The sequence below is a fragment of the Phoenix dactylifera genome, chromosome 6 (assembly GCF_051530095.1).
Source record: "Phoenix dactylifera cultivar Ajwa chromosome 6, Ajwa_hap1_PhDact_Kaust_v1.1, whole genome shotgun sequence".
NCBI classification, from domain to species: domain Eukaryota; kingdom Viridiplantae; phylum Streptophyta; class Magnoliopsida; order Arecales; family Arecaceae; genus Phoenix; species Phoenix dactylifera.
In genome coordinates this window covers 38,175,417-38,317,708 of record NC_143195.1, presented here as the reverse complement: position 1 = coordinate 38,317,708, position 142,292 = coordinate 38,175,417, and the positions used below count along the sequence as shown (strand labels likewise).

The 142,292-nt window shown below is 40.3% G+C and overlaps 10 protein-coding genes across 38 annotated transcripts in view; 3 read left to right on the top strand and 7 right to left on the bottom strand.

The window, feature by feature from the left end:
- LOC103703962 (homeobox-leucine zipper protein HOX9-like) overlaps positions 1–10,811 on the bottom strand; it is an 11,757-nt gene extending 946 nt beyond the window's left edge. The window contains exons 1-17 of one of the 2 annotated variants that reach the window (XM_008787059.6): positions 9,564–10,811; positions 8,840–8,999; positions 8,483–8,565; positions 8,291–8,381; positions 8,044–8,139; positions 7,651–7,764; positions 7,425–7,508; positions 7,175–7,330; positions 6,969–7,043; positions 6,496–6,602; positions 6,195–6,378; positions 5,436–5,624; positions 5,061–5,141; positions 4,252–4,386; positions 2,331–2,656; positions 1,963–2,068; positions 899–1,048 (exon numbers count right to left, since the gene is read on the bottom strand). In XM_008787059.6, coding sequence (XP_008785281.4) covers positions 899–1,048; positions 1,963–2,068; positions 2,331–2,656; positions 4,252–4,386; positions 5,061–5,141; positions 5,436–5,624; positions 6,195–6,378; positions 6,496–6,602; positions 6,969–7,043; positions 7,175–7,330; positions 7,425–7,508; positions 7,651–7,764; positions 8,044–8,139; positions 8,291–8,381; positions 8,483–8,565; positions 8,840–8,999; positions 9,564–9,793 — 2,367 coding nt within the window. In that variant the 5' untranslated portion in view covers positions 9,794–10,811. The remainder of the gene's footprint in view (positions 1–898; positions 1,049–1,962; positions 2,069–2,330; positions 2,657–4,251; positions 4,387–5,060; positions 5,142–5,435; positions 5,625–6,194; positions 6,379–6,495; positions 6,603–6,968; positions 7,044–7,174; positions 7,331–7,424; positions 7,509–7,650; positions 7,765–8,043; positions 8,140–8,290; positions 8,382–8,482; positions 8,566–8,839; positions 9,000–9,563) is intronic. The other variant, XM_088724154.2, reaches the window with a different exon arrangement.
- Positions 10,812–25,831: 15,020 nt separating this feature from the next.
- On the top strand, positions 25,832–31,606 carry LOC103703961 (ubiquitin-like protein 5). The gene is made up of 2 exons (XM_008787058.6): positions 25,832–26,153; positions 31,367–31,606. The coding sequence occupies exon 1, from the start codon at positions 25,926–25,928 to the stop codon at positions 26,145–26,147; it is 222 nt and encodes a 73-aa protein (XP_008785280.1). The 5' UTR covers positions 25,832–25,925; the 3' UTR covers positions 26,148–26,153; positions 31,367–31,606.
- Positions 31,607–37,173: 5,567 nt separating this feature from the next.
- LOC103703960 (auxin response factor 18-like) lies at positions 37,174–43,113 on the bottom strand. Of its 11 annotated transcripts, none has more exons than XM_088724149.2 (7): positions 42,520–42,992; positions 42,338–42,419; positions 42,081–42,154; positions 40,818–41,934; positions 38,462–39,378; positions 37,776–37,841; positions 37,174–37,498 (listed from the first exon to the last, which is right to left on the bottom strand). In XM_088724149.2, the coding sequence occupies exons 4-7, from the start codon at positions 41,913–41,915 to the stop codon at positions 37,414–37,416; spliced, it is 2,166 nt and encodes a 721-aa protein (XP_088580275.2). In that variant the 5' UTR covers positions 41,916–41,934; positions 42,081–42,154; positions 42,338–42,419; positions 42,520–42,992; the 3' UTR covers positions 37,174–37,413. The 11 variants fall into 11 exon arrangements, with proteins under 11 accessions (XP_088580275.2, XP_088580274.2, XP_088580273.2 ...); XM_088724148.2 differs by having other exon boundaries at positions 42,081–42,141; XM_088724147.2 differs by having other exon boundaries at positions 40,818–41,989; positions 42,520–42,657.
- A 23,932-nt stretch (positions 43,114–67,045) lies between these two features.
- On the bottom strand, positions 67,046–78,522 carry LOC103703958 (UDP-xylose transporter 1-like). 5 transcript variants are annotated; one of them, XM_039126459.3, is made up of 10 exons: positions 78,003–78,359; positions 77,645–77,747; positions 77,483–77,566; positions 76,443–76,592; positions 72,536–72,720; positions 72,272–72,339; positions 70,806–70,938; positions 70,317–70,478; positions 68,286–68,558; positions 67,046–67,490 (listed from the first exon to the last, which is right to left on the bottom strand). In XM_039126459.3, the coding sequence occupies exons 4-10, from the start codon at positions 76,561–76,563 to the stop codon at positions 67,365–67,367; spliced, it is 1,068 nt and encodes a 355-aa protein (XP_038982387.3). In that variant the 5' UTR covers positions 76,564–76,592; positions 77,483–77,566; positions 77,645–77,747; positions 78,003–78,359; the 3' UTR covers positions 67,046–67,364. The 5 variants fall into 5 exon arrangements, with proteins under 5 accessions (XP_038982387.3, XP_038982389.3, XP_088580271.2 ...); XM_039126461.3 differs by having other exon boundaries at positions 77,678–77,747; positions 78,003–78,143; XM_088724145.2 differs by lacking the exon at positions 78,003–78,359 and having other exon boundaries at positions 77,678–77,814.
- Positions 78,523–80,374: 1,852 nt separating this feature from the next.
- On the bottom strand, positions 80,375–97,953 carry LOC103703957 (uncharacterized). 6 transcript variants are annotated; one of them, XR_015988357.2, is made up of 15 exons: positions 95,458–97,953; positions 95,181–95,258; positions 95,024–95,079; positions 92,103–92,222; positions 91,912–91,982; positions 91,605–91,698; positions 91,200–91,412; positions 86,841–87,095; positions 86,581–86,689; positions 83,855–84,045; positions 81,757–81,824; positions 81,331–81,400; positions 81,161–81,235; positions 80,977–81,068; positions 80,375–80,881 (listed from the first exon to the last, which is right to left on the bottom strand). XR_015988357.2 is itself a non-coding variant. In XM_039126454.3 (15 exons), exons 2-15 carry the CDS (start codon positions 95,764–95,766, stop codon positions 80,800–80,802), a joined length of 1,692 nt encoding a protein of 563 aa, XP_038982382.1. In that variant the 5' UTR covers positions 95,767–95,883; positions 95,999–96,512; the 3' UTR covers positions 80,375–80,799. The 6 variants fall into 6 exon arrangements, 4 of the variants coding, with proteins under 4 accessions (XP_038982382.1, XP_088580268.1, XP_088580269.1 ...); XR_015988358.2 differs by having other exon boundaries at positions 86,841–87,092; XM_039126454.3 differs by lacking the exon at positions 83,855–84,045 and having other exon boundaries at positions 95,458–95,883; positions 95,999–96,512.
- Positions 97,947–106,952, bottom strand: LOC103703956 (mitochondrial import inner membrane translocase subunit PAM16 like 2-like). The gene is made up of 4 exons (XM_008787047.5): positions 106,704–106,952; positions 104,382–104,469; positions 98,421–98,551; positions 97,947–98,291 (listed from the first exon to the last, which is right to left on the bottom strand). The coding sequence occupies exons 1-4, from the start codon at positions 106,704–106,706 to the stop codon at positions 98,169–98,171; spliced, it is 345 nt and encodes a 114-aa protein (XP_008785269.1). The 5' UTR covers positions 106,707–106,952; the 3' UTR covers positions 97,947–98,168.
- Positions 106,953–108,767: 1,815 nt separating this feature from the next.
- LOC103703953 (uncharacterized) lies at positions 108,768–117,427 on the top strand. The gene is made up of 5 exons (XM_008787036.6): positions 108,768–108,909; positions 113,125–113,149; positions 116,527–116,604; positions 116,918–117,022; positions 117,106–117,427. The coding sequence occupies exons 2-5, from the start codon at positions 113,132–113,134 to the stop codon at positions 117,220–117,222; spliced, it is 318 nt and encodes a 105-aa protein (XP_008785258.1). The 5' UTR covers positions 108,768–108,909; positions 113,125–113,131; the 3' UTR covers positions 117,223–117,427.
- Positions 117,428–120,321: 2,894 nt separating this feature from the next.
- Positions 120,322–125,619, bottom strand: LOC148703283 (uncharacterized). 8 transcript variants are annotated; one of them, XM_089923706.1, is made up of 5 exons: positions 125,151–125,619; positions 122,343–124,517; positions 122,097–122,233; positions 120,882–121,058; positions 120,322–120,742 (listed from the first exon to the last, which is right to left on the bottom strand). In XM_089923706.1, exon 2 carries the CDS (start codon positions 124,120–124,122, stop codon positions 122,452–122,454), a length of 1,671 nt encoding a protein of 556 aa, XP_089779832.1. In that variant the 5' UTR covers positions 124,123–124,517; positions 125,151–125,619; the 3' UTR covers positions 120,322–120,742; positions 120,882–121,058; positions 122,097–122,233; positions 122,343–122,451. The 8 variants fall into 8 exon arrangements, with proteins under 8 accessions (XP_089779832.1, XP_089779831.1, XP_089779838.1 ...); XM_089923705.1 differs by having other exon boundaries at positions 120,322–120,718; positions 125,151–125,576; XM_089923712.1 differs by having other exon boundaries at positions 123,003–124,517; positions 125,151–125,570.
- Positions 125,620–127,283: 1,664 nt separating this feature from the next.
- Positions 127,284–130,719, bottom strand: LOC103703952 (8-hydroxygeraniol dehydrogenase-like). The gene is made up of 5 exons (XM_008787035.6): positions 130,529–130,719; positions 130,201–130,314; positions 128,320–128,833; positions 127,870–128,023; positions 127,284–127,611 (listed from the first exon to the last, which is right to left on the bottom strand). The coding sequence occupies exons 1-5, from the start codon at positions 130,624–130,626 to the stop codon at positions 127,412–127,414; spliced, it is 1,080 nt and encodes a 359-aa protein (XP_008785257.5). The 5' UTR covers positions 130,627–130,719; the 3' UTR covers positions 127,284–127,411.
- Positions 130,720–135,001: 4,282 nt separating this feature from the next.
- On the top strand, positions 135,002–137,646 carry LOC103703951 (uncharacterized). 2 transcript variants are annotated; one of them, XM_039126448.3, is made up of 3 exons: positions 135,007–135,330; positions 135,737–135,809; positions 137,382–137,646. In XM_039126448.3, exons 1-3 carry the CDS (start codon positions 135,246–135,248, stop codon positions 137,443–137,445), a joined length of 222 nt encoding a protein of 73 aa, XP_038982376.1. In that variant the 5' UTR covers positions 135,007–135,245; the 3' UTR covers positions 137,446–137,646. The 2 variants fall into 2 exon arrangements, with proteins under 2 accessions (XP_088580266.1, XP_038982376.1); XM_088724140.2 differs by lacking the exon at positions 137,382–137,646 and having other exon boundaries at positions 135,002–135,330; positions 135,737–135,813.
- Positions 137,647–142,292: the final 4,646 nt, after the last annotated feature.

Genomic DNA, 142,292 nt, shown 5'->3' with positions numbered 1-142,292 from the left:
TCTCGACCTGCAGGCAACCAAACATCAATCCTTCCCAAATTTTCCCGCCATACCAAATGGCATCCTGAACTTATACAACACAAAAATGCTTCCAAGGCTGTTGTTGCTAAAATCCTCAATCTCTTGTCAAACAGGTTCTTAATATGATTATAGGAGAATTAAATTGAACTCAATATTTTTCGTTTGTTATATGACGTGTACCAGAACAAATTATTCTTTTTCCAATCTTCAAACACTACAGTGAATATCAAAACTGTTGACCAAACCAAATATCACGTTTCATGGCATACTGAGATCACATCGACATCGCTCTGCTCTCACAGCTCCTCTTCTACCCCTTTTACCAGAGACTGGCTGCTCGAGTCAATATTACGGACAAATTATTTCATCATCCATTACACCTGTAGGATCTGCAACTTTCCACCAAATCAATCTTATACTTTTAACCCTACCACTGATCATATCCTTAAAACTTGGATAGTATAAAGTATAAACAAATGTGGCATTTAGCCATTAACAATACCTTGTTCCGCTGTTTTCAAGAAAGGATCACTGAGTCATTTTAGCATTTGATTCCTAATCCAGACCACCTTGTTTGACAAAAATCTGTTCTTTCCCCAAATCATATCTTGGAGCTTTCACTCTCAAATGTCAAGGAATTACCAAGGTAAACCTAAAACTCTACCGCTCTGAGTTACCCGTTTTCCTTTTTGGGAACACAAACATTAAACACCTCCCAACAAGGAGTCAAATATTCGCGTGTATGGGAGATCATATTGATTTTTCCATGAATGTTTAGGATTCTATATCAAAAAAGGCCTTCCGCTTGGGGAACCAGCTCAGACTGATCTCTGATAAGGAGAAAGTGATGAGAATGACAGGTTTAAGACATGCATACCTGTTCCAGCAACTTTGCAAACTCCGAGCAGAGAGCTTTCTGCCCGGGTTCATCAAAGATCTTATCGAGACTGATGTCTTGTAGGGCAACCAGTGTTGTTTCCAACATATCAAGCCCGGCCTGGTTCGCAAAGGTGAAAACCGGTTGCATCTGAAAAATTGTCATCAACTCAGAATCTCAATACATTTCAAGGAAAATAGTGTGTACAACCTGTAAATAAATTATCCAAGGCAGACGTGCTACCCATTATGGCTCTGCTCTGATGTGTTATACCAAGATTGTTGTACAACAATTGAAGAGATCATTTGTCAACAATGCTGGTTACTCGGTAACTTGGCCAGTTCAAATGAGAGATCTTAATTGGAAAATGTCATAATTTGAAGAATCAAAAAATATAACGGAACAAACCATACAACACTATTTCCTTGAGGGTGTTTGGATGCTCTGGCATGCTAAGCATGAACAGCATGCTGGAATATCATAAATGAAAAGGCATTTCATAAGAAGATCATGGTGATCCATAATTTTGTCAAAGAATATGTCCGGCAACTCCTGCACCAACGAAAAGCCCAATGCCTTACGCCCAGGCTACAATTTTTTCATATATAATTGGATACTCAAAAAATGTTAACCTTGTTGTGCTACAAATATAACATGCCAAAGATCCAATCACACATTGCCTTCACTGGCAATGAAGGGCAGTACTAGTATTCAGTCAGAGTTGGAATGCCAAATATTATCCATAAACGCATTATCATGATCAACTTAAGAAAGGGAATTTATAGTATCCTGATCCATGTGGATTTATGGGATCTCCAATTTGTGGCATCATATTTTCCTAATATTGACTATATCTAAGACTGCAATATTATCATTCCCGATTGAAAATGCACCATCATGCCATCCATGTGTAGCATAACAGACCCCCAAATAAACCCTTGATTTCTAGCTGCATGTCAGCACATACTATCTTCAAAAGAATCATAGGATAAAACAATATATAGGCACAATAAACCTAAGCATTTTTTGTGCCACATTATAACGAATTTCACCCCACACTGTACCTTGAAAGAGCAGCATAAAACGGCATCTTGATGATGCCACAGCACTTTCAACATGGACTCTCCAGTTTCTCCATCAAATCTCAGCAACTCCATCCCCAAATGAGAACTGCAAATATTAAACAAAATTCAATGAGTCAATAAGATCACAGAATGAATTCCACAGTAGTCCAAGTGTGTGACATTGCAAACTCCTCCAAGCGGTTCTTATTTTAATGTCCTATTTTATGTTATATAGTGGCATATAGAATCTTTTATATCAACACAGTGCTCCATATATATTGTGGAACATAGCTAGGATAATTTTTGAACTGTCATGAATTCTACAAATCATTCACGATCTCAAAATGAGGAAAGTCAGATGAACTTGCTTGTAGCTCTGACAAATCCAATGAGCAAGGGTGTCAGCTTCTGGGGAGCCTGGTAGTAGCTTCTGCCCCACATGCAAACCAGGTTGGGAAGGAGCTAATGCCATAGAGACCCTCTGCACTGCCGAGATGATGCTTCGAACATACTGCCTTGCCATTGCAACAACATTGTCCTGAAGGTGCAGTTCATAAGGAAATTGAAAGGCAATTGTCAACACCGATCGTACGTTATGACCATCTGTGGATTTGTCACCGGCAGAGCGGTTTGTGGCAGAGCCTACTTCAAGGCTAGATGCCAGATCCAATGTACGGCAAGAAGCAAAACCATCCTACATTTCCAGGGAATAAATGATGTTGGTGTGGAGAAAATGCCGAATCAGTTTTACTTAGGATCTTAAGTGCCATGGTGTATGACTGTAGATTACTCTTGCAAATGCAAACAAATTAATAGAACATTCGAAGAGTCAACTAGAAATAAAAAGCTCTTTGATAATTGAGTGGATTTGGTTCATCCTCATACACCTAAATTTTAACTCAAAAAAGCTTCTAAAAGACAAACTTCAGCTACTTTAAGTGGGATTCCGCTTGTCCAATATAATTAAGACTTGAAAAATTAATTAGGACAAGCTAATAACTATTAATAGAGAATTAGAATATGTTTCTCAATAGAAAAATCTAACAAGAAGAGGCTGATCTTCTGCTCGGCATCGAGTAATACCTAGCCAGAGAAATAAGTAGTACTCTTGTAATGGCTAAGGTAGCAAAACATGATCTTCATAAAACACATACTTGAAAAATAATCAGCATGGTGTAACTTGAAAAGAAAACTGCGCTTTTAAAATGGCAAATTACATTGCAGAATTAGCATTTGATAAAAAAAATAAGCTTCCTATAGACCGATATGACAACTTTAAAAGCATACACAACAACATGTGGGACTAAGCAACATTAAACATGCAGGTACTTCTAGAATTTATTTTATAAGTTCCACATTTATGAGTTTGAGTCTTCTTAAATTCTGGCGGTTGAGTAGGTCTGATAACATGGGGCCATTGCTGGGTGCAGTTGTAAAAAGCATGGGATGACAAGCACAATTACATGTGTTTGAGTCGCAGCCACTTTGTGCCAAATTTTTTTTGTCAAAGCTTATATCTGTCTTCAGTTTGCCCCTCCTAAGACCACAGATTACCAGGACCATAACTAGATAATGGCCTCTAAGTAGGTCTGACAACAATCAGGACAGATATCCTTCAATTAAGCATTACAGTATGTTTTATAGGAGTTAATCAGTTATAGGATAACTATTCAAGATACAAATTAGCATAAATTTTTTGCCAAATGACAAATTGAAAATTTTCTCTAAAATATTGGATTTCTAAAACAGTTTCTTGAGAACACCAAATAAAATTTTGAGCAAACTCTGATGAACGTATTATTTAAGAAACAGGACATCATAGGAACAACATCTTTTTTAACAACTTATTTTGAAATGTATCTGTTAAACTACATTTAGCCACTATATTCAAAACATATAAAGGAACAACATGTGCAAGGACATTGCAAACACCAAGTCAAAAACCACATTCCGTGACCTAGCTTACCTACTCAATGTCACAATTCTTAAAGTTAATATAAACAATCTAAAAATTCCATAAAGATACCTATATTCTGAGTTAAACAGGAAAAGAGATAAGAATTGAGAGCACAGAGAAGTTGCAGGAAAATATAGTTTCTTTATTTTTCTGTGCATGTGAACATCCAGTGGCATGCCGTAAAAGCTAAAACATGGTGAACTGATTGGCAATATATTTATCTTAAATGTTTGGGATGCGGCCGTACAATGGTAATCAGTAAACCATCAGTACTATATGAATGGACAATTAAAGGAAACATGGACTGAAGGGTCTGATAAAGAATGTTCAACCTTGTTTGCATCCAACGGTATGACACGGAAACCAGAAGGTAAAAGTGCAGCATCATCTAGGAAATGTTCATCAATTGGTGCAAAGACAAGTTCAAAGCAAGCTCCCACAGCATTTTCATTGATTCCACTGCAAAGCTGCAAACTCAAGCAACCAAAGAGATGATTAAATTGGCAGTCTGAGTATTGAGTTATTACGAGTTCCACAGGTCAAATAAATATCAAGCCAAAACTGCTTTGAAAACTTATTCTAATTGAATAGATCAGGAATGGATAAGAAGGTAATGAACCCACTTGTACATTATTCCCTAGGCCTGTAACCAAGAAAAAATGGATGTACTAGCATTGAGTCTGGTGATGCTACAAACCTTGATAGTGTTTAGGATGCTCTGCTTTTAAAATGGTCAGTGCACAGTCCTGTGCCTAAATTTTGATAGAGAAAAACAACAAAAACATGCCAAAACTAAAAACAGAAGAACACAGCCAAGAAGTAAGCTGGTCTTGTGAAATGAATTATAATTCTGCCTAAATTTTAGCCTTTTTACCATTTTTTATTTACATAGCCGGAATGCTTTCATCCGACAAAGATAAATAGCAAGTAATTATCCTTTATATAACATGTAGAAGCCATATGCTTCAGGACTGATTCACTGTCTTTTTCGTCAGACCTTAACCAAATAATCCAATAACTCCAATTACAATTTATGTTCACCTAACAATTAATTAGCATTGAATCTTATCCTCCTTAAATGTGTGGGTATTAATTAAAAAAATCTTAGAACGTGTAGGTCACTAAAATAAACATTACGTACCTGTAGGAGATGGATGTCCCTGGATAAAATAGCTTCATCTTGAGTAATAGCCTGGCCTTCAAGGCGAACTACTTCAAGAAACTGCATTTATTATTTGAATTAGCAAAATGACTTTGTGACAAGAATAAACATAGACCTTCTAGGTGGCCAAATATATATGTTCCAGAGTCATGCAAATCATCTTAGACATGATATCATTCAACATACTTGAAGATTTTCCAAAGAAATGAATAAAATATGCGTAAATTTACTGTCTAGGTTTGAGAAAAATCAAGCAAACTCTCGATGCACTAAATACATGTAAATCATTCATTATCACATATTGTATGACATAAATGCTTAGTTCCCTCCATTGTATGTCGATTGCATACATACCTCCTCATTCTCCACTGTGTGAGCCAGAGGCATGATAATTTGGCTCCCAGAAAATCTACAGGGCCCCAATCCAGGAAAGGAACCCGAGCCAGCTTTCAATGATGTTGCAGAATATGCATCTATCCTGTAATCAGCCCATTCAGAACGGTGCTCCCTCAGAAACCGAACCAGCAATGCTGGGGGAACATTCTAGAATGGCCACAAAATGTATTAGCTCATGTAGATCTAGCTAAAAACCCCATAAGTTCAAATAAGTAGCATGCCACTATGGCTAATTTTCAGAAGCTCCAACATTGACTAGCAGGGCAAGTGTACCATGCCAAAGTCATTTAAAATTAGCCAATTAAGCAAACAGCAAATTTGGATCATTTGGAACCAGATGATTTAAGCCATAATTTCCACTACAAAATCTCAAAAATAGGTTCGAGAATTAATCACCCAGATAAACCATTTTCTGAATCCGCAAATAGATTATCAAAATAGGTTTCTGTAGTGTCCGAATCTTTAGTTCCTTTATAGACAAGCACTTGATCCTGTTGACCAAATAGCTAATATAAGTTTGTACTTTCAACAACAGGATTTTTTATTTTTTTGTCGAATAACTTGTGTATTGATGACCATAACAACTGCTTAGGTATCAAGAAGGAAATATACCCCTCCCCCCCCCCCCCCCAAACCAAAACAAACAAATTAGAAATAGAGCAATCACCCAAAAGAAAAGTGAAAGTCAATGGTTGTAAGATTGACTCTAGAGCTTACTTGAAGTAGCATTGATGCCTTAGCACAGATTACACCACCAGACACCGAAAAACCATCAGCAGAATTGGCCTGAGTATTGATTTTCTTTGATGTGTTAGTAGCAACTATTACATCCTCCATGACATCACTGCCCATAACCGACCAGCCATCATCAACAAAACCATTGACAGCATCATTAAAGCCTCTGATCAAGCATGAGAAAAAACAACGAAGTCTGAGAAACCTAATGGGTGAAAATATGACAAAACTTGCGATATCTATCAAATAAATACTAGGTACAAATTATTACTGGATAATTCACCTGCTTAATCTTTGACTAAAAGTTCGCAGAACAGCTGGCTGCCTACCCAAAGCATAGACCACTTCACCGCTCATTTCTTGTGCTATTTGTCTTAGATGATGCAGTGCCTTCAAACAACAGGACTAGTCAATTCTCTTTTATCTTAATGCAAGAAGTATCAGCAAATTTTCAGTAGAGAAATATGAGGGAAGGGATGGCAGATGCATCAAGGCAATCTCAGCTTAACCATCTGTAATCTACATAAACCTAGTCAAACCCTTTTTTCTCATTTCCATCCCCTTACTTTCCGGACTTCCAAAATGGAGGGCAAATCAACATTAACAGAAGACTATTAGCATAAGTTTAAGAACTGCAAGTCAGCAGAAGTGAATAATTTAGCACCAGAAGTCAACTTGGTATTGATGAACAACGTAAAAGGTGGGGAACTACTAAAAAACCAGGGTGCTCCATAATATAAAAATCTGATTACTTACCGCAAATGTCACCTTCTGAGCCACTACCCTGGATGACTCATAAAGAGGCCGCAACACTTCAGGAACACTCCATGCCTGATAATGGAACACAGAGTCATGGATCTGTTTCTTTTTTCTTATTACAGAAAATAATGTATGCCAAGTTTTTTTCTTGGTAAGGTACCAATAATCAAAGACATAAGAAAGATATCGATCTGCAACCACACCTCCAAATTCAAATGGTCAACTATGTGAACAATTGAGCCCCCGCCTTCACAAGGCCGAATCAAATATCCACTAGGACGCATCTCAGCTCTTACAAATTGGTGAGCAGTAGTTGCAATAGGGCCACCTCCAGAACCACTTAAGGATCTCTCACAAACCTTGAGATATGCACAATTAGCAAACATAACAATTTACAGGTGCTATATGTGTTAGACTAAATTATCAGGCTTGATGACAGGCTACAGAACATACCACAAGACTGCCATCTTCTAGACCTATGGTGTATCTAAGAGTCCAAAAGTCACGTGCAGGAGCTAATGTAGTTGGAGCATATGTCTGCATAGAGCCAGAAGCATCAAGATCAAATGAAGAGAACAGAAGTAACAAATGAAGAAAATAGAAGTGAGAAAAAAGTAACAAATTGAGGAAGATTTTGTGTAGGTCCAGATTGTAAAAGAAAGTAATTTCAGTTTCCAACCTGCATGTATACCAGCTCAATTGTGCCACCATTTCCAGCAGGAAATATAGTGAAGACTTCGAGGCTCCGACAATCACGGCACCAAGATGGACGATCTTTGAGGATCTCTACGATCTGTCAATGATAAGTTTAATAGTCGTAAGAGACAAAGGAATTAAAAATGGTATCGTCCATACATTTATGTGCATTCCAAACCATCTTAAATTTTTTGTTTTAAGTCACTTGTTCTTTCGACCTTCTCAAGCTTTTGTTTTTTGATCAATACTGGCTTTTCATCCAAGAAAATTATCAAGTCCATCAAGATGAAATAAATGTGTTTTTTAAAATGATTGTCATTTTCTCACTGCCACAAAGGATGATTTTTTATCGCGAGTCCAGAAACGGTAACCTAACCTTTGCAGGCTCTAAACTCACTAGACCACAGGCTCGTGCTGCCACCCCACTGGCACTACATGAAATAGCAATGATCCCAATCGAATCCGGACCAGGCTAATCACAAAATACACCAAACAAACAAACTATTGATCATCAGATTCATACACTAGGAGAAAAGAAAAATAATAAACAAATGCTTGAACACTAAAACAGATTCTCTCTTTTTTTTTTTTTTTTTGCTACCGTCATTTAACTGCTACATTACCTTCATCCCAGACATCTGGACCCAATCGACAGCAGTCCCTGTAGCCTTTGAAAGGAACTCTGCCAAGGTCTCCTCAGCAATGGACAGGAATCTGCAAAATAGCACAAAAGCCAAGAGTTTATAACATAACAAAAACATACTAGATTTGGAAAGAACAGATTGCATCTACAAGGGGAATGGAGAAGATTATACCCAGCAGGATTACTTGGATCTCTTAGAGCATTTTGAGGAGTGGTCACAACTGATTCACAGCTTGTGTCATTGGCCAGGGAAGCCTGAAGGAAGAGTAAAGTACAAATCACGGATGAAGAGAAAACAGGACATACTTCATAAAATTAAGAAATCCATAGTATTGCTAACCAGACAGCTTGAATTGACAACTGGAAAAACATGAATCTAACTGAATGGGCTGTTGACAGGAATGGTGCCTAAAGCCCTTTGTAAGCTTTTACAAGCACGTAAAGCTTTATCTCAGACTCTGCCCCTAACTACATCCATAACCTATAGCGCTAAAGATCTAACTACCAAATAGATTAGTGAGAAACTTACATTCTGTAGTTGCTGTCGCATGTAAGCATTCTCATGGACCAGCTGCGTGACCTGCTTCTGAAGGCGCTCATTTTCCTCCATCAAAAGCTTATTCATTGCAGTCAACTTTCTATTAACAACCTGAAGCCGAGAAGCCTCTTTTCTCTGCTTCTCACGACACCTGAAAGAAGACAAAGGCACTAATCTTGTCATTCTGCACCTCCCAGTTGCCAGAGCATGTTTGCAAAATGGAAAATGTCATGCAAAACCAAACTCCAAACTTTAAAATAGTCGATCTATACAAGCAAAGGAGATTATTGGCAAATGGGCCAAAAAAAAGGTTGTGTGCTCGAAAACAAATTTACCCAATATTCCAAAGTTTGTAAAGTGTACCATGTATAGGGGTAGTGCAAAAAATTGTGCAACTATCATCTGGATTTGGCTTACTTTTACCTCGCTTACTGTTTTTGTTTTCACCCTTTTTCTCGTGTTTCATCACAGTATCACACGCTTCACTTAAAAAAATTTGGAGAAGCTTCATTTTCAAAGAAAACTGAGAACGTGATTTAACTTTCTTTATAAAAAAAAAAAGCCTTCAAAAGCAATAGTAACATAAAGACAGTGGCTTCCCAAGGATTTCAAACACTCTAACCCTGACATGCCGAGAAACTACACACAAAATTCATAAATTTAGAGACAATATGATAAACGAAGTCCATCTCCTTGCCATTCCCCAAGCTCTTACCTTCGGTTCTGAAACCAGACCTTAATCTGTTTGGTCCCAATGTTGGCTAGGATCGGGCACTCACGGATCAACTGCTGGCGGCGCATGGAGCTTGGCTTGGGGCACTCGGCGTAGACCTTCTCGAGCGCCTCCACCTGCTCTGCCGTATACCTCACGTACTTCCCCGTGTCCATCGGCTGCTTCTCCAAACCGCGGCCTTCGACGCTCCTCACCGCCACTGCCGTGGCCATCTCTTCTCACTAGTTTCAAAATGGTTCTCGAGACCAAAAGCAAAGCAAAGAGAGGAACCCAAGACCAGTACTTCCGTTCTCCCAGTCTCTCTTTTCCCTTTCTCTTTTCCTTCTTTTGTTTCTCTTTCCAGTATCGGTCCTAGGATTCTCGAGAAAACCTTGCCGTGATTGCGAGAATAAGGGTAAGGATAGCCTGACGAGGGATTCCGATAGAAAGAACGGAAGCCTATTACAGGTGTTTGGTCGCTGGCTTTAGGGTTCAACGAAGCATCCTTAAATAAGTTAAAAGCCAGGGGAGGGCGCTTTTTCTTACAGAAACGCCCCTTCTTTTCTTTAAAAAAAATCAAAGCAAAATAGAAGCAAAATTTTCTAAAAAGATTAGAGTTCAAATATTTACAAATCCTTCAAGAATGGCCTCCGAACTGCTTCAAGCCAGCCTCCAAATACTTCATAAAGGATCAAAGATCAGGCGATACAGTGGGATTTGAACCCCGGAAACCAAGAAACAGGCAAGAAACCGATATCCCTTCCAACTGGAAGAGCAGCACTCTGAGACCTGGCGAACTAGCTCGGACCACGCATTCAAGCAAACAGACCCTACTACTTCGATCTGACGACTGTTTCCGTCAGAGAATCAAGCCTCCTCTCTTTTGGATCGCCAGAAACCGTCCAAAACCCTTGCTTCAAAACTCGGAAGAAAGCAAGGCAGAGATCAAGAACAGCTCTCCCCGCTACGTCACGCGCACGGCTCCCTTGGCGGAAAGAGAGCCTCTCCCCTCCAGCATCAGAGACCTCGCGCAAGCACACGCTCGACAGCGGCCGAAACCCTAGCCATCGCCGGAGAACGGAATCGGAGAAGAGAAGAGACGGAGGGAAGAGTAAGATAGAGAGATTAGGGTTTGGAAAGGTAGAGAGAAGGAGAGGGATGGAAGAAGAGAGAGAAGGAGAGCTGACAACAGAAGACAGGAAGAACGGGAGCTGGTACTGAAGAGCGAGAGGAGGAAAGCAGAGGAGAGAGGGCCGAGAATCCCGAGGACGGATATATATAGGACGAGATTACGAAAATGCCCTTTCGAGTGGGATGTAACAGTAAGGAGGTTATTTGCCGCTGTAAGGAGCGGGAAAAGTAGCCAGGTGCAGTTTTAAATAACGGCCGTTATACGGCTTTCTCTCTTCTTTGAGGCTTCCTTGGTGAGGTGAGGTGCTGTATTGTTATAAAAAAATAATAAAAATTTAAAAAACACCCAAATATATTCAAAATTTTAAAATAATTATAAGTTTCTGATCAAGTGATTAATATCACTACTTCTTGTTAATTAATATTTAGTACATATCAAAGATGTTAATAACAAAATTAGCATAATTATTACAAATTAGCCGCTAGAAAGGTAGATTTTAGTATAGATTTGGCCTAAATGAAAGTAGATAAAGCCTACTTCTATTCCTTTTTATTGTAAGTATCCAAGCAATAAAAAAATATAAATTAAATAATAAATTTTAAATTTATATACTATATATTTATGAATGATTAATACAAGTCAATATCTTGGTTGAAATTTCCTATTTGAATCAATATGATGAACCATATATTGCTATAATAGTTACAACTTTTTTTTCTACTCTCTTAAATTTGATAAACTTGCCTCTCTCTTCAAAAAATAAATAGATTTTAGGCAAACAATACATTATACATGCATAGCTGTGAAATAAATATTTATGTTTGTTGACTTATTTAACGCTTAAGATTTCATCCATCATATTGTGCATGTGATAAGATCTATATACAAAAATTTTGCTATATCGACAGGCGATCAATATATGCCAAAAAAAAAAAAAAGCATTCCAATGCTATAAAAAATAGTCAAAATATATCAATATGACTTTGCATTGCTCTCTTGACTAATTTTTATATATTAATACGCTATTAATATGGCATTATTACTTTAATAAGAATTGTAGCTAATATTATATGTCACAAAAAAATAAAATACATCAAAAAACTAAAATTTCCATTATATGCCAGTAACATGTTCCAAAAATAATTTTTTTGCATTTGATTGGCTCAAAGATAATTTAAATTTGAACAACAACTTTTACAATTATCTTCAAAAATTACTCTATTTGTTTATATATAATAAATAATAGAAAAACGAGGAAAGGACAATGATATCATTTGTTTAAACCATTGTTTATTAAATTTAAAAGAATCATCAATTTTATGGAGGTTAATTGTGAGCAGTACTATATCTATATAAAGGGTGAAATGATTAAATAACGATTACTGTTTGCATTTAATACAGTTTTTATAATAAAAATAAAACAGCTGGCGAGTGGCTAAAATTATTAGTTGTGTATCTAACGGAACAGGAAGCCTCCAGAACCGTTAAAGCAGCCGCGGACAGAGGGCTCGGGAATCGAGAAGAGGAGCAGCGGCCGAAAAGGGTGAAAGAATTGAATGGATTGGGGCTAATGCCCGATGGGACATGTCCGAAGCATTTTGGGGAAAACGACAGCACAACCACCGCTCGATTCGTTCATCCCCTTCAGGTTAATTCCCCTCTCCTTTCATCTCCGTATATACTCTACGGCCCTGATCGGTGTACTCGGTATTATAGCAGCCACGTGTGATCCAATCGTGCCATAGATAAGTTGACTTTGTAATCGAGGGGCAAGTTCACCGTGCCGCCAAATACAAGCTCCAGAGGCAATCACGGCGAGTCTTCGTCGAGTAATCTCATTTTCTCTCAAAGGCCCCAAGCTTTTGATAGACCAAAAGAATATTTTTTGATTTTCCAAAATATTTTTAAATCAAATATAAATATTTGATAAAAAACTATAAATTTGTTTTAGTTTTATCAAAAATCTAAAATAGCTTTCCGAGAGAAATTTAAAATGAAGCTTATTCGAAAAAACACTTTTAGCATACATCAAAAAAATATTTTGGTTTATATTTTTTACCAAAATATCCATAATAAAATATTATAATTATACAAATATTTTTTTTATATTTATTAATATATAATAATAATTATAATATTTTATACCTTTTATTATACTATAAATATAATATTATATTATATCATAATACATTGATATATTTTGTTATATAATATCAAATTATATTATATTATTATGCTATAGCATATATTATTATATTATAATAATATTATATTATATTACAATAATATTATACGATATCATATATTTATGTATTAATATATATTATATTTTATTATACTCTATTGTATAATATTATGTAATATTTTTTACGGTCATTCTATCATGCCAAAAATATTTTTTAAATTTATTTATCAAATATATATTAAAATTTTAGGATATTTTAGAATTGTAGTTGCTAAATAGTAAATAATTTCTTATATAAAGCTTTAGAACAGTACGTCCACCCGTTTCATTTGACCCTCACAGATTGATTACGCAGCCTTCCGTGCCGCTGGTTTTTTTTTTTTTTTTAATGATGAAAACGGCATCTCATGTAGCTCCAACTTTTTCTTCCCTTCCATCAATTTTGTGGATCTTGTAAAATAAAATTCGTGCTTTGATGATCCCTCATCACGATATTCTATTGCGGTAAAATTGGATGGCGGCCCAGACTTCTCCGCGAGACAGCCGTCGGAAATTTGGACATTGGCTCCCTTGTTGGTCTGTCATTTCACGTCTAATCACGAAACTAGCGGCAAGGAAACGCCGCGGTTTTCTAATGCATAAAAATATAATAATATTGTTACCCATCATGTGTCATCATCATTAAAAAAAAGAGATTGAATTTCACAAAATAAAATTCTTGAATTTCAAATATTTAATTGTTGTCATGTAACAGGGAAATGGATTGACAACGTAGATATATTATTCATAACTAGAAAATATTCTTGTCGCGTATCGGAAAAATAATGTATAAATATGCTTTCCAGTGGCCGAAAATTTTAAAAAAATCCAGCATGAATTAACTAACTACAGTTCACCTTCGCAAAAAAAAAAAAAATATCACCTTAAATTTAACTGTATAAACATTAAAGTTTTGCGAACCACATGTAATATAAAAAATTATAGACCATATCGAATATTTTTTTAATGGCAAAAGTATAAATAAATCTACCAATTCTGACGTTAAGCACTAACATATCTATTAATTATTGAGTCAATTTACTAAAAATTACATCATTCGTAGTAATATTGGTTCCATTCGTAATAGTTGCATTAATTTTACACCTTCAAAGAGATTAAAAAAATTATTTTAATTATGAGCTTTAAACCTTTTTTGTATTTAAAAATAATAATAATAATAAAGCAGGAACAAAATAATTTTATCATGATACGAAAGGGTGTTTTTGTTGCCACACTTATTGCACCAAAAACTCTCCATACATTTTTGAATTCAATTCCAAAAAATTCTTGATTATTTTTCTATTAGCCATTGCTCTTTGCTGTAGTTCAAAAGGAGATATGCATCCTATCAATAGAATGTAAGGAGACGGAGACTCACCTCTTTACCTATTCTTACTCCCTCCACATTTCTCTCTATCAATCTCTGTACCTGTAGCTGATCCACAGAGATCCTCACGAGATCGATCGGATGGTGGTATCCGCGAGCTTAGTCCGGCATCCACTGAAGCAGCCACACGATGTAAAAATAATGCGGACATGCATTGCATAGAGCATGCCTTTGGATCACCCTTTAATGTAGTTTATATTTGCATCAAGATCGCCGGGTATGATTAAATGTGACCAAACCCAATATTTGAAAATCATGCATGAGGTTTAGCCCTCGTGGAATAAATAATGAAAGATAGATGGGCTAATACAAATGATTGGATCTAAAACCTGACAGCTTAAGCTTTTTGATTAAATTACATTGAGTTCTAACTTCTATATCAAGTCTTTCTCATACAAGACTTTCTTATCTTCCTAACAAGTAGCTGCATCAAAGTCATTCAGTGGAATAAAAACATGCTAGCCGGTACAGTCGTAATTTATCGATTTAGGTCTGGGTTTGAGTGAAAATTTCAACATGGTTCTTGAAAGAGCAAGCACCTGTAGGGATACTACGAAACTTAGCTCCTGAAGGGTGGGGCTCTCAATTGTGGCTCTTGGAGAGTAGGCACTCTGATTGAAAATGTCATGCTGAATTCTTCCCAACTAGTATAGCAGTATGGGTGGTCCTATCTTTATGAACCGCTCAAGATTTTGAGTCGCATAACGTGCAAGGTGGTATCGATCAGGGTTGAAAAGAGCTTGGATCTTCTTTATAATCATCAAATTTCAATCTAACATTCGCATAATAACAAAATATAAAGCTGGTATTTAGTCATTCGTGCTCAAGGATCATGTGCTTAGGTTTGAGCTTGGATCATGTTCTAACCACTAGTGGTTTTTTTGAGCAAAAAACACCCGAGTATTTTGAACTCAGAAGTGGGAAAAATAAAAGAAATATAAATAAATAACAGAAGAAATTAAAGGTTATATGTTGAAGACATAATTGCTCGGCCGGTGTCTTGAAAAGTTGCCACGGTTTCTCTCTTGGTCTAAGAGCTTAACGGAGGAGACGGCGACAGACCGATCCGTTTTGTCGGCTGCGGTAATGTTTCAATCGTTCTGCCGGCGTCGGTATAACTTTTCCATCGCCACAGCCTCGCATGTCAAAGTTTCGGATCTCCGCCGGTGATTTCATGTTTTGTGGGGAAAGGGCTCGGACTTTGACTCCGTGTCTGTCGAAAAGTATTTATATATGAGATTGAGCTTAGAGTTGATTGGATTAATGTCGGATTAAATGTCAAGTGGAACTCGATGATAGGATCAAGGGTATCCACAGGATGACATGGGCTGCCAAGTTTCAAACCTTGCGTCAGATCCAGGGCTATGTAATTGGACTTGATGCTATTAATGGCATGTTTGGTTGGACGAGATGGACACTATAATAGAAATGAGAACGAGTAACTTTAATTCTAACTATTCGGTTGAGGAAATTTTCATTCCTATTTCAGTTCCAAAGGAAAATAAGAATGCTTGAGTCCTCCAAAATCCAATCTCTACTCTAGTATTAAAATCCTATTTTTTGATTTTTGATTCCGGTCACGAATCAAACACATGATGATTATGGCCATTTCGATTTCTATTTCAATTCATTTCTATTTTGATTCCAATTCTAATTTAGACCGCGGACCAAACGTATCCTTATATTTGTATTTTTAACAATACAAATATATTTGCTATAGCCAAATATTTTTAAAATATAAATATGATGGCCGAGATAATCAAAATAGTGGAGATAATAGAGGCAATAATGGTGTTGCTCGCGACAATAACGATTGAGTGTCGGAGATGCAATGATATACACAATAGCAATGGCGAGAATAACAGAACCTGCCTAACAATGAAAGAAATGGAATGACCGTCAATGCAAGCATTGACTAGTGCATTTTCTCACTGATTCCACTGGCTCTCGATTGCTTACACAACCACATCTTCTTCATTAACCCTCGCGTGGAGGAGAGTGAGCTAGGTAAGAATGGTGGCGATGAAAATAATGACGGTGAGAATGGTGGCCGAGACGATGATATAGAAAACGTTAATAATGGTGATAGTTAAAGATATAAGAAATAATTCTTTTACTTTTGTTTTTTTAAAAAATAATGGATATAACTTCTGGAAGTAGCAATAAAAATAATAGCATGAAATATTTTTTTTTTAATCTCAGTTTATATGATTCTATTTTTATAAAATAAAATAAAAAACAAAAGCGTTGTCAAGTAAAATACAATCAAATAATGTCCAAACCTCATCTGACAGGAAAATGGTTAACAACACATACCATGGGCGATAGATTCCGAACTATTTTTTCACCTATTCCTAGAATCCGTAAAACGTGTCCAGCTGCAGTCTTTTAGAAATTCGCAACTTTCATTTGTGAATGATGTTTAAAACCATAAAACATCATGATTTTGCGTTACGTTCAAATACATTGCCAATGTGATTTAACATTTTTTCCAAGCAAATTAATCTGTTCGTATCTGTCTGGATTTTTTATTTTCATTTTTTTGAAGCTCTTTTCTGTCCTTCCTCACCGCTGCTACCGTCAACCCTTCATCACAGTAAATAAGAAAAGACAATTAAAACCGAACCCATCGAAGAGGTATTTTAGGCTGTCATTATGGCATGCAAATTAAGGGCAGCAAAACTAATCGGTCGCTTTAATCCCGTCCAAATTTTAGGTGCAATCATGCAGTCTAATGGGCTCTAATCAAGACAAACGGTTGGTCCCCTCTTTTTCCCCCATTGTTTCCAGTCTTTCTCCGGTAATAGCTTAATTACAAACAAAACAACGCGGCAGATGGAGAGTTCCCATCCCTCACATCCTCTCTCTCTCTCTCTCTCTCGCCCCTGCGCGCGCGCGCATTTCTTCCCCTACCCCTTGCCTTTTCTCCCATGGAAGCAATGATGCTCCCTCACTCTCTCTCTGGGTGCATGCAGACTTTGGGGGCCTACTTCGCTCAAATGCACGGGGCCTCCATGTCTCCGGTTGCGTGAAATGGAGGGTTACGAGAGTGGGCCCATGAAAACATGCATGTACGGCGCAAAAGCCATCCATCCAGGGAGGGGGAGCCGGGGAGGGCATGGCTCCCCAATAAATGGGACACACTTAAAACTCCCTCAAACAGCTGATTTACTCGTACTCATGTTTTCGCTTTGGGACCTTTCTCAGCTCCTTGATGATTGTTCGACACGCCTCCGGAATGTACGTCTCTTTCTCTTTTGCTGTACCTTTGATTGCTTGACACACTTCCAATATTTTGCACTCCCAACAGGAGGGTCACCTTGGCACGCGTACAATTAATGTGGTGCTGCCAAACTTATGCGTGAAGAATGACCTACATTCCTCAGCGGGTCCCGCGGTGGGACCATGCAAATTGACAGTACTCCCTTCCACCAAACTGGAATGATCCTCTCTCATATGTATAAATCTCTAGCCTGTGGTTGAAGTGCAAGGGTCTCGGTATTGTTTGTCCGTCCATCCATGACACGATCGATACACTGCCTCCTATATGGGCTAGTCCTGGCTCGAGGCTCAGTTGTCGCACCTCGGACAGCAATTGGCCCTCCGTGTTAATTCATGGGTCGCAACTAGATCGACAGCCATTGTTTGGTTCCCGGTCATGTCGGATGGGAGACATAGAATAATCTTTATTCGTGCTCAAATCATAATGGAGTGCTCTGTGCTATCTGAGATGGCGATTGACACAGCGAAGCTGCACCCGTCTTCTAGGAAAAAAGCTGGAAGAAATGCATGCACGCTGTCTGCCTCATGGCCTGAATTGATGGTACACTGCATGAGAAGTAAAACGTGCTACCAAACGATGATGAAACAAAGTCAGATCGACGGCCATTAATCTATCTGAGACGGCTGAATTGTACACGTTAACGATGATCGAACAACACGAATATTCTTTCGAGTCTCATGCATGGCTAGCTACTAGTTTCGAGACTTGGACGGTAATAAGATTAATTTCGTATGGTAACCCGAAGGGAAGATTTCCTTATGGCACGTTGCTCAGGGATGAAGTCTCATGTATTTTAAGACATCTCTCTGTGCGTGTTTGTGGTGGATTGTTCGTGCTTATGCCCTTTATTTCTCTCCTCTTCTACAGTATCATAGTTGCAGGGTCGAGTTGTCGTCGTGGCGGTTGTTGGCTCTTGACAATTGGATCGGGGGACAATGAAAGGAGACTAAAAGGACAGGATTTCTAATTGCACCATATGGACTCCGTCAGCGACCAGCTACCCGATTAAAACATCCTACCGAACGAGATAAAGCTAACGATCTCAGCATATATCTTGCCAGTACGTGCATGCTGGTCCTTGGTTGGGTAACGATTACGTCTGTGGCCACATCCTGTTTCCGTCTTTGAATTTTTAGCACACTGTAGCTGGAAGCCAGGGACCGAGCGTCATTACCGTTTTCGTGAAAAGATGGCAGAACCGGCGACAAAAACTGAGAAGTGTGAAACGAGCTTTTAGAAAGCGCGTGGAAAGCACAAACGATTGCATGGTAGATCTTGGGAAGCTACCATGGCAGTAATTACTCCAAAGTGGGTTCTTATGATTTTAAGCTTATCCACGTAGTGCCGCTAAATTCCGGCCTGGCTACGGGGTGCCTTAAGATTTGTGCCGATGAGGCCGCTCGAGTTGGACCCGCAAGGTTGGTCCAAGCTCCCCGAAGATCAGGCCCTGAGCCGAAGAAGATGAGCTGGTCGGCAATGGTTGTACTAGTACGAGGACACTGATGCTAGTTGTCCGACCTAAAACAGAAAAAGGACCTGATAGCTGAGTCAAACAGGAATCTTAGGGAAAACAACGAAGATTTGAGAGAGAGAGAGATATGGCAGAGTGGGTATACAGTACATCAAGAGAGTGCCAATAGGACGTATTTACTTATATAGGCAAGAGTCGGTGTTCGTCATCGAGGAAGACGGCTAGGCACTTTAATTGCTCGGCACCCGCCGATGCGTTATACAAGCGGGGCCTAACTACGTGCGACCGTGGGCAGAGTTGTAACGTCTGATCGTTGGAAAAAATTAAATGGAATTATGACGGTTTTTAATGACAGCCATATGGTAAACTATTATTGGTCGATGTGCCCACATCAACAGAGATAGGTTTCAAGGCATATCATCGTTCGTGTCTTCTTAATACTTTTAATTCTGGTTACTTTTTTATTGATGTCCAAGGCAGTTTGCAATTTTATATTTGCCGTTCTAATAATTGTAGGGTCAATATTCCATGAACTATTGAAATTTCTTGAATTATGCATAATTTCTGTATTGGTTGAATGATGCATCAAATTTGTGCTCTAAGATAACATTTCATATTTTTGCGAGTCATTGTGGAACTATGAGCGGTGCTTTAGAAGACGTGCATAACAAGTTAAAATGCCATTTGTTGTCAATCATTGATGTTTTTTCTGTTTATGCGCCACTCTTGTCTCTTTTGTACTTGCTTTGGCATTAGTGAACATGATTTTTAAATATTATTGTTTTTATTTTGTCTTTGGATTTGTGATAATTATCACTATTTTTTTGGCAGATCTAGAGTTCTTGTGCTAAGTTGTATTATGAAGCATTAAATTTGTGGCCGCCATGCATCCAAACCCTTTTCTGTCATTATGTGTTCAGTTTTACAATGCAACTGGTAGGATCTTCTCGGATACTCATAACTTCATGAAATCATAGTCGATGGTAGTTTAGAGAGATCTGTTTCACGAGTTAATTTTTATCTCTTGGTTCTCTTTCTTACAAAGTAAGAATCAGATCAAGAATGGGGCACGTAATATAATATGGAAGTATTTATGGAGGTAAGGAAAGCGGAGATGCACGTAGTTTGTTGTTCTAGTCTTTTTGATGTAAAGTTTGTTGTTTTAGTCAAGGATCGTGTTATAGCAACGGAGACAAGATGAGAAACTACAAATGCAATAAGGAACTTACCTTTAATATAGCAATGCCAACAATTTCTCTTGACGACTCCAAGTTTCCATTGTAGGGGCTCGTTCAATATTCATGTTTATCAGTCTATGTTTTACATGAGACTCATATTCAGCATTGATATTTTGTTAAATATTATCTATAATGTTCCAAACAAAGTGCAAAGAAACCCTTCACTTGGAGTGCCAAGACCAGCTAAAACTCAAATGACAAATCATATATTTAAGAAAATAGCATTCAACAAGGAATAGTAGGAATAATGCACGTACCACCTTATGCTCTATTATATTTAACCCCCCCCCGACGAAGACAGATATTAGATATAAGTTTCTTGTCTATCTCTTCGCAAGATGCCAGTCTCCATTCCTCTCCCACTGTCCCTAGCTCTCAGCTCGAACTCGTTTCCCTTTCTCTCCATCCTCTCAAAACCCTAGGGTAAAAGGATCCGAGGGGGCAACTTGATCACTAGTTGTCGATGGCTTGAGGGCCACCTACTTGGCACCCTCTCTTCTCCTCAGAAGTTATTTTCCATTGGAGTTATTTAGTCGGAAGCTTGGAGATCTTTTGGATGCATCAACGCATTTCTTTAGGAATTAGAAATTGGAAATAGGGACATAGTAGTACTTGAAATTATATGATTAGATATGCATACTTATTTTCATAAGCTTATAGATGATAAGGGCTAGGAATCCTTGGTGCTGTCCTGCTGGCTTGCATCCAAGTCAAGCAAGAATCGTGTTATGGTCTCAATCAGTACTTCATCAATGCGTGTTTGTGTTTGTTGTGATGAATCTGTGGTCTTCCCCTTCGAGCTCTGCAAGAAAGAAAGAATAACATCATTTAGTTACGTACAGAAAGTCTTTCTAGTTTTTACTCACAATACACACCTTGTTGTTTTTTGCATTGTAATCCATTTTTGTTTCTCTTATATAGTATTTATTATAAGAGTGGGAAGGGAACGATTGGTGGTGGAATAAACAAGACAAATAGATGCTGAAAGTAATTATAATGGTGAAAACGTGAGAGAGTTGGAAGTGAGTTTTTTCATTGTACATCTTTGACAAGGTGATCCCTAGCTAGATGGCAAAACTTTTAGTGGATCGATTGCAAACAATCTTCCAAACACCTAAAGAAAATTTCTTTCGTCGGAGAAGTTTTTAGTTGCACGATTGCTTTAAATACGTTGCACAGTATCAAAAGGAAGCAGTAAACTATATTTCTCATAAAATATAAGCTAGCATGAGACTTGTAATTAAATGATCGAGAAATGCATGCCAGAAACGTGTCCTCACGTAGTTGGAATAGAATCCCTAACTCACCAGGTGTGCTATTATTTGAAAATTAAATCAGACTAGATAAAGATCCAACTCAGGTGACGACTCCATATATGGGGCAAGAGTTTAGTTGGTACGTAGCATCGTATATAAAGTAAGTTAAGAGAATATCAACACACAGCATTCATATATAAAAAGATCAAAGACTCATCATGGAAAAAAACTAAAGGAAGATTAATTAACAATTTTAGTAATACATTATCTTTAAGAAAAGTCTTTCATGGATAATGAGATATCATATAAGAAGAGGCATAATACAAAAAAAGTGTAATAGTGATGGTGGCTCTTGAAAGCATCATGCAAAACATTATCCACAGTGATTGGCTACATAATTTACAACATGATTTTAATCTAAGATGCTGTGAGCTTGAAGGAATCTTGAACTTTATTTGCAAGAGATAACTTACTGATGCTACCCTGCATCTCTTGGATGGCCTTATTCTTGTATCCACCATGCCGATTAGCTCATCAAACCGAAAAAAAAAAACATAGACATCTAATCAGTTGCTTCAAATAGTAATCTTATTTAGTTTTCTTTTTGTCAAAAGAAAAGAAGTAGATAACAACCTTGTAGTCTAAGCAATTTTTATGCCATAAGAAAGAGGTATAACAGATGTACTTTTGTGATAAGACAGCCAGCTAAGATAAACAAATTTCAAGAATTGAAATGCTCTATTTCCATAACTTCATAATTATAACCTTCACAAACACATCCATCATTGCCTTCTTTTGATGGATTTTATGGATTGTCCACTGTACATTATTGTTAAAAATGAATCCCAACTTTTCTAGGCTAGTAAAATTATTCGGCTTGCGGAAGACATTAACTGGTGTCACCATGAGAGTTTGGTGATAGAAGCAGAAGCCCATATGAAACCATCCATGAAACATAGACCATTGATGCTCTCATTAAGTTGTCTAAATCCTTATCTTGGTTCAATTGAGTAACACCTTATAAAAGGGCAAAGGTATGCAGGACATCATGAAAGGTTCATGCACTATATAAATTCTTCCTAAAGTACAAAAGTCGAGAAGCCTAGCAAATCGTTTTTTCTTCTTCTCCTCTCTAGTGGATGATATCCGTTCATTGCTTTATTTCTATGAAATCGTCTTTATAGAATAATTTTACCCTTCATTTTATGTGAAAGAAGATGATTTTGAGAAACTGTGCACATTCAATTACCACGATCACTTGTTTTATCACGATGGCTTGGCCCAAAACATAAAGATGAGCTCTAATGCAAGCATAAGTAGTCATTTTTTCCAAAGCATACAACATTTGGAATATGACCATCATTCACATCACACGATAACATATTCAGAAAACTAAGTGGGTTTAGTCACCATAGAAGTTATGATGCATGAAAACTTACTGCATAGGTTGAGGAACTACAAGAAATGAATAGAAAAATAATCTAATGTTTCATATAATATTTGAAGCAAGCTTTTAGAATTTCAAGGCAATTGGTCTTCAGCTAGTTTCCTTTGCATCCCCAGTTGTAGTTTCCAATCAGAAATCCACCTTTCTCCTATTTTTTACAACTTCTTTTCACCTTGCTACACAACATGGCCCCAAGTACAACGAAGTATGAGATAAATAATGCAAGCAAATGCCGAATTCAATCCACGAAAGCCTTTGAGGAACAAAAGCTGAAGAATAAACTAACGCCATATCAATTTAACTAAGGCTAAAAAGTATGATACAAATTAGCAAATGATTATTAAATGCGACGGAAAGAGGCATGGGAGAATCCACATCCATTGCAGGCAGCAAGCTACCTGTTTAACAATAACTTCGTACTTTCTTAAGCACTGATATTGTCTCTTGTCATCCTCCATGGACATTCTTCGAAGGCCCTCTCTCTCTCTAGGAATGTATATATCTAGGTATATGGTGGGATATCTGCAATCTACCTTTGAGGATGAGAGGGTGCTTTATAGAGGAGGAGCCAAAAAGTATGGGATTGGCATGAGAAATGAGGATGCTGTTAGAATCTTCTTCTTCCTTTCCTTTTCTTTTCAAAGCATTTTTAAGAGGATAACTAATGTATGTCAACTGAAAAAAGGTGCCGTTATGACAGGAATGGCTTTTGGAGAAGGCTGCAGAAAAGGAAAGGAAACCGTTATTCAATGCTACATTTTAATTATACTCTCCTGGGAGCAAGAACACAACACTCGTGATGGCACCAGGTGAACGGAAGGAGAGGGAAGGGATAAAGTGATGTCAAAGAAAACTCCTTTGACGGGAGGTGCAAAAACATAACTGCTGCTCTCACAGCTTTTACCACCACTGCTTCAGAAGCAAAGGGAATTGAGATTGCTTGAACGAGAATTATCATGACAAACTTTTGATATCTGATGAGATAGACATTGAATGGAAGATTCTCCTTTTCCCTTCCTTTCTTCCTCTCTAAATATAGTGCAAATGCATGAAAGCCACCAGAGACCGTTGCATGAAGTGCCAACATGTACATCTATCTGTCTTGAGAAATTGCTAGGGAATCATGCACGTTCCATAGAGATAAATGCATGCTTCCGAATCTGTCACCTTGATCTTTCAAAACACATTCATTTTTGACGTACAGAGATTTCTGCAGTGGTGTTGGTACCTTAGATTTGTCTAGTTAGAAAATAGTTTCTATTTTTATTTTAGTAAATATTTTTAAAATTTATGGCAAAAGACTGTTTATGCTCTTTTATCCTCTGTTAAACACTATGGAGGTGTATTTCTGATGATTTTATTCGAAGCACTTTCTAAGTCCGTGTTTTCAACCTCTAATTTTGAATGACCATCAGCTTTGCTTAAATTTTGCATCGCCACAATAATGTCATTTCCTTTTTTGAAACATGATAAGCGTTAGTCATCTAAAAATGCTAAGCATTGAAAGAATGGTAAAAAATAAAGGCTAATTCTTGATGATCTTACTCGAAACTTATTTTAGACCAATATTAAAACTTACATAACCAAGTTTTGTTGTGTAAGTTGCTTTAAGTAGCTACCTTAAAATAAACTAGCACTCAGTTACCCCAGATACATGTTAGATTTTTTTTTTTTCGAGTGTTATAACATGGATGGACATGTGCCCTTCTACTATATGTCCTTCTTCTATATAAAAGAATTTTAGAAAAAGCAGGATTTTTTATGGGTACAAATTGGAAATCTTAAAGGACTTGATATAGGTACATTTTTAAAATCTTATGTTCCTTATCTCGCATTCTTGATCAATTCATGGCAGCTAATATAGTTGCTCTTATTGTATGAAATCTGATCCTTTTGCATATATCCTTGTCCGGTCTCCATGCTACCTATTTCTTTTTTTTCTTGATGTGAAATCCACAAATCCTTTTGATCAATCAAGAGATAGGTGCAGAGATGCAAGATTTGAGATTTATATTTTTGGATCACGCTAAATTTAGAAAGGTATTGGATTATTAAGCCAACTTTATGGGTTATATTGAATTCAATTTCTAATGAGACGTTTCTAGCTCGCAACCCAAATCCTTACCCATATTATTATGTAAATTGAACTTGCCCCTTGTTTTGGTCTGGGCAAATATGGGTATTTCTCGGCAGAGATGGGTATTATATTTGAGATGGGTTCAAAGGTGGGATATATATATCTTAAGATGCGGGTCTGTCACTCAATTATACATGTCTCAAGGATAGAAGGACCTATTCTTTTTTAAATATTTATTACTTTGCCTATTTATTTAGATCTTTATGTCGATATGACTAGTTAGGAATTCGATATTTTTGAACTAAATAAAGTGTCATTTTTTTTAAAAAAAAGATAGTGCTAGCAATATAGGGATGCATGATAAAATGGAGAAATAAAGATCTAGAACAGGTAAGTGGAGGTCAAGAACCATCAGTCATATGTATGCATTTGGATGAATTTTAATAATAAAGAAAATGGATGAATATGGCTGCTATGGATATAATCATATAGATGCAAAATAATAATATTAAAATAGTTCCGAGGCTTCTAGAACTTTCCCTATAATTTAGCCAGTTCAGTGTATAATTTATCAAAAGGCTAATTATGTACCTAAACCTAACCGATGTTGTTTTTTGCGGTGAAGAAAAATGCGAAATTGATGTTCTCATAAATTTACGATCCTCTTTCTCCGCATTACCGCCGTTAATTTATAAATTATTTTTTTAGGCACGCGTACATAAGCACGTGCACCATGAGCAATAATAAGCTGGAAAACACGGTGGGCGAGCCCACGCGAAGAAGAGCGAAAGAGGGGCTAGGGTTTTGATAAAGAAAAGGTGGGGGTATCGAAGGGCGAAGGTCGGCGAAGATGATCGAGGTGGTGCTGAACGATCGGCTGGGGAAGAAGGTGCGGGTGAAGTGCAACGAGGACGACACGATCGGCGATCTCAAGAAGCTAGTGGCGGCGCAGACCGGGACCAAGGCCGAGAAGATCCGCATCCAGAAGTGGTACAACATCTACAAGGACCACATCACCCTGCGTGACTACGAGATCCACGACGGCATGGGCCTCGAGCTCTACTACAACTAATCGAAGGTGATCTTACCCGATCCCTCATCTCCGTGGTTGTCTATTTTTCTCTGAATTTCTAAGTATTTGGTGTGTTTGGATGATAGCCTGACTGGGTTTTTGAGAATTGGGGCTGGAGTATAGAAAATCTGGTCTCTTAGAATTAAATTACCCATCCTTCCAGACTGTTTCGGGCATTTTCTTTCAAGATTCTGCTTTTTATTTCGTGCAGTGGTATGTCTGGATGATGAACCGACTGGATTCAACATGTGACTAGAAACGTGGGTTTTCAAATTAATTTAAAACTTGTTTTAGATTCTTTTTCGTATTTCATCTATTTGGGATGAGGTCCTTTTGGATATTACTAGCTTCTGGTTTTTATCTTCTGGAACGGTGTGCTTGTTTGGATCGTAGTTTGAGTGGGTTCGCGAATTGGGTCAAGCACGGTTTGAAGAAAAAAAGAGTAGAAAGGTGGGATCTTTGTAATTAAATGAGCAAAATCCTGTCGTCTAACAAAATTTGAGTGCTGCAAGTTGTACCTTGCAAAGGTGAAGAGAGTATTACAGATGTCCATGCTAAGAGAGATGCGCGGAGCATAGTAATTGGAACAATGGCTATATGGTTTGATTTGCCAAAGTTGACACAATCAACCCTTGAAAGAATCATTTCATTGATCCATCAAATATAAATCCATATTTACCCAAATTACCATAACCATTACCATCAAACCTGATTTCTGTGAAGGGCTACTTGTGATGTTATTGCGAGCTTTGTATAAAATCCTTTCTCTTAACTTCCATCCATCTTATTCTTCTCTTCCGAACTTTGAGATTCAAATACCTTTCTTCATGAAATTCAGATAATTGTTTTTATGTGTTCATACCATCTCAACAGGAATTTTTTCGGGTTCTTTAATATGCCTTATTTATTAAAAATCCTGATTTTTCTAGTTTGATCACTCATTCATCTTGACTTTCCTATTTTTACTACACCTTTTTAAGCCTCCTTATTGCACAACATTTTGAGCTGTATATCATCGTGGCCTATATTGCCTTCCGTAGTTTTTTTAAATTGAGTTGCTGACATATACATCCATTACAAAAACACCGCAATAGCTTCTTGCAACTTCAACCATCCAACTCTAGTTTTATGTATTTCTCATTTATCTTTCCCTCTGGTTTTTTACTAATAGTTCCTTTAGAACAAATCAATCAGAACTCTTACTATTGTCATCCAAATTGCAATTGTATTGTACTTTCTTTATGTTTAACAGAGTTTAAACCATTAACATGTAAGATTTATTTTTATCTCAATTTAGCATTTATTCTTATGCTCTTCCTATCAATGAATACTATCACTCTGGATCGAGAGATTTTGTGTGTGTGTGTGTGTGTGTGTGTGTGTTGGGGGGGTGAGGGTAATGCTAGAACCCCTCATTAGGTTAGGGGGTGAAGAGAAAGTCAGAATCTCTTGTTTGGATTGTAAAATAAGGAGAGAAGAGCAACGGAGAGAAATCTCTTCTCTCCTAATCCAGCTTTTTTTAATTTCTTTGAGCCTTGTTTGGATTGAGGGAATTGGAGAGAAGAGAAAGAGACGACAGAAAGCAAGAATTCCCTGTTTGGTTATAGGAGAAGTGGGTGAAAGCAGGACTCGCTTGTTTGTTAGGAAAAGTAGAGAAGATCTAGCCAGTTTCTCTCATTTGTTTAGGAATTTAGTAAGGAGATAAGGGAAGAAAAAATTAAAATCCCTTGTTTGGATAGACAAGTTAGGAGAGGAGAAATAGAGAAGTGTTTTAACTCCAAACCCTCTTTTTTGATCTCTCCAAAAGTGGAGAGATTTGGAGAGAAGAGAAACTTAGTGGAGAGATTTGGAGAGAAGAGAAGCTTACTTCTCTTTTGTTTCCTCTTGCTTCTAGAGTTCTTTGCTTTTCCTTTCTCTTCTTGTCTCTTGGATCCAAAATTCTTTTCTTTTTTTCTATCTCTTCCTTTCTATTTTCTCATGTTAGAAATTCTCTTCTCTTCCTTTCCATTTTCTTCACTTGTCCCTAAACCATCTGCAGATAGTAAATACTATGGTACATGCTCTTGGATATTGAGAACATTTCCATGGATGACTTGCATAATGATATGAGCTTACTGTTGATCCTTGATATAAGCACTCTGTGACTGAAAATACACACTGTTTGATAACTACTCCTAATGCTTTCCACTTTCCTAGCATGAATTTACTTGATAATTTAAATGTTGTAATTCTGCAAATGTAGGTACTTCGATACCCTGGCAAACAATGCATGCACTTAAATTATTGGAATTTGCTGGTGCAAACTTCTAATCACCTCATTTACTGATGAATGAAGAGGAGAAATGGAATCCTTTCACATTGTCGCATCATGCAATCTCTAAATTTGAAAAATTTATGTTAGAGGCACTTAGTTGACTTTGTGGTAACCTAATTCAGAATCAACCTTATGCATGAAGCCTGGTATTATCGTCCATAGCACACATCAAATCTTTTTTCGGCTTACAATGTACAACATATACGGAATACTTCTAGTACATGCTGATTTATTTACAGGATCTCTAGAAATTATTCTCTTTAAGGAACCACCTTTTCACGAAAGCATCTTATTTGCTGAAATGATGGATCTCAGTTTTGATTTCTCTTCCTTCAGCTTAACAATGATGCTTCAGTTATTTACTTATAAGCCTGTTGGCCTCTTACGTTAAGAGTTCCATCATCCTAAGTAGGCTTATTAGAGAAACAAGTGCTGAATTAATATACTAAGAAGGAACTTTCTTGAGACCACATTATGGTAAATAAATCGATGGCATCTTCAGAACATGAAATAATTTTTGCAGATCTTGGTTGGCACTAAAATAAGAAATGCTATTCAATTTGCATGACTATATCAAACTGTTGCAATTTTTTTAGCAAGCTCTGCTTAAAATGAGTCCCAATGCACTGTTATCATGCTGTTTCACTTGCCTTTGCAATTGTCAAAATCAAAAACTGAAAGACGAATTGCCAATTAAGGAGTCACTCATGAAAATTGTTTGCTGGAAGATCTGATATGCGACCATGTGTGGTATTAATAGTATAACATACTTTTTACAAGTGACTGTCAGATTACCACTGTGAACATTATATGCTATTTGTTGTCAACTCTAAAAGAAAAAATATCAATTCCAGTTTCCGAATGTGCTTGCAATGGAGATGCGATGCAATGTTGCTTCTAAAACAAATCTTTACAATAAAGTGTGTACATATAATGCATTGGCCAGAACAATACATATCATGGTGCGTGCCATACCAACACAAGGCATGGGTTGGCACCTGTTTGATCAGATGAGAAAAGGAGGGGAGGGGGGGGGGGGGGTCGCAGAAATAGGATGCATTGTGGTTCACCTGGAAAACAGTGCTGGGGTGGTTGGCTGACAAGTTGTAGTTGGTACTCAGTACTGCTTCGACTGGCCAGTAGAGGTTAACAGGGTAAGAAAGCTGAGTCCAAGGATGGAAGCTGAGAATAAAAACTACCAAGAGTAGCCTCTCTCACAACATTTAGGTGTTCACTTGATCCTCTAATCTTCATAAATAGTGGAATGGAATACCCCCCAGACTCTTTCCTGCATTCTCATCTTATTATTAGAATGCCTATCTTTCCAGCCACACTGGCCACGTGTCACCAAAGTTGTCATGTACTAAACTGGCTGAGCTTTAGGTTTTATCATATCCTCTCTCCATGAGGATGACTTTGAAGCAACTGTACAACAAACCAGCATTTAAAAGATTTATCCGTCCTAAGCACCTTGTTTCTTGGAAATAATTATGCAAAAAGAAAATGATGATCCTAAGAGGAGTATTAGCCTTCCAGATAGTTCTGATGTTTCTGCTTACCGCCTTGCTAGAACTTAAGAATTGGTAAGCATTGAATTCCTATACTTGAAATATAGAAATAGGCACGTCTTGATTTCTTTTGAAGTTTTGGGTCTCAGAGATCAGCCATAAATTAGCTCGTCTTTCAGCTTTGAGTTCTTATTCAAGTGTTGGATCACACTTGTCGGGAGCAAGATAAGAGAATTTTTAAGGATTGCCTGTCTTGAAGCACGATTTCAACGAATGCATTAGTGTATACCAAAGGCGGAACCAGTTGGGCAGTAGATTAATAGGAACAAACCCAGGCTTGGTCTAGTAGTTTCATACCATCCTCATGGAGGACTTTTAAGGTTCAAGTCCCTTTGATGTGTATCCAGGATATCAACTGAGTGGCTGCATCAACACCCACTCAAATAGAAACCACATCTGAGTAAGTCAGATGGCAGATTGTCTGCTTTTTGCAAACTCCCTGTTGCGGTATGATGATTAATTGAGATATGGATGATTTGCTCATCACAGATGATTCAACAAGATCCGATGTTGATCTGAATGATGTCTAAAGAAGTTGATCCATGGGTTGAATGTCTAATGGATGAAAATTTGTCAGGCTAGGGAAAATTGCCTGGCTTGCATCGATGAATTGCTAAGAACATATTATCTGTTGAAAGAGAAGTCATTCACCAAACCAATGTCATAGGTGGTTGTGATGATTGCCTAATAATCAAGACGAGTGATCTTAGGCCTGTTAGAATATCTCCCTGCAACTTGCAGAATTTGTTGTAGGATGTGATAGTCATTTGTGCCAAAGCCTTGAGTGTCTACTGTTCTGTTTTTCTAGTTATATCATCTGCTATCAATATATAAATAAAGCACTACTAACTGTTGAGAATTGATAATGTGGTGCACACTGGAGATCTTAAAATTTGTTGCATGCGGTGCACCGTTGGTCTCGTTAATTCTCTCTCTCTCTCACTCTCACTCTCTCTCTCTCTTTCTCTCTCACTTGCTGGTAGCAATTGGTTGAAATCCATAAAATAGAAATTTGGCATGGCATGAATCCATAGTATTCAGTGATGTCATGGCTGTAATTATGGATGTTCATTTCTATCATTTGTTCGATTATTTCTGCATTAGCTTGTATTACTTTTTATAGAATACAGTTATTTGGCTTCCTCTCTCTCTCTCTCTCTCTCTCTCTCTCTCTCTCTCTCTCTCTATATATATATATATATATATATATATATATATATATATGCAGGGTGATTCAGGCCTTGTTGTTAGAGGAAGCTTCTGGTTTTTTGGTTTATAAAATTCTTACTGCTGTAAAAGCGAAATGTCTCACGCGATTGATGTGGTCTCGTATGCAGGTGAGTTGGTTGTTCCAAATGCATGCAGGCGTCGCTTATGGTAAAAATGTATGCAGTTTGGTAATTGATACGAGCCATGAAGTCGGCAACAATGACTAATGGGTACTGTTGTATGCATGTTCGATCTGGAAATTTAATTAAACATATGATTGATATCTCGTTTGTTTGTTTGTGGACATATGAGTGAGTACTGGTGTTCCTGGACATATGATTGATATCTAGTTATGAGGCATTTTACTAGTTTGCTTGTGGTAATGTCAGCCATGAAGTTTTGCAGTTGCCTAAACTGAAATGAAATATAGCTCGTGGTCTACTTGTGAAGCAGTAAACGACTAAAGGCTGCTATCTTGATATAATTCTTCTCGAGAAGTGTTTTAACTTACAACATGTGTATTTTAGTTTAGTTAGACCAGACTAAAATATACATGTTCTAATTTAGACTTATTTGCAACGTCATATTAAACTTGCAATATCAAATTTAGTTAGATGTCATCTAAACATGTAATGTCTAAATTGTGGTCAACTTCGACATTTTGGATTGGTTAGATGAATCAGCATGATTTGCCGCGTAGTCTGTTCGAAACAGACACCCGAAGGGTCTGAATTACGTTCCATTTAAATGTGGTCGTCATCTTCTTCCTTCCTTCTTTTTTTTTTTTTTTTTTTTTTTTTTTTTTTTAACTAGACCGGATGATTCATACAAAACACATACGGATGCATTCAATAAAATGTCCTCACTGGAGCAAGCAAACGCGGGTTGTATATTTCTCTTACCATCCAGTTTTTTTTAACCGAGTCGATACCCTATGAGAGAATAATACTGAATCTTAAAAGCTGAAGGGGCAAGTGAGGGCAAACCCAGAAACCCCAATTCCATTAACAAAAACTCTGTCGAACGGTAGCATGCGATGTGGCAAAGGGGATCGAGTCTTTCGTATACCACTATCGTTCTTTTAATTTTTTGTGATTGGTACGGTGAAGTCGCTCCCTGGGGAAGTCTGAGGTCTAACAGCGCGCTGAGCATGCCACTCACCTTCACGAATTGCACCAGCTCTATTTCTAGGACCGTTCTCCTTGCGCCACGAAGCGGGGCAAGCTGGTGTAGGATAACATAGGAATCTCATGAAAAAAAGGAGGGGAAAAGCTAAATAGTTGATGGGTAACTATTCCAGTTGCATCACTTACAGTCACTCATGCATAGTTTGCAAGGAAAAAGTGAAGTACTTTAATCGTACCTGAAGCTTCATCTGCGACTCTCCCTCCTTTGCGAATCTTTTTCTTTTCCGGTTTTCATGAACATATTTATATTATAGTCGTGTAATATATCCACTTTATAGAAAAATTACATTACTTTACACAGCATGTTTATGGCTGTTGATGTTAAAAAAGAAAAAAGTATTACGTCTCTCCTGGTCTCAGATGGTGAGGCAGCTCACCGGTGCACGAGTACGATGACTGGACGTGCAGGCCACTGCTGTTTTATCCGCCTGTTCTGCGGACGAACGTCGGTCTCGTTACGCCCGCTCTGGGCCTTTCTTTGTGCAACAAGTACCAACCAAACCACACGCAAATTGATATTATTAATAATCTATTCCAGGCCCGAATGCTGGACTTATTCAAGCTATCTCAAGCATGAGAATAGGATCTGGAATAGGTTTAACACCAGCAAACATGCATGTTAACAAGAGGATAAAAACTACATTTTTTCAAGGGTACACACGAAAAAATTTAACTCCTTCCCCTTTTTATATGGATAAAAAATATCCTGAAAAGTCACTCAATTTGCCTAGCCAAAGACAAAGTTATTTGACCAAATCTATTCTATCATATAATGCCAATTCCCTTGATATATGCATGCATGAGGTATGTCCTTCTACTCCTATCCCGCTTTCCATTACGTTTTTACTTACCCCGCCTCTTCCTCTCAGATATCTATGTTTTCTATATATATATATATATATATATATATATATATGGCATATTCTAGTATGGGAAGGAATATGTATTCTTGTTTTAACTTTTCCATATTCTTGTGCCAAATTTGGCCATAAATTGTGGTAACATTTTAGGATGCTTTTTAGTCTTTGTCCACTGGCTTCTCTTCACATATGGTAAGTTTAAGCAACTGACACAAGTGTTCGAATGGATGAACATTGGATCCCATCCAAAAACATTGATTTTTGTGATAATTAAAATAAAGCTCACAACATAGCGCTCTCTCTCTCTCTCTCTATTTTTTTTTTCCCCTTTGAAATAACAAAATTATTATCTTTACCTTTCATATTAGATGTGATCAATGAATTAAACCAAATTTCTTGCATCATTATAAGAGATTTTACCCATTTGACCAATGTGCATGCTTTACTCAAGCACGTCGACGTATCTAAGTGCAAAACAAGTACAATAGTTAGAATATTTAACCATAGGAAGAGACCAGAGTTACGTCTTTCATGCGAAAGATGCTTAGATCTCACGGCACTTCGAACTCCATCATTTATTTATCTGCACATATTTTAAAGCGGGCCGTGGATGATGCAAAGGTGAATTTGCACGAGCGAGGGAAGCAGAATCACTTTCTTCGCGCGAGAGATACATGCCCATCCCCAGGGGAATCAATAGACTGTAATAAGCCGGGAAAGGAGACTAATTAATCACGACCAAATGGCAAAAGGAGATTGATAGCCAGTCCGCTCCACGCCATGTTCCAAGTATTTGTTGTTCGAGCCGATGCGGAAGAAATGGCGGGTTTTAATGACCGGAGCGAGTCAAAATCCAGAAACCGGATCGGGAGGAACCGGCCTGCAGTGACGACACATGCCTCGAGAATCGCGTCATCTTGCCGTCTCTTTACAAAACGGTTGCACCCCTTGTTTCCACGAGAAAAATATATATTCTAATGAGCGCTGAAAGCAAGGAGTCCTTCCGTTACCATGAGGTCCTCGGAAGGCCGGTAAAACTCTTTTTTTGAAGACATTTATTATGTTGCATTTGATCGTTTTGACTGGATTTGTCCCATTTGAAGAGATATTGGAACGCTTTTCCATAACGAGGGGATTAATCTCAGGGTCCTAGTTTAATGCTCGCTAAGTCCCGGCGTCATCCAATTACATCTGAAATAGCAAGCATAAAACTGAAAAAAATTAGTTTTATTATTTCTTCATATAAGTAGTATAAGCATCTGCTTTGATATATTCTTATATAGCAAAAGCTAGGTGTGATTGTCATGCGGTCGCTCAATCCATAGATTGGATGTAAGAACTGGTGATTAGTAAACCAGAAGATGGGATCCGATCAATACTACTATCTATTCATTTATTGCACAAATCCTGAACTGCCATATGAGTTCATAAGCTTAGCAATAATCTGTTGGATGCTTGGTAATAATAATCCTATTTATGAGCTAGGCAAGAAGGCTCTTATATTTTAAAATACAGTAATTGTGGTAAGAAGTCCATCCATATGTGCTGGAATTCCATGCCAAACATTATTAAAATAAAAGGAAAAATGAAATAAACAGAAAGCATAACCTGTTTGCTAGCTTAGAAGAAAATGATTTCAGAATCAGTTAATAATAATCCAACCAGGTGTTACCGGCTTGAGAAATAAAAAAGTGGAGAGGTAAAGGCAAATTCGGAATTTCTTTTCTCCTCAACGTTCCGGTCAATAACAAGAAGGTGGGATCCACGAGATGGCACAGCAATGGCAAGCGTATACCGCACGTGATGGGGTTCATGGCAGCGTCTCGGACCCCGACACCCATGTGGGCGAATGTGTCACAGACGAAACTTTTTTTTTTTCTTGGGCCCTAAGGCCGACGGTGTTGCGTCTAGAAACATATTAAGCGTGCTAATTATTGAATATTTTTTGATTTTGAATCTAGCTTTAGATTTTAGCTTTGAGTCGGATTGGGATAGAAAAAAATCACCAAAACCAAAATTGTAGTCAGAATCGGACACGAAATAAAAAAGTTTTAAATTTTTAAAAATATTGTTCAAAATATTTCTATTTAAATTCAGTTAAAATGACTGAGGATAGGTAAAATATTTAGATATCCGATCCGTTGTGTCGTGGTGGCTGTCCCTCTCATCTGGTCTAATCTCATTTCACGTGGATCGACGGGCAGACCGGACAGGCAGTCGACCCGATGCTGCCCCGCGCTGACCGCTCCAAGTTTCTCCTTTTTTTATCACTAAAAAAATATTATCCGTACGTCCTTAGAATTAAAATCCTTTATGGTACTTGGGGTTTGTTCGGCAATCCCAATAACCACGTATCATAATCATATTCCTTTCCCCTGCCGCAGGGTGTGGAATTGTATACACATTGTGAGTCTAATGCACACGAGGGCGTACTTTATGGGCACTCACATGAGATGATTATTAATCTTTATATATATATATATATATATATATATATATATATTATTATTTTTATTTTAATACAAAAACACCTCATCAACCAACCAAACCCCGAAATAGGCAAGAAAAATTTGCCAGCTACCTTGATGAGATGATTCCCAAGGACTCTCATTGTATATATTCATAATAAATTTGAATAATATTTTTACCTGGTCATCATTCATAAGCACCATTTTTCGTTTCAGCGATGCCATCGTTCCATAAAAAAAAAATGGTCAAAAACTTAACTTTTCATACTAGGTATAATTTCTTTCTTTTTAAGCGATGAATCAATCGGGCAACTTATCCCTTTGCTTTCATCTTTCGAATCCAAACAAGTGCTGGAATGAGTAACAATTTGATTTTTTGTTTCAAACAATTTGATGCACCACGACCATCCCGTTCAGCAGGAATAATAATGGACGCCGGAAAGACGAGCACAAACGAAAATGCTTGGGTGCGCGACGCCTACCATTTGAATGCGACCGATGCCGAACAGCTTGGCCTTTTTGACTTGGAGCTAAAGGGATAAAAGAGCAATAAGTATACGCGCACCCAAAAGGAAGGGTCCTTTATCTGAATGCAAAGCAAAGCAGCACGCCTTTTGCTTGCTGGAAAAATAACATTAATTGCTTGATTTCTACAAGGATAAACCGACCAATGGTTTGATGAACCTTTGCATAGCATAAATTATATTAAGTTGGGTGAAAACTTGTTCGATCTAGCTTTGGGATTACATGGAGAGCAAGGATGCCAGTTTCCAACTATATTTCGTACATGAAGCAGGGGTCTATTTCACCGGCTTTACCATTAAATACAAGTACAATAAAAGATGCAAATCCTGATGAATTCAGACAGTCACTGCACGCATCGGTACAAAGACGAAAAAGATCAACAATAACAATGGAGTGGCAGTTCTAAAATGTATCAAAGGAATCCGACTTTAGGAAAGTAAGCAGGCCCCAGTACCACACCACCAAGCGTCGGCTTTCCTCGCTGTAAATTGCAGCAGCTTTCGAGAGGCCAACTTCGTTCCAGTACAAACATCTAATGATCGCTCGTGCAATAATAGCTACATTGGGGACTCAATTCCACCATCGGTCGCTTTACCATCTTTGTTCCCAACGATCTAATTCTTTTGAATTATTATAATAACTGACTTCTTTCATTATGAGCATTACCTACCAGGAAGCTCGCATTGGCAAAAGACAGGCCACCAAATCCAGCAAAAGGAGGAAAAACCATTAATAAAACAATAAAGATATAAAGGTACGTCACCAAGCTTCTGCTCCTTTTTTTTACTTCTCATGATAGAGAATCTCTGATATAACAGCTACGGTAGAACCAAACCAGGACTTGCAAAAAATAGTCTTAAAAAGGGTTGGATGAATCAACTGCAGCACTGAAATATGCAACGAATGATGCAGGTAGTACTCATCTGAAAATAACATTAAATGTCAGTATCGAGGAACAAGACCCCAAATTTCCTTTCGAATCATCATCACCATGTTTATAACCACCTCAAACATGAACATAACCGTCGCGCCCTGTGCACAACCATTTAGGTTGGGGTTCATAAAAGACGTAATTAACTATGTCCATCTTCTTACTAGATAGGAACAGGCGCTAACGACCAGTCATACAAGTCTATTAAACAATTTCTGCAAAGGCTTTTTGCAACTCCATACTACGCGCATTCTGAAACATCCTTTTGGGGGCATCACTGCATTCATTCCTGATAAAAGTGCAAAAAGCCTATGAAGGGGTTGTGGTTCTGATGACAAATGCATGAAGCAGCAATTTCCAGGAAGAAACATGAGAAGAAAAATCCTTCTATTAATTTAAGATGATAAAACAAAGTCTTGAGCCAGAGCCCATTCCGGGCATTGAAATAACAGAGAAAACTGTCTCCGGGAACTTCAATCAGCATTCATAAACAAAAGGGTCCATGAAGATGGTGCTAAACAACACTTGCTCGCTCAACTGTACATTTGATGAGAGAGTTTGCCTACCTTCCTAAATTGTCGCTGCCTGAATCTGCTAATATCGTCAGCCTCCGTGCCGTTTTCATGAACTCGCTGCAATAGTAGAAACTAATAGCTGTCAGAGAAGTTAAATTAAATTCTCAGACACTCCAAAGCTTTCAAAACAAGTTAAGTCAAATGGATGAATATAAGAAAGATAAAGTGGTGGAAAGCAACATACTACCACCTACACCAATATAACCACCAGAAATGCAGGATTTCCGATTATCATAGGAATAGCTAAGGTCATTTTTCAAGTTCAGATATGCCATCGGAAGCAGACTGCCTTTCTCGCGAATGTGCTTATCTGAACTTCATGGTTAGACAGAATAAAATGGATTATGTTTAAGTCACAACTCAAAAATGTAATATCCGAGATGCAATTATCTAAGAAACATCATTTTACAACTACTAGAGGTCTACCACACAACATACACAGATTGCAGCTGGGTATGATATATTTAATATTAAGATAGAAGCCATGGAAAGCTTTATTTAGTTCATCTAAATATCAGGGAAAAAGGAAAATGCTACTAAAAGAGAGAAAGGCGCACTGCTACGGTATCTTGTAAGGGGACACACCGGACTCAAAACCAATTACCATAAATTTCCATCAGCAAGAGAGGCAAACTCTAGGAACTCCATATGCTATAAGCTCTGATTGTATTCCTCACCTGAACGGTTCATCTCCAGTTTGTTTAACTGCGCCCACTGCATCTCGGTAGAGCACATGGCTCATCATCTCCGATTTATCAATCCCAAACATGTCAGCAAGCCTCCCATACAGCTCTTCATATGAGCCAAGGACAGAAAGGTCCAGCGTGCGACCTACATCCTCTGATTCCATGAACACCTTGCAATGTCCAGTCTCCAGACCAAGCTCAGATGCTTGGCGATCCCTGTACCATGGAAATCCCTCACATGACGAATTCTCTGCAAGCCCGTTTTGATGAACTGCAGAGCCAGAACCATCTGATACGTTTGTGGTCCTTTCAGGATTACCATCCAGTGAACTGTTTCCAGTAACTCCAGGGGAGACTGTGTCCCCAGAATTGCTCAAAGATATCTGCTGTTCGGTGAGTATCGGCTGCCCAAAGAGGACCAACTGAGGTGACTTTCCATTGCATAATTTCTTTGTTCTCTGAGATGGAGTGGCAGTGGTTAACAAACAAGACACATTGTCATGAATGGCAGGATTGCCAATGATAAGTCCTGTAGAGATTCTAGAGTGTGCAGTGGCTTGATCAAGCCGGTGAAGCCCAGCATGGAACAGATCTGACTGCAGTTTGTTGAGGCGGAGATCTGATAGAGCTAAACCAAATTGAGCATGCCTGGCTCCCTGTATGCCTGCAGGAGTGCTGTCCGGGAAGCAGCACAAGGGGCTGCTGCTGGGCCCAAAGGGGTTTCTGGGGAAAGACGGAGTTGGAAGCTGGCCTTCAATGGGAAAATCAGGGCGTTGGGGGATGCAAATCTTCTTCCGCGGTGGTGAGAAGGGTGCTAAATGGATAGCCGGCATGTTAGAAACCAGTTCTACCAGCCATGGGCTCACACGTTTCACATTCTGCAATAAATCTGGTTCATCCCATGTCACCTGCAGGCAAAACCATTTCAAGGGAAGGTTACAGTCCAGCAATGAATTAGAGAAATAAATGAAAAATGAGAAACAAAAACAAAGTTTCAGAGGTTGTGATGCTGAAAAACAAGAGAGCCATTTGTACAATGCACAGAAGGAAAAAAACAGATACTTAAGGAGGTCATGAAGAAAGTATGTCTATGAAAATACAACCCATTAAGTTATTCATGTCTAAGGTTATCTTTTGTATAGCTCAGGAAAGAAAGGTACGCGTATCATCAGCATGTCGAATATCATATCAAAGCTTCAGTCAAATGTTGATTAGAACTAACAAGAGGAGCTTCAAAATAAATATTTCTCTCGTCTATTTTGTCTACTAGAAATAGTTGGTTTGTGAGTGAGCCATATAATTCACAAGGTTCAAACAAAATGAAGAAAAAAGAGGTGCAGAAAACATGGTAATGCAGAGACTTCAAAAAAATATTTTAATTTGTTTTGAATAAAATGAATCATTTAAGAGTTAGTTGTTCAACAAAAATACACTCTTACATTGAAAGCAATACATATAAAGCACTCATCTTTTGAAAGCAAATAATGCTAGGCTTCTGCCGGATTTCTATGCAAACACCTTTAGTCTATATCCTGCTTAGATATACATGTTCTTAGCCAAAAGCGCAGACAAAATCCTGAGCAAGGTCTTCCATAATTAAGTTGATGCTAAAAAAGGATATACTGTGATTATTCATGATGATCCGAATTTGGAAATAGAAGCAAGTAATATGAATAGATATTCTAATTTGGCAGGTAAGACAACTATTGATGCATGATTCCAGAAGAAATCAATCATATCAATCAAACTCAGAAGAAAAGAGGATTCTTTACAAAACATACGTAGCACAAAACTACAAATAGCAAGCATGATTTATATTCCAGAAGCAAAGCTCCAGGCAATGTCTCATTGTAGGGAAGGCAAAATTAGAGCAAAACATAATACATCTGCATGAGCACTAACAATACATACAAGCATACATCAGGTTTCATAGATAATAACTTGAGCATAGGTAGAAAAAATAGTACACAAATGATTGCGGCAAAGTTCCTTTGCAGCTCATGGTAGATAAGTAAGAACACATGCAGGCTATAAAAATGGTCGGTATACAAGTTCACCCTAAAGCTGTCCCTCTTCTACAATGAAAGAAGCAAGAAATCACAAGTAAAATGAATGGAGTAATGAAAGGGTAAACAGAACTAGATTGGCACCCAAAACGTAAGGTTTTCTTCTTCTATGCCAACAAAATTTGCTGGTCCAAAACCAACATTATAAGTTAAAAGGAGACCAGAGTTTAAAACATTGAGGCCAAACTATGCACAGATAAAGGAATTACTACATAAATAACACAAAATAATAGAATGCATAATAATTTCCACAGTCCATGTATGCTGCATAGAAAGGATACCTGAAGAAGCCTCCAAGGTGAATTAGGCCATCCTATCGGATCTGCAACCTGAACAGAAGATATCGTCCCCATGAACCAGCTGATCCTCGAGGAGTCCTCGGTTTCGAAAGCCATCTTAAATCTCATCCCCGGGCACCACCGGATTCTCATCGCTGCCTTCACCGCTGCAGCTTTCACACAGAACTCAGGTGTACCAGCTCTTGGGTAGTAGATTACCTCGAGAGGCTGCCCATTAGCGGCAAGTGTTGCCGCCTCAATAACGGAATCGGCCCTCACTCGACCCCTTCCCCTCATATTACCACCAGAATCCAAGTTACCACCATTTCCATTGCTTCTCATCAACTTATTCTCTTCTTCCCTTAGGAAGACAGAAAAACCCCCATAGGCTGAGACACAGTTTCCGGTGGGGGGATTCCACCCGGACGGAGACTCATGCCCTCCACCGACCCCTCTTTTGGCCCGTCTGATCCCCACACAGAGATCCCCATTCTCTGCTCTCAGGAACACGATCGAATCGCCAGCGACAAGCTTCTTCTGGTTCACAAAAGTGCTCCACCCAGTGGTAAGCAAGTGGCGGCGAGGGGTCCCTCTGTATATATGCCTGAACTTCCAAACCTCGCCATGCACATCCTTGGCAAGAACAGTCTGGACTGGAGGGTCCGCCGAGTAGTCCAACCGCGGGAAGATGGTCTCGGCGCAGTAGCGAGGAACAGAGAAGCCCCCACCGTTGTTGGCGTCCGACTGGGTCAGCGTCTTGGCAAAAGAAGCAGGCTTTTCCTGTACATCAGCCGCGTTGCTACCGAGGCCCATTCCATCATCATCGCCAGAGTCCGGCTCATTGGATCGAACTGGAACCATGTGGATCTTGGCAAACACCTCGTCCGTCTCCGGATCTGCCATGAATTTCACAACAGTCACCCGGCAAAGGACGAGCGCCGGGACACGGGGAAAGCTCCCAAAGTCCACGATGCCTTGGGCGTGCTCTGCGTGGCCCTGGGGGAAGTAGTACACCTTGGAGTTCACCGCCGGCATCTGAACCATCCCTCCGGCGCATGCGTGCCAGAGCTGGGAGTCCAAGCACTTATCAGCGTCCTTCATCGATTCTTTGACAGGTTCGCTGCTGAATGTGATCATGGTTCTGATTAGTCTCCGACTAATTTTTTCAGCGAATGCTGTGAAGGAAACAAGATTTCTTTTAGTTTTGGACATAAAAACCACTTCGCCTAACGATAATTCCGGCAGTGAAACTTAGAAAGCTCTCACCTTTTAACAAAGCAAAGCCATCGAATCTTCTACCATCAACAATTCCTTCTTTCGCAAATTCCTGAAGACAACGACTCGAAGCAAAGAAGAACTAAAAATTAGCTTTAAGGCATGCACTAAAAAAAAAGATCCACGATAAACATGAAGGTCATCGAAAACTCTTAAAAAATGGAGGAAATTTGCTAAAGAATCAGAGGGAAGCGAACACAATTTTTAAAAAGAAGGGAATAAATTAACGAATCAATCCAATCTCTTACCTTTCTACGAGAAACACCGCTACCAGAGAAAGAACCAGAGAAATCCCAATTCAGTTAAGAGAATCCGAGAAATCCCACCTGTCTGCAAGCTTCTTTTAGGAATTTCCTTGAAGATCAAAACCCAAACCCCAACTCGCCTTAATGAACACTAGGAAACCCTAAGCTAAATAAAAGAAACTTACCCTTTCCCCCGAGGAAACTTCAAAGCTTCGACAACAGACACCCTATACTCTCAAACTCTAGAAACCCAGTCCACAGCGCGATACAACCTACAGCCTTTTAACTGAAAAACCACAAGACCAGAGCACCAACAACGCAATACCATCTCCCAAAATCCCCTTTCTTCCCCCAAGAGGTCACGGGTTTCTCAGCAAATGCTCACCATTTCTATACCACCCAGCTCCAAATCCAATCCGCAAGCCCAAATCGCCGCAGAGACCTCTTCATTCAGCAGAGAATCCTCGCCAAGTTGGAATCTTTTCTCTTCTGATCCCCACTCCGCCCTCAGATCCTAAGAATTCCTGCACAGATTCAGAGGGAATCGCCTCATTCTCCGGTGGTAGTGAGATTCCCTCCAAACAGCAACAAAAGCGCAAGGAGAAACAGAGAGGACGACTACCTTCACACCATTCCTCTACTCCTCCCCCCTCCCCTCTCTCTCTCCCCTCCCCCTCTTCTCAGATCTCTTATAACGTCTCTCTCTCTCTCTCTCTCTCTCTCTCTCTCTCCCTGACAGGCTCACACACTCTCTCACCACATTTTTCTTTCGTTTGTCTAGAGAAGAAAAAAAATATAAATATAAAAGGCAATGTTGCCGGTGCTAGTAGGTCGGGTGGACCGGGATCCGAAACCAACGCGAATCTGACCTGAAACGAGACCCAACCTCTGGCTCAAACCCGTCAAATCTTGCATCGACCCGACCCACTTGGGTCTTCAAAAAGAAAGAAAAAAAAAGAAGAAAGACCCTAAAAATAAATAAATAAATAAATAAGAATAAGTAGCGGTCATAATTTAGACTTATTCATGCGACATTGATCTGCTGCAGCGGCAGTAGGAGGATGGGTGGAGGATCGGATACATGTTGTGAAACAGAGCACATGGTTTTGATGAGGTGACACGTGCAGCGATAAACGGGGTTCGTTTTCGGATAAACCGGGGTTCGGAAGAAGAAGGATAGATGGGGGGTTTAAAAAGGCGGTTTACGTTGTACCCATAAAATAATAATAACAACAATAAAGGTTGTTTACGAAAGGAGCGGCGATCTGACCGGCCTCGTGGGTTTTCCGATCTTTTGGTCGGCCGACGGGATCCTCCACGCGGCGACGTCGCCAATTCATCGCCCACGAGATCCGTGCTGTTTGCCCTTACTGTTCCACTCATTTACAGGAGGGCCACTGCACTTCCTCGCCCTCCGATGACGGATATGCCCTCGCTTGAAGAGCAAATTAGTTTGCCGTAAACGGTCCCGCTATGTTGCTATAATGGTGCCGTTGATTAATGACGGTTCTGTCAACTTGCGTTACATTTATGGTTGTGTTGGGGGAATAAGTTTTTTCCCCCCAAGTGACATAAATGCCCCCAAGAAGCCGCACAATCGCCGACCCTGAACGGCCAAAGTCGGCGTCCGACCTCGAAACGCCCGACCTCAAGACATCCGACCTCGAGACCTCCGACCTAGGAAAATCCTGATGCTCAAGGTCTACCCTTGTCAGCCACCTACTACGGCCGTACTCCTCCGAGGTCCAACTGAGGACCATACCCTACCGCTGCTTCAGCATTTATTGCGCATGGCTACTGTAAACCTCCAGTTCACTCAACAATCAATGCGGATCTCCGGCTCACTCGACAATTAATGCGGATCTCCGGCTCACTCCACAATTAATGCGCATGGCTCCTGACATCTACGGATCCTCGGCTCTCCACGGCAAGTTAGCCCAGCAGAGTCTAGTCAACCATGATAAGTCCCCGATCTCGGCCATACCTCCGACACCGATGCAATAATTCGCCTGGCAGCGCCCCAATTCAGGTCGTACGACGACCTCACCGCCGACATCGATGTAATAATTCGCCTGACCGTGCGCCGACCTGGACAACAAGCCAAGCCGTACTACGGCCTCGCCCCGTTACATCACAGGTACACCGACCCCCGCCTATAAAAGGGAACCTTGGCTTCTCAGGCGGGGGGGGGGGGGGGGGGAATTACACGCTCTACAAACACTTTATCTCCTCTTCAACACTATTTGCCCCCTCCCTGACTTGAGCGTCGGAGGGCCGGCGCCGGAAGACCCGGCCACCGGCTTGTTTGCAGGCACACCGAACGGAGGACGCCGCTCGCCGACGGATCGCCGCCCCGCCGTGAGGACCCCCAGCTCCCTCTCTCCGGCCACCCCAAGCGGAGGACGCCGCCCGCCGACTGATCGCCGCCCCGCCGTGGTGACCCGCAGCTCCCTCTCCCTCGACCGAAGATTGCCCCCGGGTCCAATTTCCAGCAACGGTTGGCGCTAGAGGAAGGGCCCGAGTAGCAGTCATGAAGTTGAGAAGTAAGGGAGCCTCCAACGTCTCCCGGCGTCCCCCGCAAAGTCCTGGACGCTCCGTCCAGAATTCTCCAACTCCGGCTGACCCAATTCCTCAGGTCCAGCCGGAACAGTTCAACGCCTTAGTACAGCAAGTCCAGGCCCTGGCCGCCGCCGTTCAGGGCCTGCGACGCGAGGAAGCTTTACCAACGCTTCCCCCGCGGGCCCAGTTCCCGCTGGAATTTCCTCCCAACGGCCCGGTTCTCCCCGGCCAGAATTTACATGGCTCCTCCAGAGCCAATAACGAGGAGCGGACTTCTCCCCAGAGAGAGCTGCCGGGGGAAGATCTCGACAGAAGACTCCAGCCTTCTGAGGCTGAGTCAGCTCCGGACCGCCGTGAGCCGGTGCAAACCACGGCAACAATTCCGCAGGCAGGGGAGCTCGACCGAAAAGTTGAGCATCTGGAGCGCCAGATCGCGGCACTCCACAGCAAGAAGGCGAGGCAAGAGGGAGACTTTGAGTTCACTACCAAGTCCCCCTTCTCCTGCCAGATCGAGGATGAGCCGGTTCCCGCAAGGTTCAAAATGCCTCAGGTGGAGCCCTACAGCGGAATCACCGACCCTCTCGACCACTTGGAGAGCTATCGGGCCCTCATGGCCCTACAGGGGTCCTCGGAGGCCATACTTTGCAAGGCCTTCCCAGCAACCCTCCGAGGGACCGCTCGGCTTTGGTTTTCTGGACTGAAGCCGAACACGGTGTCCTCTTTTGAGCAACTCGGCAGGCAGTTCGCCACCAACTTTGCTGCCAGCCGGCGCCAGCGACGGACGTCAGACTCCCTCCTCGACATCAAACAGAAAGAGGGGGAGTCCCTCAAGGAGTACCTGGACCGCTTCACCGCCGCCACATGGGAGGTCCGCGAGCTCGACCAGTCGATAGCCATGTCGGCTCTGAAGACTGGGGTTCGCTCCTACCGATTCCTCTTCTCCATCGAGAAGAGCTTCCCGGCCGACTTCACTGAAATGTTGGCCCGGGCCCGGAAGTATGCCAAGGCCGAGAAGGCAGTCGCCTCTAGGCGGGGAGCAATTGAGCCCGCCTCGAAGAAGCAGAAGAAGCACCGCGAGGAGCACGGCCAACAGAGGAGCCGATCCCCTCGCCATGAGAAGAATCTCCCCCGACTGAGGAGCCCGCCCCGTCAGCAGGGGCGACCTCAGCAGAGGACACCTCCCCGACCGAGGTCCCCGCTACGGCCTCGGACGCACCCAGGGAGGTACGATAACTACACACCCATCAATGCTCCCCGGGCCGAGATCCTGATGGAAATTGAGGGTCGGGACTTCTTCCGACCCCCGCCGCCTATGTGAGACACGGGATTTCTCCGTAATCCCAGGAAGTACTGTTGCTTCCACCGAGACCGTGGGCACGACACGGAGGACTGCTTCCAGCTCCGGGACGAGATAGAAGCACTCATCCGTCGAGGAGTACTCAACCGGTTCGTGAGAAACCGGCGCGAGGAAAGGAGGCCGGCGGAGGATGTCGTACCAACCGAAAATCCGGACGACAACAGGCCCATTGCCGGCACCATCAACATGATTGGAAGGGCCTCAGCAGGAGCAGCCGCCCCGAGAGCACCCCCGAAACGCCCACGCACTGATGAAGTCATCTCGTTCTCGGACGAGGACTTAGAAGGGGTCGAGACCCCTCACGATGACGCTGTGGTCATCTCAATGATTGTAAATAAGTTTGATGTAAAGCGTGTCCTAGTTGACAATGGAAGCTCAGCTAACATTTTGTATTATCATGCCTACCAAAAAATGGGGTTGACAGAAGGACATCTCCGGAGGATCAACGCCCCACTGGTCGGGTTCACCGGAGATTCGGTCCCGGTCGAAGGTGAGACCAGCTTCCTTGTCACAGTTGGCCTCGCCCCCCGGGAGAGCACTGTGAGGACGGACTTCCTGGTGGTCCGACTGCCCTCGGTCTACAACGCCATCCTTGGGCGGCCAGGGCTGAATGCCCTTCGAGCCGTAGTTTCAACCCACCATCTGCTTATGCGGTTCCCCACCGGCCAAGGAGTAGGCGAGGTCCGAGGAGACCAGCTGGTCGCCGAGCAATGCTACACGGCGGCCCACGGAGTAAAGCAACCGACCGAGGCGACAATTCAGCCAACGGGCCCTTCATTGCCCATGGAAACCCTCGATGCGAGGGACACCCTCTGGAAGAAGCAAGTAGAGCCCGGTGAGCTTCTTGTTCAAGTTCCACTAAAAGAAAATTTTCCCGAGCTAACCGTGCAGGTCGGCTCCGGCCTCGGCGCCCGCGAGAGGGATCGCCTCGTCAGCTTCCTGCGGGACAATGCTGATGTCTTCGCCTGGTCGCCTGCGGACGTGCCGGGAATTGACCCTGAGGTCATGGTTCGCCGACTCCAGGTGAGGCCAACCAGCAGGCCTGTAAAGCAGAAGAAAAGGGGCTCCGCCCCGGAACGGCAACGTGCTGCGGCCGAGGAGGTGGACAAACTCCTCGGAGCCGGCTTCATCCGGGAGGTCTCCTACCCGGACTGGCTCGCCAACGTAGTCCTCGTAAAGAAGGCCAACGGGAAATGGCGTATGTGCGTAGACTACACCGACCTGAACAAGACCTGCCCGAAAGACAGCTTTCCCCTTCCAAGCATCGACCAGCTCGTCGACTCTACTTCAGGGCACCAACTGCTAACTTTTATGGACGCCTTTTCAGGGTACAATCAATCCGAATGGCGCCAGAAGACGAGGAGAAGACGGCCTTCATCACCGACAAGGGCACCTACTGCTACAAGGTGATGCCCTTTGGCCTGAAAACGCTGGGGCCACCTATTGGAGACTGGTCAGCCAAATTTTCAAAGACCAGATCGGCCGAAATATGGAAGTCTACGTGGACGACATGCTGGTGAAAAGCCGAGCGGCGGAACACCACATAGCCGATCTCGACGAGACATTCGCCAAGCTCAGAAGATACGAAATGAAGCTCAACCCAGCGAAATGTGCGTTCGGGGTCACCTCGGGCAAGTTCCTGGGTTTCATAGTGACCCAGCGCGGAATTGAAGCCAACCCGGAGAGAATCCGGGCACTGCAAGAGATGTCGCCTCCGAAGACAGTTAAGGAGCTGCAGCGGCTCGCAGGGCGAGTTGCCGCCTTGGGAAGGTTCGTCTCTCGGTCAGTCGAGCGCTGCCTCCCTTTCTTCAAAAGCCTCAAACGGCCGAAAGACTTCCGGTGGTCAGAAGAATGCCAGCGAGCCTTTGAAGAGCTCCGGAGCCTTCTGGCCTCTCTCCCGCTGCTCACCAAGCCCCAGAAGGGCGAGGTTCTTTATCTATACCTGGCCATCTCCCCGGCCGCAGTGAGCTCAGTCCTCGTCCGGGAAGAGGACAAGCTCCAAAAGCCGGTCTATTACACCAGCCGGGTTCTCAGGGATGCTGAGACCCGATATTCTAAACTTGAGAAGACCATCTTCGCTCTCATCATCTCGGCTCGGAGACTCAGGCCTTACTTCCAAGCCCACACAATAGCTATATTGACCGACCAGCCTATGAAGCAAATATTGCAAAGGTCGGATCGTGCGGGGAGGATCGCCAAATGGGCGGTTGAGCTCGGGGAATTTGACCTCGAGTATCGGCCCAGGCCGGCTATCAAGGCCCAAATACTCGCCGACTTCATCATGGAGTGTACTCTGCCGGACGACCCCGAGTTGCCACCCGTATCCGCGGAGGAAGCCCCGAGGCAGCCATGGGTCCTGCACTCGGACGGGTCTTCAACCTCGGGGGGTAGCGGAGCCGGACTCATCCTCACCAGTCCAGACGGAGTAGTGGCCGAGCAAGCCTTGCGCCTCGAATTTCCGGCCTCGAACAATGAGGCCGAGTATGAGACTCTCATCGCCGGGCTCAAGCTGGCGAAAGAACTGAAAGTGGAAGACCTGACGGCCTTCAGCGACTCCCAGCTGGTAGTGAACCAGATCCAAGGAGACTTTGAAGCTAAAGAGCCATCCATGCAAAAGTATCTCCAAAAGGTGCGGGAACTTACGTCTGCCCTGAATTCTTTCAATATTCAGTACATTCCCAGGGCGGAAAACTTCGGGCAGACCAGCTGTCCAAATTGGCAACCTCCCGCATGAGCGAGCTTCCCAAGGGAACAACGCTCGAGTATCTTCAGATCCCCAGCACGGAGGAACCCGAGCCCACCATGTGCATCGACTCCGAGCCAAGCTGGATCGATGGGCTCGTCTGCTACCTCCAAGACGGGACCCTACCTCATGACGAGACGGAGGCTCGCCGAATCAAGCGCCAAGCCCCCCGGTATGTCCTGTACGAGAATAGACTTTATCGTCGATCATTCACTTCTCCCCTTCTCAGATGCCTCCGCCCCTCCGAGGCGGACTATGCCCTCCGAGAGGTCCATGAAGGGATCTGCGGAAATCACATGGGGAGTCGGGCACTGGCCCACAAGATCCTGCGGCAAGGATATTACTGGCCCACACTCCAGAAGGATGCGACGGATTTCGTCCGAAAATGCGATCGGTGCCAGCGAAACGCCAATATCCAGCGCCGACCTTCGGCCCTGCTGACTTCTATCATCGCCCCCTGGCCATTTGCCCAATGGGGGATCGACATCCTGGGGCCCTTTCCCCAAGCCTCCAGACAAAGAAAGTTCCTGGTCGTCTCCATCGACTACTTCACCAAATGGGTCGAGGCCGAACCTGTCGCCCGGATCACCGAGCAAAAGATGCGGGACTTCGTGTGGAAGTCCATAATCTGCAGATTCGGACTACCCCGTATCCTTATATCCGACAATGGTCGACAATTTGACAATGTTCATTTCAGAAAATTTTGCTCCGAGCTCGGCATTGATCACCGCTTCACCTCGGTTGCTCACCCCCAGACAAACGGAAAAACTGAGGTAACTAACCGCACTATTTTGCAGGGACTCAAGGCTAGGCTTGATCGGTCCAAAGGACAGTGGGTCGAGGACTTGTACAATGTCCTTTGGGCGTACCGGACCACGTTCCGACTGCCCACGGGAGAGACCCCCTTCAACCTAGCATACGGCACTGAGGCCGTCATCCCGTTGGAGATCGGTCTGCCTTCTCCAAGGGTGGAGCATTATGACCCCGACACCAATTCCTCCCAGCTCAGGAGCAACTTGGACCTCGTCGAAGAGACACGAGAGGTCGCCCGGGTCCGCATGGCAAGATACCAACAGCGAACAGCCCAATACTACAACTCCAGAGTCAAGCCCAAGCTCTTCAAAGTAGGGGACCTCGTCCTCAGGAGAGCCGAGGCTTCTCAACCGACCGAGCAAGGAAAGCTCGCCCCGAATTGGGAAGGGCCGTATAGAATCGCCCGAGTACAACGACCAGGGGCGTACAAATTGAAGTCCCTGGAGGGGACTCTGATCCCGCGAAGCTGGAACTCCGAGAATCTACGAATATACCACCAATGAAACCCCTAGGGGTTCAAGACAATTAGGACAATGGATTCAGCTTCCTTTTTGCAAATAATTCTCTCATTTTGATGATTGTAATTCTCTTCTAATGTTGGGTCGTCTGTGATCCTCAGATTCTCCGGCCAAAATCGGGATGCCCCGAGGCTCAACCGTAGAGTCCCAAACTCCCTCGACCTCGAGAAGTATCGCAGGACGACGAAACGTCGACCGACGCAAGATTCCCTCGACTAAGGTCGGGATGCCCCGAGGGTCGACCGTAGAGTCCCAAACTCCCTCGACCTCGGGACGAAGCCGTGAGGGGTGGAAAGGGTGGTTCCACCCGGGGCGCCATAAAGTAGACCCCCGGGAGCGGTCGACGATCCCCGATCCCCTGACAAACGATTCCTCGACTAAGGTCGGGATGCTCCGAGTGTCGACCGTAGAGAACCAGACTCCCTCGACCTCGGAAAGCGTCGCAGGTCGGTAGAGCGTGCCCAGACCCACCGACCTGACGAACGATCCCTCGACTAAGGTCGGGATGCCCCGAGGGTCGACCATAGAGTCTCAAACTCCCTCGACCTCGGGACGAAGCCGTGAGGGGTGGAAAGGGTGGTTCCACCCGGGGCGCCACAAAGTGGACCCCCGGGAGCGGTCGACGATCCCCGATCCCCTGACAAACGATTTCTCGACTAAGGTCGGGATGCCCCGAGTGTCGACCGTAGAGAACCAGACTCCCTCGACCTCGGGAAGCGTCGCAGGTCGGTAGAGCGTGCCCAGACCCACCGACCTGACGAACGATCCCTCGACTAAGGTCGGGATGCCCCGAGGGTCGACCGTAGAGTCTCAAACTCCCTCGACCTCGGGACGAAGCCGTGAGGGGTGAAAAGGGTGGTTCCACCCGGGGCGCCACAAAGTGGACCCCCGGGAGCGGTCGACGATCCCCGATCCCCTGACAAACGATTCCTCGACTAAGGTCGGGATGCCCCGAGTGTCGACCGTAGAGAACCAGACTCCCTCGACCTCGGAAAGCGTCGCAGGTCGGTAGAGCGTGCCCAGACCCACCGACCTGACGAACGATCCCTCGACTAAGGTCGGGATGCCCCGAGGGTCGACCGCTGAGTTCCAAACTCCCTCGACCTCGGGACGAAGCCGTGAGGGGTGGAAAGGGTGGTTCCACCCGGGGCGCCACAAAGTGGACCTCCGGGAGCGGTCGACGATCCCCGATCCCCGAAGCGGACGATACTTTCTGAAGCAGAGCTCTGCCATTGAACTAGCGCGCACCCTACTTCGGTAGAGCGCCCACAGGCCCGCCGACCTGACACAAGACTCCTCGACTAAGGTTGGGGCGCCCCGGGGTCCGACCAGAGGGTCTCAAGCTCCCTCGACCTCGAAAAGAACTGTAGATCAATAAAGCCTCCCCAGATCCTCTCAACTTCGGTGGGTGTCGTCGGGTCCGTGAGAAGCCCGAGCCCCCTTACAAGTCAAAAATGACTCCGGAGGACGACGAGGAAGGGAAGCAACCTACTCCGCCATGTGAAACACAACTCCGAGAATGCAAGAGGTACATCTAATTCGATGCCTTCCTTGTCAAATTTTATCTACATACCGCTAATCATCTAACGTTGGAGTCCTATCTCGCCCCAAAGTCGGGCTACTCCAATGGGTCGGCTTAAGACCGATCTCCTAACTACATTATGCATGCTCCGTTCGACAAGTCTCCACTCGTCAAGTCTCAACTTGAGCAAAGTCTTCGTAAGTTAGGGCCCAACTCGGCCCCCATACATAGACTCCGATGTCTAGCTGAGAAAGCGGTCCCGGCCGCAAGTGTACCAGCCGAACACAGATACTAAGGCGATCTTCAGAGATTCCAGCCTTACTCACTGAAATCTCGGCAGAGTCCGAGAACAATAACTATGAAAACCTTCGGCGATAATTCGACTATTAGCCCGCGCTCCCTACAAAGGACCCGGAAGTCAAGTTTGGAAACCCGACTAGACTCCCCCGAATAGCGGCACGAACAGACCTAGCCCGGTCCTACTCGAAGGGCTAAGGCCCGACCTCAATGCCTTGGGATTTCTCTAAAGGCCAAACGTGACGACTTTCGCGATTCTAAGATCCGAGTTATAGGACTTAGAAAATTTTCTGAAAACCTAAGCTCGGAGCTCCCTTTGCTCGGAATGACTAAGATCCGAGAAGGCTAAGGTATAACTCGGGAAAAGGGCAACTTCGTTAAGTAGCCCGAAAACTAAAATGCAAAGTTAGAGGTCGTCGAGGCGGTTAGCTAAGGCTCTAGCCTCATTCACGACAAGAAAGGGAAAGACGAACACAGAATGACAAAAGTATTTTTCATTGATAAAGGGCCGGAAGGCCAATTACAAAATTGGAGGTCGGCTATTCAAGAGCCGACCCCGGATACAATGAAAAAGGAAAAATACGCCAAGTCTTAAGCGGCGGCAGCAACATCCGCGGGGTCGTCCACGGTGATGGCCTCGGGACCTTCAGCCGGCACAGGCTCGGGGTCTTCTCCAACTGGCTTAGCACTTCCCAGATCATGCCATCCCCCTTCCCGTTTCAAGTCAGCACTTTTCTTTCTCCCTGACTTGTCTTGCCCACGCTTCCTTAGCATCTCTATCAGGGAAGGATCCATCTTCTCCACCTGTGCCTCCACGATCTCGTCCACTGACATGAAAAAATGCGCCAAGCCCTAAGCGGCGGCAGCAACATCCGGGGGGTCGTCTGGCACTGTGATGACCTCGGGATCTTCAGCCGGCACAGGCTCGGGGTCGGGGGCAGGGGCCTCAGGTGCCGCCTCCAGGACGTCGTCCGTCTCGGCCGCCGGTGCCGCCTCCGGGACGCCGTCCGCCTCGGCCCCCCTCGTCGAAGGCTCGGCGGGGTCTTGTTCGTACAATCCCGCCTCGGATGTCAAAATGGCAGGAATGTCTTCCGTGTCGGACCTGTAGCCCAGGTTCATCTTCGGACGGATCGTCGAAAAGTCGTACTGGGGGCAGTACCGGATCAATAAATCGGGTACGAAATCGAAGCCCTGTCCCATCGGATCTCGGGGCCTCATTATGGGTCCGCAGAATCGAATCGCCTTGAAGAACGAACGGACGGCACCTCCGCTCCCCTCATTTAATAAGGCCCTGGGGCACGTGGAGCCCCGACGTAGCCTTCACCTCGCCGGATCCATGATCCAGTAATACGAGATCGGAAGCGTCCGATCCTAGGTCATGCCGCGTGTCCGTTTTGAACCCCGTAACGGCACACTCATTCATGAGCGGAGAGTCTCGATTACGGGATCGAGGCGTCGCCTCGTCGAGCCCAAGGACCCTCATCATGGGTCCGCCGCACGAAGCGATCTTGGCGATCCAAGAGACGCCACCCCCGTTACACCCGCTCCGAGAAACGTAAAGACACGAGCTCCACCATAAGTTCGCTGAATAAAGCAACCTCGAAACGCCCAAGGGCGCGGGTCTCGCCATAAACACTCCGAGAAACACGAGGGCGCGGACGAGATTCGCCCCCCAACTTTAATGATAGACTTTACTTCCCACGTCCGAGCCCGCAAGCCGCTCGAACTCGGAAGTCGGGGGGTAGTGTTGGGGGAATAAGATTTTTCCCCCCAAGTGACACAAATGCCCCCAAGAAGCCGCACAATCGCCGACCCTGAACGGCCAAAGTCGGCGTCCGACCTCGGAACGCCCGACCTCAAGACATCCGACCTCGAGACCTCCGACCTAGGAAAATCCTGATGCTCAAGGTCTACCCTTGTCAGCCACCTACTATGGCCGTACTCCTCCGAGGTCCAACTGAGGACCATACCCTACCGCTGCTTCAGCATTTATTGCGCATGGCTACTGTAAACCTCCAGTTCACTCAACAATCAATGCGGATCTCCGGCTTACTCGACAATTAATGCGGATCTCCGGCTCAATCCACAATTAATGCGCATGGCTCCTGACATCTACGGATCCTCGACTCTCCACGGCAAGTTAGCCCAGCAGAGTCTAGTCAACCATGATAAGTCCCCGATCTCGGCCATACCTCCGACACCGATGCAATAAAATTCGCCTGGCAGCGCCCCAATTCAGGTCGTACGACGACCTCACCGCCGACATCGATGTAATAATTCGCCTGACCGTGCGCCGACCTGGACAACATGCCAAGCCGTACTACGGCCTCGCCCCGTTACATCACAGGTACACCGACCCCCGCCTATAAAAGGGAACCTTGGCTTCTCAGGCGGGGGGGGGGGGAAATTACACGCTCTACAAACACTTTATCTCCTCTTCAACACTATTTGCCCCCTCCCTGACTTGAGCGTCGGAGGGCCGGCGCCGAAAGACCCGGCCACCGGCTTGTTTGCAGGCATACCGAACGGAGGACGCCGCTCGCCGACGGATCGCCGCCCCGCCGTGAGGACCCCCAGCTCCCTCTCTCCGGCCATCCCAAGCGGAGGACGCCGCCCGCCGACTGGTCGCCGCCCCGCCGTGGTGACCCGCAGCTCCCTCTCCCTCGACCGAAGATTGCCCCCGGGTCCAATTTCCAGCAACAGGTTGTTTAGTGATTAATTAGCTTAAACGGCCGTTGTCTAACGATAACAACCATTGCTATGATATTTTCCATTATTCATCTGAATAGAATAAAAATCATTAATTCTACTCTCCATGTGATCACGTTTATTGAAAAGAAAATAACTCCATTGATTTATTCATTTTATTGTTAATATCTACTACTTTCTGTTACATAAATTAATTTAATAACAGATATTTTTTGTCTTTTTAAACATTGGCTGTTACAACTTACAAGGGTTGCCTTTAGTTGTAATCACAGGAAGTAATAGACAAACTTAATTTTCTCCCAAAAAACATAATTTCCAAGAAAATTTAGTTCGAGCTGAACTTGGTAAATAGCCATCGGAATTTCGTTGCAATAGAAAACAATGGCTTCAGAGGGGTGCATATATAGGAAGACAAATATGTTGTCTGATTTATCTTATTTTATTTGACAAATAAGCCAAACGCTAATACAACTTTTGTTAAGGGCTAAAATCTCAAATCATCTTATGATGTCTCAAAACATTCTAGAAGATCTTCAGAGAAATTAGCCGACTACTTTTCAGACACTCGATCAGCCATACCCTGATAAGCAAGCTAATGAGCAACTTCATGGAATTCGCTGATCATGAGATATACATGTCTTAAAGCCTAACAATATCGATGAAATTCTGCCTAAGAAGTCATTAACTTCATCATCCATAAATTTGAACTGGTTAAGGCATGAAGATTCTTTAGTAGGAACATTTCACGAATTGTTAGTACTGTATCCGATGATTTCTTAATATCATTCTTTTCCACTTAAAAACATTTTTTTTTGCTTTCTTAATTATTGGCTCGGAGATGTGCTAATATCGGCTATTCTCCAGCCATTGAACTGAGCTGAATTATTTGCAGTTGAAATGTCTCCCTCCATCTGCCGTTAGGAAAGCAAGGCTTGACCCATTGCTTCTATTTTGGCGAGAAGCTACCTCCGTGGAAGAGAGCTTAGGACCAGTTAAACAAAAACACCGAAGTCTTGTCGGGATATGAAGCATTCTATATCTTTGTCGTTTGATAATTTTTTGATGGAGAAGCCATCACTTCTCGACAAGTCCACCATTCACAAATAGTCTTGAGCTTTGTTTGAGTTTCTCTTTACCAGTGGCACTAACAAACCAGTGTAGATGTCTTACAATCTAAATCATTTGCTCTTACTGGATCGATGCACTTCTGTCTTCCTCCTCTCCTCTTCCTAACCTTCTCCTCTCCGAAAACAGATGTACCGACTCCACAATTGTTTGCCTCCTCCCCAAACCACATGTTAGGCCTCCTCATTACTCACTATCTTGCAACAGTCTTTCATGAAGGCCCCTCAATGGTGACTTCTATGGCGCCAGCTCTTTTGTTCTTATTCCCCCAGTAATAATACCTTCCGGGCTTGGAAGTCAGATGGACCATGAGATCGATAAATTACATAGGGAGTGTTTGGTTTGCGATTGGAATGAAATTCAGAATGATTATATTCCTCGATATGTTTGATTTGTGATTAGAATCGGAATCGAAATAGAATTTGAATACTATGAGAAAATCCAAATTAGATCTTGGAGAATTGAAGTATTTCTGTTCTCCTCTGAAATCAAAATGGGAATAAAACTCTCCTCAATCAAATAGCTAGAATGGAAGTCAGTCATTGCCATTTCTATTGTAGAACCTAACTCCCTCCAACCAAACATGCCTTTAAAGCTAAGTCTTCCTTCCATTCTTTCGTTACCGTGGTCGCCTATGTCAACCTTTGGTCGGTCCGGCCGGTTGGGTCAAATTTGACTAGTATTAGAAGTAAAAGATTAACTCTACCCAATTATTGTCAAGTGGGAACAAATAGAACCAAATCCAACGTCATCATCTGAAAAACTCCCTACCTTTAACCCAATTATATATATATATATATATATATATATATATATATATATATATATATATATATATATATATATATATATTTAAGCAAGTTTAAGTGTATGAATCACAGCAGGTCAGGTTCAATTTGGACCATGCTGCAGAGCTGTTCAACTATCCTAAAGACAAGCCATTTATAACAAGGTTTGGAACAACCAAACAAGCCAATTAGATTCCAATCCCATAGCAAGAGACCTTTATCCAAACCCAATTACTTTAGGTGCCGCCAAACATGTAGGCCAAAAACTGCAGCCTCTAAAATGAGGTTGGCCTTTGCGCAGGGGCGGCTCAATATATTCTGGGGCCTAAGGCGAATCCAATGAATGAGGCCTTTTTTTTAATAATAATTTTTTTTAATAATAATTTTTTTAATAAATATAAAATACTTAAAAAAATATATGAAAATAGATAGCTATCAAGTACACTATTTCAACCATGAATCTAACAAAGATAGACAAGAAGCCTTTTCAATTTAATATAATTCTTGAATGGAAGCACATAAAAGTAATTATTCTAAATGAAGGGCCATGAAACTGATTAAATAACTGAGATAATACTTGGCAATACTGTTTACCATGTCAAGCAAGAGCCGGATAGGAAAAGGTCATCTCATGGCACTTCATGGTCAAGGTAAAGAAAAGAATTTGTCCATAAAGAAACCTCTCAATAAGAGAAAGTAGGGTTATTATGGAAAATTCACTCCATCAAATTAATAAAAGTCCCATCCCACCATCTCCCCTTCAAGTGAGTACCCAAGCAGCAACTGCAACATCACGGCACAGCAGCCATTCAACCCCCTCCCTCCTTTTCTCTCTCTACCACCCAAGAGGGGAGAAGAAACCGAGAGGAGAAAACTAAAAGAATCTCCACCCTCCAAGACGTCCATCTCCAATCCCCCTATCTTTCTTCCGGATGGCCCAGCTGGATCAGGAGTAATGTGAGGGAAGGAAAACCAAGACCAAAACCAAAAAAGAGAAGGGATGAAAGGTAAGAGTGGCTTCAGGCGTCTATCAAGCCAACCAAATCCCTCCTCTCTCTCTCTCTCTCTCTCTCTCTCTCTCTCGCCCCCCCCCCCCCCCCCCCCCCCCCACCCAAAACAAAACTACTGTCCCCAACTTCCAAATTGCCCCTCTGCAGGCCAGTAAACTCTCCACCGATGGAGGGGGGAAGATTCGTAGCCAGCTCCTGATCCCGTTTATATGGGGCCTTTGCTTCCTTTTGGTCAGCCTCCCGGGGCCTTAGGCGACCGCCTCAGTCGCCTAAGGCTCGGGCCGGCCCTGCCTTTGCGCATGGTGCTAAGAAAATCCTTCCAACTTATATGCAGGTTGGAGGATGTAATAGCTGTCGTCTTGTTGTTTTTGGCAGGAGGAATAGAGGCTTCCCGGTACGAACAGTCTACTTATCGCGGAGACGTACAGCTTAAGCCCTCTTCTCCCTCGACAGGTACAAGGAGCACTCTCATCAACGACGAAGTCAATGAATTCTCGGGCCATACGGAATTGAGATAAGATTAATATACCCGCGACACAGAGTGCTTGGCTGCACTAATGCCGATCTCGATAAGGCGTGTGCATAGATTTAAGAGGGGAAACGTGTAGGTTGGCCTCTCGACATCACATCACAGGTAGCACGACCGAGAACGTGATACAAGAGGCAGTGGGTCAACCATCGCTGTCCCGAAATTTCCTGGTGTTCTCCTGCATTGTTGACGCCCAAGTAAACTTTGGCGGAAGCCCCGGCATCTAAGAAAACGGGGACCGATTCAACGAGTGGGTGCATGGACGCCCAACGCAAGAATAAGACGAGCACGTAGCATGACGAATTTGCGTTATCTTCTAATCTGAGTCGCCATCGTGCATATTGGTAATCCGGCCAGCATTATACCAAGTCTTTTTCTGATTGGTTATGCAGGAATTAATGACCACTGTTTCCTCGAGCCTTGGCTGACAATGGACTTCTGCCTGCTCGCCCGAGCCTCGCTTGGTCGACGGCGATCGATATTTGTCGTCTTTAGACTCCATAAAAGAGACGAAACCGACGCATTTAAAAGTATAGATTTTTATTTCTTTTAGTGTGATAGCTGTTTGTTTGTCATCAAGACTGCAGCAGGCTCAAGTAGTATGTGACATCTTTTTGACATGATGGAAACGTCCGAGGGTAGCTACCATATACGAGCGAAGCTGGAAATCCCATCGTTTATCAACCATTCCGCTGTTCTAAACGCAGCCCATCGCGTGTCGCCATTGGCATGGAGAAGTTTGACCGAAAGACGGTCGAGGCGAACCTTTTTTTTTTTTTTTTTGGTTCTGCAATGGGGCAGAAGCGTCATTAGGAACGAATTCCCATGTCTGTGCTCCGGCGATTAGTTTGCATGACTCGGCGATTAATAATCGGTTGGGTGTGGATCCTGCGGCGGAGGCGTCGGGGAAGGAAAGCGACCGCCGAGCTCCGATGCCGCATCCATCGATCCATCCACCCATCCCGTTTAAACCCAACCCCCTGATTCACCATCGGTCATATAACTTACGGCCGTTCATGTACCGTCGATACAGATTAGCTGACGTCCCATAGGCCTCTCGTACAGCTGAGTTAGCTACCAAATTTGTTTTTATTTCTGGAAGCCCTCGCCGCTTTTCTTTCTCGAGATAAATTTTGATGGTAGTATTACTGAGTGAAGTAAAAAAAAAATATAGATTTTTATAAGTCATTGCTCTAGATTGACGGCGGCTAGCGGTCGACGGATCTTCAACGTCTCTATTATTAGAGTGGAGCTACAGGCGGCATGGAAGAGACTCTCCTATGCAAGACGCGCTTTAGGTGCAAAGTATATTCATCTAGAGGGCGACTTAGCCTCGGTGATTTGAGCGATCTGTGGGTGATTATTCAAGTCAGATGGACAGTCCTTGCTCCTTTAACATACGGATGGCAGTGGACTGTGGCTCCTTCAGGGCCATATATGTGTATCGAGAGATCAATACAACTGCTGATTGGATGGCCTCCTATGCAGCGTGCCACTAAAAAAAAAAAAAAAAAAAAGAAGAACCAGATGGTTGTTCTCTATTTACTTAACCAGGTTCTTTTTCCTAATTTTTTTTTGACGGTACATGATGTTCCGTGTGAGTAGGCGTTGTAAATAATAATAATAATAATAACCAAGGGTTTGATAACGCGGGTTCCTTTGCAGTATTCAGTCCCCTGATATTATTAATTTTACTCGCGGCAGGGGCAATGGCTGTCCTTAATTCAGTTCAGCATGAATGCACGTGGACGAAAAAGACTATTAGATAACGACAAACGGCTGCCGTCATGTTTTTGTTGGAATGATAATAGTAATAATTACAATGACAATAATGACGATAATGGAAAATAAGGAAAGGAGGAAAAGTCGCAGTTGGATAACGGCATTGCTCCAACCATTTCCACGTTGAGCTGCCGTGCCTTTTCCCGTTGTTATTCTTGTCTCGTTTTGACAGCTACCAGACAATACGTCAGCCACAGTAGCCGTAGACGTCGGACATGTCACGGGAAGGTATCAGCATCCAGTGACGCCACGTGTCGTGTTGTGGGTGGGTGGCTCGTCGGGCACGTGAGGTGGGATGTGACATTCGCGGTTTGGGTCCCGCCCACAAGAATCTCTGCCCCTTCGGCGTTTTTAAGGGTATGAAAAGAAAAAAAGAAAAAGAAAACTGGCAATTCGACTCGAACCGGGGTAGTTCTATATACACCCCCCCTATTGCTCAGGACACCCCCAAAAACCAAAAAAAAAATACCCAAACTAACCTTTAGTGTAATTACCATATTGCTCTTGAAATTTTCTCATACACCCCCCCCCCTCCTCCTCCTCCGTTTCGTTTTGAAAAGAAAAAAAAAAAACACCCCTCAAACCCCCCTTAAACTCCTCCTCCCCCGTTCCCCCTTCTCCCTCTCGTCGTCGGCATTCTCCCGATCTCCGACCACCTCGCCGGCTTCTCCCGGAACCACCTCGCCGGCTTCTCCCGAAATTTTTTTTTTTCACGGTTCGTGCTCCGTTCGGCACTGGATCGCCGAACAAAAGGCTTCTGTTCGGCTGAACAGTGCCGAACAGAAGCCTTCTGTTCGGCTGAACAGTGCCGAACAGAAGCCTTCTGTTCGGCAACCCTCAACCGAACAGATCTGTTCGGCTGCACAGTGCCGAACAGAAGGCTTCTGTCCGGCACTGTTCAGCCGAACAGAAGCCTTTTGTTCGGCGATCCAGTGCCGAACGGAGCACGAACCGTGAAAAAAAAAATTTCGGGAGAAGCCGACGAGGTGGTTCCGGGAGAAGCCGGCGAGGTGGTCGGAGATCGGGAGAATGCCGGCGACGAGAGGGAGAAGGGGGAACGGGGGGGTTTTGGGCGTTGGCGAGGTGTTTTGGAGGGGAATAGCGGGGTGGGGGGGGGGGTTTGGGGGGTGTAGAGAGCAATTTAGGTGAGGGGGTGGGGAGGGTGGGGGGTAATTTAGGAATTTTTAATTTTTTAGGGGTGTCCTTAGCAAATGGGGGGGTGTAGAGAGTATTTAATTTTTTTTTAATTTTTGGGGGGTGTCCTGAGCAATAGGGGGGGTGTATATAGAACTACCCCTCGAACCGTTCTCTCGGATTATATCAATTTTTTAAAATTCACTTTGGCCTAAATTTGAGAAAATTTTGTACTAAAAAAAATAATTTAATTTCAATCTGACTTTTCAAATAAAATGATGCATCGGATTCTACCCAACCGTGTAAGTATATATATTTAATCGATCCAACACAATCCCACCTATATATATATATATATATATTTAAACTTAGTCTCTCGAATTAGTTCAGTCCATTGAACATCAATTTTATATAAAATATAATTTTTATATTTAGATTTAGTGTAGTGCATGTAGCCGAATTCATTGAATATTGACATGACAAATCAAAACGAGCTGGGCCAAATTTTTCAAGTTAGTTTGAACTCATTTTTTCAATGGATTGGTGCGGTTTTAATTACAATTTTAGAAAATTGGTTTAACTCAGCTTAGTTCCAAAAATAATTTTAAATTGATCGGATCTGAACTGTGCACGACCCTACTCTCTTCTCTTGCTTCACCGGAATACTTTTGAACATGGAAAGAAGCACCGGAATACTTTTGAACAGATTAACATGGTTCATCGTGATCCCATGACCCGATTCCCCCATAGGTTGGGGATCTGGTGTGATGCAAATTCCTGATTGATCGATTGGCCACTTCCTATCTCTTATCTTATAGTTTGAAGATTAAGCAGAAAAGTTTATACGGATAACAAAATGAACAGTCGCATCCTTGGATGTATGCAACATTATTTGTAGATAGATCCTTTACAGATAGATCTACAAGACATTCTTGGACGCAACAAATTATTCTACCAACAAACGGCATTAAAGAATTACATTGGAATCTCTAGCATGTACATACCTGCTCTTCCATGTAATGGAAATGGAAGGATTTTGGGTAGATCAAATTCATTTGCCGTTGGTACTTCTCTCCAGCATATTTCAGCATTTTTACGTTAAAAATATCAACCAATAGATTAATCATATTTTCTTTGTTTGAACTCCCCTTCTAGCAATTAGTGAGAAAGTTCTTTTGCAATTTTATAATCTAACCGAGCAGAAGAAAAATCTTAATCTTCTTCCCTTCTTTTTTCTTTTTTTTTTTTCACTAGCAAAAGTTTTCTTTTAGATAGCCAAATAGAAGCTAAGTATGTTATAAATTTCTTTCAATTTGCTACAACAAAAATATTTGAATGTTTCAAAATATCGATAGCAGAGCAAGCAAGAAAAATGAATTAATGCCGCCCAACACCCATATAGGAGGTACAAATATTATACTAAGGGACTGTTTAATTGCCTACATTTCTAGATGCAGAATTTATCCATAAATGTTGCATTTGTATTTGCAAGCATTTTTTGGCTTACTTGCATTTTAAAGTTATAACCATAGTTCCTGTATCTAGTTGTTGAATATGAGGGATGATGATAAGCAAAAAGAACTAAAATTGGAAATTTTTTCTAGAACCCCTGTTGATTTGGCTTTGCTCCAGTGGGGAGTTTCTCAATTAAATAAGTTTTAATGTGTAACCTTTTTTTTTCTTTCAAATTTTGTAACCAGCCGCTGTAAAAGATTTTAAAATATAAAACTGAGGCACTGTCAAATTTGTAACCAGTCAATGAATAACGTTTTAAAATATATAAAACTGAAATTATTATACAAATATTTTGAAATTTGTAATCGGCCAATAAATAAAAAAGCCGGCACCATTCTATTTTAATGACTGAAGTTCTTAAGGTTCAATTTTAAAAGAGTGAAATCAGCCAACTTTAATGTAATAATTGATGCTAGATGGCATACAGTAGAGCCTTTCTTTTTCTAAAAAGTTTTACTAAAAAATATATTAACAGGTGCGAGTGGAGTGTAGTATTTGCCGGCCCCAGGTGGACGACCTCGTCCGATTCTGTTGGATCCAGTGCCAGGTTCAGGATGGTTCAAGGCGATCGATGTCCGAGATCAACCAAGCCCAGAATAATTAATTCTTGGCTTTCTTTTCACTGCCTGACACTCGATCTGACATAGTTCAAGCAAAGCTGCTAATGTTCACTCTTGCTTGGTATAGGACAGCTTGTGTGCGGATGAATTCATCACTCCCTGGTTAAAATGGTGGCTCCCTGGAGGATAAGCTACCTGTCATTGCATCATCAATTAAACTATGGGAAGAACTTCTTTGCCACACACACTGACACACACACACATTAAAAAAAAAAAAAAAAAACGAGGGAAAGAGATGCATGTGATCGTCGCCATCACATAGGTTGACACAAAGGAAAGCCTCGCGTGCTGATGAGAACTCGACACCCTTTCTTCTTCTCATGTCTTCATTGCTGAGAATATTATATCCACCCCACCTCTATCACCACCCTATTTCTAATTGCCGAAGACCCCATCCTTATGCCGCAAGCGTGGGAAATCCTGGCATCGGGATCGACATGGAGTTGGCTTCTCTCTCTCTCTCTGTGTCCTGTGTATATGGATGCGCTCGCGAGCCGATATTTATTATTGCTTGATGGGTGTTAATGTAGCGCGAGAAAGATGCAGAGACGCAAGTGTGGATTAATTTAAAAATAGTGCGGAGCGGGTCATGTGGGACGGTCTGTCGTCTCAAGAACAAAGATTCCGGGGCCAGAGCAGGAGCACATTCCAACCCGCGTCACACGTGACTTGCGTCGCACCTCGCGCGCCCGGGCTACCCACCCATCCATGGGCTTGGGGACCCGCACTAACCTTCCTCATCTCTCTTTCCGCCAAATACAACATAATTCTTGAAACTCTGGATGGCTTGAATTGTACCACTAAGATAATTAAATATTACCAACAACCTACAATATCTGCTGTCCCATTAATGTCACGTGGCAACAACATTTATCCATTAAATATACAAATACATCAAATATAAATAATTAATAATCAAAGAAAAGGCTAGCCCGATTGCAATCCCTAAGCCGAAGCTCGGTGCCTTATTTCTAGGCTTAGCCCGGTTGGCCTAAGCCTTTGCCCCCGGCTGTCCAAAGAGATTAAAACTCGAGTAGGTTGGACGAGCCGTTCGGCGTGTGAATGGATCTATTCACTATCACCGTCAATGCATCGTCCATCTCTATTGATGATCTCTACCACTGCCTGCTATCGTCAACGATCTCCACCACTACCGCCTGCCATTGATGATGTCTCCACCGCTATAATAATAGATAAAAAGTTTGTAGCTCGGTTGTCATGTATGGTCTAACCTAAGAAAACACTATTCCGGCACTCGATACATCGAACGAGTTGGGATAAGAATGAATCATAACCTGTCGACCAATGGTTATGGAACAACGCTCTCCCATGTGGTTATAACCTGACGCTAGTGACTATGAATCTTACTGCGTTACAAAGGCCAGACCTCAGCTTCCCACATTGACGAAGGTTTTCTCCATGCAGTCCGACTTAATTGCATGGCAGATGGTGAAACCCCAGGTAAGTATCGCCTACCTTTGTGGCGCCAAACTAGCTTAGTAATTTGTTATTTAAGATGCCCAATTAAGGAGAATCCAGAGAGACTTTAGAGAAGACATGGTTCCAAGTGCGCCTCGATAAATTTTCGTCTCGGGTTTTCCAAATTTGACCTAGCCAAGTCAGAGACCAAATTAATTGTTTGTCTTTATTTTATTTCACATAGAGAGGTTTGCAAGATATGGTAGAGTGATAAGATTAAGATACGGGAAGTATACTCGTTGATAAAGACATTAGACTAGCTTTGATTTCAGTTAACTAATGGCCTGAGCCTTAGTTGTAGAGGCCCAGGGAACACCCCCTTTGGATATGTTTAGGGTTCCCATTAATGGGGTTGGCGTTGAGCGGTTTCTTTGTTCTTTTTTTTTTTTTAACTTCTTTTGCTATGATGTATTTTAGATCAGCTGCTGGGGTTTGCAGATTGTAATGTTTGTTGACTTACATATACTTTAAATCCATATACTATAAATCAGTAGCTATGACCTGCTAACAAACTACGGTGGTAGTACGGCATGCCGTGTTTCTCATTTTATTAAACTAGATTGAGTCATGACCGAGTCATGGTTAATACTAAATTCTCACTTGATCATATGGCGGAGTCGAGTCATGTAAAATGATTTGACTCGGCCATGCTTGATTGATAATCAGCTCTCTATCATTTGTCCCTCAAAATACATTTGATCCGAGCTTAAGCTTGTGAATATGCGTGCATTACAGTCGAGCCCTTTCAAGCTTGGCCTGCTTCATCAAGCTCGGCTCAGTTACACCCTCAAAGGAAGCTACGTTCCAATGGAAATATCCTCTTAATCATGCTTCGGAAGAGAGCTCAAGTGATGTCATAATGGTCCTCTATAACTCGTCAAGGAATGGTATGCAAGGGCTTGAGAGCTCTTCCCCTCAAAAGTTGTTATCATATTTTCTGCTTGTATTCTAGTTTTGTGCCACCTTTTTTTTCAAGAATTTCTAGCCTATGTTCTGGGTGATAAGTTTTAACCCAACCCATCGAACCTGACACGTCAGTTTCGCAAATCGGGTCAGATTTGGTTCACGAGCCCTCAACCCATCAAGGCGTAAACATAAATAAAAAGAAAAGGTCCAGGTTGGTTCTGGTCCAGTTCTGTCAGATCCAGACTGGATTTAAGTTCCAATTTGGTGACTAGCTTCTTGTTTGGTTTGGGCTTAGTTTGGATGCAACTTCGGGTTATCTGGTATACTTTATTTTTTTAATGATAAAAACCTAACAATTCATATTTAAATTTGAAAGGAGCTACAGTTAGAGTTTAGAAATTTGAAGATGCTCAAAAGGGCTTTACAACTGAAAGTATCCATCTGATCAAGGTTTTTTCTACATCTCGTGTTTGTGTAGTCTAGTTTGTTCATCCTAAATTATATCCTGGAAGAGTGTAGGCAAAGAAGCTTATGAACTGTAAACATCATTTTGATGTTCGTCGGGAAATAATTAGCAAGGAAATATCTCCAAAATACATGTGAATTTTAGGCAGTCCATCTGCATCCAATCTCCTTCAAACAATCAAGGGATTGTTCATGATATTGGGACATGGTGACCTAATACTGATGCCTACATGCATTGTGACAAGCGCCTATTGGGCCAGGGTGTGCATTGATACATGACTATGATGCTTACCACGTCTCCAGACGACTGGTATTCAAATCAGCGGACATAATCTTCACATACATTAATCTCCCATAAATGGAGGAAAAAAAAAATCTTCAGATGTGGTGATCTTGAACAAAATGAAGGTAAAAGCTCTAAACACAAGGAATTATATGGCATATTCCACTCACCTGGTTTCGATGCCATGCATTATTTGCTGGATGAACTTTTCAGTTGAAGTACTCAGCCTCTGGATTTGTGAGCTTGGTCGACTGAGATTGTTCAAATGCTGTGACCTGACCGGCTTGATCCTTTTGAGAAGTTTTCTAATTAATTTTACAAATATAAATAGGAATCATTAAATGATTTTTACTTTTCTAAATGATGGCGAAATTATTCAATAAACATTATTTCTCTTAACCTTGGATGTGACATTGGTCTGGTAAGAACTTCTTGTTCCACTATTTGGAAAAGTTGTATTTCCATGAAAATATGATTCCCACATTTTATGAGAAAGTCATGAGCCAGAAATCACTCTATTTTTATTTTTTTCCAAAAAAACCATTCAACATTAAAGAGGCATTAAAGACCTAATTTTTATTAAGGGTATAATAGGAACTATACATAACTTTTCCAGAAAAGTAGATGGTCAATCAAACATAAGGACTCTGAAAATCTATCACTTTTCTATTGTCAACCAAACATGCCAAAAGTACTTTTTCAGGTATCCTCTTCCTAGGAAGATGCTTCCCAATAATCATATTCATAGAAGAGAAAATGCTTTCCGCGAACCAAACAAGCCCTTGAAGAACTCCGATTCCAATTCCGATTCCGATTGCTGCTAAAAGAAAAACTCGACCATGCAATAGAGTTCCCTTTTTCTTCTTTTTAGAAGAATTATGAAAGAGAGGTCCTGGCAGCTGCAGGAACCCCGTCAGCTTTTTTAGTCTCATTGCCATCGTTATCCTGATGATGCCCCAAACTTTTGGTGGCCAAAAGAGGTGCATTCTCCTTGTCTGCCATCTACAAGAAACGCCGAAAGGAAACAAATCTGAGTCACAAAGTGTACAAAGGCATAAAAGAATGTGAGTGTGCGTGTGTCATTAATTCTAAAGCTCATTCAATTCTTGGTTATGAAATAATTACCGCCTTTTACTACAAAAACAAAGGTATTTTGGCTATTTGATTGATCTGTCAATATATTGACTGATAAAAAAATTTTACTAAAGAAATCCAAGTAGAAAGTGTATGAATTAGGCTTTTTGTGGCACAAAGAAAATGTTCAGAGAACATCTTGAAAAAACTTGTGAAGTTTCAAGAAACGCGAAGTTAATATAAGCTTCCTTCAATGAAACATGAGGACAGACTTCTACAATTTACACATTGTAAACTAATGTTGTATCACTCATCTTCTCATGTTAAGAAGATATCAAAATTAAGGCTGCAAACAAAGTCCGAGCTGTTTGTGAACAGCTCAGCATCAGCTTTATGGTAGCTCATTCGAGCTTGCATCATCAAGGAAATGAGCTGAGCTCAACCAGATTCTAGAGCTTGAACATCGGATACTTGCTAATTGTGCTCGAACAGCTTCTTTCAAGCTTAGCCCGAATTCGAGTCAAGCTCGATCAGGCCTACTATATAGTGAGCCGAGCCTGAGTAACCAACTACTCAGCTCCGCTTGGCTCTTTTGCACCCCTAGGACAAATAGAAATTCTCTAAGCTGCAACTATGAAAAATTGAATTAGGGAGTTACATATCGACGCATGCTAAATATATAATTACTCATAATCAAGTTGAGATATATGAGATGAATCAAACCTGCAAGACGGGCAAGACATCATTGGCTGATTTCTTCTTGGCCTCGCGTACGCAGGAGTAAGAGTACAGAGCCATGCCAAAGATGGCAATTAGGATGCCTATAATGTTCCTTACAGTGAAGGGGTCATGCAGTAGAATGTAGCCAAAAGAAAGGACGAGACATGTCTTCAGGTGGCCGAGCACCTGGTATGTCACTGGCGACGTCGTCCCGATCACCAAGAATGTGCTGAAGTTTACAGACACCGCAATCAAGCAAGATAGGATGATGAATCCCTGCAGAAGGTTCACCAAAGATTTTAAGCTGTAGAGGCTATTTAAAAAACGCCTACATGGTGATACTAATAAGATATCACATAATTAGCTGTTTGCATAGAATGGTAATGACATTGAATATTGGCCTAAACATCGATAATTATTTTCTTAAAACTAAATACTATTACAGCAATTCACTTATTAGATGATACAGTAATTTACCCATTTCCCAGCATTGTATGGCGATGTTACATTGGCATTTGCCAAGCAGGAAAGGAAGAAAAAAAAAGAGAGAAAAAAGACCATGGTTCATTCGGCGGACACTTAAAAAATTCAGTGACTCCTCATAGAGGTATAGGATTTATAATTTATCACTTCAAAAGATGAATGGATTTGCCTTAGGACATGGGGAAAAAAAGCAAATTTAAGCAAAATGTCCACCATAGAAGAGAGGTAACTCATTTCTTATTATGAAGTGCTGCATATTTTCTTATTATGATGTCTTCATGTACCAAAATACAGTATTAGTGGAGGCACTGAAGTAAGTTCTATCAAGAAAAAGGGCTACATAGTTCATTTAAATGAGTAGTTGTTCACCACCATTTTATTTAAAAAATAATCGTTCAAAAATATGTATAAGCAATGATGTAAACATCGCTTATGCCTGATGTGTTAGTATGAACTCATGGGTGGCCTTGCTATGTGGATTTATGACATATTAAGCACTTTTCAGAAGAGGGGCATATACCCAAGTTAACATAGAAAAGTTGCAACTAATTTTGTAGAGAAATAGCATAGACAAATCAATGAAAGAATATGTAAATGTGCGTGCACGACCCATTTGACTTGCATATCTTGAGAATCACGTATAAGGTTTAGTCCCACGGGAATAATTACTGCAAGGTAGATGTTCTGGTATATACGTTTAGATCCAAAACCTAATGTTTAAGCTTTTAAGTTGAATTAGGTTCCGACTTGTATATTAAGGCCTTCTTTTGTTTGACTCAAATTCCCCAGCACGTGACATCGGAGCTGCAAAAGCATCAGAAGGCTCTTATAAAGAACAATAATATGTCGGCTCATAGAATCGAGCCATTGTGGCCGTCTGTGCCAACTGATGCAGCAAGTAGACTCAATAGAGCAAGGAGCTAGGTTTGAACATGAGCTCAGGCATAATTCTTGAAAGAGCCTGATCTTCAAGATGTGTGGTGAGGTGCGACTCTTACAAAGGGTGATTCTTGAGCTTGAAAGGTGACACGATGATGAAGTGCAGCTCTTGGAGAGTGGTCTCTTGGATTAGTGGTAGTATATGGTACACTCAGAGGAGTAATTGGGTACGGAGCTTGAAGAATTGAGTCGCGGTGTCCGCAATGTGTTGAGTTGATATGGCAAGTAGACTCGATGGAGCAAGGCACTGGTTTGAAATTGGACTCAAATAGAGTTGAAATTGGCCCACATATGAATGGGGTGACTCTTTTGGATCATGTTTGAGGTCTAGGTCCACATGAAATAATTAGTGGGAGGTAGGTAAACTGATACATGGGACATAAACTTTTAAGTTGGATTGGGTTCCAATTTGTATATCAAGATCATCTCCTAGTTGGACTCGAACTTCCTTATTTCTCCCTAACAGTATATATACTAGACCCATGTAACCACATACACGTACATATAATCACCATCACAAAAGCATTCTCATATGCAATATGAGCCACGAGATGCTTGCCTAAATGAATGTGTAATAAGGAAAATGCAAGGTTGGATGCAGTAATAACATACCAAAACCACAAGAGAGTAGCTGTAGGCAAAAACACTGCGCTTGGTGAGCAATTGGTCCACGAAAGGGCCAGTGAGAAACAAGATAGCTGCCTGGTAGGGTGAGGACTGGTAGAGGAGCTGTGTGGAGGAGACCTTCAATCTCTTCTGTATCGTGCTTGTCATCTTTGTTCCAATTAAGGGTCAAGGAAAGCATGCTAGCATCATTATAATATGTAATGGTAATGAGATACCACACCAAATTTCCAAGGGCTAATTTATTTATCTTGCTAATGAAAAAAGAAAAAAAATGCTTCAGCCTGGCTCATCGCCAAAATTGACTGTAGGTGGAATCACATAAACAGAGTGTAGCTTGGAGTATTTACTAAGAATTAAGAAAACCGTAGCCTTAATCAAAAACTAGCAGAGTAGAAGTAATTCTACCTGTGCGCAACTTCAGCTGATCAGCATTCTTAGTTACTAGCAGCCATAAAGGCACTCAGTGCAGGATACAATTTGGCCAACACATGTCGTAGCAATGGCAAGGAGGGAAAGAATGGAGCCGAGAAGATTGAGCTTTAGATCAGTGATAGATGCAATGCCAACTCCAATGAGCAACACCAGAAGAGAGAGCTTGATACTCCGGCTGCAAGTGAGAGCAGTTTTAGTTTTCCAACTAAAAGTATTCGGTTTTGATGAGCATCAAATCAATCGGCTTATTTACAAAGAGTTCAGCTCTACCAGGTCCAAACCTGGTTTAATTATGTTTTAGGTTCATCCTGAACCAAAACCTACATGTAGATCTCTAAGTCCAGTTTGGATCTAAATTTGATTGGTCCACTTTGGTTGTATGTCCATTTAATTCAGGTGCAGCCACGCATTTAGAAATTAGACCTATTGGATTTAGTTTGGCACAGCCAGGATAATGGGCTAGATACAACTTACATCTAGTATAATTCTTAAGGGGTTACTTTGTATGAATTAGATAAAGAGAATCCCACATGGATAGTCCGAGTCGCTGGATGCAATTTACTATGACTACAAACTAAAGATCATGGGATTTAGAGACCTCTAGCCAATCTACCACAGGTCAAAATTTGGATACATTTTGACCAATTGATGCATAAGTCAGAAGTCTTTAAATTACATGATTTTTAATGTGTAATCAATTTAGAAATAATATATCACATCTAACAGGTCGAATCATTGATATAGAACTACGATCGACCAATTCAAAAAAAATATAATTTTATAAGAATCATACTAGGTATAAGCTGATCCTGACCCTATATATATATATATATATCTTTTTTTTATGTAAAGGGGAGGCAAAAGAGACACCTGGCTTTTATTGAAGATTAATCATATTTACAACAGAGGTGAGGAATAGAGATGAGTTACATTATCAAGAGAGGAGAGGAACAGATGCGAGAAAAAGAAGCTAAATGGTTCCAAACCAAGTGTCTGATAATCAACACAGAAAATGTTAATGCTCGTAAGAAGAAGCAATGGAGCATTCACAAAAATTCTCAGAAAAAAGCACCAGAATCTAGAATAGCCACAAGCTCCAAATTTCACAGAAGCTTGACAGAATTTTTGAAACAAAAAAACAATTAATTTTTCACCACCAATTATATATATATTATTTGAAAGAAAGAATTTTTATATGAAAAGTGTATGGTTGCAATGATAAATTTTTATATGAAAAGTGTATGGTTACAATGATGTTGAGATTTTTTGTTAGGGTTGAGTACCATCCATTTAGCAATCTATTTTAAGACTTCAAATAAATCCATCTCCAGCCCATCGTAGAAAAAAGGGCCAGTCGCGTCAGTTTTAAATCCGATGCCCTCCGAATCAAGTGATACATCGCATGCAACCTGTTCCTTGTTTTTTTTTTAGTGACGGATAAGAAAGAAAGAAATCGCGAGGACTCGATGAAAAGTGGAGGAAAAATCGTCACCGGTGGTTTGTATGACCTGAATTTTTTCTTTAGGAAGATGGTCTCCAGCAGCACCGTGAAGGGTATAATGGCGAGTTTAGTCATCTGCGCAAGTATCAAAATGCAATGTCAATTATTTTTCTATTGAACAGATTTTTTTTGAGAGAAAAAAAATATACTGAATGGAAATTGAAACGTTTAGGATGATAAAATTATCATCGTTTGATTATAACTAAAAGAACAAGATGATGATGAGGAGCAGATGAGGTGCCAAGGTCTAAGTAGTAGCAGCAATACTCGCCTGGTAGAATCCAATGGAGTTGAAGCCTAGGCTGAGGTTGAGGAAGCCAATGGAGGTGCCGTTAAGCAAGCCAAAGACGACCACCGTCTTTCCATCAACGGAGTTAGGCTCGAAGAAGTGCAGGCATTGCGCAGCATGGAGCGTGCAGAATGTAACCATTAGATGCCAGCTTGTCAAGGTGGTTGCTGTCCAGACCAACCCATACCCAAATCAGGAAAGCAAAATTAATCTCTAGTTATTAAATCATATCCAACTATAATCACAACGGTTCATTTATATGTATGCAATGTGTGTATATATATACATATTTATATGTCTATGCATATTTTGAAATAAATTTAAAGTAATATTCATGCCAAGAGGAAAAAAAATTCATTAGGTGTGTAATGAGCAGTATATAAGACAACCATATTTTTGTTATCTATATTAAAGATTCTATCATAATGACCAATAATGATGGTCGAAATGATAACTATTTTAATTTAAAATTATGAAGATCTGTGCGAGTGCATGTTTAGTTTCATATTGTTTATATATTAAGAAGATGTTTGGTACTTATTTGACACTTGTCAAGAAATTCAAATAATACTTTTGCACATATTTTTTAGGTAAGGTCATGGGTCATTATATAAATAAACATTGTTATGGACTAATAAATGAAAAGTACCACAATGTGAGTGAATCCTAGATCAAACTTTCACCCAGACCGTAACCAAAATGGCTTTCGTTTCAAATTGATCCAAGTTTTTAAGTCTAGGTCCGGATTTTTTTTAACAGAGCCTTTCTTTTATCAAATTACGTCCATTCCAGTTTAATTAGACTAGTTCAAATGTACAAGACTCATATCAAAATCTCTTTGGGAGTTGAGCCCTAATGTAATGTGAGACCCAATCGTGACAGACTGGATTTTAGTTTTGTTGGGTTTAAATTGGATGGGCCCAGCAACCCACTTGCAACAAGCGGCTGTTATTTCCTTTTTTTTTTTTTTTTTTTTTTGCTTAAGCGGGCTGCTCATATCACCCGGGTACGAACACACCCAATAAAATCGGAAAATAAAATGTCCCGGAGTGCCCTAGGCAACTCACCCTCAGTTGTCCACAGCGTGCCCCCCGTGTGGTTGGCCACATAAGCAGCAACCCAGTCTACGGCCTTGTTTGCCTCTCTATACACATGTTTGGCCTGGAAGGTCATCCCATCACTGCCCATCTTCCAAATGTCTCGGATCAGGGGGTGGTCCGTCTCCATCCTGGTCGGGCCCCCCTGGATCCATCGAATTATTGTGGCCGAGTCTCCCTCCATCAGGATGGAGCTCGCCTGCAAAACACATCGCGCATATCGGAGGCCGGCCCATTCAGCCCTCAACTCCACACCAGGGACCGAGGTATCAGATAACGGATAGCCCCCAGCCGCCAAGACCCTCACTCTAGAATCCCTGATGACAAAACCCACTCCCCCTCTATCCCCACTATCTAAAACTGAGCCATCAAAATTGACCTTGAGAAAACTCGGGGGTGGGGGCTCCCAAGTGAAGAACACCACACGTGGCGCTAGCTAAGCTGAATGGGAGTCCCAAATGTTCCGAGCAATTAAAGGCTCTCCAGAGATGACAACACGACTGAGCTCAATTGCCTGTACCCAAGCTCACTCCACCACAAACCTTGGAGACGTCCTGCGTCCCTCAAAGATCCGAGCATTTCTGGCCAACCAGATCTAGTAGGCTATGCAAGTAGCGGCAGTAACCAAAAAAAATTGCCGAGGGTTATCTACCCATCTTTGAATGGCCTGAACGAAAGAATCCCTCTGCCCCCAGGTCCCCTGAGGGAGATCAGAGAGCTGCCAAGTCCTCCTCGCCCACATGCATTGAAACAGCACATGGTCTACCATCTCGTCATCCCCGCAAGACAAACACTGAGGGGGGATCCTCACCCCACGTCTGCTAAGTACCACTGACGTCGGAAGACGGTCACGAACCACCTTCCACATGAATAGCGCTTGCCTCGGGTGTAGGCCTGAACGCCACACCCATCCGCAATCCAGGCCTACATCCTGGTCCTGCTAAAGAATCCTGGCAATATCCCCTACCCTAACCCTAGTTTTACACGTAGATCGCCATACCCGGACGTCCGGTCCCCCGCAACCCGGCACCGGAAGAAGCCGCACCCGCTCCACAAGTGGCTCCCCAAACAGCAGCCTCAGTCTATCACCATCCCAATCACCCCCTCCCGAGATAAGGAGGTCGCACATCCGTGCTCTCTCATCCACCTCCACCTTGACCATAGTCGGCCACCGCCTCAGGGGTAGGGCCCCTACCCACGAGTCCTCCAGCACCTTGATACTCCTGCCATCCCCGATTAACCATCTAGTGTTGGCCCATGCGGTTGGCAGGTACCTGCCAATCTCACGCCACATGAAGGAGGGGTTCCGTCTGCTCCGAATCGCCTCAGCAGGCCCCCTCGACCATATCTAGCAGCCATAATCTAATTCCAGAGCCCCTGTGGCTCAAAAAGGAATCGCACCGCTTGACGGGCGATGATCGCCTCTCGCCTCGCCCGGAGGGACTGCACCCCGAGGCTGCCCTCTTGGAGTGGCCGATAAACGCTCTCCCAAGCCACCAGGTGCACCCCACAGCCCCCTCCATACGATCCCCAGAGGAAGCTCCGAAGAAGCTGTTCTATCCTAGTTAACACTGTCTGTAGGACCCCCGTGTTGGCCATAAGGTAAACCAGCATGGAGCTCAGCACCGTCCTGACCAACATTAGTCGCCCCATCATAGATAGCGACGCTGCTCGCCAGCCCTTCAGCCTATTTTGCACCCTCTAAACCAGGCCCGAGCACTCTACAACCCGCAGCCTCCCACCAGTAATAGGCACCCCCAGATAGCTCCAAACTTCCTCCTGCTCTGACATCCCGAGGATACCTCTGAGCTCTCGTCTAACATTGTGCTCCGTGCTCGGACTGAACATGATGGTAGACTTCTGAAGGTCCACTCTTTGCCCGGAACACGCACAGTACTCCCTCAGAACCCCTCTGAGAACCCGTGTGTCCCTCACTCGCGCCCTGGCTACTAGAAGACAATCATCCGCGAACAGTAGATGCAAAATGGATCGGGCCCTCGAAGGAGGAACATATGCTTCCATAGCCCGGGAGGCACACGTAGTCTGCAGGGTGCGCGACAACACATCCGAACACATGATGAACAGAAAAGGGGAGAGAGAGCATCCCTGCCTCAATCCCATAGTAGACTAGAAGAAGGGCGATGGTGTGCCATTGATCAAGATAGAGAATCTTGGCCCCTGAACACAACCCATAATCCACTGAATCTAGGTACTATAAAAGCCAAAACTCTCCAGTGCGCTTTTGAGGAAGCTCCACCTGATCCTATCGTAAGCACGCTCCATATCCAACTTGATTGTCATGAGACTGCGTCTCTTCAACGCCCTCTGAAGGTCCCACATCATTTTCTATGCTAACATAATATTATCAGAGATGCTCCTATCCCTCACAAATGCCCCCTGTTCTTGGTAAATAACAGCTGATAACAGGGTTCCACCCTATCAGCTGTTATTTCCTTCACAAAGAATGGTAATTTACAGTTTTGGAGGGGATATTTATTTGGGGGACATTGGCATCACTGAAACCTTATATTAAATTCAATCACATAACAAATTCCAATCTGACCAGGCCTGATAAATGTCAGATTACGGCCAAGTTTCAGACACGACATTATGAACTCCAGCTAATAATCGACTTGGCGTCACGCTCTGTTTGTTAAAATTTTGGAATTTGGACATCGCATGGTTAGCTCTTCTCTTCTTAAACATCAAATTGGAAAATGGTACTAGAAGAGAGAGAGAGAGAGAGAGAGAGAGAGAGAGAGAGAGAGAGAGAGAGAGAGAGAGAGAGAAACCGAAAGGGAAGCCCAGGGAGCTAATGAGAGCTTTGTTGCAGATGACAATGGAGACCGAGGATGCAACCGAGAGAGCCAGTGACCCAATCACAACCAGCTGAAAGCCTGACCCCTCCAACATCTCCTCAGGTGTATGCTAATCCACAGTGCCTGCAGTAATTAAAAAAAAATAGACTTAAACTTTCTGTTTAATGCTGGATCCCTACTAAGGTTGGATTCAAATTATAGAAGCATATAAATTACAAATATATGTGCAACCAATTTTGAATAACTTACATGCCAAAAGGAAAAACAAAGTAAAGTCCACATGAAAAGAGATACAATCAAAATTATTAAGAAAAGAAAGATTTCCAACTTACTACGAATTTCTTAAGTTATTAAAAGAAGTTTCATCCGTAGAACAATACTTAAAGATATTCCTGAATAATCATATTATTCATGAATCGTTTTGATAATTCACCAGTTTTAGAGAATGACTTATTCACATAGTATCGCAGATTAATTATTAGTTGATGGTTGTCTTATGATTTTTGATAAACTTACTCATGTCATTTTGAAGAATGAGTTTCACAATGTATTGCGAATGCTGCTAAATGTAGTTGGACCGCTTGCTTACCTCCAAGGCTGAGGCAGTCGAATATGATGAATCGTGAGTTTCGAATGATTTTAATCTCTTTCTAAATGCAAAGAAAGTGCGAATTAACTAACATTGCACAAGCACTACGGATTGATGCACTAATTAAATTAAAGAATGCATCTCCCTAAAATTGTGGATGGGCTAGACCACAAATGGTGCTAAGAGATACATGATGTTAAATGTAGACAGGCATGTAGCTGGAGGCAGCCTCCATGCATGGTGAGTCACCACCATCCAGTCAAGGAGTGTAACATGGGCAGCTGGGTCGATCCAAGTCCAGCTTGACCCATACTCCACCCAACTTGTTTGCTTAGAGTCAAGATGGGCTAATATATCGCTCACAAAGATTTGCTTGGATTCAAGGCTGATGTGTGCTTGGGGTGAAAACCCACGGGTTCCATACCTGGACTTTGACCTCCAATCAGGTCAGATATGGATCTCCAGAATTAGTCTCCACTCCACCGACTCCAAATAGACTTAATTTGACCTGCAAAAGTTAGTCCTTAGATCCCATTCCTGCTTTCTGCTGAGGAAAAAATCCCATTCTAAGTTTAAAAACTCGAACCCAATCTTGAGCAGGTTGGATCGCGGTTTAAACCTAAAGGCAATTCAAATCGGCTGCGAGTTCAGCAGCACCCAGACAACCGTATCCATCACGATTTGATGATCTGAGAATACCAAAGACGCCGCCGTAGCATCAACCCCTCGAGCTCTCCACCGCGAGGAACAAAAAAAAAACGAAAGGAAGAGCAAATAAATGAGAAGCAAGCTTCCTCGAATGAATTCGTTAATGGATATATCATCAATAACGGCAATTTAACGTTTCGCGGAATTATTCATCTTCAATAAAAAAAATGGGAAAACAAATTCGGATAAACACATCGAGATTCGGATAAAAAAGCGAATAATTCAATCAAAATTACCTTAATATTGCGAGATTCCCCTTGGACGACTGCACTCTCTTCTCCCCCCCTCTCTCGTCCGGCGTTAAAGCTCGAACAGCTTCCGGCGAGACGGAAGGACGGTATCGGCTGAGATCAGCAGGGATTGGAAAAGAAGTGTGTGGATGGAGAGAGAGAGAGAGAGAGAGAGAAAAGGCAAGGTAGCTCTGCTCCCTAATATAATGGTGGAAGCGAGAAGGCGACCTCTATGTTTTCGATTCCCGAACGGTCGGGTTCTTGACGCCGTCACCCGTTCCCGCCCCAGGGCAGGTGGGCGTCGGCAGGGAAGAGCTGACGGCGACGGCAAGCAAACGTGGCATTTGCCACTGAAGTGGGCCTACAGACCGACACACTTGACGCTCGATAATGGGTGGGATTTGTCGTCTCTCGGAAGATTAATTAAGGGGCCGTTTTGGGCCGTCCGTATCTCTCAGCCACCACCTACCTTGTTGGCGCGTCACCGTGCAAAGCCTATCTCCGGTTTATTTGCCTCCATCTACTTGATTCTGATGTATGCAAATCTTCTATCCATATGATTGACAAGATAATGTGAGACGGGAAATTATTTCCTGCACTCGCTTTTCACATGAAACACACTTCTAACACAAAATTAGATATTAATCTTCATAGATAGGTGCTATCAATTGAGATTTTACATATTTATACAGAGCTAACTATGCAGCTGTTTGGATACATGGAATCTATGTTTTGGAATCCTTGGGCAGATTTTTCTATTCAGTTTTTTGATGTATAAATTTAAATCATCTAATTCATCAAAAATAAAAAGCCGTCATTCATTAAAGAGCTTCCTATTTTTCGGTCTTCACTTAAACAACGCATCTTGTTTTGCTTTTGTATATTCTAGATGTCTTTTCTAAGAATAAACGACAATGGTCGAATCTCGATATTTTTGGATGCTTCATAAATCTTATGGATATAGTCTAATTCTGAAACATGCACCATCAAAAATGCATATGCTTGTTGGTATAGGATGCTTGATTTGATCAACTAGGTTAGGCGATCTCGACCAATTAATAGATGACTTGTTTTTAATGTGAAAGAACAAATTCAATGGACCTTTATATCATCAAGTACATTTTTCATGCAAGCTTTTCCTAGAAATCAAGGTAAAGAAACAGAGGGGCATAGAGCAGGGAAATTAGTTCTGGTGGAGAGTAAGAAACAATCTAGGCGTGGTGATTCTGCTAAAAAGGGTGACAGGTTTAAGAAATGGTGGCCCTTCCCATGCAAGCCTAGAAGGTGGAGTGGTTGATATACCCTGAACTTTCTGGGAGTACAAGCAAAGGCAATGGGCCAACAGAGAGGATAAGGGCGTTTGGTGAAAACCTTAGAACTCACTCCAGAAGGAATGCTCATACTAATCCGCCATTGTGACGTTATAAGAGGTCCCTCCGACCAGCTAGGATGGGCATGTGTATTTCGTGGGCGTTGTGGTTGCAATTTAACTTACGGTTCGCCCCGTGGATAAAGGTGAAAATAGTCTGTGGTGCCTAACTAATGCATTTGATGTTCGCACTGATTTTCTAAAACCAAGGTTGCATGATGCAGATGCGACGTAGGACCGATATTTTCATACCAGCTATGCATTGAATACAACTTACGTATTTACACAATGCAAAAAACTCAAATAATACCTTCTGACTAGCTATTTTAGATGAAATCTTGAGTTATAACAAATTGTATCGAAGTAAATCCGCGCCATAGCCTATATAGATTAGAGGATATCGCAACACAAGTTTATTGAGGCCAACCATGGGCTAACTGTGGTGCCTGTGATTAGATTTAAATAAATTTAAATTTCTAGTTGGCAAGAATGCTGGGCTTAAACAAAAAAAGTATATAGAGATCTGTGTGAACGTGTTTAGTCCTATACCAGCTATATACTGGATAAATCTTGAATAAATATATACGGCTAAAGTACCTAAATAATATCATTTAGCTAATTTTTTAGATAAAATTCTGGATTGTGACAAAAAAAAAAAAAAGGACTCTGGTTTGCAAAGTAGGACCGTATATGCTGACGATCCTTGTCTATAATTGTTCCCTTTTTAAATAGAGGGCAATTTTGAGAACATTTTTTGACGACCTCTCTTTTTCAGGCATGGACGATAGAAAATATTTGGATTATAGGCTATACCGGCCCAACGTCATCCTAACCATCCGTTGTCCATTCAAATACAAGGAATTGAAGATCATCTTGTTAGCATTTAGCTCTATTCAATTAGAGTCGATCCAATAGCCGAATTTTTGTGGTGACCTGCAAGAGAATTACAACCCAACAAGAGAATGAATTCCAAGTTCCAAATGCAAGACATCCTCCCTCCCCTTCCTCCTTTCTAAAAACATTTCCATTCTTTCTTTTAGAATAATCCTTTAACCGAGTTCACAATCATCAAAGATACAAGGAAACGACAATGTAAATCTGCCCTACTGTATTAAAGGAAAAGGTCAAGTTTTACATTTGCTGCTTCTCGACAAATCGAAAATTCTAACTATACATCTATTTTTTTTCCCCTGTCAAATCTTTTTTCCCCTTTCTACAGATTCCTGCCTGCGAGCAAGAGAAAGAGCATGCTGCAAACAGCAAGAAAGCCACCGTCTTTAACGTAAACCGGGCACAGCGTTTATTTCCTATTCTTTCCCATTGTGGAAAATACAATCAAAGAATTCCAACTTGCGAAACTTGATGATTCAAGAGACGGGGAAATTGCCTTTACATGGACAATGATCAAACGAGACACTGAAGAAAACCAGGAGGTCATCCAGAGGGCCTTTGGTAAATATACTTTGTTCTTGGATCAACAATTAGACCCTTTCCTCCATTCACCTCAAGATCATGTCTGCAACAAAAAAAGAGAGAGAAAAGAAAACCGATTCAATAACCAAATTCTCCATGCATCAATTCATTAGAGCATAAAGGTTATGGTGCACTCACTGAAACACGAAGTCAGGAATAGTCAACTGCTCACGAGGCACATATCTGAACAGCTGCAAAAGTTGATCAACATATACAACCTTTTTCCACACCTATGTACAATGATTAAAAAATATAAGCATTCAGCTGAACAACCAATACAATGTGTGTGTGTGTGTGTGTGAGAGAGAGAGAGAGAGAGAACTTCTCCATCAACAAATAGCTGCAAAGAAAAGAGTGCAGCCCTCAGACCCAGGGTTGGATGGAGAACATAAATTGCCTGCAAATGCCGAGAGAATGATCACTTTGAACATGGCCATGGGTCTTAATGAATCCGAGGGGTAAAAAAAAACTGAGCTCAAACTTGGTACAAACATGTAGATTACGCTGGTGTTTTCGACCAAGTATCTGCTGCAAACGCTTCATCCACCCTAGATCTGGTTGCCTGTTTATTTTACATAATTAGCACAAACGAGACTCAACAAAGAAATAGAAACAATACTACCTCCCAAACGAAGTTAAAAACCTACAAAGCAAATTCATAAATCCAACCTAAAATATAAGTTGATCAAGACAAAACTCTGCATCAAATTGTGGGCAACAGAAAACCAGTTAAGTCTGTCTCTTGGCGACCACAATCGGTAGATACAATCCAAGATCTCCAGCCTCAGGGAGACTGGTCGAGGGGTCAAATTTAAGATACAAAAAGGAGCCAGAGCACTTAACTATGCAGACCTTTGAGCGTAAAAGATATTTTAAGATTGCTTCTTTTGAGATTCCAATCAATCATAACATACTTACAATTGTAAGTTTGCCGCAGAATGAAAATAAACAATTGTGTAAGGCTTCTGGATCAGGGGCTCAAACTCCTGTAGATGGAATATAATGTTAGTTAAACCCATATGGATATTACCAGGCGATGCAAATCAAGCAAAGAACTCCAGCATAATCTTGATAGCATCATAAGATAAAGAAATACTAGATTCCTCTTGCAATGATGATATCCACCAGATGTACAAACATTAGAACAATATGTTATTCCCATTGTTAGTGGTTGCCATAAAACCCACCCAACTTTAATTAGCCAGGACTCCCTGAAAAATGTATGGGTGCTAAGGAATCATAACAAATACTAGACTCCTCTTGCAATGACGATATCCAACGAATGTACTTAGAACAATATTTTATTGCTATTGTTAGTGACAAAGTTGCCATAAAAACCCCTTGCCATAACTAGCCAGAATGCCCTGAAAAATGTAAGCATGCTGATGAATCACAACTGTAACCATCAAGAGTTAGTGCTTGAGAACTCTTCTAAACATCGGTTCATGATAAAGCAGTAAAACATGAACTAATTTAACTTGGGGCCACAGCTAGTATGGCTGATAAGAAAGTTCGCAACTTTGAGATTAATGGTTTAAGTGATCAATCATTGCCTTGTGCAACCATGTGGAGATGATTGCTAACTTCGGGTGTGAATGGAAAGGTATACAATCGCACATTCTATGGTTAATCTAGTTACTAAGGTTTTGATTTTTGTTCCAAGATCCATTTAGATTTGAATATTGTAAAGTTTTTGAAAAACAATTTCTGATATCAATCCCCACACACAATATTATAGAGATAATTTACCCATTTTCTACTAATTGTTCTAAACTTTTTTTTTTGGTAATATCAACTCAAGGTGAATCATCCATCATGATCTAATAAATTGGAAGAATTAATGTGCTGTTTTTGTTATATCCAGAATAAGAATTTCAGAATGATGTCTTTTTGACAAAGAGGAGAATATTTCAGCTGTATTTAATAATTCAAAATGTTAATGTTCCACCTTTAGTCCAACCTTTGACCATTTAAGCACAAGACCAGCTACCTTGCAATCAGCCTGCTAAGCACAGGAACTTGCAGCCAAACTACCACCTTATCGGTTTGAAGTCCACTGTTTAGTTTATTCAGTTATCTTCTCAGTTCATGAAAGTTATTGTGCACAACTTATCCTTTTTTTCTCATAGTAGTTAATGCATTTTTTAATTTCATTAGTGCCTATCTTGACATTCTTAATAAAGCCTTAGTTCAGCTAAATGTTCACAGGTTCCATTGAAGGTTAAAATGTTTGTAATGCAATTCCAAATATTATAAACGAAACAGAGAAGTCATTTAGTGGGGCTGAAGGTTTGTCTTCAATTTCCTGTTACCTATTCACACTTTTTCAAATTGAAATAGACCATTTGGCTTATTTTGTACAGTTCCTACTGGGCTGCTACAGCTGAAGGACTCATGCCTTAGAACCAGTATTTGGCTTGCTCTGCTTGAGCACTTCCTGATTAGAAGTAATTATCTTATTTCATTGGCCCAAGATGGTCGACTCATATGTTGCTTGACCAACATTTGTGTTTGCTATGAATATCATCCCTCCCCAAAGGATTAATGGTACAAATTAACAGATAGCAAGCCATCAGTAATTCTGTTCCTCCAATTTTATCATCCACCTAAAACCCATATTTGGAATTACACTATGACATAATGAGAACCCCCTCAAAGTATATTCTTCATTCAGTCTCATTGTTCCATAGGGTTTTGACTATTATATGGAATTTCTACACTGTAATGGTGTTAGATGGCAAGCTGAACCTCCTTACGCATTTCTCACCCCATTGTAAACTCCAAAGTTCAGCTCAAACACATAAATCTTCGATAGCCCCCAAAAAAGCCTGCATATCTTTCCCCATGAGAAGGACTAGTTCATCTGACATATGCTCAAACTACAAAAAGGTGCAAGAAGCGAAAGGGAGAATCAAGGAAACCATAATATTGAAGATTTATTAGTTAGACCATGATGTTCGATTGTTTTTCCAAAATTTAAGTGCCAACATGCTGAACCTTAAAAATTTTACTTAACTGGGTAAGTTTGATCATAAGGGCGCTTTTTGCATTTTCTCAGCAATAGTAGTTGCCCTGGCTTATCAGCTGAAAGGGTGTCTTGCCAGACATCATATGCTGAAGCCTTCTTTCTTTCTTCTTTTTCTCCTGTTTCCTTCTTCATTCTTTAACACCATCTATATCAAATCTCCTACCAAACCATCCAATTCCCTTTCAAAGTAAAACACCATATCAGATTTCTCCTGGGCTGAAATTAAACAGCCAATGATAACAGCCTTTAAAGCCATTTAACATCAAACTTTCACCCCTCACAGTAAGCCCTTCACTTTTCTCGAACATGATGTAAATCAAGTGAAATTATTCAAAATAGTTTGCCTACTACACAATTTTACCAAATCTCGAGACAATTATATTACCAGACACCCTAAAAATTTGTCTAATGTACAATTTTTGCAAATGTCAGGATAATTATATTACGGAAGATTGCTCCAAGGGTTCTACCAAACTCATCAAAATGTCATCTTTTCACAACCGCTGGAGCAATTACATTATGTAAGATTTCTTCAAGGGTCTACCAAACTCCCTAAAGGGGTCCCCACATCAAAAAACAATAAATGCCGCCAATGCATGTTACAACTAAATTTCAAAGAAATGCATTAACATTCTAAATTTACTTGTGCAATATAATATCCTACAATGTGTTGTTCGGAAAAGCAGTTGCATAGGCTGTCTAGGTGGTTACAGTGGGCTAGGGTTCAACCATCTAGGTGGTCCATATGTGCAGGCTTGCTGCCCAGCGGACACCTAAGAAGCTCGCTAAGCGTAGGCAAGTTAGGTTTGGACTGAAATTTCAAAAGTCAGGTACTGCACAGGATGGTCATGGTATTGGTGGGGATGTGGGCAGATTATTAACCATATTCTCCAATGCCCAGATACTTTATTTAGTTAAACTTTCAAAATGATGTTGGATTAACTTTGCATAGGTTCTTGTTGCATTAACCCACCTAAATTATTGAACTTTTTTTTGATGAACACTTAATATAGTTGTCTGGTTTGTCGTGAAAATTGCATTTTACTAGTTAACATGCATGCCATACTTGGATAAGTACTCGAGTAAATGCAAGTGTTTTAATTTGTATCTTCTTCTTTTAATATCTTTATTTATTTTATTTTGATTTGTTTAAATTCATACATATCAATGTTTTTATTTATTCAAAAATTTCATCGTCTACATTTTGCCTAAGCACGTTATGCAGTCCCTTGGCCCCTTGAAAACCGCAATCACCTTTCAAAACATTGCTAGCACTTATCACATAAGATGACTGAGTTTTCAATATGAATCATGAAGATGAATCATATAACCTTTGCATTTATGTGGGATACCAGAGTGTCTGGTAGACCTGACTATGTTAAACACTGACCTACTTTGAAATAACCAAACACAATATCTGGATTTGGTAAGCCTTTTCTTCCCCAAACCCAGGCCTTATATATCAACCCAGGAAGTTGGGTCTGAAAAACTAAACTTGGACAAGACCCGATAATTAAGTTTTTTACATGTCAAGCTGAAATTGGACCCAACCAACACGAACCTAATAAATGAATGGCTAGTGATTGGTTCCAAAACCTAGAGCTTAACAAAAACAATCTGGCATTGGTCATGCATCTTCTATATTGTGCTGGTTTTAGGCCAAGCAACTTGATGCAGAAGTATAAAAGGTCAAGTTCTAGTAATTACAAGAAAAATTTAGGTTAAGCTGGCCTACTTAACCATAGCCCGTGTATAATATCCCTTTACATGTATGCAGACCCACAATATATTAAAATCTAATTCACAACACCTCTAATCTTTCTCACAATATATTGCCAGTCCAGGCATCCTTCCCTCTTTCCACAAAAACTTACCACCATGGTATGCCAACAATAAACTACAGCGAGATATTCCACAAAACCCAATGAATGACTAACCAACTGTGCTTCTACCCTCCCCACCTCTCACACTTTTGTGAAGCAGTGAAATGAGATTCTACTCGTTGTACTGGGTACAAGAAATAAGCAGTCGAGGAAAAAAAATAAACTAGGTATTGTCATAATCTGTGTAACTCTTATTCTTTGTTTGCCAAACAGTTTAACATTTTAATGTGAGAAGCTATGGCTTCAATAGACAGAGACATGGTAAGGTTTGTTCTTTTCTTGAAGGATTTTACCATTTAAAATTTTGGTTATCTACTATTACTTTTTCTAACAGACATATACACATAAGGAGGTGGCCAGGTCAACTTAGGTGAATGGTGGAGCCTACTTTTTTCGGGGCAAATGGGCTGGGTCCAGTAAAGCCTATGCAGATGGCTATGTGTCCAACAATAATAAAGTGCTAGTCTCACTCTGATTACTTAAGCCTTTGCTACGGTGAAATTTTGTGATTTACATGGTAATGGAATCAATGGGTAATTCATATGGCATTAGTCAAGCACCCAATGTGTATCGACTGAAGAAGGAATGATTTTCAAGGCCATCTGAATGAGGAAGATGAAAAGGACCAACTTGTTGCAGAAAGCTTTGAATAAATTATTTTGATTTTAAGCATGAAATTTATGGATTATCAGCACTTTGAGAAGTTTCATAAATCATGTTGCTGAGTATTTTGTGGAAAAGTATATTGCAAATTAACAATCTAAAGTGCAAAACATAAGAGAAAACAGATCTAGAGAAGCAAATAATGTGATTCAGCATATGATTTGATACCTTCACTACATAGAGAACAAACCGTTCCAAATCAAGACACCGTAAAAGAAAGTGAGCTCCTACTACAACCATTACAGGACGTCCCTCACTGTCTACTCCACCACGATAGCTGAAATTAATAAGCAAAGACTACTAAAGATGTGATAATGGCTGAAACCAACTTAAGTCAGAATACAAGCTTATGGATGGAAGGTTTCACTGTGCAAACACATAAATTTTAGCATACGCATTTACAACCAGTATAGAAAAGAGAAACTTACACAATTTTCATTTCACCAATCTCTGAAAGATTAAGAGAATTTGCTTTAGAAAGATATCTGGAATGAAGTGAGTACTCCTCAGCTGCAGATAATGGAGGGCCACCTAGATCACCAAACCCCAGCAGCTTAGCACAGTTAAATCCACTTTGTGCTTGGGCCACCTTTTCCCACTGGTCCCTGCTTCGCTGATCAGGGTCCTTAATCAATGACATAAATGCAGGATCCAGATATGAATCTAGCTTGAAAGAATTCCTGCTGACATAGATTGATTAATGTTCTTTTAAGCATCAGTAATATATTCAGTAAGGAATCCAAATCTAGTCAGCCCCATCACCACCACCACCCCCCCCCCCCCCCCAAAAAAAAACCCCAAAAAATAAGAAGAATTCAGTGTATTTCCTTTGTTAATTGCAGAAAAAGCAAATTTACTGAAAAGGTCATTATCTTAAAACTAGTCTCCTTGCTTCTCCAACAAATTACACTAAAAAGAAAATATGCCAGAGAGTGCTGAAGCAGACCTAACCAACCTCATTGGCACACATACAAGAGCAAAATGCAGATAAAAAACTCGAAAGCAACTTACTTATACCTGTAGTCTAGTTATGTTATAATCAACTGCAGCAAGAGTCAAGCAGCTTATATCTATCTTCAAAGGCATATATAGACTTTCCATCACTTCAAGGTCATTAGTCTACAGAAGCAAAAATTAACCAGGGAGAAACCTTATAGCCCAATCATCCAGCTAACAAGGAGTGAACCACCCCTAAAAATAAAACTGACACATCACACTAGGAATTTAGTAGCAGACAAGTAAGCAAAGATACCTACCTTGCTATACTAACAGAATAGTGAAACCACCTTCATGGTTTCTATCCCACCAAGTGGCTTCTTGTTCCTACACTGAGAACTTAATCCATACAATAAATTACAGAACTTTTCAATTATTGCAAATAATATATCACCGGGAAAGCCTCCAACTAACAAGATAATAAATGTCTTTCAGACCCTCCATACTGGTTCCAACATTAATAGAAATTATTTTACATATTAGCTTTCTTGCTTTCAGTTTTTTCCTGGATACTAGTAACATTTGTATAACAAAAAACATGATATGTAGGTCATATTTTTTCTATATATAAAGACAAGGACACTTGAGGAATTACTGTGAGATTCTTCAAGAGAAAAGGTTTGAACACATATTGCTGACCAACTAACAAATGAGTTTGCATATAAGACAAGAATATTCTCCATCTCATGCAACTCTCACTTGCAAAATCAGATACAGTTGCTAGAGTTTCAAATTAGCTCCACCATATGCGCATTGTTTGGTACAAAAACATACTGAACAAGACCAATATATAGAATGGTCATAATTTAAAGGCTTCATTTGATTTCCAGGATTCTATTATGTATTGATATTTTATATGTACAATAGGTAATGTACAATAATGTTTTAGTTAGAAACTCAAGGGTCAGTTTTTATCAAAAACAGAATATAATTTGCCCCCTATTTTGTCAGAACATTGAATTACAGTAGTCTTTCAACTTGTGCACTTTCAAGCTATGATAATATTACATTTTAATAAATTGGATATGATGCCTAAGCTTCCATAATGAATTGAGCCATGTCAGCACAATGCATGGCAACTTTTCATACTACATTCTTGGCATGAATGATCTGCTTAAATGCATAGGCTTGAAACATCATAAGTTCATAACTCAACTGTACGTATATGTAAGACTTTTTCACTGCACCTTTGTAAACTATCATCTTTCACATAAACCCTTGTCAAACCAATATATGTCCATTAACCCTTGTAAAGAAATTAAACTGTGCACATCCAACCCTTGCATTGGCCTCCATTAGCTATTTTCAGTTAGGCTTGGCATTAAATAGATGAAGAAATCAAAAATTGAGCCATGTCAGCACAATGCATGGTGACTTTTCATACTACATTCTTGGCACGAACGATCTGCTTAAATGCATAGGCTTGAAACATCATAAGTTCATAACGCAACTGTACGTATATGTAAGACTTTTTCACTGCACCTTTGTAAACTATCATCTTTCACATAAACCCTTGTCAAACCAATATATGTCCATTAACCCTTGTAAAGAAATTAAACTGTGCACAACCAACCCTTGCATTGGCCTCCATTAGCTATTTTCAGTTAGGTTTGGCATTAAATAGATGAAGAAATCAAAAATTGAGCATCATCCCTTGTGAATCAAGTGTTACTACTAGCTTTGATTTAGCCATGGCCGAACTGCCTAGTTTTGTCGGCATTGTATCGTATCAACCATGAACTAGGATGGTTGATGGTCTCGGTATGATAGGCCTGAAGAGGTCCTAATCGGGCCGAACCGCTCAGAACCAAGCGGTTCCAAACAGTTCAGCCAATAAGGGCCTCATTCAAGCCTGACTGCCCGAGTAACCGCTCCCCCTCAATAATTGGGAAAGAAAAGGTCACCAAACCCTTTTTTCTCTATGTTCCACTTGTAGGCAACATAAAAGAGGATAAAGAGAGGGAGAGAGTTGAAGGGTGAGTACAATAACAAGGTTGGAGTCGAGTCTCAGGGCTCGCAAAATGTAACACAGATGTGTATCTACTTGGAATTGAACATATGCATGTACATTGTATTTCCAAATTCTTAATATAAGTATTTAACATTTTCAATGTTATACTTAATTTAACATGTATTATATAATCACACTATTCTTTAAGCATGTAATATAAAAAATTAAAGTATATTACATCCAGACATCATAAACGAACACAGAAAACCTTATTTTCCTCTTAAAACAAAATAAAGGAACCTTAAAAACCTTGAAAACAAAAAAAAAAGGATTTTTTTTTTTTATGTATCATACTGATATCATATCGGTCTCCAAATGGTATATACTCTAGTAGCAAGACTGCTAACCTTGATTACTACTGTTTTCTGAGCTATGAAATCAAAAATTGAAATACATAAGATGAAAATTTAAATCACAGTCTTGGTTGATATTGTCAAGTTCCATTAAATTATGATAGGGGCAAGTGATGCATCACCTATTGCGTAACTGGACACTCCTAATAAGTCTTGCAGTATCGCATTAGATAAGACAATGAACTCCTTTTTCCTGTCACATATTTCTATTATCACTTTATTACTAAAGGAGAAGAACCTTAGGAACCGCCTCCTTATTCCCAATATCGGAGACTTCAATTCACAAGATCCATTTCCATTTGCACAAAAAATTTCCTGTCTTATACGACGATTATCCTTTTTTACAAACACTTGGCTTGAAGACATGTTTTAACCATGTAATTCATTTAATCCACCTTCGATTCAGGATCATCAAATATCTCATCACAATTATAACTTTATAACCCTTCCAACTACCCAGAATCTAATTATAACTCGGCAAAACCATCAACCAACAGCGCTTCCTTCTATGCTCCTCTTGTCCTCCCGAACAGAAATCCACTTTCAAGTAATTTATCTCCTCACAAAGTTGAAAAGTAGCAAAAATTTAGGTTTCATTTCTATCGCCTTTAGCCAAATCAAACCCCTTGCCCCTCTCGCACAACCTCACAACCTGACAAGTCATCTTTTGACACTTTTCCGATATTCATTCAGCATATGGGTCAGGATCTCTCAATCCACCAATCCTACAAGTAGGTAAGCAACAGGCAATGGTGATACTTATTTGTGATCAGACTCAAGCACAGAAGATAATTTTGGTATCCATAAGTTGCTGAGAAATAGTACAGGACTTTGCAAACGTGTATCACTTTCTAAAGCTCATTATGTACAAATAATGGAATGGGTGGTTTGAATTTGACTTTCAGGCATTGAGGAAGGGAAAACTATTGCAAAAAAATGATTTATTGCAATGGTGAGACGATGCCCAAGTAATCAGTAATTTGTTTTCGTATTGTATATTTTGACGGATTCCTAAAAGCAGAGCTCCTTGAGGATCCTCTGCACTTTCTCGTCATATCCATAGTTTTCTAATGTTTTCTGGTTTGCTTCCTAAATGAAAGTTATGCTTTATAAATAAGATTAATATCAATGCAGAGCAATCTTGAGCATATGAAAATAGTTCACTGAGATAATGCTATATAATAGGAAGCGGCTGGAATACATCTCTCAAGTTTTCGAATTGAAAAGAACAACTAAGAATGGATTGAGTTCCTTGCACTATTGTCATGGTCCTGGGGATCATGCTGAGGCCTGTCTTTTAGATCAGAGAGTTGGAAACTGACTTAAGGTTAGCACACCAAAATAGCTACCAGAAAAAAACTAAATGAAAGATTTTTGGAACTAACCATCTTGTAAGCTACCAAAAATGAATCAGACTTGGTACTCACCGTCTCGCTGTCAGTCCAACATCAGCAACAGGAGAAGCAACTGGGGATGCTAAAGGTTTCGGAACAGACACTGACACTGCAGGCAATGGTTTTATTCTGATCTTTCGTTCATCTATTACTGTCTCACCATTCTCATCCCCTACATCTGCTGGAAGCTTAGACACTGCAATCTCTTCTTCATGCTCATCCCTAGGGAAGTAAAGTGGAAGTAATCTGCATAATGAACGGATATCAGAATGGAAACTAATGAAACAAACCAAGTATATTGTCACATGATATTAGAGACTTCCAGAGAAAAAGACTAGTTATGGCATACGAGGCAGATCACAGTGTAGAAACTTCTCTTGGAACCTTCTCTAGATGCCATATTTCTTTTTCATATACTAGGCATGGAGAAGCAGGTACCTTTTATATATTTCTGTATCAGATGATGTGGTAGTACAAAAAACAACTGCAGTTATTTTATCCTTCTGCTTCTCCAGAAACCGCCTGACAGTCCCTAACCCATTCTCAGAAGACAACTAACATCAATAAAAATAAAATGGCAAAGAAGAAGATGTAATAAAAGCATATGCAGAATGCCGCACCACATTGAGCATGAGCAGGTCTGTGGATATCCACGAATAGAGATTAGGTTAAATAAGTACAAAAAGGCAGCATGTTCATGATAAAAAGCTGAAACCCCAATGTTAAAGCATCTTGCATTACTCACTTATTGCAACATGTGCAGCTGGCTCGCGAGGATAGTTCTTCCCCTCTGTATATATACAGCCTGTGGCAATGCTGCATAAGGGTGTCATGGCCTATAGTTAGTTTCATCTATTAGAAAAAGGTACAGGCTAAGCCTCTAAAATATCCAGAGTTTAAAGCATTTAAACATTTAAAGCATTCATCACACGGCACCTTCGAAAACCACTCTCAATCAGAAGCTCCAAGCAAGAACGATAGCAATGGCTAAGTGCATTCTCGGCAGCAGTATGATACTTGACAGCATACTTAGGACCAACGGTATGAATAACCTTTCTGAAAGATAAAGTTGAACAAATGCTAACCTAGTTAGTGTGCACCCAGAAAGCAAGATTACAATGGATAATATCCAGAATAACTAAAAATACATAGGACCAACAATATTAAGCAAGGTTCGCCACATCGATGCATACCATCCCATATCGGACATGCCATACTATACCGGTACCAAACCGAGACTCGGTACGGAGGGTATACTGAGTCTTGGTATGCCGAACCGACCCCATACCGAGCATATTGACACTATACCAGCATGATACCAATATGGATCTGGTACTGAGATTGCGATCCTTGGCACTAAGTATTTGATAATATATCAATAAAAATAACCTGAAGAAATCACACAAATTGGGAATCATGTGTTATTTAAGATATTTTAGGGGCATCATTTTTACTTGAATTGGCCACATGAGATGCCTTACACACTGTTCCATGCAATGCCTTGTTAGCGAGAGAAAGGAATAGAATGGGAATGGGGCAATTTGTGGATATAACCGAAACTATTTCAACTAGAAGTTGGGTTAGGCTAGAACTAGAGCAGTGGTATAAGGTGGGTCCTATATCTCATTGGACTTGTGAAGAAATCTTAAGTTTTAGTTTATAATGTTTGAGGACATATTTTTATGGTAAATCGATGTAGAGGGCATAATGCAAGCTTCAAAGTTACCAAGCGGAAGACCCAAACAAGCTATGGTATAGAAATAAATCTAGGCCTAAAATTTTAAATGCAATAATTACTCTTAAAATCTAAAGGTTAAAGGATCTAGATGCCAAGGACAAAAAAAAACTAGAAAAGGGATGACTAGTAGCTTCTTGCCTCACTACCAGAAGGGTCTCATCATCGCCAAGGATTCCACCAACTTACACCTTTGACATACTCTATGACTAAGAACTCTACCAACTAGCCATCACTATTCCCCCGAGTCCACCAGGGTCTTGCAAAGTCCATCATGCAGAAAGAGAACACCATAGTGCAGCCAATAAAGAAGAAGCTTTATTAATTCTTCAATGATTAAAATTGAGTACATAAGAGTATTTGCAAGATAGGTCTCCAAGACCCATAGAAATCCCATTTTTAGGTCTTGTAAACCGATTAACAAGTGTTTCTAGAAGAGAAAAACAAGAAAAGTTGACAAAAAATTAGAAAAATCATTCTTAATTCAACAAGGCTACAAAGTGGCATAGTAATTAAGTTGAACTTCGTCAGCAACACGAATATGACAGGTTATCAATAAAGTGCCCATAACTTCCTCATCCAATCTCTGATGAAGATGATTCAAGATGCGTTGAAAAGCTAACTCGATGCCAAACATCTTCAAAATAGTTTGAGCCCGAAATTCAACTTGTGCCGATTGTGATAATGCTATCTTTAGGATTAATGTGCACTAGGCTGCAAGTTGACCAAAGCTTAAGCTTATTGGACACTTGTGAGTCAAGTATTACCTTTGTGTCTTTGCTTCATCGAGCCTTAGGGAGGCCATCCAAGAGACTTGCGATAATAAAAGGTGCAAGCTTGGCCCTCGATCTTATTCCAACATGGTTTTCTATGCATCCATGACTCTCTTCAGTTTTGAGGATGTTTGGCAATGTTTACCCACCCTTTGAGGCCTTAAATCGTGAAAATTGTTGTAGAAGGGTCTAGAATCGAATAATCATAGGGTCAAGTGTTTCCGGCCTGCATCATAAACCTCCAAATGTGTTCAAAGTCCTCAAATTGGTTGTTTATGATGCACGATGTATCCATCTTAAAAATTCATAGTGTTGAATTAAAATACAACCTCAGTTTGATCAAAAAGTCATTTGCTGAACCAAAGTATGCTCAAAAAAATACTCCTAGGGAAACTACTAGTAAGATGAGAGCCCTGATAGGAGTAGAAAGCATTCTCTTTTCGGGTAAGAAATCATTTTTTTAGACCCATTTTGATTTCTTTTAATAGGTTTCCATGAAGAGCAATGTTTTTTTAAAAATAAAATTATTAATGCAATAACTTTTTGATGATAAGTTTCCGTGTAGAGTGACATTTTTTGAAAAAAAAAGAAAACTGTCAATACAATAACTTTTTGATGGTCCAATAAACACTACATGCAATATTGCTCAACATCTTGCGCCAAACCATTCAACGTAGAATTCATGGGACGCAAACCTATCATATTTAATTACCTGGCTAGGAGAGATGACCAAGCTTGGAACGGATGGGAGGTAGCGTTGTGGTTAGTTGCAAAGAGGCAATCATGGCGGAATATGTTTGTTGAATAGGACTTGTAGGTCAACCTCGTTGTAGATTAGGAGATATAAGATTATGGCCAGTTTGGGAACCAAAGTTACTAAAGAAAAATATAACCGGAAGATATTGAGCTCAAGCAATATCAAGTCTTTCAGACCTAGCAGCTGGAAATTTCAGACTTGGATATCATATTCACTTCACAGTATCTCCAGAAATCCCCTCCCTTCCACTTCTTAAGCGTTTACTTTATTTTTATTAAGAGCCATGCTTGTGCGCACCCAAATCTGCACCAGGTCCAGCTATAGCTTCTGATTTTTAGCATTTATGCTCGAGAGTGATGTTTTCATGAGCATCTTTGTAGAGACAAAGTCCATTAGAATTTATTACCATGTTAAGTGGATAACAAGGATGATTATAGTGATGGAAGTGCATTAATACTTAAATAAACAAGCAGCTGAATTTAGAAAATCATGCTGACCTCCATAAAAAATGATTTTATCCTATCTATTGACTATGACGGCTTGACAACTTTTGCATAATGAGTACTATTGTTGCGGGACTGCAGACACCAACCTAGCAGGGAGATCATATGCATTGGTCACTTTTGCCATTCCAGTTCGACATCCACCCTGCAAGGAATACAGAAATCTGATCACTGTCAATTCTCCATTCAAAAGAAGCCAAGATCAGTTGAGCTGATTAGAATTTTGCTACAGTATCCCGAACTGACCAATGTAGCGCATTCTTCTGCAAGACCAGGTCCAGCAGCGGCATGCAAACCAGGGCTGCTATGTGCTTCTTCCAGGCTCTACCAAGCAATTCAAATAACAACTAAGTCTTGAATCCAACTGAAAGCATTATACCCTCCATATTTTGGAAAATTGATAAGCGGAAATTGATAAACTATATAGAATTTTAAAACTGGTTTTAGTCAGAGCCAACCCTAGATGAATTCAGAGTACATAGGAACATGACCCGATGCTTTTTCAATCCTTAGAAGTGCTCACCTCATTAGTGGAATTCACAACAGCATCAACCTCAAGATTCCACGGGTTCCCACGCCACAGATATATCTTCGAATTGATTTCATGATCCACGGGAAACCTCGAGACCACCCCATTACCCACGGTCTCAGCTCCCGAAGACGAAGTGAGAGGATCCGAAAAGTAGGAGAAGGGCGACGAAGGATCCCCACCGCCGTAGGCTCGCTGGTCCGCATCGCTCCACCTCGGCACCTGATCGAGCGTCACCACCACATCTCCGCTGTCCGTCGCCATCCCACCCCGCGTGGCACCTACGTCCCCACGCTGGTACATCTCTCAAGCCCCAAGATCAAATCTTTATGCCTCGTCTCAGCAGATATCCCCAATTAACGACAAAAATCGCCACAAGATTCAATCTTTTCAAGGGAACTCCAGTTTAAATGCGAGAATCTGAAAACCCGAATTCCTCTCAGAATATATAAAAAAATGCATCAACTTCTACGTGGAGAGCGCATCGCCTCCAAACCCTAATCTCAGAACTGGGTGAAATGGATCGAGACGTAACCTTGTTGAGCTTCGGATTGAGAGAAGCGAATGAACCCTAACCTCAGAACTGGGTGAAATGGATCGAGACGTAACCTTGTTGAGCTTCGGATTGAGAGAAGCGAATGAAATTTGTGAACACAAAGCAGGGCCTTACTCCTTGGGAAACGCCTTGTTGCTCTAATCTCCCCAGATCCGGCAGATTCGGGTGATTGGATCCAAATTGAGCTGGAGGTCTCCACGTACTCACAGTTTCCGATTGATGCCGGAACCCTAGAATTGGGTTCGCGGTGCAGGAGCAAATATAGATACCAAGAGGAAATTAGATAACAAGCTTTTCGGTATGATTTGGTCCGAAAAAGATGCACCGCATGGCTTCCCGGATGTTTCTTTACAACCCTAATAATTCGCGAATACAAACTAAGAGCAGAAGAGATGTTATCACTAGCGTCTGGTAAATCCTTATTACGAGGAATTTATTTATATCAGAAAATTTTGCACAGCGAATTTCGTTTGGGTCATTTGATGAGGATTGTGCCGATGATTGGATGAATATTTCCCCATAACCTTGTAGCTTCCTTGAAAATGATATTTTTAATCAATAGACTTCAAATTGAGTGTCTTAAGTAATTGGTAATCTTATTGTTGTATCAGCCAAGATTTTGTCGCGATCTTGAAAAAAACTGAAATGTTTTTGAATTTTCCAACATGTCCAACAAAAATGATTCACCCATAAGGATGCTATCAAGTCTAGTAGGATCCGGGCATCGGACTCGACTAGTCGGAAGTTGTACATCAATTTTATATTTTAAGTACAGATCTATTTTGTATTTGAATCTCTCACCATTCAGAAATCAAATTTATATTTAGATCAAGTAGAGATATGGATCAAATAAGATATGAAGTATCCTGTTCGTATTTGCTAAAGTTTAGTTTCTCAAGAAATATTTTTTAATATGCTCGATGGAATCCGGTAGGATAAAATGCCAAGGAAAGTTTCTAATTCAACGAACTGGGATGATGCTTCCCAAAAAAGTGAACACGTAGAGCCCATGGAACTTTTTCATCGCGATGATCTTGTGGTCATATATAAAAGCAATGATGAAAAACAAGGCCCTGAAGTGACCGAAGAATCCCTACTTTGACTAGATACAGATATGTAATTCTTGAATCAGATCATGATGGCCAAAAGAATAATAAAAAGCAAATTCAATGAGCCCTTAATGGAAGTGTGGTTGCTCGAGTAAATGCAACTTATTTTGTTGGCATTTTTTATTCTCAAGAAATCAAGAGAAGAGAACAAAGGATAAATGAGAATTAGGTAATTCAAGCTACAGAAAGAAGCACAGATAGCACTTCTTTGCAGCTAGTTCTAGAGACCAATAACAATAAAATTAGGTGACCGCACAGCCTGGACCAAGAAGGCAAAAATCAAATAACTTCTATTTCGAACATGAAATGCTACAGAATTAACAACGGCCGCTTTCTGAGAGATGGCGGTGGGGAAGAAAAGAAGAGAAAAAGAAAACAAGAACGCTTGGCGGCCCTAACTGATTCGATGGGGAAAACACTCCACTTGCAGTGTATAGCAACCAACCTGAATAGGAACTCTCTAATTTTGTATGTATTAAGATATAGATCATCTACCGTTGGCCTTATCAATTTATCTGCAGACATAGAAGTCAGTGATTGGCTGAGCAATAAGCAGAGTCCAGCTGACACTACCAAACTCATATGTGACACCAATCCTGCTACCATATTCCTGCTGAATCGAATGGTGCGTGATTGGTGGCAGTACTTTGATATAGTTGAACCTGTTAGAAACAGTCTTCCGGGTGTAATGGATTAAAGTTTTGGGTCCTGCATGTTACTAGGTTATGGAAGACTGACCTTTGAAGGAGGAATAACAAAATGATGATCAGAGAGGAAGTTTGTGGGGTGGAGAAGGTAGAAGAAAACAACACAAGCTCTACTCCTTGAATTTTTAATCGATTTATTAATCTTACTCCATAGGAATTTGCTCTTCTTTTATCAACTTTACATCAATTGGCAAGTTACGCTAAAGCATCTTGAGATATGAGAACATTTGTATATATACAAGCTACAATTTCAGAAATAATATGGGTAAAAACTACTGTATAGAACCAGAACAGCAAAAGCTGCTTTCAGACTAGTAGACAGGTACTTGGATCTCAAGAATTTGCCGGACTGTTCTGTTGGTAGATAGCTTCTAAACATTCTTTAGCCCTGTGAACCTTTGACTGAAGGTAGAAGCTCCCATGCTGAGCATTCCTCTCAAACAAAGTATCATACTTCTGCACGTATAACATTAAGCTACTGTTATCGAGTCCGTAAAACAATTATATACACTGCATAAATAGCATACAAAACTCATGGCTAATTACAACAAATGGGGAAGAAAATCTTTAAGAGGGTGGAAGAACCTGCATGACTTCTTCCCATGTTGCATGCTCAGGGATTCCTAGGATCTGCCTGGCTTCCTGTTCAGTCATAGCTCGGCTTGCTCTGCGAATATTATTAATGGTTTCTTGTGCAACACCAGTTTTGTTGGCATCTACAGAAACAGGAATATAAGTTATGTAGGACATATATGTATTCTTGGGCTTAAATTTAGAAGGTAGATAACTCGGTTTAAAGTAAAATTTGTTCCCTCTGACCATCCCAGAGGATGTATCCATAATTTTAGTGTCACAGAGCTAGAATATGACAAAGTGAAAGAATGCAGATCAGAAAATAATTAATCATATAAATAATAACTCAGTGAGTACTCTGTGAATTACTTTCCTTAGGAAGTAGATTGGGAGCTTTCATATATATATAAATATATATATATATGGTTTCAAATCCTAGGATGCCAAGACCAAGCATCGGGAAGGGACCGTCGTTGTCCCAGCATCCATATTAACACATCCTGGGATATCCCCCATTCCAAGTGTCAGGGCGAAACGGGGACAGCAACACATTCCATTCCACGGAAAAACCACGACAACCCAGTCCCATGAGATTTAAAACCTTGTATACATACTTGCATGGTTACAATGCATAAATATACATAAAGGGAGGGAGAGAGAGAGAGCACTTGATGCCTTGCCAAAGGCATAGAAAGGTTCATTGGTTTCACCAAATCATCGAAGCTGGAACATGGGATTGCACTAGTTCCATCCAAATACCTTGGATTGGAATTTAAATACTACTTCAAAGCTATGATTCCTTCGTAAGGAAAAGTTTTCTAACTTAAAACAAGAGCTACGTCCATAGAATCAAAAAGTAGCAAAAGTTGATAAACTAAAAAGCCACCATAAAAGCATGGAATTAGCAAGTGCCAAGTCTTAAAGACATAAGAACAAATAATCCAATATGGACACATTTATAGCACAACACACCACAAAATTATTCAAAACAAGTAAGATAATGAAAGGAACTAAGGAGCCAACAAAAACTTCCAAGTTAAATGAATAAAACAAATATAAACTAGAGTTTTGCATGACAATGCGGCAATGATACGTGAACAAGAGGTTTTTGCTAAGTCCAAAGATGTTGACTCCATGAAAGATGTTGAAAACAAACTTATCTTCTAGGTAGTATTTGGATGTAGAATAAGTGGGAGATATCCCCTGGCATCCCCCACTTATCGTGCCAAACACTCTTCTTGACCCCCCCGGAATTGAGTAATGCTGAATAAGTGAAGGATACCCCTCACCATCCCCCACTTATTATAACAAACACTCTTCTAGAACCCCCAGAATAGAGTAATGCAGCGGGAGGGGGGCCATCTTCCCATCTCATGGCATAAAACTATTCCACCAATTGGGTTAGATTTGTGATGCGGAACTGGACGGAATCCTATTCCACATAATTATGCTTTTGCCATCAGCTATCATTATTGGGTATGGGAGGTTCAGGTGGGCTTATATCTTCACCTTCTCCTCACCGCCTTCCTCTCCTCCTATCTCTCTTCTTCTTGCATGGCATCTCCTCCCATCATCCATGCTCTGGTGAGCACCATAGGGTCGGTAAGCTGCTACTGGTTAGAAATCTAGCATGGGCTATTCGCTTAGGCCTCCTTTGTGGTCATCCTCTACTCTGTCTTCATAGTCATCTACTCCGGTGACAGTTCCTTCCCAAGGAGCAACACCTTGAGACATCCACTAGCCCAGCTAAGCCACCTCCTTACTCTCCAGCATGCATACCCTACACCCTATTATGAGGTGGTTGATCTCATATATGGAGATATATGGATTCTATGCTGGGTTTTTAGTCCGAACAATTTGATCTCGGAAAATATTGCAGCTATTCTATATGGATCTTATCATGGATGCTTGCATCTATTGAAGGTTTTGCGCTTGCAGAGCTAGATTTACAAAGTTTTTTCAGTGAAAAATTACATTCTTTGGAATATGTATTGGTTACCGGCCACATTTATGCATTTTTGCTGCACTATATCATGGTTGTGGCTCTTTCTGATGATTATAATGGTTAATTTTTTCCAAAATGGACGTCTAATCCAAATCTATAGATGCATGTGAAAATAATGGAAGATGGAAAATATTGAGATGTTTTTGTGTTTTGATTACTTTGCTTGAGCTTATTTGCTCCCTTCTAAAATGATTGTGCCTCCTTTTGCAATTAAGCAACTTTACATCAACTGGCAAGTTACGCTAAAGCATCTTGAGATATGAGAACATTTGTATATATACAAGCTATAATTTCAGAAATAATATGGGGAAAAACTAGTGTATAGAACTAGAACAGCAAAAGCTGCTTTCAGACCAGTAGACAGGTACTTGGATCTCAAGAATTTGCCGGACTGTTCTGTTGGTAGATAGCTTCTAAACATTCTTTATCCCTGTGAACCTTTGACTGAAGGTAGAAGCTCCCATGCTGAGCATTCCTCTCAAACAAAGTATCATGGTTACTGGCCACATTTATGCATTTTTGCTGCACTATATCATGGTTGTGGCTCTTTCTGATGATTAGAATGGTTAATTTTTTCCAAAATGGATGTCTAATCCAAATCTATAGATGCATGAGATGTTTTTGTGTTTTGATTACTTTGCTTGAGCTTATTTGCTCCCTTCTAAAATGATTGTGCCTCCTTTTGCAATTAAAATGGATAATTCCATCTAAAATAAAGTCCATGGGTGATATTCATGTTATTGTGGCACAGATTGAACATCTACAATTTTAAATTATTTGTGCTCTCTAGCTTAGGCATTAGGTTATTAGCTGCCCCGGATCATGGTAGTTCCTTGTGTTGTAATTAAAATGGTTTCTTGCTTATATGATAAAGCCTAATCTGAGATCTGCCTGGTTACTCTAAAAAAGATGGAGCTTGCATAATTGTTAGTTCTTTTGTGTTCAGATACATTTACACAAGGGCCTAACTTCATGGTTGATAGTTCTAAATCGTTGCACCATTACATGCATGCTTTGTGAAATATTAGGCTATGATATTGAAAAACCCCATGGCATTATGTGGGATTAGTTACCCTACAAAACTTTGGTAGAAATTTGGATTTGTTATAAAGTTTTGGGAGGTTAACTACATACTCAAAAGTACTCATGAGATTGCTGATAAGTACTTTTTTTTCAGACTTATGGGCTCAACCTATATATTGTCTAGTGTTTGTTGGTATGCATTATTGTTATATGTTTGCCTGATAACCTACTTGGTTTTACCCTAGAATGCATCAAATATGAACTTGTAGGCTGTGCTTGCATTTGCTTTCAGTTGGATCCCATTTTGCAATCATGTGGAATTCCGTGTTCCGTTCGCTAGGTTAGTTAGGAGCTCGCTAACTAACCGGGGACAGAATGAAACGACCATAATAAAGACGCTATGCCGGTGATAAGCCGGAGGAAGGTGAGGATGACGTCAAGTCATCATGCCCCTTATGCCCTCGTCGGGATCTTTTTTTTTTCCTATATTTACATAAACATAGGAAGGATGCTGTCCATGTGCAACTACTAGTCACAAGCTATATGCTAGGACACCTTCTCATTGGCCATAGGGGTAGGGAGTAGTGGATACTAGTGGTCAAGTCCTACAACCAAGAGGTGGGCACATGCTACATCTGGACCTAACTAACACGACAGCATATGGACCGATGATGCAGTGCATGGTGCAATCAGCAAGTATTATAACCAGCTGGCCCATACCAAGCTTCGCAAAAGCCAGCCGATTTACAGATGAAGACTTTAACATGCAAATATTTGATTTGATTTGGAAGTTTTCACCGGATTTTTCTATGGATTTTCTATTGGAGATGACATCAAATTTTAGCCAAATTTCTATATTTATAGTAAAATAATTCTAGCATATTTTCTTATTATTGAATCCTATTTCAAATATGATTCTGTATCGGATTTAATGCCTGAGTTAAGGTTAGAGGCTTGTGGGATTGACATGATACAGTAAGAATGGTTATATTGCTTGGAGCGAATTCCAAGCTAATATGAAGTGCATGGATACAAGTTATGTGCCTGAGTTAAGGTTAGTGGTCATGTCCTATATATGCATCTAATGTATTGTATGAGGCTGTCTTTTGAGTTAATAAAAATTTCTTTAAGAAAATTTTCTTCGCCGAAGGAAAAAATCTTCTACTTTGCTTCTATTTGTGTGCCATTTTTCGAATTGTAATTCTGGCAATCAAATCACCCCTTCACCCATGCCTGCTGCATCACCTGACCCATAATTTCGCATGTATCATGAGCCTGTGTTGAGAGTGCTGGGTATGGGATAAGCATCATCACTTCCCTATAGCACCAACCCCCAGGTGGTAAGAGGGTAAAGTTCATCAACCATTTTGGCTTGTTGCCACATCACTAACTAACACCATTGCATAAAGTGTCTTCACATGGAGCCACACACAAGATAGGTAACTTGACATCATCATGACGGAAGGGAAAGCATGGGGGTTCTGTTTAAAGTGTCAAATCTACAATCTACAAGGGCAACAAGGCTACTGGGAAGGATCCATATATCATTTGTATGAGTGCTTATTCAAGATCGTGCCACCCCCCCCCCCCCCCCCCCACCCCAAAACACCCAAAAAAATGCAAAACAATCATTTGTTGGAGGCTAAAATAACGCTTACGATCCAAATCACATGCTCATGAAAAATTAATTCACCTAAAAGTTACCGAAGGAAACTTGGGCATTTATTACTTGGGACCATATTCATGATTTATTCAGCATTAAAGTATACAATTGTGAAATGATGCAAACCTAATGAGTAATGAGGCAATCCAAGGTAATCAATATACCCAGTTTGAATGTACATGTAATGAAGTTAGTACCAAATAGTTGTTAGCAATTTGCAAATATAGATAGGCATGATGAAATGGATAAGAGAATAGCAAATGCATAACACATAGGCTGACTCATAGGTAATATCCAAAAGATGAACTCCAAGCAAAGCTCTCTAAAGAGAAAAAGGGCTCAAAAGAAGATAAAACAAAAAAGCCAACAAAATAGAAGTGACCGAGAAAAGGCTAAAAAGAGAAGATAGGGGGTTTTTGAGTGGCTGACAAATAGGACAAAGGAAATGGGTTTAAGAGCGGGTTATGATTAAGATCATGCAAATCTGAGCAAAAACCTATATGGTCCGTCCATACAAAATAAAGTGGGGCTTCAAGAGTAAAAAAGAGGGGAAGGTAGGAGCAAGAAGAACATGAAGGGCAGCCATAGTTATGAGGAAGAGAAAGGATAAGATAAGATGAGTAACGGTGAGGTAAAGGACTGAAAATGGGCCAAGACAGGCCTAGAGACTAGATCTCCAAATCAATGAGAGCTAAAACAAAGAGATTCACCAGAGATGATGATCTCTAGTACCATCCACCGAAAAGAAGAATTACAAACAAGTCACACCAAAATAAATAATTGAGACCAGAAACCATTTGCTGGTTTGACATATGCAATCAAGCAAAAGATTTCTGCATGAAAAAAAAAGAGGGGTTGGCTTTGCAGCCAAGCTCAAAAAGATGATGAGAAAGACCAAAGAAAACCTAAAAGAATGCTGCAAGAATTTATATGTCATGGTTTGAGATGATATAGATTGCAAAGTTTGAAGAATACAAAGGTGATATAAGGATATATGAAGCTAACTTCTGATATATGAGATATAGGCTTAAAAATCATGATTACAAAGTTATAATGAGACTTAAAAAATGTATATATACTTGTCAATTACTATTGTGTTCAATCACACAAACTGGCTCAGAGTATTTGAAAAAGTGCTTTCTTTTTTAATATATACCTAGAACCAATAAATTGAAAAGGTATGTATTTACTTTCTTTATTTATACTAAAATAAGAAGAATGATGATAGCATAAACTACAAATATCCAAAAGCATGGAGAAGAGGAGGAAAAAACAAACTTACTCTCAATTGCTTTGCGATACGCTTGCAATACAGCCCTTCCCAATATTCCAGAACCCATTATAATTAAGTTGGCAAGAAGTTTTGCAGCCTAGTTAGACAATAAAAACAGAAGAAAACAAAAGAAAGAATTACTCTCAATAGGATGTGATGCAAAATAGTTCAACCTAATAAAAAACAAGTTATCTATTACAGGAAACAGGAACACGAATTTTCTACTGCGAAGGACATGTTTCACAAAATAAAACAAAGATATGACCAATATTCTACTAAAGCAGAATACAAAATATGACATGAATTACTGAAGGCAAAGATTGTGCTCCTTTGAAACAATCAACTTTATCCTGTTACGCTCTCACTTGTCAAAATTTATCTGTGTAAATATTTATAAATCAAGTATAAAAAGAAGAAAGATTATAAAATGTCGCATTACATCCCCGTGCCACACATGGAATATGTTGACAATAATCTACTTTCAAATAGGCCAAAAAAGAGAACCAAAAGTTGACAAATCCGTAAACACTATATATTTCAAGTTTCGCCTATGTAATTATGAATTCATCATCCATATTAAGTTTACAGGGAGAAAACGAGTCTAATATGTATGCGACTTTAATAGGTGAAGTTTTTAGTTGATTTGTTATTTACCACTATAAGCTTAGGCCCTGTTTGGATGCAGGTTAGGTGATGGCTTGGGCTGGGTTAGCAGTTTAACCAGCCAAATTAGAGCTCAAAATAGCACGTTAAACTTAAGTGGACAATGCCCCAAGAAGCAGCCTAATCCAGTTGATTTTATTTCATGGAGAAGGGAGAAATAAAGTCATGTTAACTATCTGGTGTCCAGTTGTAGCCTTAGTGAGTGCTGACATACACAAAGAAAAGCCTAAGCCTAATACAGAACTTTAAAATATAATTCTTGCAAAACTATCACAAAAATATAGGGAAACACAATTTATTAGAGCAACAATGGGGATCAATGACGTTAGCCTTATCTCCTTTATGTTGTTTCAGGTTTGCAACAACACAAACACCGTTGCCAGAATTATTGGTGAACACTAAGTCAAAGTACTGGATCTTTATGTTGAAGAAGGTTGATTTTCCACTTTAACAAGCCTTATCCAATCTATATAAGACTAGTTTGATGGATGAAAGTTTGTCAATAAATTTGAAGAACTTTCTGCAGCTGCCTTTGAACCCAACATCAATCCTCAATGCGTAAAGGCAACAAGGCAAGATAGACGCCTGCACACAAGCTAGATGGCCATTTGAAGGTAGAGATGACAAGGTAGGAAACCAGAAAAACCATATCATGCGAACAGACAGATGTTTCTCTTTACTTGTCATGATCTCCTCCTAAGTTACATGTTATCAATGGAGATATTTTACCCCCTATTTCTACAATGCTTGCAGACATGATAGCGAGGCTTCCTAATACTAGGACACTAGTCTGAGGTTTAGTTACCAGAAGCAGCTGCTGATGCAGGAGCGCACATATAGGGAACCAAACTCTCATATAAAAAAATTTTAATAGGAAATGCTTGAGAAGGGGGTGCAGCGATGAGTTTCCAAGGAAATTTCAAAGCAGATGCGCCACCCTGAGTGAATAATGCCAGCTACTAAAATCTAAGGGTATCACATCAATACTTAGTGCAAGTAAATCATCACACTGCCAATCTTTAACACATTATTGCCTGAATCAGGCATTTTTATATGAATTGATTTTTCTGCAGATCAACAAAAAGCTGCACAAACATCTTGTTCGTTAAAATTAATATGTCAAACACTGATATTTTAATAGTAACCCAAGGGCATTGCATAGATACTCAGCGCATTCTTCCTAATAGTATGTTTATACATTCAGAGAACTTCTCGGCCATGGAAATGCTACATCTCATCATCGGTTCCAAAGACCTGATTACCCAAATTCGACATCCCTAAACGAGATTCCGCATTTATGTATCAACTCAATGGTTTCAAAAAGGCATTCTTTTATCAAAAGTATTTGTCAAATAAAAAGGCAATAAAGGGTATGAGAGCAAGATCTGGACTTCATCTATTTGAACAATTGCTAATAAGCAAGAAGCGCCACCAATAACCACGAAAAGATAAAAGCACCGACTTTGATCATCAAGACTCGCGCCATCCATATGGGACCGGCTTAATGGATCAGAGAATGACCTATCAAGATTTGGGACCAAATGCCTTGCCAAAGCCCATGGTAAAACCCAAAGAAAAGATTCCACATCCATCAAATCAAATCACAGAAAACGAATAACAGAAAAAACGAAGAAGGATTTAAAGGAGTAATCGAGTGAAATAACTGACCATCGTCTCTGGATTCTTGGAAATCGATGGAAGGAGCTCTTCTCTGTTGACCAAGAGCCGAGAGGGAGCGAGGGAATCCCCTAGGGGCAGAGGAGTCGCTGAGGTTCTCGGAGGTCGCTCGCCAAATTGGGGTCGATGCCGGTGAGTTTCTTGGGGCCAAGGAAATAGAAAAGACCACGAGATTTTAGGAGGATCAATGAAGGCAGTTCCTATTATGGTGGTTCCTGGTCTGGGGAAGATGAAGGTTCCAGAAACAAGATTCTCACCCACATGAGCCAAGCTTTTAGATAACGGCCGTTGTAATGGTTTTACAGGAGTCCGTTATACTTGACGTATGCTTAACGGTAATGTAACCAGTGACCGTTATCTGGTCATTACTCTATTACAACGGTTGTTATGCTACCGGCATAGCTGCCTTGATTTGCTGCATACGTAATTCACCTGATATTTTTTAAATTTAAACTCGTTTATTAGTTTATTTTCAAATAATTCGAATCCAGGCAAGCACAGGCAAATAATAACTGTTGACGCCATTGTAATGGAATCATGATGTCACAGAAAACTTTAGTTGCAAATGTAATAATTTGCTAGGTTTTTTATTGGTTATGACTAATATAAGTAGCACGTAGCTATGTATATATTATCATGATCCAAAATGATAATCTCAATTTAAGTAGGAACACATTTCGGTAGATAATGACTATTATTAACGGCTATTGTTGTAAATGGATTCTCAATCTCATCCTCTCTCCGACTTCTACGGTGAAATATAGCTTTAACATTGATGATCAATTAGTTATAGAATAATCGTTGTTATACGCTTTATTGCTATGATTGTCTCAATGTACCTCAATCTTTTTTTATTTTTATTTTTTTAAAATTTTATTTTTTCTACCATCTCTTCACATTATCCACTCCATCTCTTTCTATCGTGAGCAAATCCTTTATCATCCCTAATCCCAAAATATTGGAATTTAGTGTCAATGGTAGTTTTAAGACAACCGGAATTGATTGTTTTCTTCGTTGTTTTCTATATAATACGCATAATTTATGAAAAAAATTATATTTTTATATCTATATCTAGGCATTTGCTTTCCCCTGCTACAAAATTGAGAGCATTTGAATTTCTTAACTAAAGGTTAAATCTTTTGGTTGGTCAACCGTGAAGAGATTTTTTTTTTATTTTGCTTAATAATTCAGACTTCTTTCATGATATAGTTCCTGTGCTTAGGATTAGCCTACATATTACTTCGAAAAGAAACAATAAACTATCTAAATGGCCAAATTTTTGTATTTGAAACTCTACTGATATTATTGATTATTTAAATCTAAAAAGTGAAAAATTCATCCAAGTCTTTGTATTTCATCAAGTAGGCAAACATGTATAAGGAAAGAATCTTGCATAACACAAATTTTCATTATTCATCGCAAGACTGAGGGCGTGATAGTGAGTAGCTCGATAGACATGGAGCTTAAGTTCTACAAATTATTAAACAATATTTTCAAATTATTACTAATTCTCGCTGGACGCAAACAAATAATATTAGGATTGTTCTTGACAAACAAAATAATTCAAACTCACCATAAAGAAAAACAAATTAATTCGAAGCTATTCAACCACATTATCGGATCTGTGCAGTTACAACACACATGATCTGCTCTTTTTTTTGGGACTACACTGGCAGCTCATACTAATCTCGTGTGAGCGCTGTCTACGAAGTCAAAGAACAAAATACTCCAGAGACAGAAGGACAAATACAAAATGGGTTAGAGAACCTTTGCAGAATGATGAAATGCAATGGAAGCGACTCAATCATCAGTTTTATTCGCATTTCAAAAAATATATGCTCAGTTTGAAAGACGTCACACTTCTATATAGCTGCCAGATGTCCTCTAGAAGTGAATGGTTGAAGGCCTCTGGCTCCTTTTGTAATGTCCCCTCAATCATCCTTATTGGGTGCCCCTTTAGGATGATGCACCCCTTCATCTCTTGTTTTGACGGCGTCCGCGGCACGCAAAGTCGCGTTATCGAATAGGCAAGACGGCGTCGTCAGGCGTCACCCTCTGTTAGTAATGTCCGTCGCTTGCGTTTAAGCTGATTTAAGCCCGCGGCATCCTGAGGACGAGCTCCCGCTCCAGCGTCCGCCACCCTCCAAGTCTAGGGTTTACGAAAAGAAAGGGTCGGCGAAAGGAGCAACAACCCGAGGTGCGCCTCTCCTCCTCCCTTCCAAATCCTGAGGCTTCTCGTATTTTCCCCGTGTTAGGGTTTGAGCCTTTTCTTTTCAATTTCGATCGATGGGTCTGTGTTCTGGTGCTCTTTATATGGCTCAAAGAACAGAGCTGTAGGACGGTCTAGTTTCTTTCGACCTTTTTCTTTTCCTTTTCCCTTTTGAGTATGTTGATGCATGGATGTATGTGTTAGCCCTGCGGATTAATTTCGCTGGGGTTTTGATTAAGTGGATCGAGAGATTATTAGGAAGAATGCTTGCAAGTTTCAAGTCTTATGGCTGCATCACGAGATCGTTCGGTTCCGGTAATGATTTTGATGAAAATTTGATACCTGGTGGCGTTTGTGAGGACGGAAAGCGGTTCAGATCCGGAACTTTTTGGCAAGAAAATTCCAGTTGTTTCTTTCCAAAAAAGGAGTTCTTCTCGATTCTTATGAAAGAACGAAAATTTTGATGGTAGAAAGGTTATCCTGGCTTTAGATGTTTACAAAGACAGACACACAGAGAGAGATCAACATCTTATTCCTTGTGATTCTAATTGAATAATTTTATCTGGGTCGAAGATGCTAGGGTTTGGGTCACAATAGTTGAGATCTTCAAGAATCCCTATACGAGTGCTTTCTTGAATTTTTGCCATTTGGAACCATGTCTTAACTGTTGAGTAGTTCATGTCGTAGGGAATTCCTATTTTAGTATAACGTGGGAAGCTCACATAGAAAGCTTACCTTGATTTCCATCCCTTAATCGACGTTGAAATATATTGCTGACTTGTTTTTGTGACTGATCTCAAATCCTAAAAGGAAAATGCAAGGGGGAAAAAAAGAGTGGGAAATGATCCAGCTGTCCTCAGTAGAAAAAAGGGCACTGAGATTGCCGGGCATTATTTAAAATTTAAATGGAAGTTGCAGGCATGTATTACAATTTATTAGCTTTTACTGTTTAACAAAGTGCTTTACAGTAATATGGTTGATATGTGGTGACATGGGTTGACAACTTGACATGAATGGTAACACACCCTATGCCATACTAATAACCTGCCATCAAGGCACACAGTAATAGGGCTTTGATATAATGCAAATTGACATTTTAATGATTGAATGTAGTTTTCTAATAGGTTAAGTTCTGTGATAGATTAAGTCCTGTAATAGATTATGTTCAGAGCTGAAACAATTATTAGGATAAAGATTGTAATAGATTTTGGAATTTAAGATTGTTTCTAGCTGGAATAAACAAATTTAGGATTGGAATAATGTGAAAAATCATCATAGTATTAGGAGTGTAATTGAGAACAAGGTTGGACTATGATAGACATCACAACAGGATCATGTCAAGGTTGATTGAGTGATTAGGAGTGTAATTGAGAGCAAGGTTATGATTGGCATCATGGAATAATCAACAACGGTTAATTTAGTGATTATGTTATGCTTATGCACATTTCACGTGTATGTAATTTTTTGTATAATTATTAGGTAACTTGAAGGAGTTAAAATCAGTAGTTGAATTTGTGAATGATAAGTTCAAAATTTTATTCTTGAATTTGCTAGGAAAGTTGTAATTTATATTTGGCTATCTTGTTAAAATAAACTAGTTCCCAGTGCCAATGTTAGTTCTGTGATTGTTCTTTCTTATATATTGGAACAAAATAATTTGTTGCAATGAGCATCAGGGTTTATGTCCTGAAAATTCAATTATTGAATTGGAGTCAAAAATTTTCTCTAGCATGAGATAGCATTATTCTCATTATCATCAAAAAATTGTTGCATCATGTTTTCCTATTTATTTGTATTGTTTGTTGGAGATCACTTTTGCTTTTACATAAATGTGCTTTGCTTGATGTGATTTTTGAGCAAAGTTTGTTGATCATAGGAGTTCTGAATAATTATGTGACTGTACAATGATGGGATTTGTAGGTTTTAGGAAGTCGGGTAACTATCATCATTGATCTCTTGGATGAAAATTCACGATTGGTGATAATCTATCACGACTCTTTATATGTTAAATCAATGAGGTTGCCATGGCTAAGAATCTCTAGCTTAAATTTTGCAAATACACAAAGAACAGTATATCTAGGTAAATATGCTTGGTTTTATGGAATTAAAAGATAAAAAGAATGGTTTTAAGGGACCAACCATCAATGCATTCTAGAATTTCAGATTGAAATTATTCTGGCATGTTTGAAACCCTAAAGTTTATGGGTTTATTGTTGATGAAGGCTCGTATTGGTTTTGACAATTTTCTATGTTGGCAATGTGAATTCGTTAATAAGCAGATTTATTAGTCAGAATTTTTGCGAAGGCTGAGAAGTTGATTCAAACTTTGATTCTATGATTAGGTTGAGTTACTGCCCTAAAATTTTAAAGCACTAAGGGTTGTTTCTTCTAGTCATGAAATTACAATAAACCTCCACTGGATAATGCTTGTGGCATGATATTTGATATGCTCTTCTCCCTTTTTATAAGAGACCTTGTATGGCATGAAAGTCGTATTTAATTGTGAGTGTGTTTGATGAGACAAAATGATGTCTTGCAATTTGTGATTCGAAGAAAGCAACACATGAATACAATTGCCAAAAAAAAATCTTGACATAAAGTAGCTGTAATATTAGCACACGTTACACAGATAAAAAAGTTATCAAGCAGTTTATTGGAATTGGTTTCATTTTGTGTTAATGCCCTTGATCAGTGCATGAGTATATTTTTGATGGTTTGGAGGGGGTCAAATGGTGCAACCCTACCTCCCTATCCGGAGGTCTCCATATTTCGAACCCGTGACCTCTAGGTTACAATGGAGCAACCTTACCGTTGCACTAAGGCTCTCCTTTTGTATCCAATTAAGAATAATTTTGACACTTAGTGCCTTAAGATGAGATTGCATTTGCTTAAAATTTTTAAAAGTATTAATAATCTGAATATAAATCTGATGATATGCAAGCTTTGAAATGATGGAACTTGATATTCACAACCCTATGTAGTATTTTAAGACTTTTGGATTAGCTCAGTTGTCAGATTTTTGTGGGAACAGCACAACCAAAGTTTCCATCCTCAAGTTTAACTCAGTTTAATCTGCAGTTTCTTGCAGAAACTTAGGCCTTAGTATCTCTCTCTCTCTCTCTCTTTCTAAAGGTATATGTTTAGTTAGATAGTATGAACTAGGTTTGGTATTAATCCAAGATTTATGAGGTTTAGGATTTTGGTAAAGAGCAAATGATGGAGTACGTCAGTTGAAATAATTTTACATGCACATTTTTGAGTGTATGGCTGCATGCATTTGCGCTTTTCTGAGTCTTGTGGTTCTGTTTAGTAATGGTTGGTTTGTTGTTTCTTCTTCCTTTCTTTAAATCTTTTAGATTAAATTTTGCCTTGTTTTCTTCATGTTCCTTGGATGAATTTCGTCAGATGATATCAAATTAACAGCATTATAATTCCATGAAGCACTACATATAAAGACCTCTAAATCCAATTATTAATGGCTGTTGGACTTGATATAAATAAATAATAACCAGGGTAGGACTTTTTTTGACACTATTGTTGCTCAATTAAAACTTCTAAGGCCACCAAGTTTATACTGGCCCAATAGCAAATTCTAATTTTTATCTAGAATTTTCTTAACCAATTACTAGAAACCTGTCATGTTTTTCTACTTCAAAACATTCCTAAAATATTTAGAAGTCTATGTTTTCAAATTTTAAAACTTCTCTAAGATGCACAGGATTGTTCCATGAAAAGTTAGAGTTTTAGGCTACCTGTTTGTATAGCTGGAATTATTTACAAGACCTTGGTGCGGAATGATAAATATTCCTAGTTTCCCCTTTCTTAAGAATTCCTTATTGAGAATAGTGTATGACTAACCTTGTAAGATTTTATGGCCATAACCCTTCTTTAAAAACATGAACAATCAAAAAAGCATTTAGATTTGAGTTATTATATTTATAACTGCGAGGAAATAAATTTTTGAGCAATTTCAATTATAATGCTAATAGGCATTTATTGCTTGTTCATTTAGATGCCAGAACTTATTTTCTTTCATATCCATTTGTTTGATTCTTTTTGGAAGCTCCCATTTTAGTTTTATTATGCTTAAGTTTTAGTTTCATGATCATCTAAGATACTAATATTGTTATTATAGTCATGCAAGATACTTTTCCATTTTTTGTTTCCTAATGTGCTAACTTAGGTTCCTGTTCTGTTTTGCAGTAAGACAATGGAGGACGACACTAATGTAAGTTTTATAAACCCAACTTCCAATTTGTATGTTTTGGTAATGTGGGAGTGGTTGAATGTTACTTCTTAGGCATGCTTTTGAAACCGAACATCATGACTATGTAAATTTGGGATCCAAGAGAACTAGATATTCCTTATCAGGATGTAATCTCTTTACTGGTAATCGAACAAGTTACAATTGTTTTTTATATGTGCAAGAATAAGAAACCTTTATTATTGTAAGTGGTAACCATGAATTGTGCTCCTCCATTACGAGTAAATTACACATGCTTTTCTACTCTCTTCCTAGTTACACAAAACCATTTGCTTGATTCATGAAGTGGCACAATTACCAAAAATTTATTGAGTGGATTTCTTGTGATTGAGAGCTATCATAACAAAATAGGCTTCAAGAGGATAGGGATCGATAGAAGTGACATTACTTCTTCTTCAAGTTGAGATGTGAAACTAACGGCCTTGGTTTGAGACTCATAGGGCTATTATTCTTCAAAGTATAGAAGCTTACATCAAGGCTTTCATAGTTTGAAGTAAGAATCATCACTCTAAAATAGGTAAATTCTGGTCATGTTAGATTGCATCAGGCTGGTTTCATCCCTTAATGTAAACCAAATTGATATTAAATTTTCATTGTGAGCCTGTACTCATAAATTCAAAATGTACGCTGCTCTGTTTGACCCATTTGGTTCTGTTGGGGCTTGGGTTCATCTGGTTTAAGTTGCAACTTGCAAGCTTAGAGTACATGGGGGTGCGCAAGAGTGAGGGAGCTGGAACAGTAAAGGGAGAGCATGGGAGCCTTCAGGGCCAATCCCTGTGGGATTATAAAAAAAGACTTCGAGGGGCCTTTCCTTAATCTCATGGGATTGGGCCTGGAAACCCCTTGCTCTCCCTTCCTGCTCCCTGCCTTTCTGCTGCACACTCTTTCTCCACTCTCCTAGATCCGACAGGATTTTGCCAAACAGACTCTAAGTGTTAAGATAATAGATTATTTGCAAGATATAATAGCTTGGTTCTGGTTTGACCTTGTGAGCCAGAAAGAATTTTAGTTTGGCAGTTTTGCTCTAGCCCAGGTGGTTTTTGGTTGAAAGAAAATCTGAAAGAAGGAAAAAATTAGGAAAAGTGTAAAGAAAGATTATTAAACTTCTAGAAAATAAATTAGAAATCATTGTAGTATTGTCATGTCGTTTAGAACCTTGGCTGCTTCATACTGAAACAATAAAAAAATATTTTCTTTTTTTAAAATAATTGGTTAAGTCGCCTTTCATATTATTTAATAATGCAATACATCTTTGTTAATATTTGACAATCTAGTAAAAACAATTCAATGTAGCTGAGATAAGAGCACCAGAGTAGCTGCATCCATATCAAAATAATTCTCAAATTACTTTATAAGCTAAATTCCAATTGCTTCAAAGTCTTCTTGAAACTAAAAGAATCTGAATTTAATCTTGATAAAATGCTTCTTGGAATTAAAAGAAATGAGGAAACGCCAAAAACAAACACAGATTACCCATTCACACTATTTTCCGTTTTAGTCAGTTTCTGCTGAAATTTTGACTTTACACAAAATTGAGTTGGTTCAGAGCAAAAGTCAAATTTTTTGTTTTGTTTTTGGAACTTTGGCACAAAATTTGTAACGTGGTTAATTGGCTGGACTACCCTCTTTAGTAGTGAGTTCCAGAATTGGAATTGTGATTTAACTAGTGTGGAGATAGGATTGACTCGACAATACAGATGCCACACTAGCGGTAATGTTGTTCATTTTGGAAGTGCTCCATGAACCTTCTTCACTGTTGGAGATATGCAACTTTTGAAGGTACTTATCATATAGGAATTCAGAGGTTGCATCTCATATTCATACTTGTTGATCTTGATAGTCGCAGGCTTCCTTGTCCTAATGCTTGGGAGTTCAAGTTGTTAACCTCAAATTAAAGTACTTTCAATGCTTATTAGTTTCTGACGAAAAAAGAAAGAGATGCACTCATCCTACCTTTAATGTATCTTTGATTTTTTTTTTTTGTTAAATTCTTTTCCACTAAAGGCTTATGGGCACTTGTCAGCCCTCAATGCCTTCTTTGCTCTTAACGTACCTGTTTGGGTTGCGTAGGATGCTATTTATAAGACGATCTAGCTGAAGATGCTCTGTCAACTGCTTCTTTTTGTATATCCCCCTGTTTAGCCTATGATTGTCAATTGAATGGCTTCCATTAAGTTGGATTCTGTTTATGATTGAGATGAAGAGTTCTTATAGAACAAGGGCTTGTTAAAGTGGGATGTCAAGCGTTTCTAAGGTGGAGCTTGTACATGCCAGCTTTTTCTCATCCTAGTTTGCTGAGGTTGGTAACATCTGTATCATGGCATCTCCACATGATAATGGCATGTATTCCTTGCATGTTTTATGGGCAATGGTACTATGTGTTAGAGGGAACCTGTTAACTGGATTTGAATGAAAATTAACTAAGGTAAGAAGGTTACACGTGCAAATCTAAGGCTTCTGGTCTGGCATGCACTTTCAACTTTTTGAAGGGTAAATATGCAAGTAAGGGATTTTCGAGGGATACATTTGAAAGAATCTCAATTGTACATATGTAAACAATTGTCAATTATGGACTTTGGTTGAATTCAAGTTGATTTTGAATCAAGAGAAGTATTATATCTGATCAGTTGAAATTGGGCCAGTTTTGTTGGGGTCGATATGCCCGAATCTCTAAGCTTGAGGCTGCAGAACTTGAATTATGTTGGTGTTTGCCCTCAGATGACATAAATTCCAGCCTGAACTAGTGTTGTTGGGTTGGCTGGATGCTGGGGGACTTCTTTTACTTGCTCGGTGTTGAGGAACAGTTCAAATTAAGGACAAATATTTGAAATTGCATCATAATATGGAGAGTTCACCAGATACTAAAAAACTGAGATGGGTAACAGAAACGGATTCTGAAATTATTTTTTCAGTTATTCATGGAATAAACATGTCTTGAAGAGGCAATAACAATAAGCAATAGCAAGAAACATGATGTGATTAGAGCAAACGGATGCTATGGGGTGAAAGTCCCTTATCCATATTGCTTTATTTGCTGTCATCCTTATGCTTGAAATTGATAATATAATTTGTCAGGTTTAAATTCTTTGTATTCTCCTCCTTACAATCCAAAATTAGAGATGCTAAGTTCACATTTTCTTCTTTATAAAACATTACTGGGTAGCATCATGGTTTGAAACTCGCTGGAAACAGTGCTGTAAAGAACAGCATATAAAGGGTTTAGTGGATGTAAACCCACTTTATGTTTTTTTCAGCTAAGTAGTGATGATACTTCTACAAGTTATATTACAATTTTGTTGACCAGACTGACAAATGCTTGCTTGTTCACTTATTTGTGATAGGCTGGAAAGAAAGAAGAGGAGGAATTCAACACAGGCCCTCTCTCTGTTTTGATGATGAGTGTCAAAAACAATACTCAGGTGAGAGGCCTATACTGTCCAGTAGTGTATGTCTAACAATATGCTCAACAAGAGGGTTATAGCCTAATTGCTGAGCTATTCAGTTAATGACATCAATTATTAGTAATTTCTGCTTCTTCACAACGTTGAACCACTAACATAAGTCCTACAAAAGGAGGATCCCTTTTGGTTATCTTTGAAGAATTTAGTTTTACTTGTAGTCTTCCAGACATCAGGCAAAAAGTTTTGTATCTATTTCCGTATCTTTTGCTCCTAAATCTCCAAGAGAGAAAAAAGAATCAATAGATTTGGACTAAAACTATTGCCACATCAGGTGCTCATTAATTGCCGGAACAACAAGAAGCTACTTGGCCGTGTGAGAGCATTTGATCGCCATTGTAACATGGTTCTCGAAAATGTTAGGGAAATGTGGACTGAGGTAGTTTCAACACATAATTTATTTCTTTTTTTCTTTTACATTATTAGTGTATCTACCATGATTATGATTGTATTTTTCTGCAGATACCCAAGACTGGTAAAGGCAAGAAGAAAGCTCTTCCCATCAACAAGGATAGATTCATCAGTAAGATGTTCCTTCGAGGGGACTCTGTCATCATTGTTCTGAGGAATCCCAAGTGAGGTCCAAGTTTTCTCTTTTGATGAGTAGGCACCTCATACTTGTAATGCAGCTGTGAGCTGGGTCTGTCTTTACTAATGCGACTCAAAGGTTTACTGTCCACCTTTCTTGTGGGATGATTTGTACTTTTTGACTTGCATATGACTTTGTTACTGGAATTAGATTGAGGCTTTTGACTGCTTGCTTGATTCTCAAGCTCCTTACAAATTTTGTACATGGTGTACTTTTGGCTGTCTTCATGGTAAGGGATATACGCTGGATCAAGGATGGCCATGATACAGTTCTTTCATGGTTTTGCAGTTGCAAAGAGGTTAAGGGAACTGTCACCAGCTATGAACTATGCCTTTAAATTCATGTTTGAACGGGTTCTTTGCGTAGAATCTTGTATCATAGCTTTTTGTTTTTCCTACCATGGAATGATAAAGTTAAGGTATGAATTTACTTGCTTGCATGACCTGATTCTGTGGACCTGTGGGAATCATGATATAGAGAAATGCATTTTATTGAATGCAAAACTATTGTTTAAAAAGTTTTATTGGGAATACTTAATAGCCAAAGCTGAATTAAAGTCCGTTTCTTACTAGGAAAAGCTGAATTGAAGTTTGAACAACTCTGCTGCGCTAATGAGGTCTGAATAGCTGATTTGGTTGTTTTGGTGGGTGGACGGGTCCCTAAGAGATGATGCTGTAACTTGTTAGGATCTTGAAGATCTCAGAGGAGTTGAGATTTTGCAATAGAATGGATGATAGCGAAATTGATGACTAGGAAGATCTACCTGAGTTGAGATTTTTCAAGTAACCGTTAGGTTTTGCTGCTTTATGTGGAATATTGCAGTAATGCTGTAAGAACACTGATCTGCCTTTGCCTTCGTGGATGGCTGTTGATAAAAGTAACTTCTAGGGACTGAGTATTGCCAGAATTCTGTTCTATTGTTCGATTGTCCTTCAGGGTATGAGAGACATGGAATTTCAACTTGTAATCTTTCTTGCAAAGGAAAACCAGGGAGCTTGTGTACTCTGTTTTTGATTCTTGTAACATCCATGTCAAGCTCTACTGCGATGCCTGGAGCAACTTGTGTGGGGCATGGGTGTAATCGTGCCAGGCTTGATCAAGCTTGGTTTGAAATTAATTTTAAGCTTTTGTGCTTGAATTCCAAGACAACGTTCATTTGTTTATCCTTATTTCAAGCTTGAGTCGATTCATGTTCAATTTGGAATCAAGGTGAATATGAGCTTGGTTGATCAGCTTAGCAATCCTAAATGAAGTAGAAATTAACTTGAGATTAAAGCCATTTTAGTTCAAGCTTAAATGAAAGCTTGATTCTTGATTTTGAGTTTTGCTTTGAAGTTTGGTTCTAGTCTAAACTAACATTTAATTGATTCAAATAATGAAAAAAAATACACCAATTAGAACTTTAATCCGAATGAGACTTTTTATGTAATATGATGTATAAAAAAAAATTGAGTCCTATCAATCTGGGTTTGGTTGAGGTAGATCGATTTTTGGCTCGGCTTGAGATTAATTCTGAACCAGTTCTACTGGTTTGAGCTTAATTTGGTTGGTAAGCTTCAAACTGAGCTTGATTCGAGGTTTTTTTGAGCCGAGCCCGAGTTGAGATTGAACTGCTCATTTGGTTTGACACCCCTAGCAAGGAACACAGAGAAAATTTTGACGCAACGTCCGGAGATTAAACACTTTTTTTTTTTTACCTGAAATTTGTGGGGGAGTGGTTTGCCAAAGGCATGGGTAGCACTTGATGTCTCTGCACAGGTCCATGGGAAGGCCCAGGAGCTGGTCTTCTTCGTCCAGTCCTTGGGTTGCCAGCCATCTACAGATGCCGGTGACGCATCCATTGCTCCGTGTCAGTGCTCTTAATCCTCCATTTCGATCGGACCATTGTTGCTTGGAGATACAACTGTTGAATAACCGAAAAAATAGTGGAGGAAAAAGACTAGTACTTGCATCATGCCACAACTTTACTAGGAATCGCTGGTCTCAACTTAATTTCTTTGACGGCGAAGCTTATATTAGCATCCAATAATTGTTTGCTTGTCTAGCTCCTCCTCTTGTACTTGTCCTTGTTTCTTATAAATCTTGTTCCTAAGGATTCCAGTGAGGAATTGTTTCTTGCAGTTCTATTATGGAATTTCTTTAGGAGGAGGAGGAGAGGAGATTAATATCTCCCTTAAAAATCTTGTTCTAATGGATTTCTTGCTTCACTTGGAAAGGTGATTAATATTTGCAAGTTGAGCTTCTCCCTTGCTTTCCTCTCTTATGTTCGTTGTCTTTGAATCTATTAATTATGAGTTAATTTATCTTTGGGATTTGTTGCTTGTTAGTCTCCGTGTTGAAAAGACCGTGAGTAGTCCATGAAAATGGAATAAGATATCATTTGGATTTTTGAGAAATACTGGAATGTACAAACTTGCACATTTCCAATGAGCAATCCAAAGAGCATCAGTCCAAGAATGGCGATGATAATGGCAAAACTGTTTTTCCCCTACATATGCGCTTGTTGAGAGGTTTTGCTCCAAAATATACAAAATATCAGCGATACATATAGTTCAGATTACACATTTCAAGGATGATCCAGATATAATGCTTACCTTAGATTCTTCAGTTCCCACCAGAAGCAGCAGCAGTACTACTGGAGGAACGGTGAAGATGTGACGTTAGTAGAGAATAGATATTGACACATTAGTTTATCATCACAAGTTTGCACCATTCTCAGCTTTTGGTAGCTTGGTGGTTGGGGCTGATTCAACAAGCAGAGCCTCTAGATGAAAACCATGAGAAGACCCTTACGCACTCTGTAACGGTAGGCACGCTGACTTTAGAGCTGAACAAAACGAAGAACACACTCTGGAACGCCATTCACTTCAAACAGCCACCAACTTCGTCAAAAGATCATTCTGCCAATTATCTTGATTTCTTTAAGAAGGTAGGCGTACTCCAATTCTCTGTTATTTAATCCTCGTACAAAGGACTTCGTTGTGTATTTTCCCTATGAACTAAAATCAAAAGAGATACGATATCTATAACTACATAAGAACCATTACAGGGTCTACTCACAAGTTTTCCAAGCATGTGTGCTATATGCGTACAAATATGAATAGAGTGCCTTTGAATTTTTCTCAGTAAGAACAAGACTATCAGATGAGGTAGTAAATTAAAATTTTATCGACAGACATTTCTTACATTCTCTACTAAACATGTTTCTGCTTCTTGATAACAGCAGTCAAGAAAGAAATAGAAAACACAAAAAAGAAAATGGCAATAGGTGGGAAAACTTCTCATCTGAACTACGAAGTCTACCCTCAGTGTGATTAGAGCCTGCTATCTTAGTTGCAGAACTACCAGATACTAATAAATTTTGTCACAGTAAGACTTGGAAAAACTCCACATGCTGTACCCCTAAACTAGAGGTCCTTCAGGAAAATGAGATCATAATGGTAGGGGTCGCATTCAAACAGTCGTGGGCAGCAGCTTGCGGATCATCTGCAGCAGGAGAGAGACCGTAAGCTGCAGTATGTATAAGGGGGAAAAAAAATTAGGGGCAAGCCAAATTAGTGTACAGTTCTACTGTAAACAAGGAAGCCACATTTCTTTTTCTTCAGAAGGAAAATAGGGAAAAAGAAGAAAGCAGTAAGTGACCACTCACCATAAATCCAGGAAACCATCTGGTGGTGGTGGAGGTGCTGGCAGGAGAAGCGGCACCTCAGCAGGAGCGGGAGGAGGAGGGGGTATCTAATCCAGTCAGTAAGAACGACGAAGAGAAAAACAGGTGGTTGCCCCCTCAGTTGCTTGAATATAGCTCCTGATCAACCACCAACTATCACTGAAATCATCAGTATCCAGCTGATAGTCAGCAACATGACAATCATGATTCGAAATACATAAGGAGTAGATATGGATTCTTAAAATTGCATCGAAATGTATCATATGACACATGAGAAGCAAAGAGCCAATATAATAACATCCATAGCAACTAAAATCCATTACAAAAACAACATATAGCAAATGAAGTGGCTTTAATGCAAATAACTAGTTAAACTAAATATAAGCATGGGAGAGTATTTGCATCACAAACCTTCTACCTTGAGCTGCTCATGAAGCTCAAGACCGTTTTATAAAATTTCACATAAACCTTTGGATAAGCAGTCCGTTCAACCACAAGGAGTCAATTAAACAAAAAAAAAAATTGCACAAGGTTCTTTCCTTAAAATCAATACGATCAATCATCAGAATTGATAACATGACAAGGGCACCAAATTTGCATCAGTTGCTGGTAAGGATACACCTCTCAACCAATTGATGCCATCAACTTATCAAACCAATTTGTCCAATTTGCCAACTCACATTTCGAGTAGGTAACAAAAGCCTAATATATGTGATAACATGAAAATTTAACTTGTCCATTTTGAAATGATCCCATAAAGGGTACATGCACCACCATAAAGCTTAGAGGCAGTGATTGGTATTCGAAGTAAACAAGTAAAAAACAAAGATTCTAGCAATCAATTTCATGACAGAAAGATTCAACTGAAAAGCATGGTACGGGTGACGAGCAGGTGGGTGGGATCTCTGCTTTTGGAAAAATACAAGCTTAGATGAAAATTTTAAGCAAGCGAAATTACTCATAACATAGCATCTTTCTAAGGAATAAAGAAAAAAGAGGGCAAAGTAAAAACAGATGGAAAAATCTCAGCACCAAAAATAGGTATGCTTGAATTTTCTTTTCAGAATTCTTCTCTACATTTAATATTTCAGAGAATAGACAAAATGGTGAAATGAGCAACAGCTACATAAAAAAGTTTGACCTGACAAAACCATATCATCATCAACAGGAATATGTTACATAAGATGTTTCTCATACCTTGACCTCACCGATATCTCCTGATGCGACAAATTTCCCCTCAAATATTGACGTCATCATATGAATCACTAGACTACTTCATGCTTCAATTATCTTTCCTTGCTAGATAATTGTTTCGAAATAGATAATTTGAACCCCTACAAGATTGATAAGTAAGTTATACACAGAACAAAATTGATAGATGAAGCTTAAGATCACAGCATATAAGACAAAAGAACTAACAGTCAGTGCTCGTGTATAACTAACTTTTGTTGAAAGACTTTCCGGGTACAATAGCTCATGCATATAAACACAGTGCCATCAAGCTTGAACATATAAACTCCCTTGAATTTGCTATGCTTCATAAATAAACTCCTTACTGGATATCCCAGGCAAGAATACCACTTTTGACAATCATAGCTTGCAATGCAAATAATGATTGCAGCTCATTTTTCTTGATGAAAGCACTACATATAACAGTACACAACTCCTCATCCGGGTATATGCCAACATACAACATCATCTTTAGAAATATTGTTGCTTCATTTACAAAATTTCTTTTGCATAATCGATTGATTGCTGCACTGAAATCTTTGATTGAAACTTCAAACCCAGATCTTATAATTCTGTCAAAGAAAATAATGGCTTTACCCGGCATTCCTTTTGCACATTGTGCTTTGACTATTGGGGTATAAGCAAATTTCCTCAACCTGACACCCTTATCCAGAAGAGAATCTAGAAACTTTTCAGCACAGTCTACTTTGCCTTTCAAGCAAAGAATATTAATAAGAAGATTATATGTTACAGGAGTAGGCATAAGATTGTGTTGTAACATTTCGTCATGTATGCGAAAAGCCATTTCTATGTTTTGCACTTCACAAAATCCTTGCATAAGTGTATTATATGTAATTTGATCAGCATATATACCTGCTATATGCATATCCTTGAGAATGCCAATAGCCTTTTGTAGCCTCCCTTGCTTACAGAGCCCCTTCATGACTACACTGTATGTAATAACATTGGGCATGATTGCTTTCTCAATCATTTCATTGAACATTCTTAACATTGAATCAGTATTTCCAGCTCCAACAAAGGCATCCATAAGAGTGGTGTAGGTCACTACTGTTGGATTTATTCCATTAAGCTCAATTTGCCTAAGAAAGTGCTCTGCCACAGTTAACTTTTCAATCTTGCAAAAGACAAAAATTAGGGTATTATATGTGACAATAGTTAGAGATAACCCTAGCTTAAGTATCTGTTCATACAACTCAAGTGCACCATCAACATCACCAATTTTTGCATAGCCATCAATCACAATATTGTACAAAATGATGTCCACCATCAGACCACTACCGACTAGATTGTCCAAATACCACCTTGCTTCCACCAGCATCCCTTTCTTGCACAGGCTTGAAAGAGTTGCCCCATGAGTAAATGAATTAGGCATCACTTGTTTAGAGCACATCATTTGGCACACTTGAAGCGCTCTTTCAATTTCTCCTAGTTTGCAGTACCCATGGATCAGGATGGAATACGCTACCAAATCCATGTGCAAACCAATAGCTTCTATCTCATCAAGCAACTGATGTACTTCACCAATTTGCCCTTTTTTAAAAAGAGCATTCAAAAGCACACTGTATGCAACAATTTTCAACTGAATCCCTCGAGCAATGACCTCCCTCCGCACCCTCAACCCTTCTTCAACATCACCCTTTTCACAATGCCCTGTAATCAGTATAGTATAAGTAACAAGGTCTGGCTTCAGCCCTTGAAAAATCATCATCTTGATGAGCTTCCAAACCTCACTCATCAGCCCAAGTAAACGGTATCCATTTATGAGAATGTTATACGCCACAACATCAAGCAATATGCCATCCTTCTCCATGTCCTCAGAAAGCTTCAAAGCTTCCTCCATGGAACCTGCTACACATAGCCCATGTATGAGAGTAGTATAACTGTATCTGTCCGGACGCAACCCATATTTAAGTATCAGAGAGAGGATAGATTTGGCAACCTCTACCAAACCAGCATTACATAATCCAGACATGAGGGTGTTGAAAGTGATAATGCAAGGTTTGACCTCTTTTCGACCATGCACGTCTTAAAAGAAGGATATGGCATCCTGCAACCTCTGCTGCTTGCAAAGACTGTCAATGAGGATGTTATAAGTGTATTCACTATGAGTAACCCCATGGGCTCTGATTTCTTTGTAGATGTCCCAGACCATGTCTGTATGTCTTAAATTGTACATCAAACTGTCATAAGTGGATATTGAAGCTTGCATGTTCAGGCTGTCCATCTTGCTGAGAACATAAAGGGCATCATGAATCATTTCCAATTGAGCATAAACATTTGCCAGCACGTCCCATACTATACTGCAAGAATCGCAGTCTCTGAAGTTATTCTGCAGCAATTCACAAAGGGATGGCGCCGAACCAGACCCTAAAGAGAAGCAGACTTAAGTAAGTTGTTTAAGTGAAGCTATTACTTTTAATTTTTCTGAGCAATACCTAGGATTTGAAACGTGGACCTCCTTAAAGGAAAGCCCCAACTGAGCTAAAGTATAGCTATTAACTGCAATGCACAGGGCATATCAAGGTGCAAATACAAGATATGTAAAATACAACAAACTAATTTCTTTTCTTACAACACCTATCATCTTAGGTGGGTTTCCCCCCTTCTTTGTATGTACTTGCATCAGTATTTTGATTTTTACAGGACCTTTCCGCTTGGAAAAGGCTAATTGCCAGGCATCTAGTAAATGACGAAGCAACCAAATATTTAGCATGAAAAGACAAGGAATTTAGATTAATCTAAGATAGGGTTGTATGCTTCTATTATCAAAATCAAGCAATGTTGATGCCAAAAATCGATCTGGACAATTGACATTAAAACAACAAAAGGTAATCCGAAAAAGCGATCATAATATGCAAAAATCGCAGTAAATAACAAAGAAACTGCAATTTAATAGAACATTGGGAGAAAAGGGGGTCATCAAATCCAATGTACAATAGAACCAAGACTATCAGTGTTTTGAAACTAAAAGTTTTAAGTAAAAAAGAAAAACAATCAAACCTTCTTCGTGCAGCATTTGCTTCAAAACGCTGTTTATCTCCTTCAACCTCCCCTCCCGAGCCAAAGCATGGCAAGTCTCCAGACGAGCAAGCCTGGCGTCCTCGAATCTAGTTCTTGCCACCTCCCAGTCCATAAAGTTTCCATCTTTCCCGGCCCCGCGGGATTGCCCATCGACCCGCGTCCGATTAGAGGAAAGAAACAGTGGCCCATTCCCTCGTTTCGCTAGGGTTAGGATTTCTCTCACCGGATTCTTGGATGTCGACGAATCAATAAGGAGCTCGTCCGCCGCTGCCGCCGCCGCCGAGGAAATCGCGGGCTTGGGGGCTGGAAGCTGAGGAGGGAATTGGCCGAAAGGACGGAACTTCGATCGGGAGAGCATCGAAGAGGGAGGGTTCTCATGGCGTAGAAGAGGGAAAAGACAACCCTAGCCCTTCCCCTTTTTTTTTTTGCCAATGAGAGCCAATGTCCCGGGCCAAGGCGAAGCCCCGGCTGCAAATCGCGTCCAGTTTGATTTCGGGTCCGGGTTTGGATGCAGATCTTTTTATTTATTTTTTTAATTTTTTTGTTTTATTTTTTATATCGACAGCCCACACTAAGCGCTAGCGGCTAGCACCATGCTTTCGTACTCACCCATGGTCCTCCTCCATATGCCTTTGATCCCGCACATTGTTTAAACTCGTGTCTCGGGAGAAGCTCTATTAGCTTGGTAGGTTGGCTTGAGTTCGGATTTATACCACGGATCACACTTCTCTATTTAGCAACCAAAGATGGTAGATTCAAGGGTACATCTCAGCTATTTGGTTTTATTAATAATAGTATGGCATGTCCAAAGTAGCACATACTTAGATGTTTATAGTATATGTATATGATATTATGATGCCTCCCAAAATATGCATGATGTTGTGAGCTTATACAACTGAGGAGAATAATTTTGGTATTAAAAGAATTTCTTACTTAAATAGTAGCAAAGATCTAGGCTCAACATAGATAAATATCAAGTTGTTTTTTAGCTGGTCATGCATAGCAGAGAGAGGGAGTGGGGGGGGGGGTGCCTAAGGTGGGCCGTAAGGGATGCTTGATCGTGAGGGGATCGCGAGGGGGAAGGGGCGTAGCCTTTGCGGGGGGGGCACGATATTAGCATGCCCCACCAACGGTGGGCCCCACGCTGGCTTTTGCGGTGGGCCATAAATGGTGGCTAGCCAAACGATGAAAGTCGATGAGCCAGCTCTTGCACGTGACGTGCTCTAAAAATAACGCGAATGGACTACCTTTGACGGCTAAATGAAATTCAAATGAAAATAAAATGTAAATGAGAAATGAAATACAAATGAAAATGAAATGCAAATTCGCAGCGGATGGATCTCATTAAATTTGACCATTAAATATACGGTTGGGTGAAGGTAGAAGCTTCCGATGAAGCGAGCGCGGTGCCGCGAGGCAAAGGGGGCTGTCATTTTAAGCAGAAAAAAAAAAGAGGGCTGTCATCTCGCGATCGTATCTGCGGACCATTCGATCAAACGGATCTCGTTCCATCACCGCCGTACTTCTACCTTGTTGCCTCCCCACGTTCTCCTCCTTTCACGTGTAAATTCTCTCTATACACACTTGTGGGCAAACTTTCCAGATTGCTATTATGTTGGTTTTACACGGCACCATAAATCATACCAACAATTCGTAATCTTGTGAGACTTGAAATCACTCCATTGTTGTCAGAAAAAAAAAAAAAAAAAATGTATCGGCCAGAATTGGAGTTAAGCGACGCTATATTCACAGGAGTATGTAATTTATGTTGCATTTGTATTCTACTTCTTTGTTTCGTAGAAATGCTAGGCACTGATTACATCATGGACGTATATGTGATTTATATGCAATCTAATTCTTGGTTTTTTTGGGTACAAATCTAGTTATTGTTTTTTTGCAGAGCACAAAGCCAACTACAATTGTAATCAAATACAAATTTTAAGCCGACTAACCAAATTAGTTTATATTATTATTTTCTTATGATAGAAAAAGATGATCTCCAACTTATCCAAGGTTTTGAAATTCAGAAAAGGAGGAAACTTAGGGTGACGAACAATGCTGGCATTCATATATACTTGTTAGTTTCCATATCATAACATGGGCAAGTAGGTCTAATAAAAGCCAACTATTTTATTTGACGCCATCACTTATGTCATGAAAAAGATTTGATACACGCCTTGTGATTGATTTAAAGTTGTTCTCTTAGCAGTTGATGGCTTGCATCAGTACAAATTCAAGCTTCAAGCACTCAAAGTATTCGCGACATCAATCACGAACCGATATTTGACATCTGCCTTGGCAAGCCGCTCCATAGCCGTATTGATGTAATTCATCGGAATAATCTCTATGTCTGCTGTTATGTTATGCTTGGCTGCAAAATCTAACATCTCTTGCGTCTCTTGCATCCCTCCTGTTGCACTTCCTCCCACAAGCTTTCTGCCTGCCAGATTAAGTTGAGCAAATTTGTTATCAAACTAAGATTCTTGTTCTCTTGCCACGTGGAATGCTAGTAGTTTTTTTTTTTTTCCGAAAGGAAATTAAAGGGATGCATGGGAGAGGAACGTCAGTATATCTATTGACAAAAATTTCATCTTAATCTGCATGATCTACTCCAGATTTGATTATATATGTCAAATGCACAACTAGCTAGATAGAGGTACTCTTAAAACCAAAGTTCACTATAATAAGGATTTATTACCTACAAGTAGAGGAAATGCTGGCAGCTCGAGTGGCTCCTCGGGTGCACCTACCAAAACCAGCTTACCATGAGACTTCAAGAGCTCCATCAAGGGCAACAGATAATGTTTCGCCGAGACTGTGTCGAGGATACCATCCATGGTACGTGCGGCAGCCTGCACGCATGTAACAGAAGGGGGAAAACCACCCATAGTTGGCAAATGAAAATTATTAATAAGCTCAAGATGAATCCAACTAGATCCTACTCAAGTTTACGAGTCAGAAAAGGTGGCGAAAAGGCTCACTAACACAAAATAGATAATAATAATAAGAATTTCTCACGACAAATAGTTTGCAGAAAGAAATTAGTGATAAAAAAGAAAGCTATTATGTTTGAGCAACTTTGACCAGACCAATAATAATTAATCTGGATCTAATCTGGATCTATCACAAATTAATATTCGATCCGTACCTTCATTTGCTCAGCATTGCGACTAACAAGAAATGCATCTGCTCCGAGATGCTCGATTGCTTCCTTTTCCTTGCTCGGCGACGTGCTGATGACCGTGACCTTGGCCCCAAAAGCCTTGGCGAACTTCACGGCCAGATGGCCAAGCCCGCCAAGCCCAACCACACCCAGGTGAGTCCCGGGCTCAGCGAGCCCGTAGTACCTCATGGGGCTGTAAACGGTGATTCCGGCGCACAAGAGCGGCGCGCCGGCATCCTTGGGCAAACCGTCGGGAAAACGCACAACGTAGTGCTCCTCGACAACGATCCTGTCGGAGTATCCACCGTAAGTTACCGTGCCGTCGTGGTAGATGTTGCTGTATGTGAGAATGGTTTTGGGACAGTAGCTCTCCCATCCCCTCTTGCAATCCTCGCATTCGTCGCAGCCGCCGACCATGCAGCCGACGCCTACGGCGTTGCCCACCCGGAATTTCTGCACCATGCTGCCGACTTCCGTGACGATGCCCACGATCTCATGCCTGTTTGTATGAGGAAAGGAAATCATGTAAGAGAGAGATACCACTTCTCGCCAAGTAATAACTACTCTTGCATCGAGTTCAAGGTCAACTATGCCGTTCTCCCCCGCCTGCAACGATGCATGCATCTAAACTAGCTCAGGTGCGAAGCTTAGTTAATAGGGGAAATTAATTCCCCACCCTCCAAAAGACTCCGGCCAGTATAACAATAAATCCCTGTTGACCTCCTAGTTAATATTCTTAATCTATCATTGTGATGTTAACGTGATACCTAGCTGCTGTATATCTTATGTGAAATATACGTTTGTACATAAAACTGAGATCATTACGTGGTGGTTGGCTATTCGTGGTTTCTATTTATAGCGGGCCCGGGCCCCAACAGGGCTTGAAGCTGATTTTGACTAGGTTTTACCAACGTCATCTCGGCGGCTCGCAGAAAGGATAGAGTTAATTTGATATAACTCTCAAGTGACATGTCGACTAGGAAATACAATAAAAAAATAAAACGATCGTTTATTGAATGAAAATGATCGGATAGATTCTCAATCTACCGGCCCACATAGGTTTCTAAAGAAGAGAAGAAAAGAAAATGATGGAATTCCTCAAGTAATTAATGTCTTCAACCATAAATGATAGGAACGAAGTGCCAAAAATAGCTAGATATGTAGAAAGAAGAGCGATACTCAAGAAAAACAATTTGGAGCCACCAATTTCTAACGCTTCTTGTTTAGCTCAATGACAGTTTTCTTTGAATAAATTCTTTTTTTTTGGGCAAATGAACAAATTCTTTTTTTTTTGAGCAGGTAAACAATCTCTTTGAACAAAAAGTTATGCAGGACCTGCTTGAAAGATGACTGTGCAGTATGCACCTCAATGACATCAACGAATTCCAACTCAACTACTAATTGTCTTCGTTGATCGCCATTCTGTCCAAAAGCAAATCACGGACCCAGAAAGATCCCCTAGATGTTAAGATGGCTCAAGGAACATTTAACTTAAAATAAGAGCATTTAGCTTAGAGAATATCATAGTCGAACACTGAGAAATACTTTGATAGTGAAAGTTCACATTATTTTCTCAAAAAAAAAAGGAAATTTATATTGATAATGCAAGATTTTTGTTCTCAGATTATGGTTAAATACTACTAGAATATACATTGCCTATTAAATTTAATATATATATTTTTTTGTTTTAACTTCGTGAGATGACTCGGAGAGCTATCGGTGCACTTAAATTAAAATATATAGGAATCAACCAAGCTCGAGGCTTTGAGATTTCAGATTCAACAAAGCTTCCTCCTGAATAGGGTGTTCTAGCGGCAGAACAATTACTGGCCGACGGTATTCCTAACTCAGGGAAGTATACAGTACCCAGGTACGATGGGGTAAATAGACATTCCCCATTCATTTTTTACGAAGTGAAGATCCGAGTGGCAGACTCCGCAATATAGTATCTTTATGTTAACATCCTTTGGCCCTGAACTCCTGCACGAAGGAAAAAGAAAAGAAAAGAAAAAAGTAGTCAGTAAAATTACGTGCAGTGCTAGAAACTAGCAGCAGGTGTGCATCACAAGAGAAATTTAAGATCCGAAAAGTAAGAATAAAAAGCCATAAATTAGAGTTAAATTTCGTGCAACGAGGCAGGATGGACCTGGCTGCCACCTTTTTGCTAAGAAAAAGCATTCGGAGTCGAAAGTACCTTCGCGAGAATTTGAAGGGGGAGAGCACACCGTTGGAGTCGCGGGCCGCCCAGCCGAAGGCCTTCTCGGGGTGTTCCTCCTCGGGCAATTTCGCCATCGGAAGTTCCTCTTTCTCCTCCTCTCCTTGCTAAGCGGAAACAAACTAAAGAAACAGATCACCTCCTTTCTTAGTTCTCTGTTCTCCTCTCCCAGTTGGAATTTAAGGAAAGGTTTGCTTGCAATTTTTCAGGACGTGCAGTGAAACCTCTCGTAATCAGTGACGTACATTTTGAATGACTTGTCGCTACGCTAGCTGTACATTTTTTACGCAGCAACGTCACGGCAATCGTGTGGCTCAAAAATAGGAGGAAGCCGAACCAGGCGGCATGTGGTATTGATAAAAAAACATATAAGAATCGTGCAGCAGAGCTCCGTTTTTGGGCCGGCATCAAGATTTCAAAAGAAACGTGGGACTGGGAAACAGAAGGTATCGGAAAAGAATAATAATAATAAAAAAAGGACGAGCACATTATTAAAATATAATTAAAATTAGAAATGCCAGTGGTGCACTAATTGTGTGGGGTCAAGGTGTTCGGTATTATGGTTCCAATAAAAAAATTGCATGCTGCGTAGAAAGAACCATAAAAATTTTAAAGATTTTCTACATTATTTTTGAGGGTACTCCTTAACGGTTCTTAGATGGTTGTTTGCTTCACCATCTACACAAACCAATTCCCGTCCTCCAACACAAAATTACTGTTGAACAGGAGCAACCCTACTTTCTTATCATACATATCTATAGAAAACTAATATTTGATGATGATATATATGGCAAATCATATTAGGTTTATACAGTGGACTTTCGAGACAGCTTGCTTCTTCTCAATTTTTGAATATTTTATGTTTTAATTATTATGAATGTATTTACACTCGATTGGTATAATATATCCGATTTACCCTCCTCAAGAAAAAAAAAAGAAAAATTAATGGTGGATCCATCCTTAAACCATATCTTAATTGTTAACCCCTGTGGATTGGTTTTATAACACCTGGTCTACAGTTAAATTGGTTTTTAACTATAGATTCTTGGGGGATGAAAATACCTTTCGTATTTCTTCATCCCTAAACCCTTCTTCCCGATTTGAAGAGATGCTGCAGATTTTATTTTTTAATATTTGTTGTGAAGGGAATGGTGAAATAGAGTGCGGAGAGTATTAATCTCTATGAACTCCTTTTATGTATTAATGGACTAAGAAGAGGGATTGTTTTCGGTTGAACATTGCAAGAAAGAAAGTAACCAAACGGGGAATAAGAGATTTGGCAAATAGGAAAACTAACAAACATTAATTGACTATTTATGGTTGGTGACATAAAACATTGAAATGGGTTGCTTTCTCTAATCAACAATGTGCTGTCAGCTAATATGGTTTTTATGTATAAACGTTTCTTTAAAAAGATGATTTTTGTTCTATTTATCTTGTTTTTTTTTTCTGTATTCCTTTCTTCTTTCTTATTTTCTACACCCTTTTGTACATAACTCAATTTCCTAATAAACAGGGGGAAGCTTTTTGCTTCCTCCGTTTCTCACTAAAAAAAAAGCATTATAATAAGAATGTAATGGGAAAAATCAACAGTAAATTCATCTCATTGGGGAGGTTAAGTCAAGGTCATTTTTAGAAGATTGGTCAACTAGCCAAAACGACGAAAGAATTAAAAAAGAAAAAAGAAAAAAAAGAGTGTAGACCATATGAATGCCAGGAGCAAGCGAACCAACTCCTATTTTAACACTTGGCTGCACTTTCTCATTTGCTGCTTGAGATATTAAAAGATTTGCGTGTGAACCCTGTACAAGCATAAGCTATTATTTTTAAGATTTGGCATCTGCATTCGAACTGTGATGCTGAAAGATCGTTTGTACAGTATATAGGGCTCTCTGGAGATAGGGTTATGTCATGGAAGCTGAAATTTCTACACCACCACCTAAGAAAATTGGTTAGATGTAGGTTCTGCGACAAGGTAGGGTTGTACTAGAGTCAATGTCAATGACGTGGTTAGCACAGCTTGAAAAGTTTCTTGGTCTCTTGGCTCAGCAAAAATGGGTCGGCACGCATTGCCATGGTTCGGACGAGGGGCTTCAGCTTGTTTGAAGCGTAATTTTGACGAAATGGTGGACGTGATATTTGCAATTGGGGCACGTATTGAAAGTTAAATCATTTCTTTGAGAAGGATGGAGGTAAGAAGACCACCCGGCCTTCGTTGCAGGTTGAAGAGGACTTCACAGAGATAGGAGTTACAAAGATCTTTCGAGTTACAAGAATTGATAAAAAGGTTAATTACCCACAACAGGATAGGAGTAGATAAAATAAGAGTTTTATAAACGCCGGCAGAAATGAAAGCCATAGGATAAGTAAAAGTCCTATTCAAATAGCGAGCTGCAACTTGGCCGATGAACTGCAGTAAAGACCGAGCCAGAGGAGAATAAAACTTGCATTAGAAACAGCATCTCTAAAATCCAAAAAGATGATCCTCAACTGAATCAAACTTTGTCATGTTCCGTCTTCTGAATTTCAAACATTAAAAAGCACGGCAGCTAATTTTTTGGTCTTGGGTCATGCTCTATCATATTCAATCAGTTATTTGTTACTACAAAGCATCGACCAGTCGTTGAACAACTTGAGGCTATTGAAGTCAAGGATTCCTACCTGATCATTTCATATTCAAGCACTTGTACAGTAACTTTATAGAAAATTTTTTTATTGGCAAGGAGAGTTTGTTTGACTTTCTGTTGGGCCTCACATTGATCATCAACATGCACGGAATTCATCTCTTCTCAAAAATATATTTCAAAAAACGCTACCACAAAATCTTCTATAATTCCTCCATTTTAACCACCAACCCATGCGCCTGTCTTTTTTATCACGCACAAATGCCTAAGATTCGTTTTAATGAAGATATTTTAAAATTATTATTAAAATAAAATAAAGCTGGCTTGGCGAATCTGTACCTTGTAATAATTTAATCTTCAATTATTGTTGACACCTCATTTGAAATCATCAAGGTGTCATATATTCTAATGAGTGCTCTATGTTCAGAGTTAGGATAAGTGGAAAACCCAGCCAAGTAAGGGCGAGATTAGATCCAAGTCTCTTGTATATGTTACCAACTTGATTTACTAGCACTCTAATGTTCTAGGCATTCATTTACCACATCTTGAATAAAATGGAATGTGATCAGTGTTATGCTTGTGCACTTACTATATAGCTTTAGCATTTTTGAGCATCTTCGCATTCTATTAGTTACCAATAGTTAGAAGCAACTTCTTTCTGGTAAGGTATAATAATTGATAGGAGGAAAAATGGATCGTCCAGCCCACAACTAAAATGCCGCCAGTAAACGTCAACGACAATCAACTGAATCTCCACTTTAGCCCAGGGTCAGCTCATCTTCAGGACCCTTGCCAAAAGCTCTACCAACTTTAAATATCCGCCGACTCCTCTGATCAAGCTTGGGGCACCTCCAGACATTCACCGACCTGCCCCGAACAAGCTCGGGGTGCCTACCCTAGTAATACGCCCTAACCCTCGAGCTCGGGGCGTTTCACCAAGCATGCCTCAGAACCTGGGAAGCCGAACTACTTCCAATACCCGCCAAGCCGACTTTGTCAAACACATGACGCAACTACTTAACGAGCTCGGCCTCGCTAACGACCGCGCCAATGTGCGGGCCTACGTCCACTTACGTGGCCATACTTTACAACACTACCGTGTCACGTCTCCATAACCGACCTTCAGCAGTCAGACAACACCTTGACTACTCCGACCATATCCTGCCGTGACTATCAACATCCTACCGTTCTCAAGAACGAGCAGTACTGCACGCCATCAGCCAGCCTAAGCTGCGCGCCATCCGGCTCAGAGCCACGCCCCCTTATGATGAGGGCTGACAGTGTTTCTGCCACCTGGGCTACTCCACCAAGATTATAAATAGCACGTTGAGATAATTTCTAAGGGACTTTTTGGCTGAACCGAATTTACCCCACTCTAACTTGATCGTCGGAGGGTCCTCACCGAAATTGTGCGGGTCCGCAGCCGTCGCGCAGGAGGTGGCTCCCGTCTTTTCCTCCCAACTACCGGCGGCTCCTTCGACTCCACCGGTGTGGCCACCCTCGGGCCAAATTTGAACCACAATAATAATAATTTACGAAGCCTTTGAATTCAACGCACATGCAGGAACATTTTCAAGTCAAAAACAATGCAACCCACCCATCTCCTCGACCACGAACATAAAAATAAAAATAAATAAATAAATAAGTAAATAAAACGGAAGGGGGGCACCCAACAGACACCCACACGAAACGAGGGGCTCCACGTGGACAACACTTCTAAATTCCCGGGGTGCGCGGGGAATTAAGTAGTTTTCTCAGGTCCTTGTAACAAGGGGAATGAAGAATTGATGGTATTATTAGATTCCGAAGAATCCATATTATTTCCACCAAAAAAAAGGATTCCATATTATTATTTCTCGGCTTCTCTCCGCCTTCCCTTCCCGACCAATTCTGGCCGGCGACGTTGACTCCTTGAGAAGAGATCGAATTCCTTCGACTCCTCTAACTCGCTATCTATTTCCATTCTCTCTGAAGATTAGAGTCATCTCCCCTTGCCGATTCCATCGCCTCTCTCTCTCGATCGCTGGGGTTCGGATCGAATCGGAGAAGGCAGGAAGGGAAAGAAGGGAAGGATGAATTGGATCAGCCGCAAGATCCATCTATACAACGTCACCATGGGCCTCTACATGCTCGATTGGTGGGAGCGCTACCTTTTCAGTATCCTTTACTCATCCAACCAATATGTCCCTACTTCAATTGGGATTCATCCATCCCTTACGGGTTTTGTATCAGATCCAGAAAAGCCTCTTTCCCCCTGCATTCTTTTTTCTGTTTAATTTTATGCACGGGCTGCACAATTGCATGACATATTGCAATTCTTAGGGTTTCTCATGCTATAAAATGATTTTTTTTTAATATTATGGAAATCTAGTGGACGTGCTGATCTTTATTTTGCTCTGGTTTAGGTGTTTCCTTCCTCTTTCATAACATAGAATCACCACGATTTCCTTAATAGTTTTGTTAATGGGTTACGGAGTTGCATGTTATGTATAGTTTTTGAATTTTCCCTATCACGCTATGTAACAAGGATTCTTTGAATTGTGACCTTTCTTAACTCTAGTAGACATATTGATCCTTATTTTGCTCTGGTTCATCTGCCACAATGGATCTCGTTTCGCAACCGAGTTCTATCAAAGGTGAAATCCCTAAATTCTCTTCCCCTCCTTTTATCTTCTTTGTTTTATAAAAAAAATAAAAGATTTAGGAGTAATATTAGTCCAAGGAATCACTGTAAGAAGTATTCTGAGATTGTGGAGGCAACCATTTGATATGTACTGTAATTTGAGTTGATTAATAGTAACTACACCATAAATGATTTCTCAATAGATTGCTCATGATATGCTGAATGACCATGCTAATACCACCAGTAATCAAAGTGCACCGCCTCTTGCAGTAGATAGACTTAACGCAAAGAAGTCATCTTGAGTCTCTAATAATCACCAAGAACTTGACATTGTCAAATGTATAACCTAACCATTTTACTTCTGATAAAAGTGGGAGTAAACCATGAATATTCCAGTATATTAGGATTGAGATGGAGAAAATCATAAAAATCTGAAGAACCAAACAAAATACACCAAAACCATCTAATGAAAATGTAGCAAGTAAAATCTAAACATCTTGTCAACACCATTTTCTCTTCCTTTCTGTTTATGTTCCCTTTTATTATAGCTGGCTGATTTCGACCTATTAATATCTAATTGATCCCCTCCTTTTGAAATGGAGACTTAAGTTTAAATAAATATTCTGAAGTCGCTCATAGAGTACCCGTACAATAGTTAATTTATGTAACAAATAACTATTTGAAACTCTAGACCGTTTATATACTAACTTTAGAGACTGTTCCAGAAAAGATATAATTCAAGGAAGTGATGAACACGCAAAGTTGAATTTACTCTTCTAAATCAAGTTCAATGTGAAACCATTATACTCAACGTTGGTCCTGGATTGCTGATGGAAATTTCTAGAAGACATCAGAATGGCCTGATGTGTTCCCATGATTAGAATAATGGACAATAAAGAGGAACTAAGCACACCCAATGAGCATTTTAGATATTAGATTGCTAAGGTAGATAGTGGTAAGAACAAGAAGAGAGAGTTTATCACGAACAAATCAGAGCAAACACTAAGAATGGCACCAGTCAGGCTCATGATGGAATACAGATGGGACAGTAGGAGCTACTAAGGTAAAGGGCTTTGATTTATCTCAGAATGGCGAGAAATAAACAAGCGAGGTTGGTAAGAAGTTTTTGGAAAACCTTATGCTGACAATGAAGGTAGGCCTTGATAGGAATGAGCAAAGAGGGATTTGTAAGACTGACTTGGATGTGCGGTTGTACTGACTCTGTCATGCATTTGTACCTTGGTATTGTTAATCCCGTTTCTGCTTGGCTGCTCTGCCTTCCTAGCCATAGCAACTTCATTTTCTTGGCTTACTTCAAAACATGTCTCGCATGGAATTATTTGTTGTTTTTAAACTTGTTGGTCATTTCTTGGATGGACCTCTCCATGTTCTTCAAACTCATGTACCTTTCTCAGAGAGATTCATTTCTATATTCTGATTTCTATTTAGATAATACATGGCTCCATCGAAAATTGTCAGGTATATAATTCAGGGGATGTTATTTTAAATGCTATGCATGTTTCTTTATTGACAATGATTAAAAGCAACATGGTGTTAACTGATGGACCTTCCTTTCTTTTTTCAGCCATCTGAAGACTCGACCCTTGGCGGGTGGAAACTTTCCAATAGGAGGGAGTGTACCATCCTAATCGATGATCAGAATATAAAAGAGCAGCAGTGAAGTGTCCCTGCATGGTGAATAATTCGTTGCTTTGAAATACATTTTTTCTCTCCCTTTTTCCTGTTAAACATCTAAGCCATAAGCTTATTTGTACAGTAGATTGCGATGGGATGTTTGTAGCAGTATTGTTGCATTAAGTATGGCTTTCCATGTGGAAATATTTCCTCAATACCATGCACTGTCTTGTATTCTAGTTTTTCTTTGCTTTTTTTCCCATTTGGAGTTATGCTAGCGGCTTTATTAACCATACTGGACTTCCAATTGAAGCGTAGATTATCACTTTATCGCTACATGCAAAATCCAGGGTGGCATTGCAAAAAACATCTACAAGCATATGTTGCAGGCTTAATTGTTCTTTTGGCTGTAAGGCAATTGTTGCGACATGCAAGTTAGGAGACGGTTATCAGCAAATAAAATTGAAGGTGCTTCTGACATAAGCCTATGCTAAGATTTGTACTAGAGCTTTTGAGTAAATAGTAAACTGAAGGATATCTTTTGGCTTCTATAATATTCTCAAATTTCTTCTGTATTAGGAGTGATGCCAAGATCAAACTTTTTGGTTAAGTGAAGTCTGATCAGGTATTTCAAAGCAGAAAACAAGCTCAAAAGGCAGTGGAAATGGTCCTAAATTGGCTCCACTTAATTGACCTGTTCGGAGTCTACCTGTTAATCTAGTTGTTTTGGAAACTGAAGCTTTGGCCTCTGGAAGTTTCTTTTCAAACCAAGCACTGGATATGTTGTAATTTACTCCTTGATCCGGAGCATCGCTGTTTTTCAGGGTTGTTTGTTAGTTCAGGGCAAACTAGAGTTTGGTACATGCTACTCAGGAATGGGAAGAGGTGATTGGCAGCAGAACCTCTCCCGTTTTTATGGTCCATATGTCAAAACCTTGCCCTTGAATGCTTTCAATCAAAATTTGCCAGCTCTAGAAAGAAAAGGACTTTTGAGTACTTCAATTCTGAGAGATTCGCATATGTCTAGTTCTGAGTTTGTATGTGCATATCCTTTTAAATCTTATATAAAACACAAGGTTCTCTTCATAGATAGCCTGATGTATGTGTATATGCTGTCGTTCTTTTTAGGACTAATTAATGTGAAAGGAGGGGAGAGAGAGAGAGGGGCGGTTGCTTAATGCTTGTGAAATCCATGATTTTTCAGGATATCAGTTTGGATTTTCTCTCTAAACCTAGTGTTTTGTTCATCTCATCACTCTTGGCATTCTGAAGCTCTTACCCAACCTCGACAAGTCATGATCTAAAACAACTCCATACCCAAGGATACCTCTCTCCTCACTCCAGGAAGGGTAAGCCTTAGATTTGTGGTTCGTAAAAGCCCTTACGGTTTAAGAAAACTTGTCCTCTGATTTGACACTTGAATTATCATAGTAAAGAATCTGAATGTTTTTTCCTGCAACCATTTTTGTCAGCACATGCTATTTGAAGTTGCACACATATCTAGTCATGCATAGTTGCTTAAATAGAGAGCTAAAAACTGGAGGGTTTTTTTTTTTTGATTGGGTCCTCTGGTTCTTCATGCGTTTGTACTCAAGACTACACCTTTAGCAGTAGTTTCTCCTCATCGTTATATTCTCAGAACTCTTCCCCAGCAAACAAGTAGCTTCTTGAAGATTCAACTCCAATCCAACCAAAAGATGAAAGAATGAAGTCATCACCAGGTTTTATCACAGCTAGGCAGCTGGGCTATATAATGTATTTAAAGAAGAGACATGTGACTGTATATACTATTAGTAAGGTAAAAAAACAGACCCAGGCTTTTTTTTAATAAGAGTTCTCGTTATAAAAAAAAAAAGGCTTATTTCTGATAGCATATTATTGTCAAAAAGAAACTTTTAAGCCTTTGTGAAGGATTTTTTTTTGGTCATCACAACAGTTTTTGCAATAGAGGCATATGCAACGACCTTGTCACGCCAAAAATCTTATGATGGATGATGGTTTTTCGACTTTTTGCGACAACTTTTGCTGCCAAAATAGTGGTTTTTCTTGTAATGCTGCTGCATGCGATGGGATCCCGATCATCAATTGTATACCTAGTTCCGTCAAACACATCATATTTTATGGTATCATAACTATTCATTATTAGTCATGCACATTGCACGTATCAAATGCTAGTGGCATCATGTTGCCGATGGGATCGCTCGCCTGCTCTTTCACACATTTCAATTTAAAAAAAATTTATCTTCTAACTTTTAGTTATTTTAAATATTTTAATTTATTCTTTTGTGAGTTACTTCTTTTAGCAGGGTTGTACATTGTTTCCGAATTATTACTTATTTTTGAAACCATCGTGTCTCTTCAGTCTTCGAATAGAATATATAAATAGACTCCTATAGGATTAACCCAAAAAGAATCCAATCTCTCTTTCTCTCTCTCATGTCTTTCGAGAGTTTATTCCACAGACACAGAGTTTCTTTCACTCTTCAACTTTCTGTTTTTTATCTTTCTTCTGTTCTGAGCATCTAAAGGAGTCCGTCGGGTCAAGCGTCTCCAGCAATCGTACTCGTTAGAGGAGGATCGGGTTGAGCCGGGTTGTTCTACTTTAGAGACAAAATCGTCATAAAGCTGCACATAGGGGGCGAATCACGTTTTTAGAGCAGTGTATGTCACACACCTCGATCCAATCAAGTTATTTTCAATTTTCTGATTTTATTCTTGTAGATTATTTTTTTATAATACTTTTATAAATAAAGATATATATAGCAGTTTGTAGGTAAAATATTTTTTCAAAGGCTGTGAAGTGTGGGAAGGCTGAGTCGCGCGAATAGTCATCCCATTTGCTACGACAAAAGTTGACATATAAAATTTTATTGATGGTCTTTAAGCTTGTAGAGTCTGTCTTGGCGGCAAAATTGAGGGAGAAAGGCAAGAAAGATTTGTTGTTGTGGTCTTGAGACACAAGTTCTCAGCTACTTCGGTGCAAAGTCCCACCAACTCGCCATCCACCTAACCCACTTCAGCGCCCAGGCCATATTAAACCATGGATATAGATTTCCATTATTTCCGACGATGAATCATTACTTTCGTATTCTAATCTCATCACCTACACGTCTCGTGCGAGTGCCCATGTTCGCATATCTCGTGGAAATTAAATGGGCGCGAGATTCTTGTCATCTTATAGTCTTTCTTTGGCAAACTTTTCACGCAAGAGCATTTTGCCGTCGCCATGGTTTTTAATTACGTCGCTGTCCGGCAAAACATTATTCTCATGGTTTAATACTTCAATGGAGGGGATTAGGGTTTTATGGGAAGATTAAATCCAGATAAGTCCAGATCTACAACTGTAAAGGCATCCAACCGGATCATATGCCATTATCTAACACACAAAAAGCACAAATCGACAGCAACGTTGGCCAGTGATGAGATAAATATTGATTTATAAAGATCACAAGATGTCAAAAAAATCATAAAATTAGAGCCGTTGTTGTAAGTTATTTGAAAATACTCTTGCATGAAAACGAAGACACGATTTAAATAGACAACAACTATATTAGAATCGGTCAAAGACAGAATTTGATTGTATTTCGACGACATATTAATCAAAAGACTCCACCAAGCAGGCAAGATGACTTCACACGTGGGAATGACGTTGGAGTCGACGTATGTGTCTGAACCCAAACTACTAAAGAGACCGACCTTTTGGTCATCATACCATAACACGTGAAACGGAGCAATCGGCCGGGTCCAAACTCCAAGCCCCTCTCGTTCGCTCGGTATACACTTCATTAAATCACCGGGTCCCCCAAATTCACCAGAAATCAGACGTTGAAATGAAGAAGACCTACTATTGGAGGTAAATCAGTGGTCCAAGTCTGCCGTCCATAGGGTTGGTAACGGGAAATGTCCCGCTTTGGCGTATCTCAAGAAGTACTCCGACAGCTGGTATTAACTCGAGACATTTCCGCACAACTTGGTCTTACCCGGCCGGTCAGCATGATTATTAAATTTGATGAACTCCATTTCTGGAGTTATGTTAATTATATTTTTTTAACTTAATCTTTTGTTTTACATTCTATGTAATGTGGACCAATTTCGTACAGCTTCTGCTATGAAATATTGTGGAGGTTGCTCGACCATTTTGAGAGTTATGCAGATATTTGAGACAATTTAAACATGTCCCTGACCCAATGATCCATGAATTGTGGGGAAAAAATTGGCAACTCAGTCCTCAGTCCTCTATCTTTTAGATATATATATATATATATATATATATATATATATATATATATATATATATATATAAAGTTATATCTTATATCATGTGCGCTACGTCGTGGTGCATTTCATCAATTATAGGTGCTCGTGATTGATACAGTGCACCGTTATATATATATATATATATATATATATATATATATATATATATATATATATATATATATATATATATAGTGCATGTGGGTTGGGTTATAGTTTCTTAAATGCAGAAAGTGATAAAGAAGATCCCGAGATCGAAGAGGGAGAGAGAGGTCTCCTTCAAGAGAAAAAACGAGTAAAAAATGCCAGCGAGGACGAGCTATAAGGGAGTTTTGAATCGTTTTGGCACGGAAAACAGTGAGACAGCTAATCCTCGTGCGTCGCCCTTGTATTTGTGCTAGAAGCCATGCACCATGAAAAGTTAGTAAGTAGCGTCCATATTGGGTTCTGCGATTACATACCTACCAACCCCTATATATGTTAAATGAAAAGATGTACATAGGTTTGCCAAACCCCGGAGGGCCCACCGAATGGAGGGTTGGTGAAATATGTGGACTGGATCTTCCTCTTGATGGACGTACGCCTGGGCCTTCCCTCGTCCACC

What these genes read in the sequence shown, in the direction of transcription:
- LOC103703961 (XM_008787058.6), top strand. Translation starts at nt 25,926, where the DNA reads ATGATCGAGGTGGTGCTGAACGATCGGCTGGGGAAGAAGGTGCGGGTG.
- LOC103703960 (XM_089923714.1), bottom strand. Translation starts at nt 41,951, where the DNA reads ATGATCACATTCAGCAGCGAACCTGTCAAAGAATCGATGAAGGACGCT. An exon ending in CACCTTGGAGGCTTCTTCAG is followed by an intron (nt 39,379 to 40,817) that starts GTATCCTTTCTA and finishes TTTTGCCTGCAG; the next exon opens with GTGACATGGGATGAACCAGA. An exon ending in ACTGGAGATGAACCGTTCAG is followed by an intron (nt 37,842 to 38,461) that starts GTGAGGAATACA and finishes CTACTATTGCAG; the next exon opens with CGAGTTCATGAAAACGGCAC.
- LOC103703958 (XM_039126462.3), bottom strand. Translation starts at nt 76,563, where the DNA reads ATGTTGGAGGGGTCAGGCTTTCAGCTGGTTGTGATTGGGTCACTGGCT. An exon ending in CGACATGTGTTGGCCAAATT is followed by an intron (nt 70,479 to 70,805) that starts GTATCCTGCACT and finishes ATTGGAACAAAG; the next exon opens with ATGACAAGCACGATACAGAA. An exon ending in ATGTCTTGCCCGTCTTGCAG is followed by an intron (nt 67,491 to 68,285) that starts GTTTGATTCATC and finishes CGTTTCTTGTAG; the next exon opens with ATGGCAGACAAGGAGAATGC.
- LOC103703957 (XM_039126454.3), bottom strand. Translation starts at nt 95,766, where the DNA reads ATGTACCAGCGTGGGGACGTAGGTGCCACGCGGGGTGGGATGGCGACG. An exon ending in AGCTGCACATGTTGCAATAA is followed by an intron (nt 91,699 to 91,911) that starts GTGAGTAATGCA and finishes AGAATGGGTTAG; the next exon opens with GGACTGTCAGGCGGTTTCTG. An exon ending in ATTGGTGAAATGAAAATTGT is followed by an intron (nt 86,690 to 86,840) that starts GTAAGTTTCTCT and finishes TATTAATTTCAG; the next exon opens with CTATCGTGGTGGAGTAGACA.
- LOC103703956 (XM_008787047.5), bottom strand. An exon ending in GTATCGCAAAGCAATTGAGA is followed by an intron (nt 98,552 to 104,381) that starts GTAAGTTTGTTT and finishes CTGTTTCTGTAG; the next exon opens with ATGCCAACAAAACTGGTGTT. An exon ending in CATGGGAAGAAGTCATGCAG is followed by an intron (nt 98,292 to 98,420) that starts GTTCTTCCACCC and finishes TTATACGTGCAG; the next exon opens with AAGTATGATACTTTGTTTGA.
- LOC103703953 (XM_008787036.6), top strand. An exon ending in GTGTCAAAAACAATACTCAG is followed by an intron (nt 116,605 to 116,917) that starts GTGAGAGGCCTA and finishes TTGCCACATCAG; the next exon opens with GTGCTCATTAATTGCCGGAA. An exon ending in TTAGGGAAATGTGGACTGAG is followed by an intron (nt 117,023 to 117,105) that starts GTAGTTTCAACA and finishes ATTTTTCTGCAG; the next exon opens with ATACCCAAGACTGGTAAAGG.
- LOC148703283 (XM_089923706.1), bottom strand. Translation starts at nt 124,122, where the DNA reads ATGTCTGGATTATGTAATGCTGGTTTGGTAGAGGTTGCCAAATCTATC.
- LOC103703952 (XM_008787035.6), bottom strand. Translation starts at nt 130,626, where the DNA reads ATGGCGAAATTGCCCGAGGAGGAACACCCCGAGAAGGCCTTCGGCTGG. An exon ending in CCCTTCAAATTCTCGCGAAG is followed by an intron (nt 130,315 to 130,528) that starts GTACTTTCGACT and finishes TCCTTCGTGCAG; the next exon opens with GAGTTCAGGGCCAAAGGATG. An exon ending in ATTTACCCCATCGTACCTGG is followed by an intron (nt 128,834 to 130,200) that starts GTACTGTATACT and finishes TCATACAAACAG; the next exon opens with GCATGAGATCGTGGGCATCG.
- LOC103703951 (XM_039126448.3), top strand. Translation starts at nt 135,246, where the DNA reads ATGAATTGGATCAGCCGCAAGATCCATCTATACAACGTCACCATGGGC. An exon ending in GTGGGAGCGCTACCTTTTCA is followed by an intron (nt 135,331 to 135,736) that starts GTATCCTTTACT and finishes TAACTCTAGTAG; the next exon opens with ACATATTGATCCTTATTTTG. An exon ending in GCAACCGAGTTCTATCAAAG is followed by an intron (nt 135,810 to 137,381) that starts GTGAAATCCCTA and finishes TTCTTTTTTCAG; the next exon opens with CCATCTGAAGACTCGACCCT.